This window comes from Bombina bombina, chromosome 1 (genome assembly GCF_027579735.1).
Source record: "Bombina bombina isolate aBomBom1 chromosome 1, aBomBom1.pri, whole genome shotgun sequence".
Lineage (NCBI taxonomy): Eukaryota > Metazoa > Chordata > Amphibia > Anura > Bombinatoridae > Bombina > Bombina bombina.
The window spans coordinates 60,665,569-60,809,170 of NC_069499.1; the positions used below are offsets into that span (position 1 = coordinate 60,665,569).

Sequence of the window (143,602 nt, forward strand, 5' to 3'; positions counted from 1 at the left end):
TTGTTATTGTATCCAGCGCTATGGAATTTTGCGGTGCTATACAAATAGATTCCATCTCTTAACATACTACCAGTCTCCAAAACCCTCAACCAATAACCTAGTCTAGTCCCTAGATCAGTGCTTTCCAAAATGTGTGTCGTGACACATTAGTGTGTCGGTGGCAGTGTGTAGGTGTGTCCCTGCTTCAGCACCAATTTTTTTTTATCTAAAATTTGTTTTGGTTTCCGACTTTCCACCTGCATGCTATGCATATCACGTAATTGATACCTAGTGGGTCACAGATCATCTTAACCTATTGGTGCAGCACAGCGGGAGCTGAAACTATTCCCATTGGCGGCATATTGGCTCCTGACTGCACGTGTTGTCTTCTCAATCGGCTTGTGACTGCATGTGTAGTCAGTGAGTGGGACAGCAGTGTGTTTTGCAGTGCGGGCAGTAGTCAGTCGGACTCGCAGAGCTCTGAGGGCGGCAGCTTAAACGCTGAGCTGAAGTCAGAAGTCAAAGTGTTGTTTTTTTTGCAGCTAGCTCCCAGTAGTGCCTTGCTGCTCCTGCTCTTGATATATGGATAGGAAGTGGAAGCTTAAAAATGCTTGATGATGAAATGCGAATGTCTTTATCTAATATTCTACTAAATATTCAGAAACTGTGTCCATCTAATTAAAATAGTTAGTAGCTATTGGTCTTATTAAACTTTTTTTTTAATTCTTGCACTTACATACTGTTACTTGTAAATACATTTCGTTATTATATAATTTATGTACTTGTCCGTATCTCTTAAAAACAAGTTAGTTTAACATCCTATTTGCTAGTACAACTTAATTACTGTGTCGTGAAATGATGTAGGTCTAAAAAGTGAGTTACCAACATGAAAAGTTTGGAAAGCTCTGCTCTAGATACTCTCCTTCCCGTCCCATTCGCTCTGCTCATGACCTCCTTCTCTCCTCTTCTCTTGTTACCTTCCCACATTCCCGTCTACAAGACTTCTCCAGACTGGCCCCTATTTTGTGGAACTCTCTGCCTCGCGCTACATGACTCTCCCCTAGCGCTAGTTAAAGTCTCTACTGTTCAGGTATGCATATAATATATACTAATATTTTCCTATCTTAGTCCCTCTCCTACTTTAGTTATCCCCTTGAACCCGCTCAGAATATAAACCTACAAGCCTAGCTGCTTTGTAGATCACCTTCATGAGAGATGATATACAACAATGAAACTCTTGGTAGGGCCCTCTATTCCTTTGTCTCCCATAACTGTCACCTTGCATATTAGACCCTTGTCTTTAGCGCTGCGGAATCTGTTGGTGCTTTACAAATAACTGATAATAAAAATAATAATAAAGTAGCATAAATATAAAAAATAATAATACAATCTCAAACTATCCCCTGGACCCCTACATTCATTCTAGCAAAAATGAAGTGTTCTTTGTTGTTATAATATTTTATTTTTAAACCAGTTCCCTTATATTACTTCAAAAGTGTTAAAAACGATGTCCTCACTCCTAAAACACACCTATTCTCCAGGTGAAAATATAACCTGTAATTGGAGCATACACAAGTATCGTTGCTTAAAAGCTGTATGCTTGTCTGGTTTGGCACTTTGACTATTTAATCCTTCTGCAGGGGTTAAATTCATAGTTAAAATTTGCTAATGATACACTAGAATTTCCCATTACTAAAAGTAAAAAAAAATGTCTGTCGATGTTATATATATATACATATAAAAATCTATATTTTTTCACTAGGTCACAAGGACAGTCTGAATAAAACCCTCCTGAAGAGAGGCTGCGCTAGCATTTGTTGGGTAAAGTCATCTGTATTGAAGAGCTGAACAATGAATCATGTGAAGAGGGCACAGTTTCTATAGAAAGAAAAGCGTCTCCTGCCAGTCAACCGGTTCAGCTGTCTTTTGTAATCAAACTCTAGGACTGAACTTCAGAAGGTTTTTGTGCTGGAAAACCATGGGAAAGACCGTAAATCTGGCACATACTTCCCAGATACTTTTTATTTGAATATCTTTTTTGTAGATGTAACCTCTCTTTGTACAGAACTGCAGAATATGTTGATACCTTTATAAAAGGACCTTAAAATAAAATGTATTTCCCTTTAAATGATTTAATTATGCATAGTAAAAACATCTTGCAATAATGTTCAATTATTTATTCTGCCCACTTTTCTTGTAATTTAAAGGGTTATGAACACCCACAAATGTTCTGTGTTTTACTGAGGCCAGTTAGGGAGAGTTATAAATCTCCTTCATGGATCAAACAATCACTGTGTAAAGAAGGTCAGGATTCTCAATCCTGCAGAATTCATGCAAGTTTCACTGTAGGCAGATAAAGGGGTATGAAAAAAAAAATGTATTTAATGAATCAGATAAAGCATGCTAGATTAAACAACTTTCTAATTTACTTCTAATATCAAATTTTTTTTGCAAATGGATAACATTCTTTCAAAACTGCTGCCATAGAGTACTCCAGACCTGTGCATGCTCCTAAGTTTACCTCTCTGCTTTTCAACAAAAGATACCAAGAGAACTAAATGTTTTTATAATAAAAGTAAATTAGAAAGTTTTTTAAAATCGTATGCTTGATATCTGAATCATGAAAGAAAAAGGATGTGTTTCATGTCTCTTTAACTGCCTCCAGTGAGACTTGCATGAATTCTGCAGGAGTAAGAATCCTGACCCATCTTTACACAGTGATTGTTTGATCCATGCAGGAGATTATGTATAACTGTCCCTAACTGGCCACATAAACACTGCAAATTTTGCCAGAAAATTTTCAGTTGAATGCTAATAATGTATTTATTTTGTACATATATGTTTTGCAATGCAGTATTAAGGTGCTGCTGTATCCCATGCATATAAAAAATACTTTAATATCCCTTTAATCTAATTGGGCCCACCACCACTATGATGGCTAATTGCACTGATACCTTATTATTATTTTTTTAATTACCAGAGAGATTTTGATGGATCTGCAGGATTGACATCATTGCTAAATAGAAAACATATATTTAATTCTCAGTCTTCCTAGCAACTATTTTATTCCCCCCAGCAACTGAAATGTATTTGCTTATCATGACTCAGATAATGAAGATAAAATGACATAGACACCTGCATTAGAACACAAGTGCTGTACAGTGTAACTACCCATGCCTATTAGAATGCTACCCATGCCTATTAGAATGCTTTGCTGTTTTTAAACTTTATTGACAAATGCGCTTCCAGATCCCAGGAGATTTCTCTCAGGATACAATGTATCAGAATTGTCCTTTGGTTTCCAGCATTTGGATGCGTGTTGAGAAATCACTGCATTCTGTTTAGGAACACAGAAGCCATAAGAGGCGAGTGTTCTGACACATCGAATACTCGATCTTTGTGCTACATTGTAGAGTTGAAACTCTGTGGGCAAGTAAGCCTAGTGTATCTTCAGATTGTGATTGAGAACTTGAAATCGCAGTGAAAGAGTTTATATGATACATGTGACGTAGTAGGATTAGGATATAAACTTGTTGAAAATAGTTTTTGCCTGAAATAAAGTAAAAGCTGTTTCATTGCAAACTGCAGTTTTGATTGTGTGCTTCCTACTAATACTAAGGACAACTGCTACAGATTTATGGGTGGAGAAGGAAACACCTCTGCAAAGGCAGGATTTAAAATCGTACAAAACGAATAAATCAACCATTCACACAAAAATATCCAGGAAAAAATTGTTCACGAAAAATCATATTTTATCAAAAATGTAAAATTTGTATGCAAATTATCCTGGAATAAATCATAATAACTATGCACAGGATAAATTGTAATTTAAGTACACTAGATGTGCAAAACAAGCAAGAAATTTGTATATAAAAGTACAAAATCCAATGTTTATGTGTAAAATGGGCTGAACATGGGCGTTCCATGGGCATGTATGAAATTGTCTCTTAAATCCCATCTTAAAGGGACATTCTAGTCAAAATTAAACTCTCATCATTCAGATAGGGCATGTCATTTTAAACAACTTTCCAATTTACTTTTATCATCAAATTTGCTTTGCTCTTTTGTTAAAGATAAACCTAGGTAGGCTCATATGCTAATTTCTAATCCCTTGAAGGCTACCTCTAATCTCAGTGTATTTTGACAGTTTTTCGCAGCTAGAGGGCTTTAGTTAATGTGTGTCATATAGATAACATTGTGCTCACGGTCACGGAGTTATCTAGGAGTCAGCACTGATTGGCCAAAATGCTAATCTTTCAAAAGAACTGAGATAAATCTGCAGAGGCTTAGAAAACAGGTAATCCCAGAATTAAAATGTGGACATACGCCAGGTTCTCCCTGTGTACTTCGTCCTCCATTGTGAGCTTTTACCTAGCAGAGAGCTCTCATTATTTCTATTAGAGAAATCTCGCCACACGCAGGGACAGACCCTTTTTTATAGAATTCCATGAGGGCTGCCCCTGCGAGTGTCGGAGTGGAAGACCAGTCTAGGCACATGTTTAGAATCGGCCCCTAGTCCTAAAATCTAGCTGATGATTGGAGGCTACACATATATGTTTTGTCATTGGCTCACCAGATGTCGGTCATCGCTCGATGTATCTGATTTTTTTTCACTTTATCCGCAATATAAATTCTTGATTTTATTATTTAATTTCATTTTCATGCGTTTTCAAGAATTTTTAAATAAAATAAATTCCTAAAAACGTTATTGTTATAAAAAAATACATATTCCAATGTATGTATTTAAGGGGACATTCAAAGTCAAAAATACAAATTTTTTTACAGCATGTCAGCTTCACATTATAGACTCCAGATAAAAAAAAAAAGGTTTAAACAGGTAAAGGTCGTCCTAAGAGAAGTAAGGTTTGAAGCTTCCAAACAGAAAAAAGCCAGTCAGCCAATGGAGAGCAGCAGTTAAACAAGCAAAGTCAATTGTTTTCTCTTTGGGAACTGCAATACATGTACTGTATCTCCTGTGTGATAATCTACCTATGTGCTTAACTGTTTTGCATGGTTCACCAAATAGTTTTCTAGGGTCAGTAATGCAAAAATGTAATCTAATTTTTTGCAATACAATTTCGCTTTCAAGGAACATTAAACTGCTGTACAACTAGTACGGTTACTTTTCACCCTGGTTTTGCTTTCCCTCCTGCATCTGTAGCTTTCTTAAAAGCAGTTCTTTTATTATCCCTTACTGAAGCCATCTTGTAACTTAGGTATTGTCATACTAAGTGGCATGCAGGGCAGAACCTTTTACAAAGTAATCTAATCTTTTCTATGTCTTCTATGTGAAGGGGCTTAGCATGGTGAGTGGGGTTGCCACCTTGGCCGTGTTAACCTGGACATTTATCAGCTACACATGCTGCACAGTGTACAGGGAGGAGCAAGTATTTTGCCACTGGATAGCACATGAATAGTGCTGCTGGATAGCACATGAATAGTGCTGCTGGATAGCACATGAATAGTGCTGCTGGATAGCACATTAATAGTGCTGCTGGATAGAACATGGATAGTGCTGCTGGATAGAACATGGATAGTGCTGCTGAATAGAACATGGATAGTGCTCCTGGATAGCACCTGAATAGTCCTGCTGGATATCACATGCATAGTGCTACTGAATAGTACATGAATAGTGCTGCTTGATAGCACATGAATAGTGCTGCTGAATAGCACATAAATAGTGCTGCTGAATAGCACATGAATAGTGCTGCTGGATAGCATATGAATAGTGTTGCTGGATAGCACATGGATAGTGCTGTTGGATAGTACATGAATAATGCTGATGGATACCACATGAATAGTGTTGCTGGATTGCAAATGAATAGTGTTGCTGGATAGCACATGAATAGTGCTGTTGAACAGCACATACATAGTGCTGCTGCATAGCACATGAATAATGCTGCTGGATAACACATGAATAATTCTGCTGGATAGCACATGCATAGTGCTGTTGGATAGCCTTAATCATGTTCCTCCTTGCAGACCCTGCAGTATGTGAAAATCATAACTGTCCAGGTTAACATGGCCAAGGTAGCTACCTTAATAGTAAGTAGTATCCATTATATTGTGGTTGTATGCAGCAGTTTGTGTCCCTTTAAGTCATGTACAAGTTTTCTAACTTCTAACTGTGATCTGAGCAATTTTTAAAAATGTTTATTATATATGTTTATGATTTATTTAAACAAATTGTACCCATGGACAGCACTGCGTAATATGTTGGCGCTTTATAAGTAAAACAATTGTGTTAAATAAGGTGAACTGCGCAAACACAAAAAATGTTAAGCTAAAAAAAAAGTAGTGCGGTCAGCTAAAATATGTGCTTCAGTTGAAACCAGCTGTAATGAGTTTTCTGGAGGTCAATGCTGTTGAAACTGAAAAGATCAAAACTCCTGCAAAAACTCCCAAAACAAAACAAAAAATAAAAAAATGCTTGAAACTTGTTGCTTGACATACTGGAATATTGCTGTAAAATTGCTCCTCCTCAAAGTATAGTGAGTGTTTCTGTGCAATGAATATATTTGGGAAGCTGTTATATTATTTTTCCCCTGTGATTTTCAACTAGATTGTAATGGATTTGAAAACCGGACATTTGACCTGATAGGAAGCTAAAGAAGGGGCAGTCCAGTAATATCCAGGTGAGTTTGAAACGCTGCAACATTATTTTATATATTCAGTGTAAACCTCTTGTCTGCCAGGAAGGGCACATCACCCTTTTGTAAAATAAAGGTTTAAAGGTACATTGAACACTGCGAGATGGTTACTTTATGAGCTAATTTATAATTGTCCCTCACTGGTTTAAGCAGAGGAGATAAGGTCACATGATACCCAGAAAGTATGTACTGATCAGTAAAGAACTGAACCTCCTATCCCAGTTGTATTGTTGTACATGTCACGCTTTTGCCCTAGTTATGCTACATGATGTCACCACTGCCATGTGTGGTTACAGAAGAGGAAAGGCTTTTATAAATGTAGACGACCGGTATGCACCACATGTGATTTTGTAAGTGAGGGAGAAGAGTTTACAGCCACAGTTACTAATAAGAATTATAAAATTAATCATTTTATTAACTGTGCGATCACGCATGTAGTATATCTCCTCACTTGCAAAATCTGTCAGAAACAGTATACAGGGAAAATGAAACGTCCGTTGAAGGAGAGATTTCTAGAGCATTTGCGCTCAATAGAGGATGATCACTCTGACACACCCGTCTCCAGACACTTTAAGACTCTACACAACTCTGACATATCAGCTTTATCTGTTCAGGGAATAGATTTTGTTCCTCTTTGGAGAAGGGGTGGTGACAGGGAAATTACATTAGACAAAAGAGAGGTTCTTTGGATGTTTAATCTCCAGACAACCCATCCTTTGGGTTTAAACATGAGAAGAGATCTAGATTTGTTTGCTAAATATTATAGACCCATACAACAGCGTATGAAGTACATTTAGTATATTATAAATACATATGATAGGTTTCTTGTCATAGGCTCATGGATTAACATTAGTGATACAGGTTGATATGCTTACTTAATGTAGAGAGACTTTGTTTTAGCATATGTTAAACTAGCAATGACATTGTTATCTATTTGTACACATATGTGTTTCTTGTCATAGGCTCCCTGTTCGCCTCACAAGTTAGGATTATGACTCTTAGGATTCTAAATAGTAGTTAGATGTTAAAGCTAATTTCTCAGATATTGTCTGAACAACAGGAGTGTGAATGCTAAATAGTATAGGTTCATACAATAGCGTGTGAAGTATACTCATATTATAAATACATATGATAGTTTTTTTGTCATAGGCTCATGAATTAATATTTGTGATACAGGTTGGTATACTTACTCAATGTGGCGGTACATTGTCTTTAGCATATGTTGACTTAGTAATGTCATTATTATCCATTTGTACACATGTGTTTCTTGTCATAGGCTCACAGTTTACCACATAAATTAGCATTATGACTCTTAGGATTCTAAACAGTAGTTAGCTGCTAAAGCTAATTTCTCAAATATTGTCTGAACAATAGGAGTGTGAATAGCTATCATTGAGTTTCTTATACAATGAGGTTTTTTGTCATAGGCTCTCTTACTGATATTTAAAATACAGGTAGATATGTTTCTTTAAGAAATTGGAACTCTAGGCTATAAATAGAGTACAGAACAGGTGAACTAATCAGCAGTGACAAAGTACATAACTGCACGAAACGTTTGCTGGGAGCACCTGTTTTGTCGCCTGTATTTTTGCATTTTTTGCACTTTTTCTTGTGCTGACCGCTTTTATTCTATATGATTTTAAACTTTTTTTTTAATAAAGTATTGGAAATTTTTTTACTATAAGGCTTGGAGCGCTTTTTCTTTTTCTATCCTTGGACTGTTGTGTTTGTAATTAGTGCGTGTGCAGACGCACTGGAAAAAAGAGGTTGCCGCCTGTGAGTATAAATCAAATGGATATAACTTATTTGGGACCGGATCCACATACCCTCTCTCATGTTTTACCTTTGCCTATAGACATTTAACTATTCTGTTACCCTATGACCCTCTGAGCGCTTCGTTGAGCAGGTTTGGATAACTGTGCAGACTTCTGTATGACCTGAATCTAAGTTATAGGGGCCGAATTATCATTGTGTGAGCAGACATGATCCGATATTGCGCATTATGTCCGCTGCACATCGATAAATGCCGACAGCATACACTCTCTGCATTTATAATTGCACCAGCATCTCTTGCGAACTTCTGGTGCAATGCCGCCCCCTGCAGATTCGTGGCCAATCGGCTACTAACATTGGGTGTTAATCAACCTGATCGTATTTAAATGGGTTGATTTCCGGTGATGTCTGTCTGCTGCCTCAGAGCAGGCAGACAGGTTATGGACCAGCAGTCTTTAGACCGCTGCTTCATAAATTATGTTTCCAACGAGCCCCATAGTGTCATTCCTGCATACAACACTGCAAGTGGCAAAAACTGCCATGTATAAAAGGGGTATGAAAGTCTAAATTAAACTTTCATGATTCAGAACATTACATTTACTTCATTGTACTTCATTCTCTTGCTATCCTTCATTGAAGAGCATATCTGGATAAGTTCAAGAGTGTTTCGGTATCCTAAGCACTATAAGAAACAGTGTTTGCCACAATGTATAAGATTGCATTCATCACTAGTCACAGTGTTATCGCACCTCATACAGTTGGAGAAGTTGTTTGTTTAATTCAGAGCTTTCTAAACTTTTCATGTTGGTGACACACTTTTTAGCCCTACATCATATTGCGACACAGTAATTCAGTTGTACTAGCAAACAGGAGGTTAAACTAACTTGTTTTAAGAGATACAGACACATACATAAATTATATAATAACAAAATGTATTTGCAAGTAACAGTATGTATGTACAAGCATTACAAAAAAGTTTAATAACACCAATAGCTACTTACTATTTTAATGGGATGTATGAGGTTGATGGGATGAACACAGTTTCTGAATATTTAGTGGAATATTAGATAAAGACACTCGCATTTCATCACCAAGCATTTTTAAGCTTCCACTTCCTATCCATATATCAAGAGCAGGAGCAGCAATGCACTACTGGGAGCTAGCTGCAAAAAAACCCAAAAAACTTTGACTTCTGACTCCAGCTCAGCATTTAAGCAAAAAAAAACAATTTTTTTTAAAAAAAATTAAATAAAAAAAAATTTGTGCGGAAGCAGGGACACACCAACACACTGCCACTAATGTGTCATGACACACAGTTTGGAAAGCACTGGTTTAATTGTTGGAGACTGAGAAGAGCCTTTGTCTGTAAAGGAGTTTGTGCAAAAAAACAATTGGTGTACAGGGTCTTATGTGTACACATTCTGAGGCAACATCTACTACTGAGCATGTGCAAGAGTTCACAGCTCTTACACATATGAGTCAGTGATTGGCTGACAGCTGCAATGTGATTCAGGGCACATGGCAATTGTTTTTTTTATTATGCATTTGTTGGTTATGCAATTCGGATTTACTTAAAGGGACAGTCTACTAAAGAATTGTTGTTGTTTAAAAAGATAGATAATCCCTTTATTACCCATCCCCCAGTTTTGCATAACCAACACAGTTATATTAATTTACTTTTTACCTCTGGGATTACCTTGTATCTAAATCTCTACAGACTGCCCCTTATTTCAGTTCTTTTGACAGACTTGCATTTTAGTCAATCAGTGCTGACACTTAAATAACTCCATTGGAATGAGCACAATGTTATCTATATGGCACACATGAACTAGCACTGTCTAGCTGTGAAAACCTGTCAAAATGCACTGAGATAAGAGGCGGCCTTCAAGGACAAAGAAATTAGCATATGAGCCTACCTAGGTTTAGCTTTCAACAAAGAATACCAAGAGAACAAAGCAAATCTAATTATAAAAGTAAATTGGAAAGTTGTTTAAAATTGCATGCCCTATCATGAAAGTTTGACTAGACTGTTCTTTAAAGGAGCTATAACAGGGCTGCAGGATTTATGGGCTAGATGCGCTAACTGTTGTGCGTGAGTGATAAGGGGTTTATCGCGGCTCCTTGCGTGTGTCAAAAGTAGTGTGTGTATTAGAGGTTGAAAGTAAACGCGTTCGCCTGAGTGCAAATGAATTTAATGCACATTGGATTAGTGCAACTTCAGAGCTCTTGTTAACTGTTATGCTCGACTAAAAAGTTGCACAAAACATCCATCTAATAAAAATTATTAAAAACAAATATTGCATAAAAAGTTATGAGGGCTCAAAGATATGACGTCTCAGATGTTAGAAAAAAAAAAGATGCAAAAGGCTTAAACATACAGATACATACATGTACATGTCTACATATGTGTATATATATATATATATTTATATGTGTTTATATATGTGAATATATGTATTTATGTATTTAAATGTGTATATATGTGTTTACAGATATATATATATATATATATAAATACACACATATAAACACATAAATACATATGTATACATTTATATATATATATACATATATATATATATATATATATATATAAATACACACATATAAACACATAAATACATATGTATACATTTATATATATATATACATATATATATATATATATATATATATATATATATATATATATAGTGCTCAGCATACACGAGCACACCCCAACAGATTTGTCAGAAAACCTTTACTCACCTTTCAGAAACAACATATTCTATGGGACACTATACTACAAAATACTCCCACATTGATTGCAACCAAGATTTGTTAATTTGCACCCATAACAAAGTATTTTTGATAACAAATTCATTCAAGACCATGTTGCAAAAATGAATGCACCCCAATGAAAGTCATAGAAGCAAAGCTAAATGTCTGACAACAAATTTCGAATTAACAATAATTCAACTTCAGGTGAGTCTAATTATTTATTAAACAGGTGTCCAGCAGACAGTTGATTATAAAAGGGCGTTACTTACCGAAGAAAACCCCTTCCCATGTCATGCTGTCAGCAATAGCACAACAAGGAAGAGAAATGTCTGAGAAAGAAAATAATTTCTTTTTACAAGAAAGGTGAAGGCTACAAGAAGTTCGGCAAAGCTTCACTTATCAGTCAGAATACTGTAGCATAGTGATACAAAAATGTAGCAAAGATGGAACTGCAAGTCCAGGCCGTCCATGGAAGTTAACACCTTGAGAGGAGCGTCTTCCGATGAGAAGGGTTGAAGAAAATCGCCATGCAAGTTCACTGCAGTTAGCTAAAGAAGTAGAAAGCCAAACTGGGGTGATTGTTTCCCGTGACACAATACAGCGTACACATGCATGGGTGTCGTCCACAAAGGAAGCCTCTCCTAAACCCATGCACAAAAAAGCCTGTCTAGAATTTGCCAGGACACATGCTGAAAAAGAAGAAGACAACTGGGACTCTGTACTCTGGAGTGATGAGACCAAGATAAAAGTTGTTGGAACTGATGGCTTCAAAACTGTATTGTGTCGCAAACGTGAGTATAATGAAAAATGCATGGTGCCTACAGTGAAACATGGTGGTGGCAGTATCCTTCTGTGGGGCTGCATGAGTGCTGCTGGTATCGGGGACCTGCATTTCATTGATGGTATCATGAATTCACAGATGTACTGCTCTATATTGAAAGAGAAGATGCTACCATTACTCCATGCCCTTGATCGTCGTGCAGTTTTCCAACATGACAATGATCCAAAACACACATCTAAGGCCACTGTTGCATTTCTGAAGAAGAACGGGGTGAAAGTGATGCAGTGGCCAAGTATGTCTCCTGATCTAAACCCAATCGAACACCTATGGGGAATTCTGAAGAGACAAGTTGAGCATCACTCTCCATCCAGCATCCAGGCTCTAAAAGAGGTCGTTCTTGAAGAATGGAAAAAGATAGATGTTTCAATATGTCAGCAACTTGTTCATTCCGTGCCTAGAAGACTTGGTGCTTCCCTTACAAATCATGGAGGTCATACAAAATACTAGCTGTAGTAGCTTTGTTGTGGGGTGTATTCATTTGTGCATTACCTACTTTGAGTATTAACCTTACTTTCATGTAATGAGCTAAAAAATGTTCTATAGAACTCAGTTTTGTCAAAATTCTGGAAATTGTTCTTATGTTCATTGAGATATTGATTATAATCTTACTTTTCAAAAGGGGTGTACTCATTAATGCTGAGCACTGTATATATATATATATATATATATGTGTGTGTGCATTGGAGCCCTTCGCAGTTAAGTAGCTAAAAACATGTAACATCATATTTATGCAATACTCATTTGTAATAGTGTTTAAAGGGACACTGATCCCAAATTTTTTCTTTCGTGATTCAGATAGAGCATGCAATTTTAAACAACTTTCTAATTTACGCCTATTATCAAATTTTCATCATTCTTTTAGTATCTTTATTTGAAATGCAAGAATGTAAGTTTAGATGCCGTCCCATTTTTGGTGAACAACCTGGGTTGTTCTTGCTGATTGGTGGATAAATTCACCCACCAAGAAAAACTGCTGCCCAGGGTCCTGAACAAAAATTGCTTTGATGCCGTCTTTTTCAAATAAAGATAGCAAGAGAATAAAGAAAAATTAGAAAGTTGCTTAAAATTGCATGCTCTATCTGAATCACAAAATAAAAAAATTTGGGTTCAGTGTCCCTTTAACTATTTATTTACTGTAAGTATTTCATATTCCAATGTTCTGCACATAGGGGAATATGTTCTAAGTATTTATAAATAGATTGTGAGAAACGTTTGTGCTGATGTACAGATTTTCCAGGTGGAGTTGTCATTACAATAAATGTTATTTATTATGTACTTAGTCCTCAATTCAATCCTTTTAATTAAATTGCCCTGTCTTTCCATGGATTCTCAGTAAGGTATACTAATTACATTCACATATAGTATATAGCACTGCAGCATTTGGCATGTATGGTAATTACACGCAGCAGCTCACAGTCAGGGTGTCATACCATAGTGTCAACCAAGGTAAACAATAATACTATATGCATTAACTATACATGAGCAAATAGGTATCCTTCATTATATTGGCAGCCAACCGAAGATGCAGATTGCTTTTTAATTGCAGCACAGCTAGGTGCATTATCAACAGCACAGTACACAATGTGCATTCTTCAGCAATATAAAGATTAAATAAGCTTTTAAACAAAAAGGGAAATGTATGTGTATATATATTTATGAAAGCCCAGGAAACAACTTTTTGTAATGTGAATGTATATAACTCTAAATTATCTATCATCTATCTATCTATCTATCTATCTATCTATCTATCTATATATATATACACACATTGTTCTGCAAAGTCAGCCCATAAGAGCACTGCAGTGCATACTAAATCAGCCTCTCCAGCACCCTGCAGGGCTGTTTACAATTCATAGCACACTGCACATCAATAAAATGAGAGCAGGCAGATACAGTACAGAGACTCTCAAACTGCTGTCCTCAGCTTCTGCTCAGCCTTACACTGAAAACTGAACTTCAGCTGACCTCAGTGTAAGACAATTTATAAGTGCAGTCTGGGTACCTACTGTAGTCCTACTGCTAGAGAAGCTTGCTCTGTACTTTATTAGCATGCCCAATTGGCATCAAATAGTTTTAACTCTTTAGCAGCCAGAAAGGAGATTGTAACACAGCAGCATTATTGCCAAACCGGAAGTTTTATTCTGACCCTTATTTTTATTCTTTCTCTGTTTCTACTCAGTGAACTACCCGCACCTCACTCGGCAGAAGCTGTGGCCAAAGCATTTTTTTCACATTTTTTTCTTTAGTCGCCAAAACCCTATAAAATTATCTAAGCTCTTTGACACATAAAATAACAGAGAGACCAATACCATATAATTATATTCCCCCCCTTTCGCCTTTTTATAAGTTCCTCATCCTTCTCCTGCAAAATCCTGGATTTCTCTAAAACCGCTCCTCCCTCTCATCTCACATTCACTGATGCAGAAGCCTCTGGTGAATTATCTCATCAATTTATTTCTGTATCCCCAATAAATGGATATATTACAGACTTTTTTTTATCTACTTTATGTCCTTTACCTTTATTTTGTTATTTAAAATAGCTACTCTTGGGCTAGATTATGAGTGGGGCACTATCTGTTGCACGTGAGTGATAAGTGGTTTATCGCGGCTCTTTGCCATCGTTGGAAGTAGCGTGCATATTACCTGTGCGTCGGGATATCGCAACTTCAGAATTCTTGTTAACTGTTATGTGAGACAGAAAAGTTGCACAAAAGAACAGTTACACTCATAATAACACTGTCTAATAAAAATATTTTAAAAATATTGCATAAAAAAGTTATAAGGGATCAAAGACATCAGGTCTCAAGAAAAAACCAGACTGCAAAGGGCGTTAAAATAGAGATACATACATATACATGTCTTAATATGTACTGTACATGTAAGTATGTATTTTATATATACAAGTATATTTGTGTGTGTATATATATATATATATATATATATACACATATATATATACACAGAGAAATAGTAGGAACTGCACTCTCACTAACCAAAATTGACAACAATCAGGGTGCCGGCAGGGGCGATAAATGAAAAGTATTTCTTTATTCTGGTGATGCTTCGAGGATAATCTCTGAGGAAGGGGAGATTATCCTCGAAGCATCACCAGAATAAAGAAATACTGAAGTTTGTCTGAAACCCAGTGAGTGTGGTCTGTATACTTTCTATTTCTATATATTAGCCTTAGCCTTTTCACCCTGTTCCCCTTCCGAAAAAGTGGTTTATTGGCTGCTACCCTTCCACAAAGACCATTCCTGATCAAGCTTCTTTGGACTGTAGAAGGGTCAACTTGGCAACCCAATGAAACTGTGAGATGCTGAGCCAGGTCCTTGCTGGACTTCTTACGGTCTCTCAAAGAAGAAACCCTGAGAAACTTCTCAGATTTTGAAAGTTTTCTTGGCCTTCCATTCCTTTTTTTTTGTCCTTGACCTCTCCTGATTCTTCAAATTTCTGTATAACAGCTTGAATACCACATCTTGAGTATCCAGTTTGCTGATTTCCCTTTGAGAGTGGCCTTGCTGATGCTAAAGTATGATTTTATGTCTCTCAAATGCTGTGATCTTTGGTATTTTGAATGGAATGATGTGATTGAAAGTTGGTATTATTAGCAAGCTTCCAATTAATTCAATGAATATGTTAATGCATTCACAATATTCAAAGTTTGGATTTTTGCGTGTGTATCATGTTGTAACTACCTGCTCTTCTGGCAAGCTCATCCCATTTAAATGGACATGCTCTTGAGAACAATGGATTGAGGGTTCACTAAGCAAAAGTAGGGTGGTGTTAAATAGCTTTACAGTATAATGTCCCTTTAATATTATGCAGAGCCCCAATATAGTATAAGTATATACGCAGGGCTATCATTAATGATGTCTGCATAGAATGCTCACTTTAGGATACAATGCTTACTATATGATTAAGCCAGGGCAGCTTCCAAATATATATTTTGTTATTCCTCATTATTGCATTATGACTGTTATCATTAGAGTTCCTCTGTCTATGTATAACTCATATGATTTACTATAAATTAGATTGAGTTTATAAATGAATTCCTTATTGTTGATTTTCACATCAGTATTTCTGAATTCCAGACCCTGCATTATGCTATTGCATTTCCAATGTCTAGATTCCCCAGTGTCTTTGCTCTGTATAAAATCTGAATAGCAATACAAAAAACGAGTTAGCTGGTTCGTTTGCATAGCAGCTGACTTGTTTGGCGCCATTAAAGGGACACGAAACCCACGTTTTTTCTTTCATTATTCAGACACAGAATACAATTTAAAAAAAGTTTCCAATTTACTTCTATTAACAATTTTGCTTTGTTCTCATGTTGTTCTTTGCTGAAGAGATATATAGATAGGTAGGGTGCACATGTCGGCAGCACTACATGACAGGAAATAGTGCTGCTTGCTAATGTATAACATTGTTGCAAAACTGCTGCCCTATAGTGATGCAGACACGTGCACGCTCCTAGGCCCACGCCCCTGCTTTTCAACAAAGGATAAAAAGAAAACAAAGATATTTGTCTTCTTAAAGTGGTAGTAATGTCAAAAGTAAAGTGCAACAATGCACTACTAGGGAGCTAGCTGCTAAGCCTTCTGCCTTAGTCTCACCTGCTCTGTTCAGCTAACTCCCTGCAGTGCACTGGTGCTCCTTCAACAAAGTAGATTTGATAATAGAAGTAAATTGGAAAGTTTTTTTTAACCCCTTCACTACCAAGAATTTCAGACTTGCCCAAAATACATTTAGCATTTTTGCTATCACTCCATTTAAACAGAAATAGAGCCTTGTTTTTTTATTTTTTTTATTTACCTATCAAAACTATTTATATATTTTTTCAGTAGACAGATATTGATCTAGGCCCATTTTTGTATTTTTTCATGCCATTATTTCGCCGCCTAATGCGATTATATAAAATAAATTGTTAACTTTTTCACAAGCTTTGTGTTTCTCACTGAAATAATTTACATATAACTTGGCAGTCATAACACAAATCGTTGTAAATGGTTCTCTGGGATCCCCTTTGTTCAGAAATAGCAGACATACATGGCTTTGCCATTGGTTTTTGGTAATTAGAAGGCCGCTAATTGCAGCTGCACACCACACTTCTGAAATTCCCGTCAGTGAAGGGGTTAATCAGGAAACTTAATCAGGTAACTTATAAGGTTAATTTTAGCTGTAGTGTAGAGATTACCCTCCCACACTACACCTCCCACCCCCTGATCCCTCCCAAATAGCTCTCTCCCCTCCCCCCATTAACCTTCATCCCACCATCTTAGGTACTGGAAGTCGGACAGTCTGCCAGTATGCAGTTTATGGCTTTTTTTTATTTTTTCATTCTTATGCATATAGAACAACACTAGGAATTTTTTTAATATTTTTTTCACATACAAAAAATTACATTAAAGCTATTTAAATTGATACAGGAACTGATAGTAAGTGCAGGTTTTGAACACAACTGGTCCAAAAAATACTTTAAAGGGATACTAAACCCAATTTTTTTCTTTCATGATTCAGATAGAGCATGCACATGTAAGCAACTTTTTAATTTACTCCTATTATCAATTTTTGTTTGTTCTCTTGCTATCTTTATTTGAAAAGCAGGACTGTAAAGCTTAAGACCTGTTGCTCAGTGTGCCTAGAGGGATATGGCTGCACCTCACTGACAAGGCCCACTCTAGGCCGAAACGTACGTCTGGAAGTTTTGCCGTTTCTCTCATTCAGAGAGGGATTGCCTGGTATTTTGGGGCTGGACTTTACTGTTAACACACTTTAGGCTTGCTGAGTATCATGGGAAATGTAGTTCCAAAACATCTGGGGTGCCAAGTTTGCTGAACCCTGATGTAATGTATCTTCAAATTCAGACTATCTCTGAAAAATATTCCTTTTTTTTCCTCCTGTAAGGGCCTTTCCCCCTCTATTCTGATGCAGGTACCATAGACAAGTAGGGGTCAAACCATTCCCTTGTTATAGCGAACAGTAATGTTGCACACATGAGGTTGCTTCCTACAAGTTGCAAATTTAAATTGCTCTGTCAACTTGAAAGAAACTATTGCGCATGGGCAGCATCACAGTGAGCATGCGATATAGCAAGGAGGACCCTTTCAGGAGGCAAAATAATAGGTGCATTTCAGCTATTGTTAGTATGGGATAAACATTCAATACCCAGTGTTTGCCTTAAACTTATTATATATGGGGAGAATCCCTTTTACTGTCCCTTTATGCAGATATTTGTTATTATGTTGACAGCAGATGACAGACATAACATGGCACACATGGGATGAAAAAGGAGATGGGGTTATAAATCATACCCAGGATATGCACATAGAGGAGTCTTTATTGCTGAGAACAGTTTGCCAGGCTCAGCAATGCAAATATTACACATTCTAATGGTTAAGAGTAAGTAAAGTCTGCATTAGCATGTCCTTTTAACCCAGTACTAGTTCTAGGGAAAGTGCAGGGTTTGCTAGGTGCCCCCAAACTCTATATAGCCTATGTATAAAGTAACGTTTTATTATCTTGGGGAAAAATAATGCTCAAATTATATGGACTTGCAGGGTTTGGCAGCATTGAACCACCCATCTCTCTCAATCTTTTGTTCACAAAAGGGATTGTTCCTTTTTTGGGGGATTAAATGGTACAGACATGGACCCTTTGACAGTTGGAAACATATTTGTACCTTATTTACCCCTACATAGTACATGTTTGTTCCTTAAGGTGTAATTATGACCCATTGAGGGTACAACCATAGCAGTTGTATCCTAAGTGTTCACAAACAGATCTCAACCTACCCTTTTCTCTGACAGTGCACTGTTATTTAGGGTGCTCTGACAAAATGCCAATGGACATTTGGCCAACAGCATTCTGTCCAACGGACATTTGACTGACGGACAGAATGCCGAAGCATGTTCCGAGTTCGGCCGAGGGCAGATACGCTCCGGAGTGCTCTGTTCTAATCAGAGCCTCGGACGCCGCAACCACCTCTAGGAACCTAACGATGGGTCCCAGCCCGCACGTCTTGTAATTCTCTGTCTGTGAAATTATCTATCTATCAAATCTATCTATTTATATACCTATCTATTGAACCTATCTATCGAATTTGTCTATCTATTGCATCTATTTATCTATCTAATCTATCTATCAAATCTATCTATTTACTTATCTCGTGGCCGGACTGTTATCTGACAGCCACTTGTGTGTCGGACTATTATCCGTCGGTCAAATGTCCGTCTGCCAAATGTCTGTCAGCCAAATGTCCATCGGGCTAACAGTCCGGTTACAGTTATTTAGGGCCCATGATACAACCACATTTGTCCCCGTCATCCAGTTTCAAGGGCCCTTTTCATGTCTCTAGCATGAAAAGGGGAAAGGTAAATGGGGGCTAAATGGGAATTTAAATAAGAAAAGCAGAAATAAGAAAATAATGACCTCCTCACCCGCTAGGCTTTGATCTATAGCTTTTTTTGCCAGACTTTCCTAACACCACTTGGCATAACTACGAGGGTGTAACCAACAGCCCTTACATCTTGCTGAAAAAGCAGCAATTATTCACAAATTAAAGAATAATATGAAATGAAAGTTTATGATTTCTCTGAAAAGTGATAGGAAATGACAGGTGTCCTTTCAAGGGCAGCTTGTAATAACCCCAGCTGTTCTCAAACCTCAAGGAAGAATGTTTAATGAGTTGCAGCTCTGCTAAGCTATTCTTTGGTAGCCCTAGAAACCAGCTTTTCATCCTTTTGTGTTCCAGACTTAGATGTCGCCCCACAGAATGAGCCATTGGTCCTATCACATGTTGTTACAGAAGAAGAAAGGAACAGAATTATTCAGACTGAAAGAAATCCTGCTGAACTTCTAGTCAACCCAATTATTCCCACTGTCTGCCATAACTGTACAATCCAGACAAAAATACCTAACAAATACATTCATAAAATTGTGATTAAGAATAATGGTTTGCTTTTGGGCACAGCATGAAGCCGATGAACAAGGTAACAACCAGATCTCTAAACCTGGGTATACCCTGAGGTTAATATACTCAGGATTGGAATAGCCACTGACACTTATGAAACACAGACCGAGGCTGAAATGTATTTGTTTTCTCGTTATCACATCTAAAGCTTTTATTCTAGTTAAGAGTTTTTTGGTATAAAAAAAAATCCTTAAAGGGATTTAAAATCGTCTTTTTCATTATTGTCATAAATAAAGCACTAAGCAATTGGTTATACTTAAAGGATATCTTTGCAATATGTATTCATGTTCATTTTGAAAGGAATTTTATTTCTTTTTTTTATTTTATTTGTGCAGGGTTCATTACTTCCTGTCACAGCCTCACTAAGGGGCTGTGGTCTCTACAGGAATGCATTAAAAAAAACAAGAGGAAACTACAGCACAGCTATTTGTCTAGAGGGTTGTTTTTGTTCTATAAACAATTCAAATTACAATATATTTTGAGTAGAACAATAAAATAAATAATTAATGTGTAAATATCAAAAAGTCTCTATCAAGGCATAATTCAACCAGTGTATACCAAGATGGAACAGTAAAACCACCCCTTACTCAGATATAAACTGTTAAAACCATCCATAGGGTGTATTAAACATAACATCTTCAAATTTGAAACACTCACTTCAATTAAAACTGTAACATCATATCCATGTGGTAAAATAAAAAGTTTGTATTATTAATTGCACTGTCCGATTTAGTAAGAATTTGTTGCTCAATCTTGTTGGATAGCAGCAAAGTCCTCAGGTATTTCAACCGCTGTGTGAAGATCCTAAAATGAAAGCAAGAAAGGGAACAGCACAACCTGCGATTCAAGTGTAACAATGTACATTTATTTAATGCAAAGTGACAGATACTTGAAAAGCTGTATTAAAATACTTGGGGAAGTCTGTCCCATGATGGCCACCGTACTCTTTACTGGACACTGGGAACCAAACCAGGTTATGAGTCAGTGACAACATCTGGGACTTCACTGGGCCATTTTATACAGTGATATGCTTTTTAAAGGGACATTAAACACTAAATAAATGCTAGATAGAATGATGCATTCAAAGATTAGTCTGAGAATAACATGTAGATGTATTTTTTAAAGTTTCATTAGTTGTTTAAATATTGACAAAATAAGTGTAAAGTTTTAGTGCCTATAAAACACTGGGAGCTGCCATGTTGTAACTTAGGTTACCTTCTCTGCTGTGGTCAATTAGGGACAGTTATAAATAAGTCACTAGAGTGTGCAGCCAATGGCTGTGTGGAATATAAAGTGTTCTGCACATCCATTTCTAACAGAAACTGAAAAGTTCACAATTTCAGAATAGAATTACAGCTAAAGGGGACAAAATAAGCTTGTCATTCAAATGAATGGTCATGAAAATAAATATTACATTTTCATGGTTCCATTCAAACCTGCAGTTTTAAGATACTATTTAACTGACAACTATTTTAGTTATCAAATTTACTTTGTTCCGTTAGTATCCTTGGTTGAAAAGCATACCTAGGTAGGCTCAGAAGCAGCAATGCACTACCGGGAGCTAGCTGCTGATAAGTGACTACTCTCTTGCAATTGGCTCACCAGATGTGTTCAGCTGGCTGCTCTGGAGCTGACTTTAGCTATATGTGTAACCAGCGCAATAATAAAATGTTCTATCTCATCAGGCCATTTTAGTTTTAGATGGTATAATGTCCCTTTAACGCTTTTAGTTGTCATTTGTTATAAATCTGTTAAAAACTGTTTTACAGTTATACCTCCAAGAAATCTCTGAAACCACAAAGTTTTGTGTAATTTCTTACACCCATGTGATCCTTCATTTAAATAGGAGAATCTAAATACTCTACATTATTTCTTTTGTAATGTCATGTATATATATTATTGGCTAGATTAAAAGTGGAGCGCTAATTTATTGCATGCCTGTTTATAAATTAGCGCTCCACTTGTAATCTAGCCCATAATTTATATATATATATATATATATATATACATGACATTACAAATAGAGCTCTAATTTATCACGCGCTCGAAAACTGACAAATTTGCGATAAATAACCAGCAATTACAAATTACAAGTGGCTGGTTATTGCTACCACAAGCTTGCGTTAGCAATTAGCGCTTATAAAATTAACCAGAGATCAGATGTCTTGTTAATTTTATAAACATCCACCAAATGCCCCCCAAAATCAAGAGTAATATACTTTATTAAAAAGTAAATATAGTAGCCTCTTTTTGTTTTTAATAGAATAACTGCAAAAAGCAGTTATGAGGGTCTAAAGTTGGCAGGTGTGGGGTGTTGGAAAAAAAAACGACACCGCAAAGTGCCTTTACATTGCGGTCTATGAGAACTGTGTGTTCCCAGTACAAATAAATGTATATGCTTATATACATATGTATTTATGTGCTGATGTGTGTATATACACATTACTGATACATATATATGTATATAGTCATATACATATATATTTACAATTTGCTGTCTTCGCTGCGCTAGTTCTCATGCCGTGTCTCACAGCATGAGAACGAGGCTCCCGTTGAAGCCTATGGAAGCACGTTTTCTTGAGCGCAATACTTCCCAGCAATGCAAACAGGAGCTCTCAACTTGTAATACGAGCGCACATTAGCGTGCAGTGCTATTACTCAGTGGAGCGCAAATATTACTTTCACAAAAGCAATATTTAGCTCTCCACTTGTGATATGGCCCTATATTTGTGCATTATAATGATATAACCAAAGTGTTTAATAATCATATAACGATACGATGCTGTAGGAAGTCAACTAAAGGACAGCAATGTAATTATTATCTTTGTAAAAAGTATGGTTATGAACAACCTTTTATTGCGCATGGCCAAGGCCGGATTTACCATTATGCAGAGTAGGCATGTGCCTACAGGCGCCTTCCATAGAGGGGCGCCTGTCTCTCTGCTTCATATGCCTTTTCTGCAGACCTCTGCAGCTCTACCCTCACTCACTATAGTAGATAATAACTTTGCCCTAAACAAATATGGCCGCCCTGCTGGCTGGTCCGGTCTGTTTCTCCAGTGAATGTGGACAGAGCAGCCTGAGAGTAAGTGTGTGGGGGTTGGTTCTTTTATGGGGAGTGACAGTGAGTGACTATTTGTGTGCTATTACAGAGTGCTCTGAGTGCACGGTGGGCACGTATCAGCTGCAGCAGCAGCAGCGGCTGTCAAAATCAAAATGACAGATTGTACAGTCAGAGTGCAGTCTTTCATATAAAATACCATAGGTATGAATATTATTGCTAAAATGCAAAATGCCAGGGCTGTTGCACAGGATAAGCACACTTAGGAAAAACCAAAACTGACCCTTGGTTGATTGTGCACATTGCAGGCTTGGTCAGCAAAGTTTCTAAATACAGCCCCAGTCTAGACAACCTGCACTTTTCTTGTATAAATTATATTTAAAAAAATACTGTTCTGACTGGAATCTCATCATACTGGGCAAATACTCCCAGGAGTGTTTTGTTATACATCATGGACCTTTTATGTGGCAAAATTAGCAACTGCTGTAAAAAAAAATATCATAAATTCTATAAAGTTTTAGGCTGTATCTATAGTTTCATACATGTGAACTGGGAGGGCACTTTAGATTTTGGTGCCTACATGCACCTGGGTTGTAAATTCGGCCCTGCGCATGGCTATGTGGCATCAATGCCAGAAACAGTATTAACAAATAGTCCTTCTTCTAACACTAAAATGTATTTCTTTCTGGACACTGACTCCTGAGGTTCCTGGGCTGGGAAGGCTGATGTAATGTGACGTTTGCTCAGGGTCAGCAGGCTTTGGAACAGTAACATTTGGTGATTCTTTTCATGATGTTGCTGGATCTTGCAGAAGCTGTTTGAGGATTGGATAGCATGTTTGATAAGTTGATCAAGTCTTGATTACATTTTGCCATGTCCATATGTCCACCATATCATTATGTATCTTTGTATTATGACGCATCAGGTATTAATTATGTTCTCAATGTTATAGTTTTACATTTTGAGTCAAAATGTCAAGCTCTTGTAATAACATAATATTATGTTGCCTTTTGTATAAACTTACAAACAGAAAGGATCAATGCGAGAACTTGAGTGTCCATAGAAATGTTTCAAGTTGTGACAAAAAATAAAATGTCCTTAACCACTGAAAATATGGTGGAAGGGATAAGAAATGCAGGACAACACTGTCAGCTGTGGTCTAAAGGCACTAAATCCCATGTAAATATCTGCATTACTTTCTTCTTGAGCTGATATATACTTGAATTCAATAAAACAGGGAGAAAAATTCCAGAGGGGCACTTGTCATCTCTTGTGTCCCCTCCAGACACACTTGTGTGTGAATATGGAGCAATCGCTAATGACCTTGAAGTTGTTTTCTGTTGAATAACATAGGCATAATGTGCTGGTCTCAGTAGCCCCCCTCAGTTTTACGAGACAGGCCTCTCAACAGCTCTTCCCTCTAGGTATTCCTATCTCACCCTGTCCATATACTTTCTGCCTTGGCTTCTGCTCACACACATTCTACTCCCATCCCCCAAGGGAAGTTCTAGACTATAAAATTGGTAGGTGTAAAAAGATGACCACCAAATTAAACACCAAGGCTGCAAGTGCACGGGTATGTGGTCTCATATTGTACTAATTAGCTTGTTTTGATTTCTAAATTCCCTTTTTACAACCTTACAGTCCAAGACAGGTTTTGTTAGCTTGAAGTGCTTGTGCCATATTCCTCTGGCATTTGCCAGCCTACAGTTAGGTTGCTGGGAATAACAAGCACTCTAAAAATAAAGTCTGACTGTGAAGAATTTAGGAAAGGCATAGAATGCTGATATTCCAAGTCACTACTGCCTCACAAAAAGCTGTCAGCATCTGCTTCTGTTTACCTTTTCGCATCATATTTTGGGCGTCACTTCTTGCGTCATCGTGTTGCACCATTTTTGGGCATCGCTAATTGAGTCCTCGTTGGTACATCGCTTCTGCGTTGTCACGCTTGCGCTACTTTTGGAGTGACCTTTTGGCTTTAAATATTAGAGCCTTCATATTTTCCTTGCTCGAGTATAGTATTCATTATCTTTCATTTGAGCTTACTCTGTGTTTCTATACCTGGCTCTGAAAATTGGATTAGACTTTGACTTTAGCTTTTCTAAACTCCTTTTGGTTCCTTGCAAAGATTGGACTAATACCTGGCTCTGAAAATTGTATTGGACTTTGACTTTGGCTTCTCTAAACTCCTTTTGGTACCTTGCAAAGATTGGACTGATACCTGGCTCTGAAATTGGATTGGACTCTGACCTTGGCTTTTCTAAACCTCTTGGTACCTTGCAAAGACTGGACTGATACCTTGCTCTGATATTGGATTGGACTTTGACCTTGGCTTTTCTATGCTCTTTTGCACATCAGCTTCCAGCTCTGAGAAGTCCCTTTTTCAGGTACAGTGTTGTTTCCTTCTGCACTCTACTTATCCAGTCTCTGCCAGGACTTGTCCAGAGCCTTCGGTGAGGTTTACCTCATTCCTACTTCAGTTTCTGGGTATTTCTGACTCTGACACTAACTCGAGTAGTGTGACAAAAGCAGCACATGCGGATAGTTTTCAAAGGGACAGTAAACACCATATAATTACTTGATTTAATTGTTTTTAGTAGCCAGACTCCACCCACCACTTGCCTCATTGCGAGGAGCCAATCTGAGCTTGAGTCTGCAGCATACAAGGCTAGGCACAGTCATATTGTTAGTATAGGGTACATTGTATTGCAGTTGTTTTCTGATAAAGCCAATTAGGGAAAGATAGCATTGAGAAGTCAGCAGGGTGCATTTTAGTTCTCAGAATTAGAAAATTCCCAAGTTGCAGAGCTAAATTAAATGAAAAGGGGCAAATAAAATAATTAAAGTATATAACAAAGTGATATATAATTTATATTCAAGCCTTAAGGTGCTTACTGTCTGTTTAAGTATCTAACATGCAAATCATGATATTCTGTTGAACTATAAGCTTAATTCTATATTTTTACAGATGAAATATTCAAAACATTTGAATGAAGAGGTTAAACTATTATTGTCTCTGCCATGCAGTTCATTTCAGATTCTTATACAATAAGGGCTAGATTACAAGTGGAGCGGTATTTTGCGTTTTTGCTATAGCAAAGACTCTGCTAGGATTTTTATTTTTGCCCTAGTTGGATTGCACTTGTTTTACAAGTTGAAAGTAAACTGTTTTTTTTTCTCTGGCGGTAACCAAAATCGTGAATAAAGTCAAAATCCGAAAATGATGATCGCGTTTAAGCATTCACTCATAACACCCCACTATTGCGCAAACTCTATCGCATATTCGCATCCTCCATAGAAGTCAATGGAGAGAATTTATTTTTGAAAAAAACACCTACCTATCCATATTCTCATTAGCGCTAACGTGACATGAATATAGGAATATTTCATTTTCCGATGTTCTTTACATAACGGAATATGTTCTATTTATTCATAATTAAATATTTCTACATATATATGATGTTTTATTAAACAAATATATATTTATACCTATATAGGCCCACTAATGACTCTTCTCTCTTTTTTATAGTTTTTCACATATTTATTAGTTCCAACTTTTCAGCCCTTGCTTGGGCCTTTGTTAAGGTAACAAAAAACAATTACTAACACAATACTTATACCCTGTTAGAGCACCCCCCCACTCACTCAGGTAATGTTCCATAGCCCTCTAGAGGTAGAGTTTGAATACTGCTGACTTAGTTGATTCCTGGATACTTCCAACTGAATATTTCTGACTAAAAAATAAAATTTGTAAATTTGGCATTAGTATATCACTTGAAAAAATTGTCTACTCTTACAGGGTACAGTTTAATCACATAGAATAATTAACTGATATTATTTAAATGATGTCTTGTAATAATCCAATTATGGAATAGATACCCCCATTTCTTATTCAAATGGATATTATATCTTATCCTATCACATCTATAGAATTATTGACTGTCCTATCTATAAGAAGCACAAAAAAGACAGATATGTGTTCAATCCCCTGGGGTGTACTGTGTCAAGCTCAGAAATCCATCTTGCTTCTCTCTGTAATAGGAGATTTTTCCTATCACCCCCTCTTTTCAGAGGAAACACTTGGTCTATTGGACAGCATCTGAGACTTGACACAGGGTGATCCTTCTCTAGGAAATGTTTAGCTACAGGCTGATCTGACTCCCCTTTCTCTAGGGCTTGTCATATGCTTGACCTGTGTACTGTCATCCTCTCCTTCAGCAGACATTTACAGGGAGTGCAGAATTATTAGGCAAATGAGTATTTTGACCACATCATCCTCTTTATGCATGTTGTCTTACTCCAAGCTGTATAGGCTCGAAAGCCTACGACCAATTAAGCATATTAGGTGATGTGCATCTCTGTAATGAGAAGGGGTGTGGTCTAATGACATCAACACCCTATATCAGGTGTGCATAATTATTAGGCAACTTCCTTTCCTTTGGCAAAATGGGTCAAAAGAAGGACTTGACAGGTTCAGAAAAGTCAAAAATAGTGAGATATCTTGCTGAGGGATGCAGCACTCTTAAAATTGCAAAGCTTCTGAAGCATGATCATCAAACAATCAAGCGTTTCATTCAAAATAGTCAACAGGGTCGCAAGAAGCGTGTGGAAAAACCAAGGCGCAAAATAACTGCCTATGAACTGATAAAAGTCAAGCGTGCAGCTGCCAAGATGCCACTTGCCACCAGTTTGGCCATATTTCAGAGCTGCAACATCACTGGAGTGCCCAAAAGCACAAGGTGTGCAATACTCAGAGACATGGCCAAGGTAAGAAAGGCTGAAAGACGACCAACACTGAACAAGACACACAAGCTGAAACGTCAAGACTGGGCCAAGAAATATCTCAAGACTGATTTTTCTAAGGTTTTATGGACTGATGAAATGAGAGTGAGTCTTGATGGGCCAGATGGATGGGCCCGTGGCTGGATTGGTAAAGGGCAGAGAGCTCCAGTCCGACTCAGACGCCAGCAAGGTGGAGGTGGAGTACTGGTTTGAGCTGGTATCATCAAAGATGAGCTTGTGGGGCCTTTTCGGGTTGAGGATGGAGTCAAGCTCAACTCCCAGTCCTACTGCCAGTTTCTGGAAGACACCTTCTTCAAGCAGTGGTACAGGAAGAAGTCTTCATCCTTCAAGAAAAACATGATTTTCATGCAGGACAATGCTCCATCACACGCGTCCAAGTACTCCACAGCGTGGCTGGCAAGAAAGGGTATAAAAGAAGAAAATCTAATGACATGGCCTCCTTGTTCACCTGATCTGAACCCCATTGAGAACCTGTGGTCCATCATCAAATGTGAGATTTACAAGGAGGGAAAACAGTACACCTCTCTGAACAGTGTCTGGGAGGCTGTGGTTGCTGCTGCACGCAATGTTGATGGTGAACAGATCAAAACACTGACAGAATCCATGGATGGCAGGCTTTTGAATGTCCTTGCAAAGAAAGGTGGCTATATTGGTCACTGATTTGTTTTTGTTTTGTTTTTGAATGTCAGAAATGTATATTTGTAAATGTTGAGATGTTATATTGGTTTCACTGGTAAAAATAAATAATTGAAATGGGTATATATTTGTTTTTTGTTAAGTTGCCTAATAATTATGCACAGTAATAGTCACCTGCACACACAGATATCCCCCTAAAATAGCTAAAACTAAAAACAAACTAAAAACTACTTACAAAAATATTCAGCATTGATATTAATGATTTTTTTGGGTTCATTGAGAACATGGTTGTTGTTCAATAATAAAATTAATCCTCAAAAATACAACTTGCCTAATAATTCTGCACTCCCTGTAGTTTTACCCACATACATGTCCCCATATTGGCATTTAATCAAGTAGACCACATACTTAGATTCACAATTAAGTGATTGTCTTATTTCATATTCCTTTCCCATGTGGCTATGTGTGAATGTATTGCCCAGGATTAAGCTATCACATGTCACACATCCGTTACACCTATAAACCCCTGGTCTCACCATCAGAAAATGCTTCATAGGTTTTTTCATATTTCTCTATAGGGTCTGCCTGCACTAACATATCCTTTATAGAACGTCCCTTTCTATAAGAGAATATTGAGGGCTCTCTGGTGAAAGATGTTAATTTGTCATCCCCTTTTGCTGTTATGACCTGCTGCAAACGAGATGCATAGCCAGAGACCAGCTTCTGGAAGTGTTCCTGAGGAATCTTAGCCCTTTCCTCATGAGTAATGGCCTCCTTTTCAGTAATATTCTTGGGTTTGTGTGCTGCAACCGCCTTCTTAAAAAAGTCAGTTAACTGTGATGTCCACTGTAGAATCTTCCAGGACTTATTCTGCAGCCAAGTGTTTGTGGAATTTGAGGTATGCTTGGGATCATTGTCCTGTTGGAAGGTCCAATGATGCCCAAGCTTCAGCTTCCTCACAGACGGCATGACGCTTTCTCCTATGATTTCCTGATACTTCAATGATTCCATTTTGCCTTCCACATGCTGCAGGTTTCCAGTCCCAGAGGATGCAAAGCATCTCCAGAGCATCACCGAGCCACCATCATGCTTAGCTGCAGGCAGAGCGTTCTTTGCAGAGTATGCTTCATTCTTCTTCCTCCAGACATACCGCTGATCTATTGGACAAAAAGGTTGAGTTTTGTTTCATCGCTGCACAGAACAGAATCCCAAAACTTCTGTGGCTTATTTATATGATTTTGAGCATATTGGATGTTTCTTGTGCTTTTGTGTCAGTGGTGGTGTATGTCTTGGAGTTCTAGCACGGAAACCTTCTGCGTTTAGTACGCGCTTTACTGTGCAAACTGAAACCTCAGTACCTGTTGCCACCAAGTGTCTTTTGCAGTCACTCAAGGGTTTCTCTCAACCTGCCTTTTTAGAAATCTGGTTGCAGCCGGTGATAGCTTCCTTTTTCTGCCCATCTAGGTAGTGTAACCACCGTTCCTTTAACTTTGAACTTGCAAACTATGCATCCAACGGTGTCTCTAAGAAAATGTAGTGCCTTCACTATCTTTTTATATCCTGTTCCTTGTTTGTGAAGGGCGATGATCTCTTCTCTTAACTTTTTGGACCATTCTTTTGACTTAGCCATAGTTCTAACATGCAGTCAAACGTGACACCCAACAAACCCCTAGCCAGTTCAGTTATTTCATGTTATCTAGCTCAATCACACCTGGTGCAACTTATGAAGCCTTTAATTAGTTGCATCAGGTGTGCTTGAGACAACACCTGTTTTGTATATTTGTGCTGTTGTGAGGGATTCTATTTAGAGGGTTTAATATTTTTGAGACTGCAGAATTCATTACATTTTGCATTTTCAGTTGAATCTGGGGAAACCACTTGAAGCATTTGTTGTGTTGAGCTATTTCGATTGCTTTTGTTTGATTTGTTCATTGCAAGCAGCTGAAACTCTGTAAATTTTGACAACAAACCTGATTTACAATGGAGGTTGAATAATTTTGATTACAACTGTATGTGTTTATATGTAGTTGAATATCTTTATGGACAGCAATAACTTGTTTAACATCTCATAACTTTACACATAAACTGCTTAGAAGCTGTTAGAGGCAGTTCCGTTCTTATCTGTTTTTGTGACAGTCATAGTGTGCCCTTGACTTGAGTTATTGCCCTGTTACCAGTGGGGTTAGTGCTGACAAAACTGCACAGACCTGAAATACATCTCATATTCAGGTTTCTCAATTCCAATTAAATTATCCATATTTTAAAGGGACATTGTACACAAGATTTTTCTTGGCATAAATGTTTTGTAGATGATCCATTTATATAGCCCATATGGTAGTGTTTTTGTAACAATGTATAGTTTTGCTTTTTTTTTTAATAACATTGGGCTGATTTTCAGACTCCTAACCAAGCCCCACAGTGTCAGATGTATACGCGCGTTTACAAACTCCTCCTGGCTCCTGCTTAGGTTATCTGTCTTTTCATATGCAGGGAAGGGGGGGAGGGGTGTGTGTCTGCACTTTTTGTTTTCCCAGCCCCTTTCACTGGGTGTCCCAGGCAAACCTTATCAACAGTGCTAAACTGGGAGCTTCTAAGTACGTTTTTAAAATGTTTTCTATTTGATTTTATATCAGTATTTGTGCATATTCTTCTTTATAGTAGTGTCTATTACATGCAGTTATATGAAAATTGGTGTATGCTGTCCCTTTAAGGATTTCTCTACTTGATCACAGGTGAGACAGATTGTCACCATTTGCTTTGCCAAAGCTAGGTCTAGACTGAAATGCCCATACTTTATTGAGAGGCATACTTTTTGTGCCGTTTGTCAGTGTTATCTAATTATGCATGTGTTAAAGGGACATGAAACCCAAATGCTTTCTTTCATGATTCAGCTAGATCATGCAACTTTCCAATTCCCTTCTGTTATCAAATTTGCTTCATTCTCTTGGTATTCTTTGTTGAATGAGCAGTTTTGCACTACTGAGAGCTAGCTGAAAACATTGGATCAACCAATACGAAGAGGTATAAATCATGAAAGAAAATTGTTGGGTTTCATATCCCTTTAAGCATAAGAAAATCTGAGCTTGCCTGTCCAATTGATCTTCATTTACTACAGAGACTAATAGCTATTTTTTAATTGAGGCAGTGGTAATAGGAGTGGTGTAGAACGGTGTTTCTCAACCGTGGTTAGGGTTGCCACCTCAGCCATGTTTTCCTGGACACTTATGAGTTACACATGCTGCAGGGTGTTGTGTTTCTGGACAGCTCTATTCATATTCCTTCCTGCACACCCTGCAGCATGTGTAACTTATAAGTGTTCTGTATTTTAAGGGATGGGTGGCAACCCTAATTAGCGAACTACTGGTAGATCTCAATTAAAACTTTGGACATACCCAGCCATATACTATGTTATCACAATGTAGAACAACAATATTGCTGAACTGCCACTATTAACAGAACAGTAAAGTCAAAATGAAATGTTCACAATTCAGACAAAGCATGCAATTTCAAGTGACTTTCTTATTTGCTTCTATTCGTAATTTGCTTTATTTTCTTGGTATTCTTTGTTGAAAAGCATACCTAGGTAGGCTCAAAAGCAGCAGTGCACATGCCTCATGTTATTGGCTCACTCGATTTGTTCTGCTAGCTCCCAGTAATGCAACTGTTTACTCCTTCAACAAAAGATACCTAGAGAACTAAGCAAATGTGATAATAGAAGTAAACCGGAATGTAGCTGAATCATGAGAGAAAAATGTTGTATTTCATGTCCCTTTAATATTGAGTAAGAAGCATGGAATATTCATTCAACAAAGCAATGTAACGCATTAGTGCTGCGGAATCTGTTGGTGTTCTACAAATAACCGATAATAATAATGCGTTTTAAATACTCTCTTTTAGATGGAACAGACAAAAGGGAAGACCATTAGGGATATAGGATATGGAATTAATAGTGGGAACACACACATATATACGTATTAGACGGGTCACACATATATACGTATTAGACGGGTCACACATATATACGTATTAGACGGGTCACACATATATACGTATTAGACGGGTCACACATATATACGTATTAGACGGGTCACACATATATACGTATTAGATGGGTCACACATATATACGTATTAGATGGGTCACACATATATACGTATTAGACGGGTTACACATATGTACGTACATATATACGTATTAGACGGGTCACACATATATATGTATTAGACGGGTCACACATATATACGTATTAGATGGGTCACACATATATACGTATTAGACGGGTCACACATATATATGTATTAGACGGGTCACACATATATAAGTATTAGACGGGTCACACATATATATGTATTAGATGGGTCACACATATATATGTATTAGACGGGTCACACATATATACGTATTAGATGGGTCACACATATATATGTATTAGATGGGTCACACATATATACGTATTAGACGGGTCACACATATATACGTATTAGACGGGTCACACATATATACGTATTAGATGGGTCACACATATATACGTATTAGATGGGTCACACATATATACGTATTAGACGGGTCACACATATGTACGTACATATATACGTATTAGACGGGTCACACATATATACGTATTAGACGGGTCACACATATATATGTATTAGACGGGTCACACATATATACGTATTAGACGGGTCACACATATATACGTATTAGATGGGTCACACATATATACGTATTAGACGGGTCACACATATATACGTATTAGACGGGTCACACATATATACGTATTAGACGGGTCACACATATATACGTATTACACGGGTCACACATATATACGTATTAGACGGGTCACACATATATACGTATTAGACGGGTCACACATACCATAGGACTCTTGCACTCATTACCTGGCCCTTCCATACAAGATTTACTTATGCTAAGTTTAAAGTTTGTATTACAACATAATTAGATGTCACTTTCCTGTTCTTAAAAAATGTTTTCTTTTTATATTTGCATAGGCGTATCCTCTACCACCATTATAGCACACAAATATCCACAGTTAAAGGGACAGTATACATCAATTTTCATTTCACTGCATATAATAGACACTACTATAAAGAATAATATGCACAGATACTGATATAAAAATTCAGTATAAAACCGTTTAAAAACTTACTTAGAAGCTCCCGGTTTAGCTCTGTTAAAAAGGTAGCTGGAACGCCCACTGAAAGTGGTTGTAAAGCAAAAAAGCAGATACTCTCCCCCTCCCCCTTCCTCTGCAAATGAAAAGACTCTTTACACAATCAGGAGCAAGCTGGAGGAGGAATACGTTAGTATTCTTCTAAAACTTTGGGGCTTGGTTAGGAGTCTGAAAATCAGCGCAATGTTATTTAAAAATAAGCAAAACTATACATTTTATTTAAAAAAAAAGCTTTATGGGCTATATAAATGAATCCTCTACAAAACATGTATGCAAAGAAAAATTTAGTGTATAATGTCCCTTTAAGGAATACACCAGGTTTTTGTTAAGATTTTGTTTATTGATCACATACCAAATTGATCAATATGGGAGATTTATGCAGAGAGAAATTCTGAAGCTAGGCAGCCCAGCAGTAATTTTTAACAGAGTGCAACAGGTTAAATAATCGTGTGCCCACCAGTAATATGTGACTTAAAGGGACACTAAACCCAGTTTTTTTCTTTCCTGATTCAGATAGAGCAGCAATTTTAATCAACTTTGTATTTTACTCCTATGATCAAATTGGTATCTTTAGTTGAAAAAGCAGGAATCTAAGCTTACGAGCCGGCCTATCTTTGTTTCAGCACCTGGGTAGCGCTTGCTGATTGGTGGCTAAATGCAGTGACCAATCAGCAAGTGCTATCCAGGGTGCTGAATGAAAAATGGTCCGGCTCCTAAGCTTTCATTCCTGCTTTTTCAAATAAAGATACCAAGAGAACAAAGAAAAATGGTTAAAGGAGTAAAATAGAAATTTGCTTAAAATTGCTGCTCTAGCTGAACCATGAAAGAAAAAAAATTGTGTTCAGTGTCCCTTTAAAGATTCCTTCATCTGGTTGCTGGGCAAATACCTATTCTAATACATCTGTTTTCCTATACAGTTTAAAATAATAAGGAACAATTCAGTGAGTTTAGTTTCCATTTGAGCAACCTGTCAGAAAACTAGCGTACACTCTACCTGGGCTATAATAAGGACCTGGCTTAGTTCACAGGAAACCGTTCATAGGCAGAGTCTAATTTTGGACAAGGAGAAAAGTACAGCAATTAACTGTTTGTTATTCTACAGATAGTTGCCTGGCTCATTGCTACATGCAGGGAAGTAACAAATTCACATAACAGGCAAGCAAGACAGAGAACAATTAGATACAAATAAAGCATAAGCAAAAATATCAATTGTGGCCTATATGACTAAAAAGCCCCTTAAAAATAATGGCAGCTACCGCCATTATTTTACAATATCTATCTATCTATCTATCTATCTATCTATATAATATTATCTGTTATTATAATTATCACACACACAGAGAGGCAGAGTGACACACACACAGGCAGGGAGACACACACACACACAAACACACACAGAGTGACACACATACAAGCAGAGTGACACACACACAGAGGCAGGGAGAGACACACACAGAGGCAGAGTGACACACATACAAGCAGAGTGACACACACACAGGCAGAGGGACACACACACACAGAGGCAGGGAGACACACACACACAGAGGCAAAGTGACACACATACAAGCAAAGTGACACACACAACAGGCAGAGTGACACACACACACAGAGGCAGAGTGACACACATACAAGCAGAGTGACACACACACAGGTAGAGTGCCACACACACACAGAGGCAGAGTGACACACATACAAGCAGAGTGACACACACACAGGCAGAGTGCCACACACACACACACACACACACACACACACACACACACACACACACACACACACACACACACACACACAGAGGCAGAGTGACACACATACACGCAGAGTGACACACACACAGGCAGAGTGCCACACACACACAGAGGCAGGGAGACACACACACACAGAGGCAGAGTGACACACATACAAGCAGAGTAACACATACACAGACAGAGTGCCACACACACACACAGAGGCAGGGAGACACACACACACACACACAGAGGAAGAGTGACACACATACAAGCAGAGTGACACACACACACAGGCAGAGTGCCACACACACACAGAGGTAGGGAGACACACACACAGAGGCAGAGTGACACACATACAAGCAGAGTGACACACACACAGGCAGAGTGCCACACACACAGAGGCAGGGAGACACACACACACACACACACACACAGAGGCAGGGAGACACACACATACATACAGAGGCAGAGTGACACACACACATACAGAGGCAGGGAGACACACACACACATACAGAGGCAGAGTGACATACACACATACAGAGGCAGGGAGACACACACACACACACACACACACACACACAGAGGCAGGGAGACACACACACATACAGAGGCAGAGTGACACACACACATACAGAGGCAGGGAGACACACAGAGGCAGAGTGACACACACACACAGAGGCAGGGAGACACACACACACACAGAGGCCGGGAGACACACACACAGGCAGATTGCCACACACACACAGAGGCAGGGAGACACACACACAGAGGCAGAGTGCCACACACACACACACACACACACAGAGGCAGGGACACACACACACACAGAGGCAGAGTGACACACATACAAGCAGAGTGACACACATACACATGCAGAGTGCCACACGCACACAGAGGCAGGGAGACACTTCCCGGGATCCCGGTGGGCCAATCCGGCCCTAAGCATGTAAGTTAAGCACTAGTAACCCCACAACTCTATGTGTTTAACCCCTTGGGGTCCTCAGAGAACTGCTGCTTCAGAGTGGAAACTGATGGTGAGCATTGTTTTTTCCCAGCCGAGTCATGAACTACCACTAATGATAGGGTCACCAGCTGATTTTATCTATGTTTTTAACCCCTTTTGCATTAAAATAGCCTGTTAAATATAAACAGATTTTACTTAACAAAAACATATTTTGTACATGTGTAAATACTGCTCTTTCATAAACATAATGCAACGATTCCTTTAAAGGGACATTAAACCCATTTTTTTTTTCATGATTCCGATAGAGCATACAATTTTTAACAACTGTCCAATTTACTTATTATCTAATTTGATTTATTCCCTTGGTATCCTTTGTTGAAAAGTATACCTAGGTAGCTCAGCAGCTGGGAACTAGCTGCTGATTGGTAGCTGCATATATATATGTCTTGTCATTGGCTCATCTGATGTGTTCAGCTAGCTCCCAGCAGTACATTGCTGCTCTATCAATAAAGAGAATTAAGCAAAAATTGACAATAGAAGTAAACTGTAAAGTTGTTTAAAATTGTATGTTCTGTCTGTCCCTTTAAGCTATAATGTGTCTGTGTGTGGCCCCTTTAAAATTCAATACCAACTTGTGAACATTGTTATTTTCTGTGTTATCTGATATGTTCCATCCTTCTTCAGAATTGTACAGAGGTCATATTATTATTCGCTTGTCTCAAGCATCGGAAAATCCCTAGTGTCTCACACACTAGCAAAGGAGCGTAGTAAATGTATTGAATGCAATTTGTTAAAGAGGTTCTGACATGCTGAGTTGTATTTAGGGTTTTTGATATCCTAAGTGTATATAGACATATAGGCCTCTAGTTATCAAGCTCCGTACGTACGTGCCTTCGCCGGCCCCAATACGCTCGCCTCACATCGCCGCCGCAGACCTGAATACGTTCGGCAAAGTTATCAAAAAAGCTGTCAAAAAGCCGCGCACCAAGTACGGGGCGATGAGCAGCGGACTGTGATAGTTATCACTCATCTGATCTCGCTGCTCTTCGGCTTTTTTACAGCTTTATTGATAAGCTGTCACTAAGCACCCACACTAACTATACTGTTCTACCCCCTATACCGTCGCCCCCGGAGTCCCCCGCAACTAAATAAAGTTATTAACCCCTAAACCGCCGCTCCTAGACCCCGTTGCAACTATAATAAATGTATTAACCCCTAAACTGCCGCTCCCGGACCCCGCCGCCACCTACATAATACCTATTAACCCCTATCCTGCCCCCCCTATACCGCCGCCACCTATAATAAAGTTATTAACCCCTATCCTGTGGATCCCGGACCCCGCCTCAACTAAATAAATTGTTTAACCCCTAAACCGCCGCTCCCGGACCCCGCCGCCACCTATATTAAACTTATTAACCCCTAATCTGCCCCCCCCTACACCGTTGCCACCTATAATACATTTATTAACCCCTATCCTGCCCCCCCTACACTGCCGCAACCTATAATAAAATTATTAACCCCTAAACCTAAGTCTAAAACTAACCCTAACACCCCCCTAACTTAAATATTAATTAAATAAATCTAAATAAATATTACTCTTATTAAATTAGTTATTCCTATTTAAAACTAAATACTTACCTATAAAATAAACCCTAATATAGCTACAATATTACTAATAATTATATTGTAGGTATTTTAGGATTTATATTTATTTTACAGGCAAATTTAAATTTATTTTAACTAGGTACAATAGCTATTAAATAGTTATTAACTATTTAATAGCTATCTAGATAAAATAAAGTAAAATTTACCTGTAAAATAAAAACAAACCTAAGTTACAATTACACCTAACACTACACTATCATTAAATTAATTAAATAAATTACCTACAAGTAGCTACAATTAAATACAATTAAATAAACTAACTAAAGTACAAAAACAAACAAACACTAAATTACAGAAAATAAAAAAATATTACAAGATTTTTTTCACTTAAATTATAGCTATTTTAGGGTTTATATTTATTTTACAGGTAACTTGGTATTTATTTTAACTAGGTACAATAGCTATTAAATAGTTAATAACTATTTAATAACTACCTAGCTAAAAGAAATACAAAATTACCTGTAAAATAAATCCTAACCTAAGTTACAATTAAACCTAACACTACACTATCATTAAATTAATTAAATAAATTACCTACAAGTAGCTACAATTAAATACAATTAAATAAACTAACTAAAGTACAAAAACAAACAAACACTAAATTACAAAAAATAAAAAAATTACAAGAATTTTAAACTAATTACACTTAATCTAAGCCCCCTAATAAAATAAAATAAAAAAATAATAATAAAAGTCCCTACCCTATACTAAATTACAAGGTAACCAGCTCTTTTACCAGCCCTTAAAAGGGCTTTTTGGGAGGCATGCCCCAAAGTAATCAGCTCTTTTGCATGTAAAAAAAATACAACCCCCCCAACATTAAAACTCACCACCCACATACCCCTACTCTAACCCAAACCCCCTTAAATAAACCTAACACTACCCCCCTGAAGTTCTCCCTACCTTGAGTCGTGTTCACCCAGCCAGGCCAAAGTCATCATCCAAGGGGCGCTGAAGATGTCTTCCATCCGATAGAAGTCTTCATCCAAGGGGCGCTGAAGAGGTCTTCCATCCGATAGAAGTCTTCATCCAGGCGGCGTCTTCAATCTTCATCCATCCGGAGCGGAGCCATCTTCAAAGCAGCCGACGCGGAGCCATCCTTCTTCACCGACGCCTACTCGCCGAATGAATATTCCTTTAAGTGACGCCATCCAAGATGGCGTCCCTCGAATTATGATTGGCTGATAGGATCAGCCAATCGGAATTAAGATAGGAAAAATCTGATTGGCTGATTGAATCAGCCAATCAGATTGAGCTTGCATTCTATTGGCTGTTCCGATCAGCCAATAGAATGCGAGCTCAATCTGATTGGCTGATTGGATCAGCCAATCGGATTGAACTTCAATCTGATTGGCTGATTGAATCAGCCATTCAGATTTTTCCTACCTTAATTCCGATTGGCTGATAGAATCCTATCAGCCAATTGGAATTCGAGGGACGCCATCTTGGATGACGTCACTTAAAGGAATATTTATTCGGCGAGTAGGCGTCGGTGAAGAAGGATGGCTCCGCGTCGGCTGCTTTGAAGATGGCTCCGCTCTGCTCCGGATGGATGAAGATTGAAGACGCCGCCTGGATGAAGACTTCTATCGGATGGAAGACCTCTTCAGCGCCCCTTGGATGAAGACTTCTATCGGATGGAAGACCTCTTCAGCGCCCCTTGGATGAAGACTTCTATCAGATGGAAGACATCTTCAGCGCCCCTTGGATGATGACTTCGGCCCGGCTGGATGAACACGACTCAAGGTAGGGAGAACTTCAGGGGTGTAGTGTTAGATTTATTTAAGGGGGGTTTGGGTTAGAGTAGGGGTATGTGGGTGGTGGGTTTTAATGTTGGGGGGTTGTATTTTTTTTACATGCAAAAGAGCTGATTACTTTGGGGCATGCCCCGTAAAAAGCCCTTTTAAGGGCTGGTAAAAGAGCTGGTTACCTTGTAATTTAGTATAGGGTAGGGACTTTTATTATTATTTTTTTTTTATTATTTTATTAGGGGGCTTAGATTAGGTGTAATTAGTTTAAAATTCTTGTAATCTTTTTTTATTTTCTGTAATTTAGTGGGTTTTTTTTTGTAGTTTAGTTAGTTTATTTAATTGTAGGTACTTGTAGGTAATTTATTTAATTAATTTAACAATAGTGTAGTGTTAGGTTTAATTGTAACTTAGGTTAGGATTTATTTTACAGGTAATTTTGTATTTCTTTTAACTAGGTAGCTATTAAATAGTTATTAACTATTTAATAACTATTGTACCTAGTTAAAATAAATACAAAGTTGCCTGTAAAATAAATATAAATCCTAAAATAGCTACAATGTAACTATTAGTTATATTGTAGCTATAATAGGGATTATTTTATAGGTAAGTATTTAGTTTTAATAATAGTAGTAATAATTTAGTTAATAAGAGTAATTTTTATTTAGATTTATTAAAATAATATTTAAGTTAGGGGGGTGTTAGGGTTAGTGTTAGACATAGGTTTAGGGATTAATTAGTTTAATATAGATGGCGGCGGTATAGGGGGGCAGGATAGGGGTTAATAAATTTATTATAGGTGGCGAAGGTGTAGGGAGGGCAGATTAGGGGTTAATAAGTTTAATATAGGTGGCGGCGGGGTCCGGGAGCGGCGGTTTAGGGGTTAAACAATTTATTTAGTTGCGGTGGGGTACGGGATCGGCAGGATAGGGGTTAATAAATTTATTATAGGTGGCGGTGGTATAGGGGGGGCAGGATAGGGGTTAATAGGTATTATGCAGGTGGCGGCGGGGTCTGGGAGCGGCGGTTTAGGGGTTCACATATTTATTATAGTTGCGGCAGGGTCCGGGAGTGGCAGTTTAGGGGGTAATACATTTATTTAGTTGCGGCAGTGTAGGGGGGGCAGATTAGGAGTGTTTAGACTCGGGGTACATGTTAGGGTGTTAGGTGTAGACAGCTCCCATAGGAATCAATGGGATATCGGGCAGCAGCGAACATGAACTTTCGCTATGGTCAGACTCCCATTGATTCCTATGGGATCCGCCGCCTCCAGGGCTGGAAAAGTGCCGAGCGTACCTGGTAGTCATTTGATAACTTCCAAAAGTAGTCAGATTGTGCCGAAATTGCGTTCGGAACATCTGGAGTGACGTAAGAATCGATCTGTGTCGGACTGAGTCCGGCGGATCGAAGCTTACGTCACTATATTCTACTTTGGCTGGTCTGTAGGGCTTGATAACTACGGTGAATCAGCGTATTTGAGGTTGACGGCTTGATAACTAGAGGCCATAGTTATAGAGCTTTAACTTAGTTTATTGCTCTTGAGATTTTGCCTACACATTGAATTCTTAATGAAGGCTTCAATGTGAAGGTTTGATTTTGTTCTATAATATTGCAGTATGTCTGGGTATACACGTGAGCATGAGCATAGTGATAACAGCAAAATCAGGAGGAAGAGGTTCATGAAATTGAGATTCCTATTTGCAACTTCATAGTATCTTATATTGTTGTATCATATAATCTACAGCCAGGGCCGGATTTATAATAAGGCAGAGTAGGCATGGGCCTACAGGTGCCTATTATAAATACTTTTTTTTTTCCTCCCAGCAGCCGGCGACCCTATTTCTTTGTTTAGGTTTCCATGAGTATTGCGCATGCACAGCATCAGGCTTCCCCCGCACATGTGCAATGTTTCAGCGACCTTAACAAAGATGGCTACCACACATGTGTAGTGATGTTATTTTACTGCCAGCGTCCATTTTAGTTAAAAAAAAGATGGCGAGTGGGCAGGATCGGGAAGGTGCTTTAAGTTTTGGTGCGTACAGGCACCTGGGCTATAAATCTGGCCCTGTCTATAGCAAATCATGAAAAATTAATTTATATGTATTAAGGATAAGCAGCACAGAAATCATGTGCTACTTACTCTTACATTCTATATTTATTATTCATGGGGAATATTTTAGGTTTTTAAATGTTGTTAGAGGCACACTAAACTGAAAATTAAACTTTCACGGCCTACATAGAGCATACAAATTTACAGTTTACTTCCGTTATCAAATGTGTTTTGTTCTCTTGGTATCCCTTATTGAAGAGCAAACCTAAGTAGGCTGACAAGAACTCAGGAGTGTGAGCGCATCTTTAGCTCTAGGCAGAAGTGTTTGCAATAATGTATAACATTGCAACAAACATTGTGGTTGATTCCGATTTTCTTTTTCAATAATGGAAAAATAGAATCAATGTTTTTTTTTTAACAAAGTGAAACACAGCAGCGCTTGATATCTGCCAAGAGATTTCATCTCCATTTTCCCACAACAGCCCCCTGAACAAACGATAATGGCTGTTAATCAACAAACACCAGAACTGATGCACCAAACAAAACAACCAAATATAAAATGGTAGCTGTATGATCTTTTTATCTTATATCACATCCTATTGTATCCACAGCCAATCGGAGACATCGACAACAGGACTAACCACAGCATGGCCACAACCAGTGAGTGCTTTCTTTTATATTGGGTGGCTTTTATTAAGTCCAGAGTGGTGTTTATTTATTTATTTATTTATTCAAATAAGTTTGTATTGTTATTTACTGGTATACATTGGTATTGATGTCTGTATTGATTTCACAACTGTCAATATATTGTAGATATGTTTTATTTGTATTTTTAGATTTACATATTGATAGTGATGATGACATTCAGTATCATTTCATTTTTTGGTTCAAAGCTATCAAAAAAGTGTGGTTGCCATTTTTGGCTGTGCTGTGCCATCTTATTTGTCTGGTCTGAGCATGAGCAGATCTTTAAGGATCCTGTCTTCCAGCTACTTGGCAGCACCCAATTACGCATGATCAGCATGGCGGGTATCACTCTCTTCAGGTTATGTCTGCTGCAGAGTTAGCTGAAGGATGCTTGGGACTCCATACATCTTTATTTTACCTGCTCTTACTTATAAATGCTTTTATGCTTGTATGGAACAGTTTGGGAATCACCTGACACCAAGACATGCTTGCTGGCTCTGTGGATTTATATTCTCCCTTGAACCAACTGTGACTCTGCTGAGCCATTCAGTACAGGATTTATTTGTAAAGGCAATCATCGCTGTTTTATGATCTATTGATCTATTTTATATGCTCTCTATAAATATTCACAGCAATCCTACTTGTTACAGCAGTCAGAACAGCCTTCTAGGTTTATTATATTAGACCAGTGCTCATTTGATTGTCTATATAGAAGTGTCTTGTTGTGTGGGTTGTTATATAATGCTGATTGGAGATAGCATCTGTTTCTATTGGATGCCGCCGGGCTTTTATGCCTCACTATGGAGGGAAGAGGTTGCATAGTTGAAGGATATGTCTAGGGGACTAGTATTATAGTTTTGTCTATATTATACTAGAGATGTATGATGGTCATTGACTAAGTTGTATATATCTACTGCTCTGTAGTAAGACACACATTGAAAATGATCACTTGGGGCCATTATTTTCCAGAAACTAGTTAGAATACACTGTCTGCTTTTTCCCACATAGATATTTTGGTACATTAGGGCAATATTTAAAGTATGTTAATATTATTATTATTATTATTATTATTATTAGTAGTAGTAGTAAGCAAAGCTATTAAAGGGATACTGAACCCAGATTGTTTCTTTCATGATTCAGATAGAGCATGCAATGTAAAGCAACTTTCTCATTTACTCCTATTATCAATTTTTCTTCATTCATTTGCTATCTTTATTTGAAAAAGAAGGGATCTAAGCTAAGGAGTCAGCACATTTTTGGTTTAGACACTGGACAGCACTTGTTTATTGGTGGATGCATTTATCCACCAATCAGCAAGAACAACCCAGGTTGTTCCCCAAAAATGGGCCGGCTTCTAAACTTACATTCTTGCTTTTCAAATAAAGATACCAAGAGAATGAAGAAAATTTGATAATAGGAGTAAATTAGAATGTTGCTTAAAATTGCATGCTCTATCTGAATCACGAATGAAAAAATTTGGGTTCAGTGTCCCTTTAAGGTCAATAATATCCTATGCAGAATTGTTTTGGAATTAACACGGTTATACACTTATCCTTACTATGGTTAATTTGTTTTTATAGACAAAGTCTTATATAATTATGAAGTGATTTTCCAACTTTTTAAAAGTTTTTTATTTTTATTTATTTTTTCAGAGAAAAATAAATATAACAAAATAATGACGTATATTTAGAAAAATAATAAAGTGTTGACAAGATAGGTATTCATAGTAAATAACATGTAAACTGTTACAATGTGGTTCACGTTTTCTGTTAGTTGCATTATATAGACTAACACTTCATAATTGAATTGCTTCCTGGAAGTAAATGTAATATTACAGATAATTACAGGTAAGAGTTCAACTTTACTTAATCTAATTATGAATGTAGAGTTGGGTGGTTGTGATTTGTGGAGAGGATATCCAGGTGAGATCGCTACCATTAAGAACATGATATTTTAAGTAGTTTCCTTCCAGTAAAATTCAACATTGAGTAAGAAGTCTATTTTTCCCATTTTGATGTATTCTAAGAAGGAGGGAATTTGGGGTGTTTGCCAATATCTCGAAATAAGGCATTTGGTGCTGTTCAACATTAGCTTAAATAAGGTTAATATATATTGGCACGTTAGTTTTGGTGGATAGTTAAGTAAAACAATCAAAGGGGATAAGTTAGTAGGGCCATGTAAGGTTGTGTTCATTTGGTGCATTATTTGTGACCAAAATAGTTTAAGTACCTTACAGTCCCACCAAAAATGGCTTAATGACCTGGTTTCACCACATTCTCTCCAACACTTATCTGATGTAGAAGGGTATATGGTTTTAAGACTTACTGGTGTTAGTTAACAACGTGAGAGCAACTTATAATTTGTTTCAAGTGTAGAAGCTGACATTAAGGATTTTTTGTGTGGATAAAAATATTTTTTGCCATTGTTGTGTTGTTATCTCAATATTATGCTCTCTATTCCAGGAGGTTGTGTAAGTGGGGAGGGACCATGATGGGATATCGGTTAAGATTTTATTTGAGGCTCCTAACGTGCCTTTTGTGAGGATATGTGTGGAGCATAGTAGTTCAAATGGTGTCAAGGATCTATTAAAGGAATCTTTATTAGGTTGGGTGGATAGGTAGTGTCGCGCCTGGAAATAAGTGGTCCAGTTGTTGAAAAATGTGGTAATTCTGCTTTTAAGGTGGCCATCATTTTTAGTGAGTGACCTTCAAATAATTTGTATGCAGAAAGATGGGTAACGTTTCCTATTTGTGTGCCATTGGTTATGTGGGAAAAGAAGATGAAGCCTTTATTCCCTAGTAATGATGTTAGAGGGGATGGATCTGTGGATAGTGAAAGATATTTAATAATAAGAGTGTCCCAAACCTCCAAGGTGCCAGAGATTAAAGATTTAGAGGCTATATTAGAATTTCTATCTTTCGCAGCTAGTCAGCCTTGTTCTCCCAAGTTGTTGTCATTTATCATGTCTCCTTCTAGTATTATCTATAATTTATCCTGTGGATGGTTTTTCCATTGGATAATACAGGATAAGGGATTTTCCAATGTATTACTCTGAGTTGTGTGGTTCTATAAAGGTGTCCAAGTATCTGCCATTGCGCTCCAACTCCTAAGTGCTGTATATCATCCTTGCATATAATATTTTGAAGGGAGTTTTGTGATGTAGGAGTCCACAGTAAAACTTGTTTTACGCACTAAGAAGCGAGTGGGTAAGAAATGAAGGGGCATCCTTTAATTATAACAAAGAGTGACCAGCAACTAGTGGCCGTTATAAGGGGAGGATACAAAACAATTTCAATTCCAAAATTTTTGACTAATAGCCACAACAGGTTTTATGTGTTTTTTATATTTGTCTGGTGTTGTTGCGGTACAGAGTTTCTGGGTTGGACTTAAGTCTCCTGGTCTTTGGTTCAGTGTTCTACTGACTACACTATTCCGAACTTGGCTGCAGAACAGCTCATTTAGGAGTATGCTTATTAGAGCACCTGATTATTAGAGCACCTGATTATTAGAGCACCTGATTAGTAGAGCAACTGATTATTAGAGCACCTAATTAGTAGAGCAACTGATTATAAAAGCACCTTATTAATAGAGCAACTGATTAGTAGAGCAACTGATTAGTAGAGCAACTGATTATAAAAGCACCTTATTAATAGAGTAACTGATTATTAGAGCAACTGATTACTAGAGCAACTGATTATTAGAGCAACTGATTAGTAGAGCAACTGATTAGTAGAGCACCTGATTAGTAGAGCAACTGATTATAAAAGCACCTTATTAATAGAGCAACTGATTATTAGAGCACCTGATTACTATAGCAACTGATTATTAGAGCAACTGATTAGTAGAGCAACTGATTATTAGAGCACCTGATTAGTAGAGCAAATAATTATAAAAGCACCTTATTAATAGAGCAACTGATTATCAGAGCACCGGATTAGTAGAGCAACTGATTAGTAGAGCACCTGATTAGTAGAGCAACTGATTATAAAAGCACCTTATTAATAGAGCAACTGATTACTAGAGCAACTGATTAGTAGAGCAACTGATTATAAAAGCACCTTATTAATAGAGCAACTGATTACTAGAGCAACTGATTAGTAGAGTAACTGATTATTAGAGCATCTGATTAGTAGAGCAACTGATTATTAGAGCACCTGATTAGTAGAGCAAATAATTATAACAGCACCTTATTACTAGAGCAACTGATTATCAGAGCACCGGATTAGTAGAGCAACTGATTAGTAGAGCACCTGATTAGTAGAGCAACTGATTATAAAAGCACCTTATTAATAGAGCAACTGATTAGTAGAGCAACTGATTATAAAAGCACCTTATTAATAAAGCAACTGATTATTAGATCAACTGATTACTAGAGCAACTGATTAGTAGAGCAACTGATTATAAAGCACCTTATTAATAGAGCAACTGATTATTAGAGCAACTGATTACTAGAGCAACTGATTAGTAGAGCAACTGATTATTAGAGCAACTGATTAGTAGAGCAACTGATTATAAAAGCACCTTATTAATAGAGCACCTGATTAGTAGAGCAACTGATTAGTAGAGCACCTGATTAGTAAAGCAACTGATTATAAAAACACCTTATTAATAGGGCAAATGATTACTAGAGCAACTGATTATTAGAGCAACTGATTAGTAGAGCAACTGATTAGTAGAGCACCTGATTAGTAGAGCAACTGATTATAAAAGCACCTTATTAATAGAGCAACTGATTATTAGAGCACCTGATTACTAGAGCAACTGATTATTAGAGCAACTGATTAGTAGAGCAACTGATTATTAGAGCACCTGATTAGTAGAGCAAATAATTATAAAATCACCTTATTAATAGAGCAACTGATTATCAGAGCACCGGATTAGTAGAGCAACTGATTAGTAGAGCACCTGATTAGTAGAGCAACTGATTATAAAAGCACCTTATTAATAGAGCAACGGATTACTAGAGCAACTGATTATAAAAGCACCTTATTAATAGAGCAACTGATTATTAGAGCAACTGATTACTAGAGCAACTGATTAGTAGAGCAACTGATTAGTAGAGCATCTGATTAGTAGAGCAACTGATTATTAGAGCACCTGATTAGTAGAGCAAATAATTATAACAGTACCTTATTACTAGAGCAACTGATTATCAGAGCACCGGATTAGTAGAGCAACTGATTAGTAGAGCTCCTGATTAGTAGAGCAACTGATTATAAAAGCACCTTATTAATAGAGCAACTGATTATTAGAGCAACTGATTAGTAGAGCAACTGATTAGTAGAGCACCTGATTAGTAGAGCAACTGATGATAAAAGCACCTTATTAATAAAGCAACTGATTATTAGAGCAACTGATTACTAGAGCAACTGATTAGTAGAGTAACTGATTATAAAGCACCTTATTAATAGAGCAACTGATTATTAGAGCAACTGATTACTAGAGCAACTGATTAGTAGAGCAACTGATTATTAGATCAACTGATTAGTAGAGCAACTGATTATAAAAGCACCTTATTAATAGAGCACCTGATTAGTAGAGCAACTGATTAGTAGACCACCTGATTAGTAAAGCAACTGATTATGAAAACACCTTATTAATAGGGCAACTGATTATTAGAGCAAGTGATTATTAGAACAACTGATTAGTAGAGCAAGTGATTAGTAGAGCAACTGATTAGTAGAGCAACTGATTATAAAAACACCTTATTAATAGAGAAACTGATTACTAGAGCAACTGATTAGTAGAGCAACTGATTATTAGAGCAACTGATTAGTAGAGCAACTGATTAGTAGAGCAACTGATTATAAAAGCACCTTATTAATAGAGCAACTGATTAGTAGAGCAACTGATTAGTAGAGCACCTGATTAGTAGAGCAACTGATTATAAAAGCACCTTATTAATAGGGCAACTGATTATTAGAGCAACTGATTATAAAAGCATCTTATTAATAGAGCAACTGATTATCAGAGCAACGGATTAGTAGAGCAACTGATTAGTAGAGCAACTGATTATAAAAGCACCTTATTAATAGAGCACCTGATTAGTAGAGCACCTGATTAGTAGAGCAACTGATTAGTAGAGCAACTGATTAGTAAAGCAACTGATTAGTAGAGCACCTGATTAGTAGAGCAACTGATTATCAGAGCACCGGATTAGTAGAGCAACTGATTAGTAGAGCACCTGATTAGTAGAGCAACTGATTATAAAAGCACCTTATTAATAGGGCAACTGATTAGTAGAGCACCTGATTAGTAGAGCACCTGATTAGTAGAGCAACTGATTATCAGAGCACCGGATTAGTAGAGCAACTGATTAGTAGAGCACCTGATTAGTAGAGCAACTGATTATAAAAGCACCTTATTAATAGGGCAACTGATTATAAAAGCACCTTATTAATAGAGCAACTGATTATCAGAGCAACGGATTAGTAGAGCAACTTATTATTGTTTGCACAAACATATTTTTACCAGGTGCATCTCATTATCATTAGCAGGGGCGGAACTACCATTTGTGCTCTTATTTGATAAGTCTGTGCTATTGTATATAATATAGCAGTGTGTGTCCATCCTGTAGCTCTCACATATCTACTCCAGCAGTGGGAGGGAATGTGCGTAATAAACTCTATAGCCAAAATGCAACCTCCAAAGAGGCACTGGCAAGAATAACTCTGCCAAAGACACAAAGTGTTCTTGCTGTGCTGCATTGTGCTGTGTGTGGGGTGCAGAGCTGGAAAGTGATGACACATATGTGGAACAGAACATTACATATTAATGACTACAGCAGTAAAATGTCACATGCTAATTACTATATGAATATTTTATATTTCTAAAATTAACCTCTGACCTTATAAAATTAACCTTTGAACTTATAAAATTAACCTTTGACATTATACTGTTAACCTTTGTCTGATCAAATTATAGTTTGAACTGAGAACGTCACTTTTTTATCATAACTGCATATGACAAGAAAAAATAATCATCCTCTGAAATAAAGGGACATCAAACACTTAATATATTTTATGACTATATTATTGAGATTGTTCGTCACCTCCCTCTAGTTATGTTGAAATCTATCTATCACTACATTCCAGTGCTGATGTATTTGCACATGTGCAGTAACTCTCCTTTAGATACCTGCGGTGTAACCTAAAGTCCAACATGGCGGCACCCACCCATAATTAGAGGGAGGTGCATGAAATATATTCAGTGTTTAATGTCCCTTTAATATTGTCTGTATCATGTAAAGTTCATGCATGTACATTTAATGTCATTATGTAGGTTTCATGTCAGTAGTTATGTAGTTATGTATGCATTTAACTACATAAACAGAAATTATGGGCCAGATTATGAGTGGAGCGCTATTTAACGCTCCCGCACAAGCATTATCTGCACTAGAAGTAAGCTTTTTGCGCGCGTCAGGTTGCGATCTTATTATGAGTTGAAGGTAGACTGTTTTTGCTCACGCACTACCCCGACGAGTGCAAAAAGCCAAACTTACAATGTCACGTGCGTGTTCATGTATTCCCCCATAGAAGAAACTGTTTTGCTGGTGGTGTTGTGTGCGGCTGCAAGTCGCCGTTGTGAGTTGTTCATCTGTCTTGATGAAGGCTCCTATGTAAGCCGAAACGTCGACCTATCCTTATGACTTTCTAACGTTGTTGTTATAAACAATAAACTAACTTTGATGTATATAAATCCTGAGAGTGCCCTCCCTTTCCTAGCTCTTATATATATATATATATGTAGCCAGAAAAAATGCACTCTCAGGACTTTCACGAACAAGTTACTTTTATTTCTGTAACGTTTTCGGAGGTCTTGCCTCCTTCATCAGCATAGTTAAAATACAATCAAACCAACCTTTAAATAGTGACATACTCACTCCAAACCACTCCAAACAATTACATTCACTGGCGCCAAACTATCGGTGTTGGACCGCATATTGCGTTCCAATAGTGCTACGTGCCGGAAGCTGTGCGCCACAGCACTTCCGGTTGTCAAGTTTTAGCCCGTAATTACTCGGCTTCAAAACAGTAAATCCACAAAATTATGTGATGTATTATATATTAATAGTGCCATTAAGCTAAATAATATTGTGCAAAGCAAGTGTACATATATAGTGAATGGTAAACGTGACGGCCGCCCATCGTCATGGCAACCTAAAAAACAATACAATATATCCCTGTCCTAAAACAGGGAAAGAAACTAAATGTAACAATCTTCAAAAACGTATCACAGAGTGTGTTAATACAGGTATTGTATCCTGCTAAATCACATATGCTAGAAGATAAATAAATCTAAAGATCTGCTTGTGAATGTAGCAAGGTAATGTGCTGCAATGTACCAGTCTCACTGTGTTATGTTGTATAGCGAACATCAGGCTAACCTACATCTTGTTTTCATGTTTTCAATATCATATTGAATTGCTTAACTATGATGTAATGCCCTCGATGTGTAAATAACTTTTATATTCAAAATCATATGTAGGAGATTTCCCTGTTGTCATGGACTAATCAAATGCATGTTATTTGCACAATTGGGCAAATGAAAAGGAAATATCTCAACATGGTACCCCTCTTGTTTATATTTTGTTGTATTTCTTTTGGGGGAATGTACATCATTATAACCCCTTTACTATAAGGGGGCCATACATTACAAGCATACTCTACTTTCGTATTGAGACTAACAGCGCTCCCATTCTGTCACCACTCTGGATGCCAATCACTCAAAGTGTATATAGGCTCCCAAACTAGGGTCAGAATTATTCCTCCCTGTTCTGATGAGCTGCGATTTCAGTATACCTTTCAATAGTGCTGGAGGATGACAGCTATCTGACCTCAGTAGAGAGTTCCTATCTGTAGGTTTGCTAAATAATGTACATCCCAAGCCCTGTGTGGTTTTATACACCTTGAGATCAAGAAAGTTGATGGACTGTAGATCGGTCAAAATTTTAAACCTAACCGTGGTCTGTGTACTGTTGAATAACTCGAACCACTCATGCAGGTCATCCATGCCCCCTCTCCAGATAAGATATTGAAAGGTATACTGAAATCGCAGCTCATCAGAACAGTGAGGAATAATTCTGACCCTAGTTTGGGAGCCTCCCAGTTGTCTGAAATGGGTGCAAAATTTGCAGAAAGGGGATATAAGACACAACACATCAGTCAGATGATGAAGGAAGTGTCACAAGTCACACAGGCACAATTACTGGCTAAAGAACCTAGACAGACCAAGGATGACAAATTAATACTGGCTACTACATTCTCCCCTAGTACCAGAAATGCGGGACTGTTTCTAAGGACACATTGGCCTATTATCTCCACTGACCCAAAACTACATTTCAGTAAACATCTCACACCTATGGTTGGCTACAGGAGGGGCACAAACTTGCGAGACTTATTGGTCAGGACTGACTCGAAGGCAAGCTACAAACCCAGGACACACTTAAACATCAGAGGATCCTATCGATGCCTAGGGTGCACTACCTGTAATGGACTTATAAGTACCAAAACATTTCACCACCCCCACACCAATAGGCAGTTTGGTATACGTCATTCGATCACCTGTACGACCACATTTGTTGTTTACTTATTGGTGTGCCCGTGCTCTCATTGCTATGTTGGTAAGACGACAGGCACCCTGAGGGAAAGGATGGCCAATCATCGCCATGCCATAAGGTTAGCTCACAAGTCCGGGGATTCCGACCAACCAGTAGCGAGGCACTGTGCAGAACACAAACATTCGGTGGCATCAATAAGATACATACTCATCGATCATGTACCCCCACTGGATAGGGGAGGTGATAGAGGCAAAATACTCCTACAAAGGGAGGCCCAGTGGATGTACCAACTGGGTACCATATACCCAGGTGGGCTCAACACCACCCCTGACTTTAAGGCTTTGATGTAATGTAGCTGTAAGGTGTGACACAATCTCAGGGTACGGTACCTAGACTACCATGACTCTGTGGGCCATATGGTTTGTGTGCCTTGACATAGGGGACCCCCTAACCATGTTGGCACACAGCACCAGGTATAGGAGTCTTTGGTATTTCTAATACCTGTGTGGAAGTCAGGTAGTGGTCCCTTGGAGTTACCAGTTTTTTAACACACACAGCTTATAATTCATTACTCATTACCTAAGTTGGAGATCAGGTCCTAAGGTATGCCAGGAAAGGGAAGACACTACCAGACGAGGACCAGTAAAGAATATTATAACAAGAATAACGATAGGATCGTTGAATACCCATGAGATCACAGTGCATTTGATCTACAGGCCATTTCAATCCATGTGAAAATAATGTGACCACAGATACGGAAGAACACATAGAATTAAACAAAGAGCAAGCCATGTCGCAGAGATTCTGAAGAAAATAACTTGGCGCTCCTTGTAAATTATACATGCGAATCTTGGACTTTTGGAGCTATATCACCCCTTCCTGGGGTACTACTGCAGTGAATAGAAGGACCGCTATAACAATTGTTTTTATTTGTTCTTTTCAATCTTCTTAGCAATATGTTCAAATACACTTTGAGTGATTGGCATCCAGAGTGGTAACAGAATGGGAGCGCTGTTAGTCTCAATACGAAAGTAGAGTATGCTTGTAATGTATGGCCCCCTTATAGTAAAGGGGTTATAATGATGTACATTCCCCCAAAAGAAATACAACAAAATATAAACAAGAGGGGTACCATGTTGAGATATTTCCTTTTCATTTGCCCAATTGTGCAAATAACATGCATTTGATTAGTCCATGACAACAGGGAAATCTCCTACATATGATTTTGAATATAAAAGTTATTTACACATCGAGGGCATTACATCATAGTTAAGCAATTCAATATGATATTGAAAACATGAAAACAAGATGTAGGTTAGCCTGATGTTCGCTATACAACATAACACAGTGAGACTGGTACATTGCAGCACATTACCTTGCTACATTCACAAGCAGATCTTTAGATTTATTTATCTTCTAGCATATGTGATTTAGCAGGATACAATACCTGTATTAACACACTCTGTGATACGTTTTTGAAGATTGTTACATTTAGTTTCTTTCCCTGTTTTAGGACAGGGATATATTGTATTGTTTTTTAGGTTGCCATGACGATGGGCGGCCGTCACGTTTACCATTCACTATATATGTACACTTGCTTTGCACAATATTATTTAGCTTAATGGCACTATTAATATATAATACATCACATAATTTTGTGGATTTACTGTTTTGAAGCCGAGTAATTACGGGCTAAAACTTGACAACCGGAAGTGCTGTGGCGCACAGCTTCCGGCACGTAGCACTATTGGAACGCAATATGCGGTCCAACACCGATAGTTTGGCGCCAGTGAATGTAATTGTTTGGAGTGGTTTGGAGTGAGTATGTCACTATTTAAAGGTTGGTTTGATTGTATTTTAACTATGCTGATGAAGGAGGCAAGACCTCCGAAAACGTTACAGAAATAAAAGTAACTTGTTCGTGAAAGTCCTGAGAGTGCATTTTTTCTGGCTACATATTCTTTGCAAAGTTGCACCCAGGCATTTTTCCTCTGTGGGCGAGATCTGGTGTTTTGGATACCTATATATATATATATATATATATATATATATATATATATATATATATATATATATATATATGTAATATATATCAGCAATTAAACACTGTATGACACAATTATTGATTTGCAGTCAAAGGATATACTTCTTGAAAAGCCTTTTGAATGTTTTTTTTTTTTAATCTTATCTCCATTGCTTTGGTGGGGACAATTATACATGAGTTCATACACTAACCAATCACTTTGTAGAATGTACCTGGGTTGGGGTTCTTGACTCTGCATGATACTCTCCTACCTTTTGGGGCAGTGCACAAAGCACATTTTTAAAATTTAATTACAGTATTTTTATCTTAGCTATTTATAAACATTTTATGGATAATATTTTTTTTTCTTTACATTTAAGCTTATAGACCCTTAAAATATATAACACTCCTAATGAAAATGTCTTAAAGGAACAGTCTAGTCACAATTAAACTTTCATAATTGGTCATGTAATTTTAAACAACTTCCCATTTTTTTTTAAATCAAATTTGCTTTGTTCTCTTGGTATTCTTAGTTGAAAGCTAAATCTAGGTAGGCTAGGTTTAACATTGAACAAACAGTTCTGGTGAACTGCTTGTGCAATGCCGCCCCCTGCAGATTCCTAGCAGGGGGTGTCAATCAGCTCGATCGTATAGGATCGGGCGGATTGAAGACCGCAGCCTCAGAGCATGCGGACCAGTTATGGAGCAGCGGTCTAAAGACCGCTGCTTCGTAACTGCTATTTCCGGCGAGCCTAAAGGCTCACGCGAAAACAGGGTCATCAAGCTCCTTTCAAAGCTTGATAATTCGGCCCCAAGGTAATCACAGAGGTAAAAAGTATATTAATATAACAGTGTTGGTTATGCAAAACTGGGGAAAGGGTAATAAATGGATTATCTATCGTTTTAAACAATAACATTTCTGGTGTAGACTGTCCCTTTAATATTAGCAGATGTTAGTAAATCATGAATTTATTCTGTTAATTAATAAATACTCAAATGGTGAAATATGTATAAGTTAGTACTGGATAAATGGGCTTAGTAGTAAATATGTGCAGTGGATGTGTGAGTATGTGTTGGTTTTCAATGATAATATGAAGCTATGTTATGTTTTTGTGTCTAGAGTGCTGTTTATCAGCATATAACACTTGTGCATCACTCTTTTGGGCAGATTTATCATTGTCAGGATAGACAATGTTCACAGGTAGTGAACCTATTTACCCAGAATTGCAACTTGTGGCCAGCATTTGCTACCTGTATTTATCATTGCATGAGCTCTCATACAACCAATCAGGAGAGGACAGGGCTGGCCAATCAGCCTTGTGGGAACATTCCAGGGTTATTACAATAGTGACAGAGCGATTTTAGCATGAGCGAGGCAGCAACCATTAGGGGCATTCATCCTTTGATAAATTTAGCCCAAAGTGTGTTTGTATTTATTGTAACAGCATTGATGCATGAAAGTGAAGTTGTCCCTTTTCCTATTACATTCTATAAGAGTGATCTCACCACTCGCAGGAACTGACCATTTTTAAGATAATTCCAAGAGTTCAGCCCCTACAAGGTTTAGCGTGAAAACACATGGCAAAGTTTAGAGAAGTGAGGCCCCTGTCTCTTTATCTGTCTTTTGCATTATAACGTAATATTATTTTTTCTGATTCTGCTAGGAGTAGTTTGAATAGAGATAACCCTCTGTATGTTTTCATGTAGATTATCTTTATATTACATAGAATAGCTGCAGATATAGAGAGAACACAAATTTAAGGCACAGCTGAAAACAAATATGCAATATTACTATCATACGTAGGCAGCTGACGATAACGTAATCAACACAAGCACATGATCTGTGCCCATACCTGGTGGAACACAATGAGACAATTGTCCAAGCTTCAAGGTTTTTCAAAGGTGACTTTGGCCTAGTGAATAAAGAGGTCATCTCTATTCTCTCATAATCAGCTGGTGAGAACTGGATACGTTTCCAAAAATTCTGCTTAGTAATAAGTAATTAGTCTACAAGATGTGATGGAAATACCGTAATCTGCGCACCACCACCAACAGCATAAAAGGATGTTGTTATCTTCCGAAACTAAAAGGGATTTTGTGTAAAATGTTTGTCTAAATCAGGGACTTGGTCTAGATTAAACTTCCATGTAAAATAAAAAACAGCTTTAAATTTAACTTCTATTATCAAATTTGCATATTTTCTTCTTCTGTACCTTTGATGAAAATTAACCACTTACCCTGAAAGCATACTGTGGTAGGCTCATGAGCGTGCACGTGTCATAAGCACTATATGGCAGCTGTGTAACAATGTTATACACAGAGGGGCCTATTTATGAAAGCGTCAACCAAAAATACGCTGGAATTCCGCATCGTAATTGTTGTGAGATTGATCAAACGTAGTTATCAAAGCGTCAAGATTGGCAAATGTTGAAATTTGCGATGTAACATACGATCCCACTATCTCAATCTGACGCAGATCGATGCTTACGTCATTACAGATGTTCCGAATACACATTCGACTCCATTTGACACTTTTCCCAATTTATCAAACATTTAACAGGTACGCTCGCGGCTATTCCGACGCACCGTACCTAGTTTTCAAACCGCCACCCTTGAGGCCGTGGATGCCATAGAAATCAATGGGAGTCTGAAAGGACCGAAAGCTTATGTTCGATGCTGCAAGAAAATGAAGCATATCACATTGATTTCTATGGTTGAAAAAAAGTTATGTTTACACCTAACACCCTAACATAAACCCTGAGTCTAAAACCCCTAATCTGCCGCCCCGACATCTCCGACACAAATAAAATGTATTGACCCCTATCCCGCCGCTCCCCGACACCGCCACCACTAAATAAACTTATTAACCCCTAAACCTCTGGCCTCTTACATCACCACCACTAACTAAACCTATTAATCCCTAAACCGTCAGCCCCCCACATCGCAAAAAACTCAATTAAGCTATTAACCCCTAAACCTAACAACCCCTTAACTTTAAATTAAAATTACAAGATCCCTATCTTAAAGGGACACTGTACCCAAAAAATTCAGATTGAGCATGAAATTTTAAGCAATTTTCTAATTTACTCCTATTATCAAATGTTCTTCATTCTCTTGGTATCTTTATTTGAAATGCAAGAATGTAAGTTTAGATGCCGGCCCATTTTTGGTGAACAACCTGGGTTGTCCTTGCTGATTGGTGGATAAATTCATCCACCAATAAAAAAGTGCTGTCCAGAGTACTGAAACCAAAAAAAGCTTAGATGCCTTCTTTTTCAAATAAAGATAGCAAGAGAACAAAGAAAAATTGATAATAGGAGTAAATTAGAAAGTTGCTTAAAATCACATGCTCTATCTGAATTACAAAAGAAAAAATTTGGGTTCAGTGTCCCTTTAATATAAATAAAAACTTACCTGTAGAATTAAAATAAACTAATTTTAAACTATAAATTAACCTACCCTAACTACTATACTAAAATTAAATGAAACTACCAATTAAATAAACTAAATTTAGCAGTTTAGTTATCAGTTTAGTGAAATAGTATAAATAAAGTTGGGAAAAACCCGAATAACAGCGTCATCGATGACTGTTAGTTAACATCAGTCCGATGCTCATCTCCCTGTACTTGGTGCTCGTGTTTTTGACGGCTTTTCTCCAGAGTGTTCAAGCTATTCCTTTCTTAAAGCAGTTCATTTTTTAACAAAATCTCCTGCTCAGGGGTTAACACATACTCAAAGATGAGAGCACTCCGCTGCTGCCCTCCGCTGCTGCCCTCAGAACATGCGTACAAACCCTCCTGTCTGCCACCTGTTAGTGAGTTGGCTGCTGAAATATGAACTTGTGGACGAAGTTTAATGTTTTGGGAACACAGAGGAGCTGAAATTTCAATTTCCCGCATGGAAATGGTTATCCATTGTGCAATCTGGAAAAGACACTAAATTATTTTTTATCATCTTACCATAAACATGTCTCTGTTAGTATAAATACATGTAATACTTTCCCTCCCTGAATCAGTACTTTGCGTATTTGCAGCTTAACAGGTAAAAGACTAATGGTGAAAGGAGATCAGGGGCGCGATCCGATATAGATCACAGTTTGCGGCGCAAGCGAGGGAACCGGCGTCGCCCGCAGTTTTAGCTCGCAACTCGAGCTATCCCATATATGTCGCCGTCAGATGCTAACGTGCCGTAAGTCTGACAAACCAGCGATGTCCAGAAATCTGCGCAAGTACAAATTTCTGGCGTCGCCAGTGACTTACGGCACGTTAGAAACTGCCGGCGCCTACAAAACCTGACTAAAGTCTAAAACACCCGCACTGTCTAACACGCCTCCCTAACATAGCCCGCACTGTCTAACACGCCTCCCTAACATAGCCCGCACTGTCTAACCCTCAATCCGCTATCCCCCCTCACTATCCTAACAATAAAAAAGCTATTAACCCCTAAACCGCCGCTCCCGTACCCCGCCGCAACCTAATAAAGTTATTAACCCCTAAACCGCCGCTCCCGTACCCCGCCGCCAGCTATATTATATCTATAACCCCCTAAAGTGAGCCCCTAACACCGCCGCCATCTATATTAAAATTATTAACCCCTAATGTAAGCCCCTTACACCGCCGCCATCTCTATTAAAATGATTAACCCCTAATTTAATCTACCTACCCCGCCGCCAGCTATATTATCTATATTAACCCTAAGTATATTATAGTTAATATAGTTATTACATTATATATATTAACTATATTAACCCTAATTATATTAGGGTTAATATAGTTACTATAGTATTTATATTAACTATATTAACTCTATCTAACCCTAACACCCCTAACTATATTTATATTAAATTAATCTAATTCATTTATAAACTAAAATATTCCTATTTAAATCTAAATACTTACCTATAAAATAAACCCTAAGATAGCTACAATATAATTAATAATTACATTGTAGCTATGTTAGGGTTAATATTTATTTTACAGGTAAATTGTTAATTATTTTAACTAGGTATAATAGATATTAAATAGTTATTAACTATTTAATATCTACCTAGTTAAAATAATTACCCAATTACCTGTAAAATAAATCCTAACCTAAGTTACAAATACACCTACACTATCAATAAATTTAATAAACTACAAACATCTATCTAAAAATACAATTAAATTAACTAAACTACAAAAAAAACCAAACACTACATTACAAAAAATAAAAAAAAGATTACAAGATTTTTAAGCTAATTACACCTATTCTAAGCCCCCTAATAAAATAATAAACCCCCAAAATAAAAACAATTCCCTGCCCTATTCTAAATTAAACAAATTTCAAAGCTCTTTACCTTACCAGCCCTTAAAAGGGCCTTTTGTGGGGCATGCCCCAAAGAATTCAGCTCTTTTGCATACAACAAATACAACCCCCCCCCCATTAAAACCCACCACCCACATACCCCTATTCTAAAACCACCCAAACCCCCCTTAAAAAAGCCTAACACTACCCCCCTGAAGATCTCCCTACCTTGTCTTCACCACACCGGGCCGAACTCCTGATCCGATCCGGGCGATGTCTTCCTCCAAGCGGCAAAGAAGAATTCTTCCTCCGGCGATGTCTTCCTCCAAGCGGCAAAGAAGAATTCTTCCTCCGGCGATGTCTTCCTCCAAGCGGCAAAGAAGAATTCTTCCTCCGGCGACGTCTTCCTCCAAGCGGCAGCAAAGTCTTCATTCTTCCGGCGGCATCTTCAATCTTCTTTCTTCGCTCCGCCGCCGCGGAGCATCCATCCCGGCCGACTGCTGTACTACGAATGAGGTACCTTTAAATGACGTCATCCAAGATGGCGTCCGCCGAATTCCGATTGGCTGATAGGATTCTATCAGCCAATCGGAATTAAGTTAGAAAAAGCTGATTGGCTGATTGAATCAGCCAATCAGATTCAAGTTCAATCCGATTATTTTACAGGTAATTGGGTAATTATTTTAACTAGGTAGATATTAAATAGTTAATAACTATTTAATATCTATTATACCTAGTTAAAATAATTAACAATTTACCTGTAAAATAAATATTAACCCTAACATAGCTACAATGTAATTATTAATTATATTGTAGCTATCTTAGGGTTTATTTTATAGGTAAGTATTTAGATTTAAATAGGAATATTTTAGTTTATAAATGAATTAGATTAATTTAATATAAATTTAGTTAGGGGTGTTAGGGTTAGATAGAGTTAATATAGTTAATATAAATACTATAGTAACTATATTAACTATATTAACCCTAATATAATTAGGGTTAATATAGTTAATATATATAATGTAATAACTATATTAACTATAATATACTTAGGGTTAATATAGATAATATAGCTGGCGGCGGGGTAGGTAGATTAAATTAGGGGTTAATCATTTTAATAGAGATGGCGGTGGTGTAAGGGTCTTACATTAGGGGTTAATAATATTAATATAGCTGGCGGCGGTATAGGGGGATTAGATTAGGGGTTAATAATTTTTATATAGGTGGCGGCGGGGTAAGGGGTCAGATTAGGGGATAGATAAGGTAGATGGCGGCGGTTTTAGGGGCTCACAGTAGGGGGTTAGTTTATGTAGATGGCGTCGGGGTCCGGGAGCGACGGTTTAGGGGTTAATAACTTTATTAGGGATTTCGGGGGGGGGGGGGGATCGTGGTTGACAGGTAGATAGACATTGCGCATGCGTTAGGTGTTAGGTTTATTTTAGCAGATCGCGGTTGACAGGGAGATAGACATTGCGCATGCGTTAGGTGTTAGGTTTATTTTAGAAGATCGCGGTTGACAGGGAGATAGACATTGCGCATGCGTTAGGTTTATTTTAGCAGCCAGTTTAGGAAGTTACGGGTCTCCAATAGTCAGCGTAAGGCTTCTTACGGCTGCTTTTTGTGGCGAGGTGAAAATGGAGTAAGTTTTCTCCATTTTCGCCACGTAAGTCCTTACGCTGCATATTGGATACCAAACTGCGCGGGTTTGGTATACCTGCCTATGGCCCAAAAAACTACGGGCGACGGCAGAAATATACGCGCGTAACTTCTAGGTTACGCCGTATATGTGATACCAAACCCGCGCAAATATTGGCGTCGCCGGCTTTTGCGGGCGACGATTTTTATCGGATCGACCCCCAGGTCTGCAGAGTTAGGTCAAATAAAAATATAGTAGACATAAAGCTACATGTAAAAGGCCAATGGCCTTTATTTTACATCACAACTAGGCTAAATACCATATTACAGGTAGAAAATCCTTTATCCAAACTATTTGGGAACGGAAAAGGTTTGGATTTCTGAATAGTTTGGATTTTTAGAATATTTGCATCTTTAAAATGGGACAGTTTGGAGAGGGGATCAAACCAAATGAAAACAACGTCTAAGTAATTTAGACAATATTTACATATAATAATACAACTTGCAACCTAAAAGCAGTTTTATATCATTTTAATAATTTTATATACATAGTACCCTCAGATAGTATAGCACAGAACAAAAAAACAAACCAAAGATGTGTGACCTACTGACTGGTAAACATGGTCATTTTCCATTATTTTTCTTTAAAAATAATAATGAAAAAGTCTGGATTTTGGAATAATTCTGGATTTGAGGATTTGTACCTATAATATAAATAGTGTTTCAAGTCTGTTAGATGGCTCGATGAGCCGTTTTGCTATGGCTTCCTGAAGTCTTTGCTGTAGCGTCACGTTGCCTAGCAATGTGAGGTTCATTCGTGGCCGTCCCTCGCTGATGACGTCAGCCGGCCTATATCCACCCGGCGTTTTGGAGATTCAGGGCCTGTTTGTTGGACTTTGTTTCATTGCTGGCTCCTTCTTCTGCGGTTTTGTGAGTACTTACCTTGTTACCAGACCTTTGCCTGCCTTACTCTGCCTCTACTTAACCCCTAATCTGCCTGAAAGTTACTGGACCTTTGCCTGCCTGACTCTGACTCTACTTAACCCCTACTCTGCCTGAAAGTTACTGGACCTTTGCCTGCCTGACTCTACTTAACCCCTAATCTGCTTGAAAGTTACCGGACCTTTGCCTGCCTGACTCTGCCTCTACTTAACCCCACATCTGCCTGAAAGTTACCGGACCTTTGCCTGCCTGACTCTGCCTCTGCTTAACCCCACATCTGCCTGAAAGTTACCGGACCTTTGCATGCCTGACTCTGCTTAACCCCTAATCTGCCTGAAAGTTACTGGACCTTTGCCTGCTTGCCTCTGCCTCTGCTTAACCTCACATCTGCCTGAATGTTACTGGACCTTTGCCTGCCTGACTCTGCTTAACCCCTAATCTGCCTGAAAGTTACTGGACCATTGCCTGCCTGCCTCTGCCTCTGCTTAACCCCATATCTGCCTGAAAGTTACCAGACCTTTGCCTGCCTGACTCTGCCTCTGCTTAACCCCACATCTGCCTGAAAGTTACCGGACCTTTGCCTGCCTGACTCTGCCTCTGCTTAACCCCACATCTGCCTGAAAGTTACCGGACCTTTGCATGCCTGACTCTGCTTAACCCCTAATCTGCCTGAAAGTTACTGGACCTTTGCCTGCTTGCCTCTGCCTCTGCTTAACCTCACATCTGCCTGAATGTTACTGGACCTTTGCCTGCCTGACTCTGCTTAACCCCTAATCTGCCTGAAAGTTACTGGACCATTGCCTGCCTGACTCTGCCTCTGCTTAACCCCATATCTGCCTGAAAGTTACTGGACCTTTGCCTGCCTGACTCTGCCTCTGCTTAACCCCACATCTGCCTGAAAGTTACTGGAGCGAGCTGCACTTAGTCTTATGGCGCGGTCGGGCCGGGCTGTGACTATACAGCTGGCCCGATGCGCTGAGTAAATATAACAGACCCGCTCAGCAGAGAGCAGAGAGCAGGTCTGTGAAACAGTGCTTTTTTTTTAAAATTAATAGGGAATATTAGGTTTTAGAAATGTTTGGCTAATATAATGTTATATAATTCTGCACTATGTGCAGAATTATATAACATTATTTTTAAGGTTTACTGTCCCTTTAACCCCTAATCTGCCTGAAAGTTACTGGACCTTTGCCTGCCTGCCTCTGCCTCTACTTAACCCCTAATCTGCCTGAAAGTTACCGGACCTTTGCCTGCCTGCCTCTGCTTAACCCCTAATCTGCCTGAAAGTTACCAGACCTTTGCCTGCCTGAATCAGTCTCTTACCTGCCAGACCAGTTGAGTGAGTACCTGCTACTTTGTTTTATCCTCCTGTGGTTCCTTGTTACCTGTCGCACCTGTGGGTCACGTCCTGGATTTTACTTAGTGTGCTAGTGTGCCTTTAAAATCATACTAGCCATTGGGTCGAAGTATTAGGTAGGGTCATGTCACAGTCTACTGAACCAATTATATTACTTCTCATCACCACCAGGTCTACACTTTATGTTACTTTTTTAGCCCCTAATATCTGAATGGGTTTTTTTATTCCTTATTGTTGTACCCCTCTGTGGCAGCCAAGGGGTTAAATAATACTGTGTTCATATCAACATTTGCATTGTTAGGTCCTGGAACTATCTGTAATACATGATATTCTCTTGTTCCGCAGAGCCTTACTTTATCTGCATTTGTGTTTTCACTTCTGTTTGACAACCTGAGCAGTTTGAATGCTTCTGTTGTACAATAATATGCACACTATGCACATAGGAAGTATGAACAAGTGTAAAATTAAACTCTCTCTCCATAATAGGGTGGCTCACATGTTTCGTGCCATAGATGTTTTCCTCTAAGAATACAATCCATACAGGGTAGAATCCAGAAGCTGCTTTTTGTCAAAGCAATCCTGACATTCTGCAAAAACACTACCCCTCCCCTCACCCTAAAATTCCCCAGAGCAATGCACCTCAGCAAACTAGAATAATAATGTTATCAGATTCACTAAACTGACTTACGTAAAAAGAATCATTGTTCTGCCACAAAAGGGCAAAGCTAAAGAAAGTTTTCAGATCAGCATCTATATACAAAATATTAGATCCCTATAAAATGAGAGTAACAAACAAAGGTTATATCTACTGGCAAGCACTGAGTATTATTAAAAGCAGAAGTGGAACCCCTGGTCAGTTATAAGGTGCGCTGAGAAGAGCAGGGCAGTCACTGGTCAGTTATAAGGTGCACTGAGAAGAGCAGGGCAGTCACTGGTCAGTTATGTGCACTGAGAAGAGCAGGGCAGTCACTGGTCAGTTATAAGGTGCACTGAGAAGAGCAGGGAAGTCACTGGTCAGTTATAAGGTACACTGAGAAGAGCAGGGAAGTCACTGGTCAGGTATAAGGTGCACTGAGAAGAGCAGGGCAGTCACTGGTCAGTTATAAGGTGCACTGAGAAGAGCAGGGCAGTCACTGGTCAGTTATAAGGTGCACTGAGAAGAGCAGGGCAGTCACTGGTCAGTTATAAGGTGCACTTAGAGCAGCATGGCAGTCACTGGTCAGTTATGAGGTGCACTGAAATGAGCAAGGCAGTCACTGGTCAGTTATGAGGTGAACTTAGAGAAACAGGGCAGTCACTGGTCAGTTATAAGGTGCACTGAGAGAAGCAGGGCAGCCACTGGTCAGTTATGAGGTGCACTGAGAGGAGAAGGGCAGTCACTGGTCAGTTATGAGGTGCACTGAGAGGAGCAGGGCAGTCACTGGTCAGTTATAAGGTGCACTGAGAGAAGCAGGGCAGCCACTGGTCAGTTATGAGGTGCACTGAGAGGAGTAGGGCAGCCACTGGTCAGTAATGAGGTGCACTGAGAGGAGCAGGGCAGTCACTGGTCAGTTATAAGGTGCACTGAGAAGAGCAGGGCAGTCACTGGTCCATTATAAGGTGCACTGACAGGAGCAGGGCAGTCACTGATCAGTTATGAGGTGCACTGAGAGGAACAGGGCAGTCACTGGTCAGTTATGAGGTGCACTGAGAGGAGCAGAGCAGCCACTGGTCAGTTATGAGGTGCACTGAGAGAAGCAGGGCAGTCACTAGTCAGTTATGAGGTTCATTGAGAGGAGCAAGGCAGTCACTGGTCAGTTATAAGGTGCACTGAGAAGAGCAGGGCAGTAACTGGTCAGATATAAGGTGCACTGAGAAGAGCAGGGCAGTCACTGGTCAGTTATAAGGTGCACTTAGAGCAGCATGGCAGTCACTGGTCAGTTATAAGGTGCACTGAAATGAGCAAGGCAGTCACTGGTCAGTTATGAGGTGAACTTAGAGAAACAGGGCAGTCACTGGTCAGTTATAAGGTGCACTGAGAGAAGCAGGGCAGCCACTGGTCAGTTATGAGGTGCACTGAGAGGAGAAGGGCAGTCACTGGTCAGTTATGAGGTGCACTGAGAGGAGCAGGGCAGTCACTGGTCAGTTATAAGGTGCACTGAGAGAAGCAGGGCAGCCACTGGTCAGTTATGAGGTGCACTGAGAGGAGTAGGGCAGCCACTGGTCAGTAATGAGGTGCACTGAGAGGAGCAGGGCAGTCACTGGTCAGTTATAAGGTGCACTGAGAAGAGCAGGGCAGTCACTGGTCCATTATAAGGTGCACTGACAGGAGCAGGGCAGTCATTAATCAGTTATGAGGTGCACTGAGAGGAACAGGGCAGTCACTGGTCAGTTATGAGGTGCACTGAGAGGAGCAGAGCAGCCACTGGTCAGTTATGAGGTGCACTGAGAGAAGCAGGGCAGTCACTAGTCAGTTATGAGGTTCATTGAGAGGAGCAAGGCAGTCACTGGTCAGTTATAAGGTGCACTGAGAAGAGCAGGGCAGTCACTGGTCAGTTATAAGGTGCACTGAGAAGAGCAGGGCAGTCACTGGTCAGTTATAAGGTGCACTTAGAGCAGCATGGCAGTCACTGGTCAGTTATAAGGTGCACTGAAATGAGCAAGGCAGTCACTGGTCAGTTATGAGGTGAACTTAGAGAAACAGGGCAGTCACTGGTCAGTTATAAGGTGCACTGAGAGAAGCAGGGCAGTCACTGGTCAGTTATGAGGTGCACTGAGAGGAGAAGGGCAGTCACTGGTCAGTTATGAGGTGCACTGAGAGGAGCAGGGCAATCACTGGTCAGTTATAAGGTGCACTGAGAGAAGCAGGGCAGCCACTGGTCAGTTATGAGGTGCACTGAGAGGAGTAGGGCAGCCACTGGTCAGTAATGAGGTGCACTGAGAGGAGCAGGGCAGTCACTGGTCAGTTATAAGGTGCACTGAGAGGAGCAGGGCAGTCACTGGTCCATCATAAGGTGCACTGACAGGAGCAGGGAAGTCACTGATCAGTTATGAGGTGCACTGAGAGGAACAGGGCAGTCACTGGTCAGTTATGAGGTGCACTGAGAGGAGCAGAGCAGCCACTGGTCAGTTATGAGGTGCACTGAGAGAAGCAGGGCAGTCACTAGTCAGTTATGAGGTTCATTGAGAGGAGCAAGGCAGTCACTGGTCAGTTATGAGGTGCACTGAGAGGAGCAAGGCAGTCACTGGTCAGTTATGAGGTGCACTGAGAGGAGCAAGGCAGTCACTGGTCAGTTATGAGGTGCACTGAGAGGAGCAGGGCAGTCACTGGTCAGTAATGAGGTACACTGAGAGGTGCAGGGCAGTCACTGGTCAGTCATGAGGTGCATTGAGAGGAGCAGGGCAGTCACTGGTCAGTTATGAGGTCCACTAAGAGGAGCAGGGCAGTCACTAATCAGTTATAAGGTGCACTGAGAGGAGCAGGGCAGTCACTGGTCAGTTATAAGGTGCACTGAGAGGAGCAGGGCAGTCACTGGTCAGTTATGAGGAGCACCCAGAGGTTCAGGGCAGTCACTGGTCAGTTATGAGGTGCACTGAGATGAAGAGGGAAGTCACTGGTCAGTTATGAGGTGCACTGAGAGGAGCAGGGATAGTCACTGGTCAGTGATGAGGTACACAGAGAGGAGCAGGGCAGTCACTTGTCAGTTATGAGGTGCACTGAGAGGAGCAGGGCAGTCACTGGTCAGTTATGGGGTGCACTGAGAGGGACAGGGCAATCACTGGTCAGTAATGAGGTGCACTGAGAGGAACAGAGCAGTCACTGGTCAGTTATGAGGTATATTGAGAGGAGCAGGGCAGTCACTGATCAGTTATGAGGTGCATTAAGAGGAGCAGGGCAGTCACTGGTCAGTTATGAGGTGCAGTGAGAGGAGCAGGGCAGTCACTGTTCAGTAATGAGGTGCACTGAGAGGAGCAGGGCAGTCACTGGTCAGTTATGAGGAGCAACCAGAGGTGCAGGGCAGTCAATGGTCAGTTATGAGGTGCACTGAGAGGAATAGGGAAGTCACTGGTCAGTGAGGAGGTACACTGAGAGGAGCAGGGCAGTCACTGGTCAGTTATGAGGTGCACTGAGAGGAACAGGGCAGTCACTGGTCAGTGATGAGGTACACTGAGAGGAGCAGGGCAGTCACTGGTCAGTTATAAGGTGCACTGGGAGGAGCAGGGCAGTCACTGGTCAGTTATGAGGTACACTGAGAAAAGCAGGGCAGTCACTGGTCAGTTATGATGTGCACTGAGAGGAGCAGGGCAGTCACTGGTCAGTTATAAGGTGTACTGAGAGGAGCAGGGCAGTCACTGGTCAGTTATGAGGTACACTGAGAGGTGCTGGGCAGTCACTGGTCATTTATGAGGTGCACTGAGAGGAGCAGGGCAGTCACTGGTCAGTTATAAGGTGCACTGAGAGAAACAGGGCAGTCACTGGTCAGTTATGGGGTGCACTGAGAGGAGTAGGGCAGTCACTTGTCAGTTATGAGGTGCACTGAGAGGAGCAGGGCAGTCACTTGTCAGTTATGAGGTGCACTGAGAGGAGCAGGGCAGTCACTGGTCAGTTATGGGGTGCACTTAGAGGAGCAGGGCAGTCACTGGTCAGTTATAAGGTGCACTGAGAGAAACAGGGCAGTCACTGGTCAGTTATGAGGTGCATTGAGAGGAACAGGACCGTCACTGGTCAGTTATGATTTGCATTAAGAGGAGCAGGGCAGTCACTGTTCAGTAATGAGGTGCACTGAGAGGAGCAGGGCAGTCACTGGTCAGTTATGAGGAGCACCCAGAGGTGCAGGGCAGTCACTGGTCAGTTATGAGATGCACTGAGAGGAACAGGGAAGCCACTGGTCAGTGATGATGTACACTGAGAGGAGCAGGGCAGTCACTGGTCAGTAGTGAGGTGCACCGAGAGGAACAGGGCAGTCACTGGTCAGTGATGAGGTACACTGAGAGGAGCAGGGCAGTCACTGGTCAGTTATAAGGTGCACTGGGAAGAGCAGGGCAGTCACTGGTCAGTTATGATGTGCACTAAGAGGAGCAGGGCAGTCACTGGTCAGTTATAAGGTGCACTGAGAGGAGCAGGGCAGTTACTGGTCAGTTATGAGGTACACTGAGAGGAGCAGGGCAGTCACTGGTCATTTATGAGGTGCACTGAGAGAAGCAGGGTAGTCACTGGTCAGTGATGAGGTACACTGAGAGGAGCAGGGCAGTCACTGGTCAGTTATAAGGTGCACTGAGAGAAACAAGCAGTCACTGGTCAATTATGAGGTGCAGTGAGAGGAACAGGGCAGTCACTGGTCAGTTATGATGTGCACTGAGAGGAGCATGGCATTTACTGGTCAGATATGAGGAGCACCCAGAGGTGCAGGGCAGTCACTGGTCAGTTATGAGGTGCACTGAGAGGAACAGGGCAGTCACTGGTCAGTTATGAGGAGCACTGAGAGTAGCAGGGTGGTCACTGATCAGTTATGAGGTACACTGAGAGGAACAGGGCAGTCACTGCTTAGTTATGAGGTACATTGAGAGGAGCAGGGCAGTCACTGGTTAGTTATGAGGTACATTGAGAGGAGCAGGGCAGTCACTGATTAGTTATGAGGTACATTGAGAGGAGCAGGGCAGTCACTGGTCAGTGATGAGGTGTACTGAGAGGAACAGGGCAGTCACTGATTAGTTATGAGGTACATTGAGAGGAGCAGGCAGGCACTTGTTTGTTATAAGGTACACTGAAAGGAGCAGGGCAGTCACTGGTCAGTTATGAGGTGCACTGAGAGGAACAGGGCAGTCACTGGTCAGTAATGAGGTGCACTGAGAGAAGCAGGGCAGTCATTAGTCAGTGGTGAGGTGCACTGAGAAGAACAGGGCAGTCACTGGTTAGTTATGAGGTACATTGAGAGGAGCAGGGCAGGCACTGGTCAGTTATGAGGTACACTGAGAGGAGCTGGGCAGTCCCTTGTCATTTATGAGGTGCACTGAGAGGAGCAGGGCAGTCACTGGTCAGTTATAAGGTGCACTGAGAGAAACAGGGCAGTCACTGGTCAGTTATGGGGTGCACTGAGAGGAGTAGGGCAGTCACTTGTCAGTTATGAGGTGCACTGAGAGGAGCAGGGCAGTCACTTGTCAGTTATGAGGTGCACTGAGAGGAGCAGGGCAGTCACTGGTCAGTTATGGGGTGCACTGAGAGGAGCAGGGAAGTCACTGGTCAGTTATAAGGTGCACTGAGAGAAACAGGGCAGTCACTGGTCAGTTATGAGGTGCATTGAGAGGAACAGGACCGTCACTGGTCAGTTATGATTTGCATTAAGAGGAGCAGGGCAGTCACTGTTCAGTAATGAGGTGCACTGAGAGGAGCAGGGCAGTCACTGGTCAGTTATGAGGAGCACCCAGAGGTGCAGGGCAGTCACTGGTCAGTTATGAGATGCACTGAGAGGAACAGGGAAGCCACTGGTCAGTGATGATGTACACTGAGAGGAGCAGGGCAGTCACTGGTCAGTAGTGAGGTGCACCGAGAGGAACAGGGCAGTCACTGGTCAGTGATGAGGTACACTGAGAGGAGCAGGACAGTCACTGGTCAGTTATAAGGTGCACTGGGAAGAGCAGGGCAGTCACTGGTCAGTTATGATGTGCACTGAGAGGAGCAGGGCAGTCACTGGTCAGTTATAAGGTGCACTGAGAGGAGCAGGGCAGTCACTGGTCAGTTATGAGGTACACTGAGAGGAGCAGGGCAGTCACTGGTCATTTATGAGGTGCACTGAGAGAAGCAGGGTAGTCACTGGTCAGTGATGAGGTACACTGAGAGGAGCAGGGCAGTCACTGGTCAGTTATAAGGTGCACTGAGAGAAACAAGCAGTCACTGGTCAATTATGAGGTGCAGTGAGAGGAACAGGGCAGTCACTGGTCAGTTATGATGTGCACTGAGAGGAGCATGGCATTTACTGGTCAGATATGAGGAGCACCCAGAGGTGCAGGGCAGTCACTGGTCAGTTATGAGGTGCACTGAGAGGAACAGGGCAGTCACTGGTCAGTTATGAGGAGCACTGAGAGTAGCAGGGTGGTCACTGATCAGTTATGAGGTGTACTGAGAGGAACAGGGCAGTCACTGATTAGTTATGAGGTACATTGAGAGGAGCAGGGCAGGCACTTGTTAGTTATAAGGTGCACTGAGAGGAGCAAGGCAGTCACTGGTCAGTTATGAGGTGCACTGAGAGGAGTAGGGCAGTCACTGGTCAGTAATGAGGTACACTGAGAGGTGCAGGGCAGTCACTGGTCAGTCATGAGGTGCATTGAGAGGAGCAGGGCAGTCACTGGTCAGTTATGAGGTCCACTAAGAGGAGCAGGGCAGTCACTAATCAGTTATAAGGTGCACTGAGAGGAGCAGGGCAGTCACTGGTCAGTTATAAGGTGCACTGAGAGGAGCAGGGCAGTCACTGGTCAGTTATGAGGTACACTGAGAGGAGCAGGGCAGTCACTGGTCATTTATGAGGTGCACTGAGAGAAGCAGGGTAGTCACTGGTCAGTGATGAGGTACACTGAGAGGAGCAGGGCAGTCACTGGTCAGTTATAAGGTGCACTGAGAGAAACAAGCAGTCTCTGGTCAATTATGAGGTGCAGTGAGAGGAACAGGGCAGTCACTGGTCAGTTATGATGTGCACTGAGAGGAGCATGGCATTTACTGGTCAGATATGAGGAGCACCCAGAGGTGCAGGGCAGTCACTGGTCAGTTATGAGGTGCACTGAGAGGAACAGGGCAGTCACTGGTCAGTTATGAGGAGCACTGAGAGTAGCAGGGTGGTCACTGATCAGTTATGAGGTGTACTGAGAGGAACAGGGCAGTCACTGATTAGTTATGAGGTACATTGAGAGGAGCAGGGCAGGCACTTGTTAGTTATAAGGTACACTGAAAGGAGCAGGGCAGTCACTGGTCAGTTATGAGGTGCACTGAGAGGAACAGGGCAGTCACTGGTCAGTAATGAGGTGCACTGAGAGAAGCAGGGCAGTCATTAGTCAGTGGTGAGGTGCACTGAGAAGAATAGGGCAGTCACTGGTTAGTTATGAGGTACATTGAGAGGAGCAGGGCAGGCACTGGTCAGTTATGAGGTGCACTGAGAGGAACAGGGCAGTCACTGGTCAGTGATGAGGTACACTGAGAGGAGCAGGGCAGTCACTGGTCAGTTATGAGGTGCACTGAGAGGAACAGGGCAGTCACTGGTCAGTAATGAGGTGCACTGAGAGAAGCAGGGTAGTTATTAGTCAGTGGTGAGGTGCACTGAGAGAACAGGGCAGTCACTGGTTAGTTATGAGGTACATTGAGAGGAGCAGGGCAGGCACTGGTCAGTTATGAGGTGCACTGAGAGGAACAGGGCAGTCACTGGTCAGTGATGAGGTACACTGAGAGGAACAGGGCAGTCACTGGTCAGTTATGAGGTGCACTGAGAGGAACAGGGCAGTCACTGGTCAGTGATGAGGTGCAGGGCAGTCACTGGTCAGTTATGAGGTACACTGAGAGGAGCAGGGCATTCACTGGTCATCTATGAGGTGCACTGAGAGGAGCAAGGCAGTCACTGGTCAGTGATGAGGTACACTGAGAGGAGCAGGGCAGTCACTGGTCAGTTATAAGGTGCACTGAGAGGATCAGGGCAGTCACTGGTCAGTTATAAGGTGCACTGAGAGAAACAGGGCAGTCACTGGTCAGTTATGAGGTGCAGTGAGAGGAGCAGGGCAGTCACTGGTCAGTTATGATGTGCACTGAGAGGAGAAGGGCAGTCACTGGTCAGATATGAGGAGCACCCAGAGGTGCAGGGCAGTCACTGGTCAGTTATGAGGTGCACTGAGAGGAACAGGGCACTCACTGGTCAGTTATGATGAGCATTGAGAGTAGCAGGGCAGTCACTGGTCAGTTATGAGGAGCACTGAGAGTAGCAGGGCAGTCACTGGTCAATTAGGAGGTACACTGAGAGGAGCAGGGCAGTCACTGGTCAGTTATGAGGTACACTGAGAGGAACAGGGCAGTCACTGCTTAGTTATGAGGTACATTGAGAGGAGCAGGACAGTCACTGATTAGTTATGATGTACATTGAGAGGAGCAGGGCAGGCACTGGTTAGTTATGAGGTACATTGAGAGGAGCAGGGCAGTCAATGGTCAGTGATGAGGTGCACTGAGAGGAACAGGGCAGTCACTGGTTAGTTATGAGGTACATTGAGAGGAGCAGGGCAGGCACTTGTTAGTTATAAGGTACACTGAAAGGAGCAGGGCAGTCACTGGTCAGTTATGAGGTGCACTGAGAGGAACAGGGCAGTCACTGGTCAGTTATGAGGTACACTGAGAGGAGCAAGAACAGTCACTGGTCAGTACTGAGGTGCCCTGAGTGGAGCAGGGCAGTCACTGGTCAGTTATAAGGTGCACTGAGAGGAGCAGGGCAGTAACTGGTCAGTGATGAGGTGCACTGGGAGAAGCAGGGCAGTCATTAGTCAGTGGTGAGATGCACTGAGAGGAACAGGGCAGTCACTGGTTAGTTATAAGGTGCACTGAGAAGAGCAGGGCAGTCACTGGTCAGTAATGAGGTGCACTGAGTAGAGCAGGGCAGTCACTGATCAGTTAAAGGGTGCACTGAGAAGAGCAGGGCAGTCACTGGTCAGTTATAAGGTGCACTGAGAGGAGCAGGGCAGTCACTGGTCAGTCATAAGGTGCACCGAGAGGAACAGGGCAGTCACTGGTCAGTCATAAGGTGCACCGAGAGGAACAGGGCAGTCACTGGTCAGTTATGAGGTGCACTTAGCAGAGCAGGAACAGTCACTGGTCAGTAATGAGGTGCCCTGAATGGAGCAGGGCAGTCACTGGTCAGTGATGAGGTGCACTGAGAGAAGCAGGGCAGTCACTGTTCAGTGGTGAGGTGCATTGAGAGGAGCAGGGCAGTCACTGGTCAGTTATGAGGTACATTGAGAGGAGCAGGGCAGTCACTGGTCAGTTATGAGGTACATTGAGAGGAGCAGGGCAGTCACTGGTCAGTTATGAGGTGCACTGAGAGGAGCAGGGCAGTCACTGGTCAGTTATGAGGTGCACTGAGAGGAGCAGGGCAGTCACTGGTTATTTATAAGGTGCACTGAGAGTAGCAGGGCAGTCACTGGTCAGTTATGAGGTGCACTGAGAGTAGCAGGGCAGTCACTGGTTATTTATAAGGTACATTGAGAGGAGCAGGGCTGGCGCTGGTCGGTTATGAGGTGCACTGAGAGGAGCAGGGCAGTCACTGGTTAGTTATCAGGTGCACTGAGATTAGCAGGGCAGTCACTGGTCAGTTATAAGGTGCACTGAGAGTAGCAGGGCAGTCACTGGTTATTTATAAGGTGCACTGAGAGGAGCAGGGCAGTTAGTGGTCAGTTATGAGGTGCCCTGAGTGGAACAGGGCAGTCACTGGTCAGTTATAAGGTGCAGTGAGAGGAGCAGGACAGTTACTGGTCAGTTCTGAGGTGCCCTGAGTGGAACAGGGCAGTCACTGGTCAGTTATAAGGTGCAGTGAGAGGAGCAGGGCAGTCACTGGTCAGTTATCCAAATGTTAATTATAGACTCAATGACACTTTACTGACTGTTACAGACGAGGAACAGGACTTGGGAATTATTATTTCAGATGATTTAAAACTTAGTAAACAATGTAGTAATGCAGCGAGTAAGGCTAGCAGAATGCTTGGATGTATTGGTAGAGGTATTTGCAGCAGAAATAGTAAGGTTCTTATGCCACTTTATAGATCATTAGTTAGGCCTCATCTTGAGTATTGTGTGCAGTTCTGGAGGCCATATCTTCAGAAGGATATTAACAAACTTGAATCTGTGCAAAGGAGGGCTACCAAAATGGTACATGGTCTAAAAAATAAAACTTACCAGGATAGGCTCAATGACCTAAATATGTATAGCTTAGAGGAGAGAAGGGAAAGAGGTGATATGATAGCAACTTTCAAGTACATTAAAGGGTTTAGTAAAACTGAGGCTGTGGGTATTTTACATAAAATGGAAAATTCAAGAACAAGGGGTCATGAGCTCAAGCTAAAGGGTAGTAGATTCAGGAGTAATTTGAGGAAGCACTTCTTTACAGAAAGAGTGATTGATTTATGGAATAAACTTCCTCAAGAGGTAGTAGCAACAAACACTGTGGGGGACTTTAAAAATGCATGGGACAAGCATAGGGCTATCCTACGAACTAGATAAGTTTTACTGTTAGGTAAGGTCGGGCAGACTTGCTGGGCCTATGGCTCTTATCTGCCGTCAATATCTATGTTTCTATGTTTCTATGTTATGAGGTGCACTGAGAGGAGTAGGGCAGTCACTCGTCAGTTATGATGTGCACTGAGAGGAGCAGGGCAGTCACTGGTCAGTTATGAGGTTCACTGAGAGGAGCAGGGCAGTTACTGGTCATTTATGAGGTGCACTGAGAGGAGCAGGGCAGTCACTGGTCAGTTATAAGGTGCAGTGAGAGGAGCAGGGCAGTTACTGGTCAGTTATAAGGTGCACTGAGAGGAGCAGGGAAGTTACTGATCAGTTATGAGGTGCACTTAGAGGAGCAGGGAAGTCACTGGTCAGTTATGAGGTGCAATTAGAGCAGCAGGGCAGTCACTGGTCAGTTATAAGGTGCACTGAGAGGAGCAGGGAAGTCACTGATCAGTTATGAGGTGCACTGAGAGTAGCAGGGCAGTCACTGGTTATTTATAAGGTACATTGAGAGGAGCAGGGCAGGCACTGGTTGGTTATGAGGTGCACTGAGAGGAGTGGGGCAGTCACTGGTTAGTTATAAGGTGCACTGAGATTAGCAGGGCAGTCACTGGTCAGTAATGAGGTGCACTGAGTAGAGCAGGGCAGTCACTGATCAGTTATAGGGTGCACTGAGAGGAGCAGGGCAGTCACTGGTCAGTTATAAGGTGCACTGAGAGGAGCAGGGCAGTCACTGGTCAGTCATAAGGTGCACCGAGAGGAACAGGGCAGTCACTGGTCAGTCATAAGGTGCACCAAGAGGAACAGGGCAGTCACTGGTCAGTTATGAGGTGCACTTAGCAGAGCAAGAACAGTCACTGGTCAGTAATGAGGTGCGCTGAATGGAGCAGGGCAGTCACTGGTCAGTGATGAGGTGCACTGAGAGAAGCAGGGCAGTCACTGTTCAGTGGTGAGGTGCACTGAAAGGAACAGGGCAGTCACTGGTTAGTTATGAGGTACATTGAGAGGAGCAGGGCAGTCACTGGTCAGTTTTGAGGTACATTGAGAGGAGCAGGGCAGTCACTGGTCAGTTATGAGGTGCACTGAGAGGAACAGGGCAGTCACTGGTTATTTATGAGGTACATTCAGAGGAGCAGGGCAGGCACTGGTTAGTTATAAGGTATATTGAGAGGAGCAGGGTCAGTCCCTGGTCAGTTATGAGGTGCACTGAGAGGAGCAGGGCAGTCACTGGTCAGTTATGAGGTGCACTGAGAGGAGCAGGGCAGTCACTGGTTATTTATAAGTTGCACTGAGAGTAGCAGGGCAGTCACTGGTCAGTTATGAGGTGCACTGAGAGTAGCAGGGCAGTCACTGGTTATTTATAAGGTACATTGAGAGGAGCAGGGCTGGCGCTGGTCGGTTATGAGGTGCACTGAGAGGAGCAGGGCAGTCACTGGTTAGTTATCAGGTGCACTGAGATTAGCAGGGCAGTCACTGGTCAGTTATAAGGTGCACTGAGAGTAGCAGGGCAGTCACTGGTTATTTATAAGGTGCACTGAGAGGAGCAGGGCAGTTAGTGGTCAGTTATGAGGTGCCCTGAGTGGAACAGGGCAGTCACTGGTCAGTTATAAGGTGCAGTGAGAGGAGCAGGACAGTCACTGGTCAGTTATGAGGTGCCCTGAGTGGAACAGGGCAGTCACTGGTCAGTTATAAGGTGCAGTGAGAGGAGCAGGGCAGTCACTGGTCAGTTATAAGGTGCACTGAGAAGAGCAGGGAAGTCACTGGTTAGTTATAAGGTGCACTGAGGGTAGCAGGGCAGTCACTGGTTATTTATAAGGTGCACTGAGAAGAGCAGGGCAGTCAGTGGTCAGTTATGAGGTGCCCTGAGTGGAACAGGGCAGTCACTGGTCAGTTATAAGGTGCAGTGAGAGGAGCAGGGCAGTCACTGGTCAGTTATGAGGTGCACTGAGAGGAGTAGGGCAGTCACTTGTCAGTTATGAGGTTCACTGAGAGGAGCAGGGCAGTTAATGGTCAGTTATGAGGTGCACTGAGAGGAGCAAGGCAGTCATTGGTCAGTTATAAGGTGCAGTGAGAGGAGCAGGGCAGTCACTGGTCAGTTATGAGGTGCACTTAGAGGAGCAGGGAAGTCACTGGTCAGTTATGAGGTGCAATTAGAGCAGCAGGGCAGTCACTGATCAGTTATAGGGTGCACTGAGAGGAGCAGGGCAGTCACTGGTCAGTTATAAGGTGCACTGAGAGGAGCAGGGCAGTCACTGGTCAGTCATAAGGTGCACCGAGAGGAACAGGGCAGTCACTGGTCAGTTATGAGGTGCACTTAGCAGAGCAGGAACAGTCACTGGTCAGTAATAAGGTGCCCTGAATGGAGCAGGGCAGTCACTGGTCAGTGATGAGGTGCACTGAGAGAAGCAGGGCAGTCACTGTTCAGTGGTGAGGTGCACTGAAAGGAACAGGGCAGTCACTGGTTAGTTATGAGGTACATTGAGAGGAGCAGGGCAGTCACTGGTCAGTTATGAGGTACATTGAGAGGAGCAGGGCAGTCACTGGTCAGTTATGAGGTGCACTGAGAGGAACAGGGCAGTCACTGGTTAGTTATGAGGTACATTCAGAGGAGCAGGGCAGGCACTGGTTAGTTATAAGGTACATTGAGAGGAGCAGGGACAGTCCCTGGTCAGTTATGAGGTGCACTGAGAGGAGCAGGGCAGTCACTGGTCAGTTATGAGGTGCACTGAGAGTAGCAGGGCAGTCACTGGTTATTTATAAGGTGCACTGAGAGTAGCAGGGCAGTCACTGGTCAGTTATGTGGCGCACTGAGAGTAGCAGGGCAGTCACTGGTTATTTATAAGGTACATTGAGAGGAGCAGGGCTGGCGCTGGTCGGTTATGAGGTGCACTGAGAGGAGCAGGGCAGTCACTGGTTAGTTATCAGGTGCACTGAGATTAGCAGGGCAGTCACTGGTCAGTTATAAGGTGCACTGAGAGTAGCAGGGCAGTCACTGGTTATTTATAAGGTGCACTGAGAGGAGCAGGGCAGTTAGTGGTCAGTTATGAGGTGCCCTGAGTGGAACAGGGCAGTCACTGGTCAGTTATAAGGTGCAGTGAGAGGAGCAAGACAGTCACTGGTCAGTTATGAGGTGCCCTGAGTGGAACAGGGCAGTCACTGGTCAGTTATAAGGTGCAGTGAGAGGAGCAGGGCAGTCACTGGTCAGTTATAAGGTGCACTGAGAAGAGCAGGGAAGTCACTGGTTAGTTATAAGGTGCACTGAGGGTAGCAGGGCAGTCACTGGTTATTTATAAGGTGCACTGAGAAGAGCAGGGCAGTCAGTGGTCAGTTATGAGGTGCCCTGAGTGGAACAGGGCAGTCACTGGTCAGTTATAAGGTGCAGTGAGAGGAGCAGGGCAGTCACTGGTCAGTTATGAGGTGCACTGAGAGGAGTAGGGCAGTCACTTGTCAGTTATGAGGTTCACTGAGAGGAGCAGGGCAGTTAATGGTCAGTTATGAGGTGCACTGAGAGGAGCAAGGCAGTCATTGGTCAGTTATAAGGTGCAGTGAGAGGAGCAGGGCAGTCACTGGTCAGTTATGAGGTGCACTTAGAGGAGCAGGGAAGTCACTGGTCAGTTATGAGGTGCAATTAGAGCAGCAGGGCAGTCACTGATCAGTTATAGGGTGCACTGAGAGGAGCAGGGCAGTCACTGGTCAGTTATAAGGTGCACTGAGAGGAGCAGGGCAGTCACTGGTCAGTCATAAGGTGCACCGAGAGGAACAGGGCAGTCACTGGTCAGTTATGAGGTGCACTTAGCAGAGCAGGAACAGTCACTGGTCAGTAATAAGGTGCCCTGAATGGAGCAGGGCAGTCACTGGTCAGTGATGAGGTGCACTGAGAGAAGCAGGGCAGTCACTGTTCAGTGGTGAGGTGCACTGAAAGGAACAGGGCAGTCACTGGTTAGTTATGAGGTACATTGAGAGGAGCAGGGCAGTCACTGGTCAGTTATGAGGTACATTGAGAGGAGCAGGGCAGTCACTGGTCAGTTATGAGGTGCACTGAGAGGAACAGGGCAGTCACTGGTTAGTTATGAGGTACATTCAGAGGAGCAGGGCAGGCACTGGTTAGTTTATAAGGTACATTGAGAGGAGCAGGGACAGTCCCTGGTCAGTTATGAGGTGCACTGAGAGGAGCAGGGCAGTCACTGGTCAGTTATGAGGTGCACTGAGAGTAGCAGGGCAGTCACTGGTTATTTATAAGGTGCACTGAGAGTAGCAGGGCAGTCACTGCTCAGTTATGAGGCGCACTGAGAGTAGCAGGGCAGTCACTGGTTATTTATAAGGTACATTGAGAGGAGCAGGGCTGGCGCTGGTCGGTTATGAGGTGCACTGAGAGGAGCAGGGCAGTCACTGGTTAGTTATCAGGTGCACTGAGATTAGCAGGGCAGTCACTGGTCAGTTATAAGGTGCACTGAGAGTAGCAGGACAGTCACTGGTTATTTATAAGGTGCACTGAGAGGAGCAGGGCAGTTAGTGGTCAGTTATGAGGTGCCCTGAGTGGAACAGGGCAGTCACTGGTCAGTTAAAAGGTGCAGTGAGAGGAGCAGGACAGTCACTGGTCAGTTATGAGGTGCCCTGAGTGGAACAGGGCAGTCACTGGTCAGTTATAAGGTGCAGTGAGAGGAGCAGGGCAGTCACTGGTCAGTTATAAGGTGCACTGAGAAGAGCAGGGAAGTCACTGGTTAGTTATAAGGTGCACTGAGAGTAGCAGGGCAGTTACTGGTTATTTATAAGGTGCACTGAGAAGAGCAGGGCAGTCAGTGGTCAGTTATGAGGTGCCCTGAGTGGAACAGGGCAGTCACTGGTCAGTTATAAGGTGCAGTTAGAGGAGCAGGGCAGTCACTGGTCAGTTATGAGGTGCACTGAGAGGAGTAGGGCAGTCACTTGTCAGTTATGAGGTTCACTGAGAGGAGCAGGGCAGTTAATGGTCAGTTATGAGGTGCACTGAGAGGAGCAGGGCAGTCATTGGTCAGTTATAAGTTGCAGTGAGAGGAGCAGGGAAGTCACTGGTCAGTTATGAGGTGCAATTAGAGCAGCAGGGCAGTCACTGGTCAGTTATAAGGTGCACTGAGAGGAGCAGGGAAGTCACTGATCAGTTATGAGGTGCACTGAGAGGAGCAGGGCAGTCACTGGTCAGTTATGAGCTGCACTTAGAGGAGCAGGGCAGTCACTGATCATTTATGAGGTGCACTGAGAGGAGTAGGACAATCACTGGTCAGTTATGAGCTGCACTGAGAGGAGCAGGGCAGTCACTGGTCAGTTATGAGATGCACTGAGAGGAGTAGGGCAGTCACTGGTCAGTTATGAGGTGCACTGAGAGTAGCAGGGCAGTCACTGGTCAGTTATGTGGTGCACTGAGAGGAGCAGGTCAGACATTGGTCAGTAATGAGGTGCACTGAGAGGAGCAGGGCAGTCACTGGTCAGTTATGAGGTGCACTGAGAGGAGCAGGGCAAACATTGGTCAGTAATGAGGTGCACTAATAGGAACAGGGCAGACATCAGCCAATAATAAGGAGCACTGAGAGGAGCAGGGCAGACTTTGGTCAGTAATGAGGTGCACTAATAGGAACAGGGCAGACATCGGCCAATAATAAGCTAGGCAGCCAGTATTGAGGATGACTGAGAGGAGCTAGGCAGCCAGTATTGAGGATGACTGAGAGGAGCTAGGCAACCAGTATTGAGGATGACTAAGAGGAGCCAGGCAGCCAGTATTGAGGATGACTGAGAGGAGCTAGGCAGCCAGTATTGAAGATGACTGAGAGGAGCTAGGCAGCCAGTATTGGGTATGACTGAAAGGAGCTAGGCAGCCAGTATTGAGGATGAGTGAGAGGAGCTAGGCAGCCAGTATTGAGGATGACTGAGAGGAGCTAGGCAGCCAGTACTGAGGATGAGTGAGAGGAGCTAGGCAGCCAGTATTAAGGATGACTGAGAGGAGCTAGGCAGCCAGTATTGAGGATGACTGAGAGGAGCTAGGCAGCCAGTATTGGGGATGACAGAGAGGAGCTTAGGCAGCCAGTATTGAGGATGACTGAGAGGAGCTAGGCAGCCAGTATTGGAGATGACTGAGAGGAGCTAGGCAGCCAGTATTGAGGATGACAGAGGAGCTAGGCAGCCAGTATTGAGGATGACTGAGAGGAGCTAGGCAGCCAGTATTGGGGATGACTGAGAGGAGCCAGGCAGCCAGTATTGAGGATGAGTGAGAGGAGCTAGGCAGGCAGTATTGAGGATGACTGAGAGGAGCTAGGCAGCCAGTATTGAGGATGAGTATGTCAGGGGTTTATCAGGGCTGATAATATCTGTAATACCCTGGGACCGTGTTTATGCAAATCTCAGCTGCAGACCTTTATAAATTTGTGTTTGTGTCACTTGCTGTATCTACAACTATTATGGAGAGAATAGTTGAAATGACAGAGCTTGTGAGGAGATAATGCAGGGGAATTATAAATGTGAATTGCAGTAGAATAATTCACAAAATAACAAATATACCCCTTTAACTTATCTGAGTATAGCGAAAGAGTCTTTGAGTAGTGGCAGAGTGAGAACTGCGTGTTGCAGCTGTTTAACCCGAGCAGATGGTCTCAGCAGTTGTTAGAGGCAAGACTGTAATTTGGAGCTTGTGGTGTTACTACGCTCCAGGAGGGGCGTGTTATTTAGAGAGTCTAGAGTAGCGGGTGACGTCACCGTACAATCAGCTGTTTGTCGGCTCCTGGTGTTTAGCGGAGTTGCGTTGCTAATATGAGATATTAGCTGATTGAATAAGTCTGGTCACTTTATAACCTGTGTGGTTAAAGGTTTGACCCAAAGGTAAGATGCTCAGATGAATTAAAGTCATACAATGATCTGCGATAAGCAGCGTGAGAGATTAGCAAGGGAAAGCAGTTAGCTTGAAATCACGCTGTCTCTGATTCAGTTTGGGAAACAAGGTGAGTGTCCGTATATCTCACAGAGCAAGTATATTCCAGACCATAAGTTGCCACTGTAGGTAGAGAATTGGTGCTGTAAATCCAATGAATATCAGGAGCTTAGGATAGAGGCAGTTATCAGTGATAGCACACAAAATTACTAAGCACTAGGAACAGGGCGTGATCCGGATTTAAAGGGAAAGTGGGAGGAGTTTGGACATGAATGCAGGTAACCATGGTGAATCCTGACATCTCCCCCTCCCGAAGACAGACGGAGGGTCGTTAGGGACCCGGGCGGTCTGGATGTCGTCGATGGAAGAGACAACATCCTTGGGCTATGTATGTTGTTAAAAGGCTCCCATGTATCGTCATCAGAGGAATAACCCACCAATGGACCAGGTATTGCAACTGTCCATTACGAATTCGGGAATCGATCAAGGACTCCACCTCATATTCATCCATCTGTGGAAGAGTGTTAGTAGGTGGTAGAGTACTTCCAATAGATCTCATTGTGACACATGGTTTCAAGAGGGAGACATGAAATGTAGGGTGTACTTTCAAGGAATTGGGCAGCTGTAATGTGACTGCGTTGGGGTTAACGATTTTTGTTATTGGAAATGGTCCAATGTACAATCCTCCTAGTTTTTTGCTAGGCACTCTGAGTTTTAGGTTTTTAGTTGATAGCCAAACTAAAACCCCCACTGAGTAGTTAGGAGCAGGTCGTCTTTGTAAATTATAGTAGTGTTTCTGTCGTTCTTGAGATTCTGTAATGTTCTCTTGTAAAAGCTTGAAAATATTTCGAATGTTAGAGGTGTAATCGTTAGCATGAGGACAATCAGTGGAGGTATTGTCAGATAGACCCGAGGTAGTGTAGGAGTTTGGATGGAAACCGTAATTCACCAGAAAAGGTGTCATCTTTGTGGAGGAATTCATGGAGTTGTTAAAAGCGAATTCCGCCATAGAAAGATAAGTTAACCACTCGCCTTGTTGGTAGGAGCAGAAGCAACGGAGATACTGTTCCAGCCAATGATTTACTCGCTCCACCTGTCCATTCATCTGAGGATGAAAAGAGGTCGAGAGATGGTGATCCATTTGTAGTAGATTACAGAGTGCTTTCCAAAAGCGGGAGGTGAACTGTGTTCCGCGGTCCGAAGTTAGAAATTTCAGAAGGCCATGTAGGCGTACAATGTTACCTAGAAATAATTTTGCAGTCTCTGTAGCTGTGGGCAATTTGTGAAAGGGTACAAAATGAGCCATCTTAGTCAAGAGGTCAACGACTACCAATATGGTTTTCATCCTAGCAGAGGTAGGTAGCTCCACAATGAAATCTAGAGACAAATGATGCCACGGTTTAGGTGGATTCGGTAAAGGCATAAGAAGTCCATAAGGAGGGCATTTTGGAGACTTGGAAGTGGCACATATTGTACAGGTGTTTACATAAGTCTTAATGGATTGTGACATCGAAGGCCACCAAAATTTCCTGGAAATGTTCTCGAGTGTCCTCCTCTCCCCTGGGTGTCCTACTAGTGGGGAATCATGATGCAACTGTAGGAGGAGAGGTCTTAAGTTCGTTGGCACATAAATCTTGTCTCTGTGATAGAATAGGCCATCAGATTTATTTTCGAGTAAGTTTAAGGGGAGTTCTATGTTGGCAGATAATGAATCCTTGAAAGCTTTAAGCAAATAGGGGGTTAGTCCAATAAATTTACATGAAGGAATCATAGAAGTGATGTTGTGATGGTATACTGGTTGGCTATCTTTCCATGAGAGAGCATCTGCTTTTCTGTTTTTGTTTGATCGTCTGTAGATTATGTGAAAATTGAATCTAGTGAAGAATAAACTCCAGCGCACCTGTCTGTAGGATAAGGTTTTATTTGTTTGTAGGAATTCCAGGTTCTTATGGTTGGTGTAAATGATGATGGGGAGTGACGTTCCTTCAAGCAGGTGCCTCCAATGTTCCAATGCCCTTTTGATAGCTAGAGGCTCCTTTTCCCCTATGGGGTAATTGACTTCTGAGGAACTCAAAACCTTGGAGAAGAACGCAACTGGATGCATAGGTTCTGTCAGGGAAGTTTTTTGTGAGAGAATCGCACCTAGAGCAAAGTCTGAAGAATCTACCTCAAGGATATACTGAAGACTTGGGTCTGGAAAATGGAGGATAGGGGCAGAAGTGACCTTGAACTTGAGAAGCTCAAAGGCATGATCAGCAATTGCGTTCTGACGGAATTGGATAGTGGAACTTGTGAGTCAAGGGTTTGGCTAACTTAGAGAAGTCTTTTACGAACTTTCTATAATAGTTAGCCAAACCAAGGGATCTTTGAAGTTCCTTTCTTGTTTTAGGTGGAGCCCAATTCCTCACAGTCTCTACCTTGTCATCCTGCATGCTAATTCCTCTTGGGCTGATGTTGTAACCAAGGAATGAGATACTGTTAGCATGGAACTCACACTTCTCGAGCTTGGCATACAAACAATGTATCCTCAATCTGGAAAGTTTGCGGCGTACATGTATGATGTGGTCCTCGTAGGTATTTGAGTAAATGAGTATGTCATCTAAATAGATGACGATACAGACATCTAATAAATCCCTGAAGACGTCATTAATAAAATGTTGGAAGGTCCCGGGGGCATTACAAAGCCCAAAGGGCATGACCAAGTACTCAAACAAGCCGTACCTGGTCCTAAATGCTGTCAACCACTCATCCCCTTCACGTATTCGAACGAGATTGTAAGCACCTCGAAGATCCAACTTTGTGAATATTTTGGCATCACGGAGACGCTCTATTAATTCTGGTATCAGAGGAAGTGGGTATCGATTTTTTATGGTGCGCTGGTTTAGTTCTCTATAGTCGATGATTGGGCGTAGAGAACCATCCTTGTTCTTTACAAAGAACATTCCGGCGCCCGCTGAGGAGGTGGAAGGACGTATAAAGCCCTTGTGAAGATTTTCCTCCAAGTAACTCTTAAGATGTTCCAATTCTGGTGTGGATAACGAATACAAGCGGCCATATGGAATAGTTGAACCAGGTTTGATCTCAATAGGACAATCGTATATGCGATGGGGAGGCAACGATTCAGCTTCAGTTTTACTGAAAACATCAGTGAACTCTTGATATTCGTGAGGAATCTGATGTCCGGGCTGTGTTGTTTCCAAGAGAGTTTGTGAAGAGTAGCAAGTTTGTTGACAGAACAGTGATTGAAGAGTGACCTCCAGAGTCTCCCAGTTTATAGTGGGTTGATGTTTTTTAAACCATGATATGCCTAAGACAAGTGGTGAGGGCAAAACATTGAATTCAATAAACTCGGTATAATCAGAAGGTGTTGTAAGTAATAAAGGGATAGTTTGATGAGTGATAGGGCCACTAGCAATGGACGAACCATCAATAACTCGAATTGCTACAGGATTCTGTTTTAACACACATGGAATTTTATTACACCTTATAATAGCACTATTAATAAAGTTCCCATAGGCTCCGGTGTCGAGTATGAGAGGAGCTAGGCAGCCAGTATTGAGGATGACTGAGAGAAGCTAGGCAGTTAGTATTGAGGATGACTGAGAGGAGATAGGCAGCCAGTATTGAGGATGACTGAGAGGAGCTAGGCAGTCAGTATTAAGAATGACTGAGAGGAGCTAGGCAGCCAGTATTGAGGATGACTGAGAGGAGCTAGGCAGTCAGCATTGAGGATGACTGAGAGGAGCTAGGCAGTCAGTATTGAGGATAGAGGAGCTAGGCAGCCAGTATTGAGGTTGACTGAGAGGAGCAGGGCAGCCAGTATTGAGGATGACTGAGAGGAGCTAGGCAGCCAGTATTGAGGATGACTGAGAGGAGCAGGGCAGCCAGTATTGAGGATGACTGAGAGGAGCTAGGCAGCCAGTATTTAGGATGACTGAGAGGAGCTAGGCAGCCAGTATTGAGGATGAGTGAGAGGAGCAGGGCAGCCAGTATTGAGGATGAGTGAGAGGAGCTAGGCAGCCAGTATTGAGGATGACTGAGAGGAGCCAGGCAGCCAGTATTGAGGATGACTGTGAGGAGCTAGGCAGCCAGTATTGAGGATGACTGAGAGGAGCAGGGCACCCAGTATTGAGGATGACTGAGAGGAGCTAGGCAGCCAGTATTGAGGATGACTGAGAGGAGCTAGGCAGCCAGTATTGAGGATGACTGAGAGGAGCTAGGCAGCCAGTATTGAGGATGACTGAGAGGAGCTAGGCAGCCAGTATTGAGGATGACTGAGAGGAGCAGGGCAGCCAGTATTGAGGATGACTGAGAGAAGCTAGGCAGCCAGTATTGAGGATGACTGAGAGGAGCTAGGCAGCCAGTATTGAGGATGACTGAGAGGAGCTAGGCAGCCAGTATTGAGGATGACTGAGAGGAGCTAGGCAGCCAGTATTGAGGATGAGTGAGAGGAGCTAGGAAGCCAGTATTTAGGGTGACTGAGGGGAGCTAGGCAGCCAGTATTGAGGATGAGTGAGAGGAGCTAGGCAGCCAGTATTGAGGATGAGTGAGAGGAGCTAGGCAGCCAGTATTGAGGATGAGTGAGAGGAGCTAGGCAGCCAGTATTGAGGCTGAGTGAGAGGAGCTAGGCAGCCAGTATTTAGGGTGACTGAGAGGAGCTAGGCAGCCAGTATTGAGGATGACTGAGAGGAGCTGCGGTGCCAGTAACTAATAATGGAGTATACTAATAGTAGCTGAGGAACTTCTGACGTGTACTTAACTGTGCTGTTATGAGCCAAAGCCTGACGGTCTGGGTTAAAGCCCAGTTTCATTCTGATGCAACCCTTTTAAGACACTAGCTAATGTTTTGCTGTGCTTCTTTGTCCTCCAATTGACACAAGTTGAGAAGATAAAAGAATCCCAGGAGGCTTACATTAGAACTCTTGTCTGTGAACAGGTATTTTCCTTTTTTGAAATTTTGATCCAGTCTATAGAAAAAATATATTTTTTCACCATTTACATCATGAAACCCCTAGAACATTTTACATTGTGGACTCTCACCAGTGGTATCCCAGGCATCACATAACGCCCTTTTGCACGGTTTATGATTATCGTAGTGTGTAGTGGTTTGGAATACTGTAGAAAAACACCAACTTAAATGAAATGTCCCTCTTTTCAAACTAGTTTATTGGCATACGGAGCTATATTTTAAAGAGATAGGAACATCCAATTTAAGTTTTCATAATTCAGAGCATTTAAAAAAACACCTTTCCAAATGACCTCTTTTATCATATACCTCTTTCCCTCCTTTCCATGACAGCATTCGGAGGTAGGTTCGGAGTGATTATGTACCTGTTTGCGTATAACATTATAATGAACAGCAGTATTTACAACAATGTATAATGCAAAAATGCTAATCGTAAACATTCAGTTTTGAGTTCTATGGGGTTAGTGACCTCTACCAACTGCCCCAAAGGGGTTAATATTTATTTTTATAAAAAGCTTTTATGTGCCTTTGAAGTAGAATATAAGATATCTGAGCCTAAAAGTCTTTGTTAACAGCTGTAAGTCTATTAGTGGTTTGTTCCCTGCTTCACAGTCACACAGCCGCGTGACATAAATATGCAACAGCCACCTGCAATTTTGTATAATTCTGCTTTTTCATATTGCTGCTGAAGCAAACTCTTTAATACTTTACAAAAAAAAATATGAATTTATAGATTTAAAACAACGTATTATTTTATAAATGCTTTTATTATTTTCACATTTATTAATGGCTTATTTTATTATCTAGGATGCCTGAGAGGGATGCAACTGGCGACTAAGGGGTTAAAATAGCATTTCACATCTGACACGCGCTTGGCTGTTTGAAGTGGAAAATCTGAACAATGCCACAGTGACTGTCCCACTTTGAAGAGGACTAAAATGTGTTAAATCAAAGCAAAATAAATAAATAAAAAACATCATTGATATTACTTTATATGTGACAATTATCCATTTTTTAATGTATGTGTTGTTTTAGTTTCGTTTAAAACAAGAATATGTGTAATTTTCAAATCTACCATAATTTATTAGTAATCAGATTTAATATGTTTATACATCCATAGTGCATATCATTAAAAGGCAAACCCATTTAAAAGGGACATTTTGTTAGAAACACCCTTTTGAAAATCCACTTGACTACAGTAACTAACACCTAGATTTAGAGTTTTGCGTTAGCCTTAAAAAGCAGCGTTAAGGGGTCCTAACGTTGCTTTTTAACGCCCATTGGTATTACGAGTTTGGCAGGTACAGGTGTACCGCTCACTTTTCTTCCGCGACTCGAGGCTACCGCAAATCCCCATACGTCAATTGCGTATCCTATCTTTCTAATGGGATTTTCCTAATGCCGGTATTGCGAGTCTTGGAAGAAGTGAGCCGTACAGCCTCTACCTCCAAGACTCCTACTGCATAAAAAAGTCAGTAATTAAGAGTTTTATGGTCTAACGCCGGAACATAAAGCTCCTAACTACAGTGCTACAAAGTACACTAACACCCATAAACTACCTATGAACCCCTAAACCGAGGCCCCCCCACATGGCAAATCCTATAATACAATTATTTAACCCCTAATCTGCCAACCTACATTATTGCTATGAACCCCTAATCTGCTGTCCCTAACATCACCGACACCTATATTATATTTATTAACCCCTAATCTGTCCCCACACCTACCTACACTTATTAACCCCTAATCTGCCGACCGGACATTGCCGCCACTATAATACATCTATTAACCCCTAAAGCGCCACACTCCCGCCTCGCAAACACTATAATAAATTTAATTAACCCCTAATCTGCCCTCCCTAACATCGCCGCCACCTACCTACAATTATTAACCCCTAATCTGCCGCCCCCAACATCGCCGCTACTATAATAAAGTTATTAACCCCTAAACCTAAGTCTAACCCTAACCCTAACACCCCCCTAACTTAAATATAATTTACATAAATATAAATAAATTTACTATAATTAAATAAATTTACTATAATTAAATAAATTATTCCTATTTAAAACTAAATACTTACCTATAAAATTAACCCTAATATAGCTACAATATAACTAATAGTTACATTGTAGCTATTTTAGGATTTATATTTATTTTACAGGTAACTTTGTATTTATTTTAACTAGGTACAATAGCTATTAAATAGCTAGTAACTATTTAATAGCTACCTAGTTAAAATAATTACAAAATTACCTGTAAAATAAATCCTAACCTAAGTTGCAAATACACCTAACGCTACACTATCAATAAATTAATTAAATAAATTACATACAATTATCTAAACTAAAATACAATTCAATAAACTAAACTATATTACAAAAAAAACAAACACTAAATTACAAAAAATAAAAAATATTACAAGAATTTTAATCTAATTACACCTAATCTAAGCCCCCTAATAAAATAAAAAATCCCCCCAAAATAATAAAATTCCCTACCCTTTACTAAATAACAAAAGTAATCAGCTCTTTTACCAGCCCTTAAAAGGGCTTTTTACGGGGCATTGCCCCAAAGTAATCAGCTCTTTAACCTGTAAAAAAAAAGAAATACAATACCCCCCCAACATTACAACCCACCACCCACACACCCCTACTCTAAAACCCACCCGATCCCCCCTTAAAAAACCCGAACACTACCCCATTGAAGATCACCCTACCTTGAGCCGTGTTCACCCAGCCGGGCACCACTGGTCATCCGATCCGTCCAGAAGTCTTCATCCGATGGGGCAGAAGAGGACATCCGGACCGGGAGAAGGCTTCATCCAAGCGGCATCTTCTATCTTCATCCATCCGGCGCGGAGCGGGTCAATTTTCAAGACATCCGATGCGGAGCATCCTCTTCTTTCCACGGCTGTCGACCGAATGAAGGTTCCTTTAAATGACGTCATGCAAGATGGCGTCCCTCGAATTCCGATTGGCTGATAGGATTCTATCAGCCAATCGGAATTAAGGTAGGAAAAATCAGATTGGTTGATGCTATCAGCCAATCGGATTGAAGTTCAATCCGATTGGCTGATTGGATCAGCCAATAGAATGCAAGGTCAATAAATCTTAAAATAGCTGCAATGTAATTATTAGTTATATTATAGCTATATTAGGGTTTATTTTATAGGTAAGTATTTAGTTTTAAATAGGAATAATTTATTTAATTACAGTAAATTTATTTATATTTATTTAAATTATATTTAAGTTAGGGGGTGTTAGGGTTAGACTTAGGTTTAGGGGTTAATAACTTTATTATAGTAGCGGTGACGTTGGGGGCGGCAGATTAGGGGTTAATAATTGTAGGTAGGTGGCGGCGATGTTAGGGAGGGCAGATTAGGGGTTAATTAAATTTATTATAGTGTTTGCGAGGCGGGAGTGCAGCATTTTAGGGGTTAATACATTTATTATAGTGGCGGCGATGTCCGGTCGGCAGATTAGGGGTTAATAAGTGTAGGTAGGTGGCGGCGACCTTGGGGGGGGGGACAGATTAGGGGTTAATAAATATAATATAGGTGTCGGCGATGTTAGGGACAGCAGATTAGGGGTTCATAGCTACAGGGCCCGCCACTAGGAATTTCGGTGCCCCTGACTCATCCATTGATCAGGGCCCCCCTCCTTTGACATGTGCAATTTTTGACCAAGTGACTAAAACTTATATGCACTTTATTCTTAATTGTCTATTTAAACTTGGAAATGTTGTAAAGGTAGTAACATACACACACACACACACACACACACACACTCACACATAAGGATTCACATATAGACACTCTAGCAGACACGCAAAGAAACACACTCAGACACAGACACCCAAACAGACACTTAGCACTGGTTTACATTGACCTGACAAGTAATGAGGTAAACTATAGTTTTGTAAATAAAAAAAAGGAGATTTAGAAAACAAAATATGGAGTTCTGATTATCTTTTTGTAAAGGAAGATGACAACTAAATTATGACAACAGCATGCAGTGGCTGAAAGGAAGGGCCCTGAACTGCCTAAACAATAATTTAAAGGTTAAATGATGGATTGGTGACTTCCGGAAAGGTCTTGTTAGTCTCAAAGTCTGTAGAAAGATGTGAATAATTAGTAGTAAAAATGTCCTAAAAAGGAACAGACAATGGACACACACACACAAACTCAAACTTGCACATACACCCAAGGAAACACCAACAGAGACAGCCTCAGAAAACACACAAATGCATACACCCACACACCCACAGAACACACAGAAAGACATACACACACAGAGAGACAACCACATAAAAAACACAGAAAGACATACATACACACACTCTCACTGAGACATCCACAGAAAACACACAAAGACATACAAACACACCCTCACAGAGACACCCACATAAAACACACACCCTCACAGAGACATCCACAGAAAATACAGACATACATACATACATACATACCCACACACACCCTCACAGAGACATCCACAGAAAACACAGACATACACACCCACCCTCACAGAGGCATCCAGAGAAAATACACAAAGACAAACATACACACACCCTCACAGAGACACCCACAGAAAAAGCTCAAAGACATACACCCCCACCCCCACAGGGAGACCCACAGATAAAAAATACATACACACACACTCATAGAGACACAAACCAAAGCACAAAGACATAAACACAGACACCCACAGAAACATTCACAGGAGGAAACATTTATGCACCTTGCATCACCTAAATCAACAGTGTGTGACATGCATGATACATTTTTTTTTAGAAATTAAGAGATCACTTTTTAAAGAATCATATTTGTAAATGTGCAAACAAAAATAATTCTGTGAATTAAAAATTGTACATTAATGAGCTGGGTAGATGGATAGATGAAGAAAAGTACCTTTAAAAGGTTGACATATGTTTGTTTGTTTGTTTTGTCCCCATTTTCCCCAACCAAGAGCACCACTTCAAATATAGTGTACAAATTTTCCCAACTGTCAGCTGTACTTGTGGATTTTGAAAATGCGGTACTCTATATGGTCTTGGTGGGACCATAAGCTGTGGTACTCATACCATTAGATCTGGTTAAATGCAGGATTTAGGCTTGTTGGTATGTATTTCAAAATTAAGTCATCTGTAGTGTAAACTGAACAGTTTTAAGTTAACCTGTCTCATTTCAAACACTGAGCAATCTTAGTCTAAGAGTATAACATTTTATGCAGATGTAAAAATCTTAGATAAAATGCCTCCTTGCATCTGGAAAGTCCTTGCATAAAGGGGCAGTAAACTGGAATGTAATATATACAGGGAGTGCAGAATTATTAGGCAAGTTGTATTTTTGAGGATTAATTTTATTATTGAACAACAACCATGTTCTCAATGAACCCAAAAAACTCATTAATATCAAAGCTGAATATTTTTGGAAGTAGTTTTTAGTTTGTTTTTAGTTTTAGCTATTTTAGGGGGATATCTGTGTGTGCAGGTGACTATTACTGTGCATAATTATTAGGCAACTTAACAAAAAACAAATATATACCCATTTCAATTATTTATTTTTACCAGTGAAACCAATATAACATCTCAACATTCACAAATATACATTTCTGACATTCAAAAACAAAACAAAAACAAATCAGTGACCAATATAGCCACCTTTCTTTGCAAGGACACTCAAAAGCCTGCCATCCATGGATTCTGTCAGTGTTTTGATCTGTTCACCATCAACATTGCGTGCAGCAGCAACCACAGCCTCCCAGACACTGTTCAGAGAGGTGTACTGTTTTCCCTCCTTGTAAATCTCACATTTGATGATGGACCACAGGTTCTCAATGGGGTTCAGATCAGGTGAACAAGGAGGCCATGTCATTAGATTTTCTTCTTTTATACCCTTTCTTGCCAGCCACGCTGTGGAGTACTTGGACGCGTGTGATGGAGCATTGTCCTGCATGAAAATCATGTTTTTCTTGAAGGATGCAGACTTCTTCCTGTACCACTGCTTGAAGAAGGTGTCTTCCAGAAAATGGTAGTAGGACTGGGAGTTGAGCTTGACTCCATCCTCAACCCCACAAGCTCATCTTTGATGATACCAGCCCAAACCAGTACTCCACCTCCACCTTGCTGGCGTCTGAGTCGGACTGGAGCTCTATGCCCTTTACCAATCCAGCCACGGGCCCATCCATCTAATCCATCAAGACTCACTCTCATTTCATCAGTCCATAAAACCTTAGAAAAATCAGTCTTGAGATATTTCTTGGCCCAGTCTTGACGTTTCAGCTTGTGTGTCTTGTTCAGTGGTGGTCGTCTTTCAGCCTTTCTTACCTTGGCCATGTCTCTGAGTATTGCACACCTTGTGCTTTTGGGCACTCCAGTGATGTTGCAGCTCTGAAATATGGCCAAACTGGTGGCAAGTGGCATCTTGGCAGCTGCACGCTTGACTTTTCTCAGTTCATGGGCAGTTATTTTGCGCCTTGGTTTTTCCACACGCTTCTTGCGACCCTGTTGACTATTTTGAATGAAACGCTTGATTGTTCGATGATCACGCTTCAGAAGCTTTGCAATTTTAAGAGTGCTGCATCCCTCTGCAAGATATCTCACTATTTTTGACTTTTCTGAGCCTGTCAAGTCCTTCTTTTGACCCATTTTGCCAAAGGAAAGGAAGTTGCCTAATAATTATGCACACCTGATATAGGGTGTTGATGTCATTAGACCACACCCCTTCTCATTACAGAGATGCACATCACCTAATATGCTTAATTGGTAGTAGGCTTTCGAGCCTATACAGCTTGGAGTAAGACAACATGCATAAAGAGGATGATGTGGTCAAAATACTCATTTGCCTAATAATTCTGTATATATATATATATATATATATATATATATATAATGCATATCTCCCAAAAGGGCATCTACCATTTGTGTATTGAGGAGGAAACATTTCTGCATGGTTTTAAATATAGAATTTCTACAGCATTGTCAAATAATCATAAATACACTGCTGCTAAAAAAAATGTGTTTTTATGGACCTCTGTCCCCACCATAAAACTACCACACTGAAGTTACAATACAAAATTGCACAAAGAAATAAAAAACATTTGCTAAGTAAGTCCTACCTCCTCTGCAAATGAAAGTGATCTGCCCTCTGACTCAGGCACACCCTGTACAAAGTGCCAAGTCTGTCTCACACTGCGCATAGTGGTTTAGTGCACACTAAGAAATCCTCTCAAATGCTAATACTTTACTCCTTGTAATAACATTTACCACGCTCAATTAGCACTCTGCTGTAGTGCCCTCTGGTGGCTGCCAAAATTTAAAAAAAAAAATTTTTTTTTTTTTTTAGTTCTTGACTCATTGGGCCCCTGACAGTAGTCACCCCTGTCACACCCTGATGGCGGCCCTGCATAGCTATAATGTAGGTGGCGGCAGTGTCCGGAGCAGCAAATTTGGGGTTAATAATATAATACAGATGTCAGCGATAGCGGGGGCGGCAGATTAGGGTGTTTAGATTCAGGGTTCATGTTAGTGTGTTAGGTGCAGACGTAAATTTTCTTTCCCCATAGGAAACAATGGGGCTGCGTTAAGAGCTGAACGCTGCTTTTTTGCAGGTGTTGCACAAGCACATTTTTCCAGCTTACCGCTACCATAAGCAACGCTTGTATTGATGGTTGAAGTGGAGCTAAATTTGGCTCAACGCTCACTTTTCTGAGGCTAACGCAGCCATTCAGAAAACTCGTAATACCAGCGTTGGCTTAAGGGTGCGCTGGAAAAAAAGGCTCATTAGCACCGCAAGTCTTTACCTACAAAACTCTAAATCTAGCCATTGGTGTTTTATTTTTTAGCAAGTCAGAGGTGGTCTGCTAATTTGGTAAATTTATGTAGCAGGGTTAGCCTTAATAAGTCAGCAGGGTGCATTTCCACATTTTGAAAATCCACAATTTTCTACATTGAATGACATGAAATTTGGGCAAAATAAATAATTAAAGTATATTGGAAATTTGATTTATTACACACAACTGTTTTATAAGTTTTTTTTAAGTTTTATATTAAAATATCAAGGTAATTTTTTTCTCAACCTGCAATATTTTACAATTTCAGAGCAATTAACTTGTAAACTCTGCTATCAACATGATTTGAAATCATTTAATGTATTTAATCTGCAATGCAGTGCATAATTGTTTAAATATAATATATATTTAGGGGCAGACTTATCAAAGGATGAATGCCCCTATCACAACTGCTGATACCTCAGCCACCAGGTCTGATATGGATGGGGTGATTGACAGGCGAATGCGCTCGAGTAATTAACACGTCCTGGTCTTGCGCAGTTGGTTGCATGAGAATAGGTGATGGCGTTGCACAAACATCCACTTAATGCAATGATAAATACAGGCAGTGACTGCTGCTTGCAATGTGTGATCTGGAGTACACAGGTTCACTAATGTCATTCTTGTATGTCCAGGAAATACATCTGCCCCTAAGTCAGGGAGGCTGATACAGGACAATTACTTTATTTTAAAGCTGGTGATTATAGTTTTATGAATGTTGCACATTGACCAACCTTTCAGCAGTGGTGGTGGGAAAATTAAATACAATTCTGGAGAGAAAAAAATGACTTTTTTAAAAAAAACTACAGGTCGTCAAATATATCTGCCGAAATCAATAAGCTGACTGCTATAGAAGCCCACTGGTACGTCACACCGTATTCTTCCCTGATAGAACTATCCTTTGTAAGTCTCCCCTCCAGGTATCCTTGAACCTGTGTGTTTGTTTTTTAGACAAGTTGTATTTCTGTTGCTGTGCGCTAACATATTGTTCCTGAGCATTGCTTTACTGTGCGGTTATTTTATTCTTTCCTTTCTTTAGAATTTCTGTTTGTAAACTGTATAGGTGCATGAAAGCAAATAATAATCCCAAAAAACAAGAGGCATTGTGTTACAGCAAATAAAGCTTATATTGTGCTGCTTTCTGTGTAATTTACGTTCTGTTCACTTCTAGGTCTGCAAACATCTTTTTCTTTCCATTTAATAAGTGAATTGTAATTTTACAGAGTGCATTAAATATGGGTTTAAAAAGCTGATTTTATTAAGTATATATTGTTTGCTTGTGTCTCCCCTTTACATATAGAAATGTATGATACGCATGATTTATTAAGACACACTGATATTGTGGTAAATTTTGACTTTAGAGAATCCTGTAAAGGATCTAAAAGCCGTGAATCTCCCATGAGTGACGACCTTTAGAGAATTGGGCCCTTGGCCTTGGGCCAGATTCTATAAAGATCTCTGGGCTCATGAGATTCTATAAAGCTCTCTGGGCTCATGAGATTTTATAAATCTCTGTGGGCTCATGAAATTCTATAAAGCTCTCTGGCCTTGTGAGATTCTATAAAGCTATCTGGGCTCATGAGATTCTATAAAGCTCTCTGGGCTCATGAGATTCTATAAAGCTCTCTGGGCTCATGAGATTCTATAAAGCTCTCTGGCCTTGTGAGATTCTATAAAGTTCTCTGGCCTTGTGAGATTCTATAAAGCTCTGTGGGCTCATGAGATTCTATAAAACTCTCTGGGCTCATTAGATTCCATAAAACTCTCTGGGCTCATGATATTCTATAAAACTCTCTGGGCTCATGATATTCTATAAAACTCTCTGGGCTCATGATATTCTATAAAGCTCTATGACCTTGTGAGATTCTATAAAGCTCTCTGGCCTTGTGAGATTCTATAAAGCTCTCTGGGCTCATGAGATTCTATAAAGCTCTCTGGGCTCATGAGATTCTATAAAGCTCTCTGGGCTCATGAGATTCAATAAAGCTCTCTGGGCTCATGAGATTCTATAAAACTCTTTGGGCTCATACAATTCTATAAAGCTCTCTGACCTTGTGAGATTCTATAAAGCTCTCTGGCCTTGTGAGATTCTATAAAGCTCTCTGGCCTTGTGAGATTCTATAAAGCTCTGTGGGCTCATGAGATTCTATAAAACTCTCTGTGCTCATTAGATTCTATAAAACTCTCTGGGCTCATGATATTCTATAAAACTCTCTAGGCTCATGAGATTCTATAAAGCTCTATGACCTTGTGAGATTCTATAAAGCTCTCTGGCCTTGTGAGATTCTATAAAGCTCTCTGACCTTGTGAGATTCTATAAATCTCTGTGGCCTTGTGAGATTCTATAAAGCTCTGTGGGCTCATGAGATTCTATAAAACTCTCTGTGCTCATTAGATTCTATAAAACTCTCTGGGCTCATGATATTCTATAAAACTCTCTAGGCTCATGAGATTCTATAAAGCTCTATGACCTTGTGAGATTCTATAAAGCTCTCTGGCCTTGTGAGATTCTATAAAGCTCTCTGACCTTGTGAGATTCTATAAATCTCTGTGGCCTTGTGAGATTCTATAAAGCTCTCTGGGCTCATGAGATTCTATAAAGCTCTCTGGGCTCATGAGATTCTATAAAGCTCTCTGGGCTCATGAGATTCTATAAAGCTCTCTGGGCTCATCAGAATCTATAAAACTCTCTGGGTTCATGAGAATCTATAAAACTCTCTGGGCTCATGAGATTCTATAAAACTCTCTGGGCTCATGAGATTCTATAAAACTCTCTGGGCTCATAAAATTCTATAAAGCTCTCTGACCTTGTGAGATTCTATAAAGCTCTCTGGCCTTGTGAGATTCTATAAAGCTCTCTGACCTTGTGAGATTCTATAAAGCTCTCTGGCCTTGTGAGATTCTATAAAGCTCTCTGACCTTGTGAGATTCTATAAAGCTCTCTGGCCTTGTAAGATTCTATAAAGCTCTCTTCGCTCGAGTAATTAACACCTCCTGGTCTTGCGCAGTTGGTTGCATGAGAATAGGTGATGGTGTTGCACAAACATCCATTCAATGCAATGATAAATACAGGCAGTGACTGCTGCTTGCAATGTGTGATCTGGAGTACACAGGTTCACTAATGTCACACTTGTATGTCCGGGAAATAAATCTGCCCCTTAGTGACTCTTTTTTTAAGGGAGGCTGATACAGGACAATTACTTTATTTTAAAGCTGGTGATTATAGTTTTATGAATGTTGCACATTGACCAACCTTTCAGCAGTGGTGGTAGGAAAATTAAATACAATTCTGGAGAGAAAAAAAGGACTTTTTTAAAAAAAAACTACAGGTCGTCAAATATATCTGCCGAAATCAATAAGCTGACTGCTATAGAAGCCCACTGGTACGTCACACCGTATTCTTCCCTGATAGAACTATCCTTTGTAAGTCTCCCCTCCAGGTATCCTTGAACCTGTGTGTTTGTTTTTTAGACAAGTTGTATTTCTGTTGCTGTGCGCTAACATATTGTTCCTGAGCATTGCTTTACTGTGCGGTTATTTTATTCTTTCCTTTCTTTAGAATTTCTGTTTGTAAACTGTATAGGTGCATGAAAGCAAATAATAATCACAAAAAAGAAGACATTGTGTTACAGCAAATAAAGCTTATATTGTGCTGCTTTCTGTGTAATTTACGTTCTGTTCACTTCTAGGTCTGCAAACATCTTTTTCTTTCCATTTAATAAGTGAATTGTAATTTTACAGAGTGCATTAAATATGGGTTTAAAAAGCTGATTTTATTAAGTATATATTGTTTGCTTGTGTCTCCCCTTTACATATAGAAATGTATGATACACCCTTTATTAGGATATACTGATATTGTGGTAAATGTTTACGTTAGAGAATCCTGTGAAGTATCTAAAAGCCGTGAATCTCCCATGAGTGACGACCTTTAGAGAATTGGGCCCTTGGCCTTGGGCCAGATTGTATAAAACTCTCTGGGTTTGTGAGATTCTATAAAGCTCTCTGGGTTTATGAGATTCTATAAAGCTCTCTGGGCTCATGAAATTCTATAAAACTCTCTGGCCTTGTGAGATTCTTTAAAGCTCTCTGGGCTTGTGAGATTCTATAAAGCTCTCTGGGCTCATGAGATTCTATAAAGCTCTCTGGACTTGTGAGATTCTATAAAGCTCTCTGGGCTTGTGAGATTCTATAAAGCTCTCTGGGCTCATGAGATTCTATAAAGCTCTCTGGGCTTGTGATATTCTATAAAGCTCTCTAGGCTCATGAGATTCTATAAAGCTCTCCGGGCTTGTGAGATTCTATAAAGCTCTCTGGGATTGTTAGATTACATAAAGCTCTCTGTGCTTGTGAGATTCTATAAAACTCTCTGGGCTTGTTAGATTCTATAAAGCTCTCTGGGCTTGTGAGATTCTATAAAGCTCTCTGGGCTCATGAGATTCTATAAAACTCTCTGGCCTTGTGAGATTCTTTAAAGCTCTCTGTCCTTTTGAGATTCTATAAAGCTCTCTGGGCTCATGAGATTCTATAAAGCTCTCTGGGCTTGTGAGATTCTATAAAGCTCTCTGTGCTTGTGAGATTCTATAAAGCTCTCTGGCCTTGTGAGATTCTATAAAGCTCTCTGGGCTTGTGAGATTCTATAAAGCTCTCTGGGCTTGTGAGATTCTATAAAGCTCTCTGGGCTTTTTTTTTTCTTTCTGTAATTTAGTGGGGTTTTTTTTGTACTTTAGTTTATTTTATTAATTCTATTTAATTTTAGCTAATTGTAGTTAATTAATTTAATGTATTTAATGATAGTGTAGTGTTAGGTGTATTTGTAACTTAGGTTATGATTTATTTTACAGGTAATTTTGTAATTATTTTAACTAGGTAGCTATTAAATAGTTATTAACTATTTAATAGCTATTGTACCTAGTTAAAATAAATACAAAGTTGCCTGTAAAATAAAAATAAATCCTAAAATAGCTACAATGTAATTATTAATTACATTGTAGCTATCTTAGGGTTTATTTTATAGGTAAGTATTTAGTTTTAAATAGGAATACTTTAGTTAATAATAGTAATATTATTTAGATTTATTTAAATAATAATTAAGTTAGGGGGGTGTTAGGGTTAGACTTAGGTATAGGGGTTAATAACTTTATTATAGTGGCGGCGACATTGACAGTGGCAGATTAGGGGTTAATAGATTTAATAGGCTATGTGGGCTATGGCGGTTTAGGGGTTAATAATAGAATAGGTTTATTGCGGTGTGGGCTATGGCGGTTTAGGGGTTAATACACTTTATTAGTTATTGTGGTGGGGGATTGCGGTTGACAGGTAGATAGACATTGCGCATGCGTTAGGTGTTAGTTTTTTTTTTGCAGGCATTTTAGGGAGTTACGGTGCTCCCATACTCAGCGCAAGGCTTGCTATGGCTGCATTTTATGGCGAGGTGAAAATGGAGTAAGATTTCTCCATTTTCGCCACGTAAGGCCTTGCGCTGGATATTGGATACCGATTTACGACGCGGTCCCATGTTAGCTTATGGGAGTAAAAATTGCGAGCGACGGGTGAAATATACGTGCCGCATTAAATGCGGCACTGTATATAGGATACCAAAAACGCGAAAAATCCGGCTTTTGCGGGCGACGCTCAATATGTAATGGAGGCCCTGTTGTTTACTGTCCCTTTAACCCTTTTTTTTAGTTTCTGAATTGTAAAGCTCTAACTTCCCCCACACATTTCCTTCTATGGCTGTATCTATATCTATCGTTATTTTGGTAGTATGCAAAAGTGCATAGGGATTATCTGCTCCAGGCAGCTTAGCTATGTAATTTATTTTGCATATTTTTAAAAAATATTTTAAAATACTCGCCAGCAATTTTTAAATATTTTTTTTATGCAAACTATTTTTAATTAATTAGCCCTTTTAGGATATGAACAGATCTCAACCTGTTTTATGTCCCTTTAAAGGTGCAGAATGCCTTACTGCAGCAGGAACAGAAATCACTCTTAGTGATCTTTTTATGACACACAATAACTAAGCTCTAGATGGGCAGCCACTGGGGTCTTTTAAACTCCACCCGGCATTATTTCTTACCTGCTTTGCATAAGGTACCACAGTGCCCAACCTTCACTTGCAGAGACAAGACCTGCCAAAAGCCTTGATCCAGGGTGTGACAGTGCAGCATCATGTGTATTAATATTGTACATACAATCTTTAGAGGGAGCTTTAGAGTGCAGTCCCTTCAGTCACTCTGTGGTGAAACTTTATGGTAAACTAAGCTAGTGCTGTATAGATAGAAGCACTGCTTAATAAAGAAGACATGTTAATCACAGAATGAGAGTGCAATCTATCTCTGGATAGGAGACATCCAAACAGTGTTTACAGTAGTAGTAAGTGAAGACAGAGTTTCAGGTGTTCCTTGTTATTCTATAGGTAGCTATATCTCATTGCTATACACACACATCTGTGGGCACATAATAGTCCATACACATGCACACTCCTGAGCCTACCTTAGTATGCTCCCATAGGAAGGAACCAAGTTTCAAATACGAAGACCAAGAGGAAGAGGTACATTTGAATATATAAATAATTTGTCTTTTTGTTAACTTTAAATCATAAACTAAATCATCTCTGAATTGTAAAAGTATAATTTTTACATTTTTAATGCTTGCCTGTTAGTGGCCTTTGAAGCCTTTGTTAAACCATATCTGCTATTAGTAATCCTCTGAGCTGCGTATAATGACTAATACATGTAAAATCCCAATTAGGTGCCTGATCATGTTTCTGGTTCCTTCACTTTCCTCAGAATCCTACAAGTTAATATACAGTAATTTGATCAATACAGAATGCAATTTTTCATACTTTAAATGAAAATATGATCTGATACAGTAACTCTGTTGGTGTTGGTTTTGGCAATCTAATTATACAAAAACCAGATCGTTCTTTTATATTAACTTTCTTTATCCAAAACGTTATGCTCAAGAGCCATCTCTAATGGTGACAAGACACGTGCAGTTTACACAATAGCTGAGGAACTTCTTGGCAATTTACATACTTAAAGGGACAATAAACACTTAGGGCCAAGTGGAAAAAATTGCGCTTACGCAAGCGTGATATTTGTGCTCCACTCAGTAATACCAGCGCACACTGGTATTACAAGTTAAAGAATGCAACAAAGCACAGCACCCCCTGTGAGTGCACGCTGACAAGACTACTGTCAAGCCTTCCAATACTGAAAAGTCCACACACAGCAGCACTTACAATTCATTACCTTTATTCCAAAGGAAACAGGTTATAACAATAGCGACGTTTTGGGTCTCACACCCTTAATCATGCATAGTTAACATCATGCAATACATCCTTATGTAGGCCAACACTAATTGGCCCACCAATCAGAACCCTTCAGTGAACACACACTTATCATATACTATTATACAAATAAAACAGGTATTGTTTACCTCATCTATCAAAATTTAACATATTAAACTAACATAATGTTAACTCTCTACACACTCACAGAGTCTGTATATCCAACAAGAATATCAAAAATCAATTTATGGGAACATTTCAATAGAGAACATTTTTATTTCATTTTACAAAAATACACCAAGATCCAATTCCCTATTTAATCACGCAGGTTGCATGGAATTCAGTTTGTGGATCCAAAATGCTTCACGTCTCATTAAGAGAAGCTCTGTATCACCCCCCCATCTTAGGGTTTGTCATCCTGAAATTGCAGAATTTGCGCAGCCACCAATGCCAGCATACAGGAGAGATGATTTGGTTCACACTGACTTAGGCAGTAATAAGGGAAGTAAACAGAGTTTCTTAACCTGTAAAAATAATGGTTGTTTGCCTTGCCTTGGCTGTGTTCACTGTAACTCTATGATTTGACGGGTAAGAAGTATGCTATTAGGGGCTAGTTCACACGTGACACTACTTTTGCTATTTATCTAGTTAAATGTCCTTGTGGGAGGATCTATGTTGGTGAGACCACCCGTAGTGTGTGCAACAGGATTAGCCAACAAAAAAGTAATGTCAGATGTAAGAATCTTGAGGCCCCTGTTTCTTTGCATTTTTTGAATCTGGCCACAACATCAGCCAACTCAGATTTCAGATTATAGACACTGTGAGATACCCTACACGGTGTGTGATAGAGAGCTTTTCTTAAGGAGACGTGAAGCTTTTTGTATCCACAAACTGAATTCCATGCAACCTGTGGGATTAAATAGGGAATTGGATCTTGGGGTATTTTTGTAAAATTAAATAAAAATGTTCTGATAGATGAGGTAAACAATACCTGTTTTATTTGTATAATAGTATATGATAAATATATGTGTAGATATCCACTGATTGTTTGTTAACCACTGATGGTGGTGGTGGGGGGTGTTCACTGAAGAGTTCTAATTGGTGGGCCAATTAGTGTTGGCCTACATAAGGATGTATTAAATGATTAAGGGTGTGAGACCCGAAAATGTCGCTATTGTTATAACCCTGTTTCCTTTTGGAATAAAGGTCATTAATTTTAAGTGTTGCTGTGTGTGAACTTTTCGGTATTACAAGTTAGGCGCAATGCAAATGTTCTCGTTTCTCATGCTGTCAGACACGGCTGAGAACCTAACACAGTGAAGGGGGTAAGTCGAGCAGCGATAGACAGCAAAGTGTAAATATATATATGTATATGCTTATATATGTATATATGTATGTGTACATGTATATGTTAATATGTGTATATGTACATATAACACATAAATATATATGTACAGTATCTCACAAAAGTGAGTACAACCCTCACATCTTTGTAAATATTTTATTATATCTTTTTCATGTGACAGCACTGAAGAAATGACACTTTGCCACAATGTAAAGTAGTGAGTGTACAGCCTGTATAACAGTGTAAATTTGCTGTCCCCTCAAAATAACTCAACACACAGCCATTATTGTCTAAACCGTTGGCAACAAAAATGAGTACACCCCTAAGTGGAAATGTGCACATTGGGCCCAAAGTGTCAATATTTTGTGTGGCCACCATTATTTTCCAGCACTGCCTTAACCTCTTCCACTCCTCCATGGCGACATCACTGAGCTGGTGGATGTTAGAGACCTTACGCTCCCCCACCTTCCGTTTGAGGATGCCCCACAGATGCTCAAAAAGGTTTAGGTCTGGAGACATGCTTGGCCAGTCCATCACCTTTACCCTCAGCTTCTTTAGCAAGGCAGTGGTCTTCTTGGTGGTGTGTTTGGGGTCGTTATCATGTTGGAATACTGCCCTGCGGCCCAGTCTCCAAAGAGAGGGTATCATACTCTGCCTCAGTATGTTACAGTACATGGCATTCATGGTTCATTTAATGTACTGTAGCTCCCCAGTGTCGGCAGGCCCAGACCATGACACTCCCACCACCATGCTTGACTGTAGGCAAGACACACTTGTCTTTGCACTCTTCATCTGGTTGCCGCCACACACGCTTGACACCATATGAACCAAATAAGATTATCTGAGTCTCATCGGACCACAGGACATGGGTCCAGTAATCCATGTCCTTAGTCTGCTTGTCTTCAGCAAACTGTTTGTGGGCTTTCAAGTGCATCATCTTTAGAAAAGGCTTCCTTCTGGGACAACAGCAATGCAGAACAATTTGATGCAGTGTGCGGCGCATGGTCTGAGCACTGACAGGCTGACCCCCCACCCCTTTAACCTCTGCAGCAATGCTGGCAGCACTCATATGTCTTTTTCCCAAAGACAACCTCTGGATATGACGTTGAGCATGGTTGACCATGGCAAGGCCTGTTCTGTGTGGAACCTCTCCTGTGAAACCGCTGTATGGTCTTGCCCACCATGCTGCAGCTCAGTTTCAGGATCTTGGCAATCTTCTTATAACCTAGGCCATCTTTTTTTCAGATCTTTAGAGAGTTCTTTGCCATGAGGTGCCGTGTTGAACTTCCAGTGACCAGTATGATAGAGTGTGAGAGCGATAACACCAAATTTAACACACCTGCTCCCCATTCACACCTGAGACCTTGTAACACTAACGAGTCACATAAAAACGAGAGAGGGAAAATGGCTAATTGGGCCCAATTTGAACATTTCCACTTAGGGGTGTACTCACTTTTGTTGCCAATGATTTAGACATTAATGGCTGTGTGTTGAGTTATTTTGAGGAGACATCAGATTTACACTTTTATACAGGCTGTACACTCACTACTTTACATTGCAGTAAAGTGTCATTTCTTCAGTGTTGTCACATGAAAAGATATAATAAAATATTTACAAAAATGTGAGGGGTGTACTCACTTTTGTGAGATACTGGTATATAAGCATATACATATATAAATAATTACAGGGAACACACAGTCCCCATAGACCGCAATGTAAAGGCACTTTTCAGTGCCGTTTTTTTTCTAGCACCCCCGCCTCCAACTTTAACTCCTAAAAACTACTTGCCGTTTTCTTTTTCTTTTAAAAAAAGATGCTACTTTTTTTTTTAACAAAAATGGACCTCACACTTTATTAACACTTGTAATGGCTGTTTATTTATCTTGCACCCGTAAACTGGCAAATTTGCCCGTTTACGGGTGCTCAATAAATTAGAGCTCCACTTGTAACCTAGCCCTAAATAAATCATTGCTTGAATGATGTATTCAGAGCAAATTGTAACCTGAAAATAATTCGTAGACGTATTTTTAAAAATTATATTAGTTGTTTAAATATTGAAAAAATAAGGGTAGATCCATAAAGCAGTGGGTTAACTTAGGTTACGTTTTCTGCTGAGGCCAATTAGGAATGTTTATAATTGGCTTACTAGAGTGTGCAACCAATGACTGTGTGGGATATAGCTGTGTCTGCACTTCCATGTTTAACATTATTATTATTAATATTATCATCAGGTATTTGTAGAGCGACAACAGATTCCGCCCACAATATTCATAATTAAATTACAGAAAATAAGAACAAAATAAATAATGAAAGTATACTGCAAAGTTGATTTACTACATGTAATTAAACAATTTATATTAATATTTTGAGGTGTTTAATGTACCTTTAATGGGACACTAAACTGCTGGGTACAACTTCTGTACCTGCAACTCAAGTCTATTATTTGAACCCTTTACAAAACAGCCTTTTGTTAAACTCTGCCTCTTTATACTGGGTGCAGTCATCTTGTTGTATCCTGTGACAGAAGCAGTGCAATTTCACAGACCAGTGGCGTTGCTGGCTTTGGTGGAGCTGTACCTTGTACTTTGGATTAGCTCACACAGTAGAATGCAGAAGAGTTACAGTTTTGCTGTTTTTCTTACATAGTTTAAAAAGTTACATAACAAATATAAAAAAAACCCATCAGGAATATTACAAAGCAAAGCAGCAACTGTAAAATTTGTACAGCCCCTGCTCTGTATTGTACACACTAAACTAAAGCGCATGATACGGCTTGTCAAGAAGACAATAATATAACTGATCTGTGAATGGGCATCGCTTCTGTCACAGGCTGCCCTAGGCAGTCAGAATTCTGCGGCCCCCCAGGTCTTAGGCCTTTTTTGGCCATTAAATTTTTTAGCAATAATGTAATGTGACTTTTTGTCATGGCATTTCCAAAGTAAATGAGAATTTTCAAGTGCACGCATGTGTGTGTGTAGTGAATGTGTGTAGTGCAGTTTGTGTGTAGAGTAGTGCATTGTGCATTTTATGTGAGTGTGTGTGTGTAATACAGTGTGTGTAAGTGTATGTGTATATAGTGAGTTTGTGTTTATAGTGCAATATGTGTAGTACAGTTTGTGTGTAGAGTAGTGCATTGTGCATTGTATGTGAGTGGGAGTAATACAGTGTAAGTGTGTGTGTATATAGTGAGTGTGTGTAGTGAGTATGCATGTGCAGTGTGTGTGTGTGTGTGTGTGTGAAGTGAGTGTGATTGTGTCAGTGACGTGCGGTGAGGTCAGAGGCTGGGGAGGCATTAGATATGATACGCCAGAGAAACACATATACCGTGGACCGCAAGTACCCCTAACAGTGCAGGTTTTAATTATAGTTGAACCAGTGCATGGGTGAAATAATCAGCTGATGGGTGAGAGCAAGTTAGTAGCCATGGTGTTACTGATCAACTGATAACTGCACTGATTCAGCTATAATGAAAACCTGGCCTGTTGGGGTTACTTAATGACCATGGTTGAGGAACACTGCACTAAAGCACCAGCTCATCTGAAATGTGTTGATTACCTAGAGAATAAAGCACACATACTCACTGACACACACACTACATGCACACACACACACTCTGCTCACATACCCACTCATACAATTCTGTAGCACAGTGCCAGTTACTAAGCAATAAGAATGATACACAATCTCTTCTCTATTCATTACTGTATTGTAAAAATAGAAATAATTTACCATACAAATTTTACACAAAGAACAAGTTATCAATACTGCCAACACAGCTACTGCAATATGGTTCTCAAGAAATGCACGTGCACATCCCACTTAGGTATGCTCTTCAAGAAAGGATACCAAAAATACCAAAATAATGAAGAACATAATAATAAACATAAAATAGAAAGTTTTTTGTGTGCAATTTCTATCTGAATGATGGAAGTTTAATTATGACTTTCATGTTCCTTTAAAAAACGAATTTGATTTGCTGAATGGGGCCTAGATAGGTAGTAAAAGATAAAAGTACACCACCCTAGCTATTTGGTTATAAGGACTCTCCTTCACCCCCCCCCCCCACCCCCACCAGTATAAAACCTGCACTGGCCTTAAGGTCAATACATTTTGTGGCCCTGATGTGTACTTGATCTCCTGCCCAACTCTTCAGTACCTGCAATACACCAAGACCTGTACGAGTCCAGATCCCAGTGTACCGCACCCCCACATGAAGAAGCCAAGGGTCTAAAAACAACCAAACACCCGCTGGCCAACACAGTGCAATTTGAATTACAAATAAGTTTTACTTGTATGATACATAGTACTGTGTATCACTTGGGCTATTTTGCACTTCTTTTATGTCTATTCTTGTTGGACTCAGTATTCATTTTTTAATTCTTAAAGACTCTACTGCTCCTCTCAAGTATCTCATTTTGGAATCTTGCTGTTTCAAGATGGTCTAATTGTCCCCATTTTAATCTATTTATTTTGAAGAAGTTTTTTTGTGATGCCATTATCCTTCCCAGTGAAACTCACTCTATGGGTTCCATGTACCAAAGCGTCAATTTGCTCGCCAACAGCATGTCTGATCTACTCGCTAGAAATTGCAGTTAGCGAGACGATGCCATATGTACTAAAAAACAGCTTAAAATTTGTTGTGTCTAATCTGCATTGAGCACAGGCCAATGATTCATACATCGGATGCCTCGCTAGTAGCGAATGTACTATTATCTTCTTACAACCTGTCAGTCATGTTTGTCCCACATGACTGTAAGGTATCAGAAACGTCACATTAGTCGCGGGTGTAATGATCGTGGGATATTTCTCTATTAGACCAAACTTGGCAATGGCCAGTAGTCTTCTTATTCCGGCGTCAAGTGGAAGGATAGGAAATATCCCAGAACAGAGTCAGTTTATGAAATGAGGTAAGCAGTACTCACAGCAGACAGGACAGTCCTCCGTGGAAATAAGATGAAAGCAGAGAATGGTTAAGTCAGACAGGGTCCGGCAACAGGAAGACAATCCAGCAGTATAGCAGTTCAGAGGTAAACCAATAGAATAGTCAGACAGGCAGAGTTCAGCAATGATATGGCAATCCAGCAGTATAACAGTTCAGGGTTAAACCAAATAGAATGGTCAGACAGGCAGAGTTCAGCAATGGTATAGCAATCCAAAAATACCAGTAATACAGCACCCAGGAGCACACACAGTAACACCTATATTTGGGCACAGGTGAGAGTGACTGAGGAATTTACGTAGGATTCTAGCCACAGAAGGGATCCAGACCGGCATCAGAAGACAGGGCGGGTGGTGATGATGTCATCACCATGCTGTAGTTACACCTCTGCATCCCTAGCAACAGGAGGACCGCCTGCATCCATAGCAATGGCCACAGCAGAGCGTAGGAGCGGCATGACAGAGCCCCCTTCTCAAAGGGTACCTCCGGGACCCTACATAGGCTTGGTGGGATGTGCAGCATGAGACCTGGAGATCAGAGAAGGAGCATGTACATGACGGGCAGGAACCCAGGAACGATCTGCCACAGAGTAACCCTTCCAGTGCACGAGGTATTGGAGTTGCCTGTGTCTGTACCTGGAGTCCAGGATCCTGGCAATCTCATACTCCAGCTCACCATGAACCAAGAGTGGTGGAGGAGGAGGTCTGAGTTGGGTAAACCTGTTTGGGATGTAGGGCTTGAGCAGAGAGATGTGTAAGACAGGAGGAATGCATAGGGCTCTGGGTAAAGCCACTTTGTAGGCAACAGGAGATAATCTTTTGAGGACCATGTAAGGACCGATGTAGCGAGGGCCAAATTTGTGGCAAGACTGACAAAAGCGAACATGTCGAGTAGAGACCCAAACTCCCTCACCAACAGAAAAAGCATGAATAGTAGCTCGATGATGGTCGGCATGCTTCTTGTATCTGGAAACAGCTGAACGTAACTGAGAGCGTATACGCTGCCAATGGGTAGCAAGGTCAGTGAAACGATGGTCAGCAGCAGGAACTCCTGTAGACTGAGCCGAAAGAGGGAAGAGACAGGGTTGATACCCTGCTGCGGCTTGAAATGGAGAGCATCGTAGAGATGAGTGCCAGTTCAGCTAGGGGCAAAAGTCCTGACCAGTTGGTATGCTGAGAATTGACATAGGTTCTGAGATAGGATTCGAGATCTTGATTTGTCCTCTCCGTCAGACCATTGGTCTGAAGATGATGGCCAGAAGATAAGGATACAGTGGTCCCAATCAGTTTGCAAAAAGCTCTCCAGAAAGTGGAAACAAATTGAGGTCCTCTGTCAGAGACAATATTTACAGGTATACCATGAAGGCATACCACATGAAGAAAGTAACAAGAGTGTACCCAGGGGTAGAATATGCAACTCTCAAGAGTGACAAATCCCTTCTATCACACTATAAAATATAATAAAAACCAGATTTAAGAGTGCACTCTACCAAATATTATATAGAATAGAAACAGTTAAATGCACTTATATTTAAACTTGCAAGTAATATAAACACAATAGAATAGCTCAAACGTATCAATACTGATAATAACAATTTTAATAACATATTGGACACAAGTACTACAAAAATAAGGGGCACCTTATAGATTAAAACTAGAATTCTAATTAACAGTTACAAGCTGAAACAATGTTCAATTTTGATGGCCCGTACTTAAGAGCTGAACGTAGGATTGTGAGAGACTGCTCTCAAAAGTAAAAGCACAAATGGGTGTAGTTTCAAGACTTTTCAAAAAACTTGTTTGTGCTCCCTGACACTGGAGAAATAGCAATAGTTGATTACACTTCAATGCATGGTATTTTATGCAGTTTGTCTTGTTGTAACGTATTTTTGAAACATATTCAATGCATAGATATACCACAACAGATGGGAGCCCAGGGAATCTTACTCACCAGAATATGAAAGCTATAATGTAATAACTGCTTTGTCTGACCTTACTCCTTGTTCCAGCATGGAATTGTTTGGCTTGGCATTCCAACAGTCGATAACAACTCTCTGACGTGTTACTGTCACGTGTTAGTTTTCTCCACCAATCCGAAGGTCAGATTACCGGAAATAGTAGTTCAGATCCTCAATAAAGGGCAACACTTGAATCGTTACTTTTCTGTTATTTATTATTTTCTGTTGTCGCTACCATTTGTGGGTATCCTGGAAAGCAAATGTCACTGTATCTCTTATGACAATCAGTCTAAGAGCGCTAATTCAATTCACGCTATAGAGTGCAATGTCAATATTTCAAACGAAATCCATAGGAAGCTGGCCAGCTACACAGGACTGCTTATCTACACGTTTCAGCACAAAGCTTTTTTCAAGATAAGCCTGTGTACTTCATTTAACCCTTATATACCCCATTTCTTAAAGGGGCAGAATTTCTGTCTCCATTTTTTCATATCGTTTATTTATTCCAAATCCTTAATTGAAGTAGATTGGTAGGCATGAATAACTTCTTGGGGGCTATTTCACTAGTTGATTTTTTCTGTATAGAGAGAAATAGTCTCTTTAATTATACTTCTGGAAAAGTTACTAGTGTTATGTCATATCATCCTCTATGAGAGCGGATAACAATAGTTAACACACAGAACATTATAAATATATTAAATACAATACTTAAAACTAAATAGTATATAAAACTAGAGCTCAAAATATAATTACAATTGTAATCATAACTCTCTGTAGGGAAAAACTTAGATCTCAGTATATTTTTTGAAGATAAAGCGAACACTTATTCCCCTATACTAACTATCCAAGCATACCTAACATTATATCTATATATATCTGCAAATTCTAGAATATATAAAACTTATACAATTTTAAAAATAAATGTAAAATTTAAAAAATCCTTAAAAATCTATTGTTTTTAAAATCTTCTATAAAAATATCTAAAAGTTCCTCGTCTCCCTTCCATACTATAAAAATAAAATCGATAAAACAGCGATAGAGCACCAAATTCCCCTCCTAGATGGACCCATGTATCATCTCTTCTTCAATAAAGCCCATCAATAAATTTGCATAGCTAGGGGCGAACTTGGTGCCCATCGCCGTCCATTTGGTCTGTAGGTAAAATTGATTATTAAAGTTAAAATAATTATTATTTAGTATAAATTCAATACTTTCCAATATAAAATTAATCTGCTGAGCTTGCATTTTTATCACCTTTTTTTAAAAAATATTCCACTGCTTCTAATCCTTATGTGTGTTGAATATTAGTATACAATGAGCATACGTCACAGGTTACCAATGTTAGATCTTTGTTCCATTGTATATTTCCAGTTCTCTTAGAAAATCAGTGGAATCTTTTAAATAAGAAGGGAGTTTAATTACATACGGCTAGATTTAGAGTTTTGCAGCAAAAGGGGTGCGTTAGCTACGCATGTTTTTTTTTCCTCGCACCTTTTAAATAACGCTGGTATTGAGAGTTCTCTGAAGGGCTGCGTTAGGCTCCAAAAAGGGAGCGTAGAGGCATATTTATCGCCACTTCAACTCTCAATACCAGCGTTGCTTACAGTAGCAGCTAGCTGGAAAAACGTGCAAGTGAACGATTCCCCCATAGAAAACAATGATGCAGTTTGGGCTGAAAAAAAACCTAACGCCTGCAAAAAACAGTGTTCAGCTCCTAACGCAGCCCCATTGTTTCCTATGGGGAAACAGTTTCTAAGTCTGCACCTAACACCCTAACATGTACCCCGAGTTTAAACACCCCTAACCTTACACTTATTAACCCCTAATCTGCCGCCCCCCCTATCGCTGACCCCTGCATTATATTATTAACCCCTAATCTGCCGCTCCGTACACCGCCGCAACCTACATTATCCCTATGAACCACTAATCTGCTGTCCCTAACATCGCCGACACTTATATTATATTTATTAACCCCTAATCTGCCCCCCCAATGTCACCGCTACCTTACCTATACTTATTAACCCCTAATCTGCCAACCGGACCTCGCCGCCACTATAATAAATGTATTAACCCCTAAACCGCCGCACTCCCGCCTCCTCGCAAACCCTATAATAAATATTATTAACCCCTAATCTGCCCTCCCTAACATCGTCGACACCTAACTTCAAGTATTAACCCCTAATCTGCCGACCGGATTTCGCCGCTACTCTAATAAATGTATTAACCCCTAAAGCTAAGTCTAACCCTAACCGTAATACCCCCCTAAATTAAATATAATTTTAATCTAACAAAATAAATTAAATCTTATTAACTAAAGTCTTAATATTTAAAACAAAATACTTACCTGTAAAATAAACCCTAATATAGCTACAATATAATGAATAATTATATTGTAGCTATTTTAGGATTTATATTTATTTTACAGGCAACTTTGTATTTATTTTAACTAGGTACAATAGCTATTAAATAGTTATTTACTATTTAATAGCTACCTAGTTAAAATAATTACAAAATTACCTGTAAATTAAATCCTAACCTAAGTTACAATTAAACCTAACACTACACTATCAATAAATAAATTAAATCAATTACCTACAATTACATAAAATTACCTACAATTAAATAAACTATACTAAATTACAAAAAACCCCCCCACTAAATTACAAAAAATGAAAAAAGATTACAAGAATTTTAAGCTAATTACACCTACTCTAAGCCCCCTAATAAAATAACAAAGCCCCCCAAAATAAAAAAATTCCCTACCCTAATCTAAATTAAAATAGTTAACAGCTCTATTACCTTGCCAGCCCTTAAAAAAAGGCTTTTTGCGGGGCATGCCCCAAAGAAATCAGCTCTTTTGCCTGTAAAAAACCACAATACCACCCCCAACATTACAACCCACCACCCACATACCCCTACTTTAACCCAAACCCCCCTTAAATAAACCTAACACTACCCCCCTGAAGATCTCCCTACCTTGGGTCGTCTTCACTCGAAGAGCAGCGATGGACCAAAAAAAGACATCCGGAGCGGCAGAAGTCTTCATCCTTTCCGGGCAGAAGAGGACATCCGGACCGGCATTCTATTGGCTGTTCCGATCAGCCAATAGAATGCAAGCTCAATCTGATTGGCTGATTGGATCAGCCAATCCGATTGAACTTGAATCTGGTTGGCTGGTTCAATCAGCCAATCAGATTTTTCCTACCTTAATTCCGATTGGCTGATAGAATCCTATCAGCCAATCGGAATTCGAGGGATGCCATCTTGGATGACATCACTTAAAGGAACCTTCATTCGTCGGTAGTCGTTGGTAGAAGAGGATGTTCCGCGCCGGAGGTCTTGAAGATGGAGCCCCTCCTCGTCGGATGGATGAAGATAGAAGATGCCGCTTGGATAAAGATGTTTGCCTGTCCGGATGTCCTCTTCTGCCCGGATAGGATGAAGACTTCTGCCGCTCCGGATGTCTTCTTTTGGTCCATCGCTGCTCGGCTGAGTGAAGACGACTCAAGGTAGGGAGATCTTCAGGGGGGTAGTGTTAGGTTTATTTAAGGGGGGTTTATGTTAGAGTAGGGTTAGAGTAGGGGTATGTGGGGGGTGGGTTGTAATGTTGGGGGGTGGTATTGTGTTTTTTTTACAGGCAAAAGAGCTGATTTCTTTGGGGCAAAAAGCCCTTTTAAGGGCTGGTAAAGTAATAGAGCTGTTAACTATTTTAATTTAGATTAGGGTAGGGAATTTTTTATTTTGGGGGGCTTTGTTATTTTATTAGGGGGCTTAGAGTAGGTGTAATTAGCTTAAAATTCTTGTAATCTTTTTTTAATTTTTTGTAATTTAGGGTTTGTTTTTTTGTAATTTAATATAGTTTATTTAATTGTAGGTAATTGTATGTAATTATAGGTAATTGATTTAATTTATTTATTGATAGTGTAGTTTTAGGTTTAATTGTATCTTAGGTTAGGATTTATTTTGCAGGTAATTTTGTAATTATTTTAACTAGGTAGCTATTAAATAGTAAATAACTAATAGCTATTTAGATTAGGGTAGGGAATTTTTTATTTTGGGTGGCTTTGTTATTTTATTAGGGGGCTTAGAGTAGGTGTAATTAGCTTAAAATTCTTGTAATCTTTTTTTATTTTTTGTAATTTAGTGTTTTTTTTTTTTTAATTTAATATAGTTTATTTAATTGTAGGTAATTGTATGTAATTATAGGTAATTGATTTAATTTATTTATTGATAGTGTAGTGTTAGGTTTAATTGTATCTTAGGTTAGGATTTATTTTACAGGTAATTTTGTAATTATTTTAACTAGGTAGCTATTAAATAGTAAATAACTATTTAATAGCTATTGTACCTAGTTAAAATAAATACAAAGTTGCCTGTAAAATAAATATAAATCCTAAAATAGCTACAATATAATTATTCGTTATATTGTAGCTATATTAGGGTTTATTTTACAGGTAAGCATTTAGTTTTAAATAGGAAGACTTTAGTTAATAATATTTCATTTATTTAGTTAGATAAAAATTATATTTAATTTAGGGGGTGTTAGGGTTAGGGTTAGACTTAGCTTTAGGGGTTAATACATTTATTAGAGTAGCGTCGAGATCCGGTCAGCAGATTAGGGGTTAATACTTGAAGTTAGGTGTCGGCGATGTTAGGGAGGGCAGATTAGGGGTTAATACTATTTATTATAGGGTTTGAGAGGCGGGAGTGCGGCGGTTTAGGGGTTAATACATTTATTATAGTGGCGGCGAGGTCCGGTCGGCAGATTAGGGGTTAATAAGTGTAGGTAAGGTAGCGGCGATGTTGGGGGGGGCAGATTAGGGGTTAATAAATATTATGTAGGTGTCGGCGATGTTAGGGGCAGCAGATTAGGGGTACATAGGGATAATGTAGGTGGCGGCGGTGTGCGTTCGGCAGATTAGGGGTTAAAAAAATGTATTATAGTGGCGGCGATGTGGGGGACCTCGGTTTAGGGGTATATAGGTAGTTTATTGGTGTTAGTAATTTTTTGTAATTTAGGGTTTGTTTTTTTGTAATTTAATATAGTTTATTTAATTGTAGGTAATTGTATGTAATTATAGGTAATTGATTTAATTTATTTATTGATAGTGTAGTTTTAGGTTTAATTGTATCTTAGGTTAGGATTTATTTTGCAGGTAATTTTGTAATTATTTTAACTAGGTAGCTATTAAATAGTAAATAACTAATAGCTATTTAGATTAGGGTAGGGAATTTTTTATTTTGGGTGGCTTTGTTATTTTATTAGGGGGCTTAGAGTAGGTGTAATTAGCTTAAAATTCTTGTAATCTTTTTTTATTTTTTGTAATTTAGTGTTTTTTTTTTTTTAATTTAATATAGTTTATTTAATTGTAGGTAATTGTATGTAATTATAGGTAATTGATTTAATTTATTTATTGATAGTGTAGTGTTAGGTTTAATTGTATCTTAGGTTAGGATTTATTTTACAGGTAATTTTGTAATTATTTTAACTAGGTAGCTATTAAATAGTAAATAACTATTTAATAGCTATTGTACCTAGTTAAAATAAATACAAAGTTGCCTGTAAAATAAATATAAATCCTAAAATAGCTACAATATAATTATTCGTTATATTGTAGCTATATTAGGGTTTATTTTACAGGTAAGCATTTAGTTTTAAATAGGAAGACTTTAGTTAATAATATTTCATTTATTTAGTTAGATAAAAATTATATTTAATTTAGGGGGTGTTAGGGTTAGGGTTAGACTTAGCTTTAGGGGTTAATACATTTATTAGAGTAGCGTCGAGATCCGGTCAGCAGATTAGGGGTTAATACTTGAAGTTAGGTGTCGGCGATGTTAGGGAGGGCAGATTAGGGGTTAATACTATTTATTATAGGGTTTGAGAGGCGGGAGTGCGGCGGTTTAGGGGTTAATACATTTATTATAGTGGCGGCGAGGTCCGGTCGGCAGATTAGGGGTTAATAAGTGTAGGTAAGGTAGCGGCGATGTTGGGGGGGGCAGATTAGGGGTTAATAAATATTATGTAGGTGTCGGCGATGTTAGGGGCAGCAGATTAGGGGTACATAGGGATAATGTAGGTGGCGGCGGTGTGCGTTCGGCAGATTAGGGGTTAAAAAAATGTATTATAGTGGCGGCGATGTGGGGGACCTCGGTTTAGGGGTATATAGGTAGTTTATTGGTGTTAGTGTACTTTAGAGCACAGTAGTTAAGAGCTTTATAAACCGGCGTTAGCCCAGAAAGCTCTTAACTACTGACTTTTTTCTGTGGCTGGAGTCTTGTCAGTAGAGGGTCTACCGCTCACTTCAGCCAAGACTCTAAGGGTGGCAGCATTTGGTCTCCACTCTTTATTAAATTGATCTCTAAGTGGTTCAAACCTATTGTAAGTTGTCCAACTTTGTTCTTTCGATCTCCAATTATCTTCTCTAGCTCTCTATTCTTGATTATTATAATTACTATTTACGTTATTATAAAAGTGGGGCTTAAAGGGTTCATTTCTATGGTAGGGTTTATAAATTTGATTTTGGACATCCCTTTCATTATCCCAATTTCTTTGTGTCCTACTCTCAAATCTTTGGTTATCATTTGCATATTTATAATTTTGTTGTCTATTCGAATGGTATTGTCTATTTGGATAGTGTTGTTCTCTTGTTCTATTATGTTCTAGTAAAATAGTATTATCACTATTATTATTCCTTGTTGTATTCTGCTCTATATATTTCTTTTTATTGTTTTTTTTGGAAAATATTTTCCATTTTTGTTCAACTATTATAGGTGATTTATTATTAGTTTCAACTTTGTTCTCTATCTGTTGTATTTCAATGTTTGTTATAATCAGTTAAATCCCTATTCATTTTTCTATATTTTATATCAATAGTATCTTTCTTAATTTCCTTTAAATTATTAATAATGTTAGACTGTATTGATTTATATTCATCATCTGAATTCCATGGGGTTAGATCATTACTTAAATGTTCAATTTTTTCTCCAAATTCTCTCAGACTAATGTTCCCAGATTTAATAATAATTTTCATTAGATTCAGGAAGGCCCCACTTAAGGTCTTAAACCATTCCTTTTGGAGATGTTCTTGTAATTGAAAGGTACAGTTTTTCATTAGTTGTAGACCCAGAGGTACTATGTTTAAAATAATATATCTCTGTAAGAAACTTACTTCTAACTTTTGTTTCATTTCTTTAATTAAAACTTTCTCTAAATTTTCACGAAGTTCTAATAAATTTCCTATGGGAATCTGATCAGTAGGAGTCGCTATTTCAATTTCAATGAATAGATCTAATCTAACTTTAAAAAGATCCATAATCGATGGTAAAATCAATACCTATAAAATCGCAAATGAGAGTATCTCTAGAAGGAAATGGGTAAGGGATAATAAAAAAAAAAAAGAGAGTGTACCCAGGGGTAGAATATGCAACTCTCAAGAGTGATAATCCCTTTTATCACACTGGTAGCGACAACAGAAAATAATAAATAACAGAAAAGAAACGATTCAAGTTTTGCCCTGTATTGAGGATCTGAACTACTATTGCCGGTAATCTGACCTTCAGATTGGTGGAGAAAACTAACACGTGACAGTAACACATCAGAGAGTTGGTAACGGCTGTTGGAACGCCGAGCCAAACAAATCCACGCTGGAACTAGGAGTAAGGTCAGAGAAAGCAGTTATTACATTATAGCTTTCGTATTCTGGTGAGTAAGATCCCCTGGGCTACCATCTGTTGTGGTATATCTATACATTGAATATGTTTAAAAAATATGATACAACAACATGAACCGCATAAAATACCCTGCATAAAATACCATGAATTGAAGTGTAATCAACTATTGCTATTTCTCCAGTGTCAGGGAGCACAAACGAGTTTTTTGAACAGTCTTAATACTACACCCATTTGGGCTTTTACTTTTGAGAGCAGTCTCTCACAAACCTATGTTCAGCTCCCAAATACGGGCCATCAAAAGTAAACGTTGTTTCAACTTGTAACTTTTAATTAGAATTCTATTTTTAATCTATAAGGTGCATTTTATTTTTGTAGTATTTGTGTCCAATGTGTTATTAAAATTGTTATTATCAGTATTGATACGTTTGAGCTATTCTATTGTGTTGATATTACTTGCAAGTGTTAATATAAGTGCATTTAACCCTTTGTTTTTTAGAATTATATATAGGATCATTCATCTGTATCTATTCTATAGAGTTTAATATTTGGTAGAGCTTTTCATACCACATGAAGAAGAAATAGACGTGATAACTTTTGGACAGTAGGCAGCTTGACCAAGGGCACAAAATGAGCAAGCCTGGAAAATCGATCCAACACAACCCAGATAACCATATGATGGTCAGAAGGAGAGAGGTCATCAACAAAATCCATTGTTATGTGTGTCCTTGGTTGTTTGGGAATGGAGAACGGCTGGAGTAAGCCATGAGGCAAGGAATGGGGAGCACAAGTCATGCAGGCCTTTACACAATCCTGAGAGTCAGACTTCATGGTAGGCCACCATACATGGTGGGAAAGGAGCTTAAAGGTTCTTGCCAAACCAGGATGTCCTGATAGTTTGCTGTCATGAACCCAGGATTGCACAGGGGTGTGTAGGTTTTGAGGTACACAGAAGATATCAGGAGCCGCAGGGGCTTCAGGAGGCTTTCTAGACTGGGCACGTTGCAATCTTTGAAATAGAGAGATGTTAAGTTAAGCATCTACACAGGAGGGGGGTATAATGTGTTCAATAGGAGCTTCAGAAGAGTTATTAGACTGAGGAAACTGACGGGAAAGGGGGTCAGCCTTATTATTCTTGGTCCCAGGAAGATAAGAGCTTACAAAGTTAAAACGGTACATCAGATTCTTGTGGTCAGTGAGTATCTGAATGGGATTGGCGGCACCCTCTAGTCAATGACACCATTCAGTGAGGGCCATCTTAATGGCTAAGAGTTCATGATTACCCACATTGTAATACCGCTTTGCAGGAGTAAAGCGTTTGGAGAAAAAGGCTACAGGGTGCAACTTGGATTAAGGATCCCTTTGGGTTAGGACTGCTCCCGCTCCAATCTCGGAGGCGTCAACCTCTAAAGTGAACTGCAGGTCAGGATCAGGATGACTGAGCAAAGGAGCAAAACAAAAGACCTTTTTCAGATGAGAGAAGGCATCCACGGAGGCCAATTTTTGCAGTCTCTGTTCCGTTTAGTTAACTCAGTGAATGCAGCAACTATTTGTGAAAAGTTCTTTATAAACTTGCGGTAATAATTGGAGAACCCCAAAAATCTCTGTAGTTCCTTTAATGAGGTAGGTTGAGGCTATTCCAGAACTGCGGTGAGCTTAGAAGGATCCATGGCAAAGCCCTCCTTCGAGATGGCATAGCCAAGGAACTGGATCTGAACTTGATCAAACTCACATTTCTCCAGTTTGGCTACCAGAGAATTGTCTCTGATGCATAGAAGTACCTGTCTCACGTGTTCATGATGCTCCTCAAAGGTGGAGGAGAAAATAAGGATGTCATCCAGATAGACGATGACAGTGCGATTAAGGAGGTCACAGAAGACATCGTTGACAAATGCTTGGAAGACTGCAGGGGCATTACACAGCCCAAAAGGCTGAATGGAAGGCAGTCTTCCATTCATGCCCTGGGAAGAATAAGATTGTACGCCCCACATAGATCCAACTTAGTAAAGTAGCAAGCATTTTGGAGCGAATCATAAAGTTCAGTGATTAAAAGATTCTTGATAGTGATGTTGTTTAGGGCTCTGTAGTCGATACAGGGTCTGAGCCCACCACGCTTCTTACTGACGAAAAAGAAGAGGAAGGGCAAATAAAACCTTTAGCTAGGTTCTCTTGAATATAATCCTCCATGGCCTTGGTTTCAGCTTTGGAGAGTGGATAAGTCCTTCCTTTAGGAAGTGGCGCTCCAGGAAAGAGGTCAATTTTACAGTCGTAAGGACGGTGGAATGGCAGCACATCAGCTGCTTTCTTTTCAAACACATCTGTAAAATCTGCGTATACTGAGGGAAGGCTTGAAGGGGTCTGTAGACTGGCTATGGGGATGTGGTGCCGAGGAGTAACCTTAGCCAGGCAGGAGTGGAAGCAAGGTTGTACCCCAGGAGGCCAATTCGAAATGGATTAACCATGATCCAAGGGAAGTGCCATCCAGAGTACTTATTTTGACACATTGTTTTTTCTGCAGAAGAGGCAACCCTGCCTGAATCATAAAATGGTAATCAAGAAAATTTCTGGCTGCCCCATAATCAATGAAGGCTTAGGCGTGGAGAGAATTCTGAAGGAAGGTAAGGGTAACAGGTACCAGGATCCGAGAGAAATGAGGGGATTTAATAGAGACCACGCTTAGAGGTACTTCAATTTTATCCTCTAAGCATTGGCTTTTCCCGACAGAATATCACAGTTCTTTAGTTGGTGTGAGTTAGAACCACAGTAGAAACACAGTCTCAATCTCCTTCTTCTCTGTCTTTCAGATTCTGTAGGCTTGAGGGAGGAGAGATCCATGGGTTCCTCTACAGAGGTAATTGGAGGTACTAAAGGGGTAGAGGATAGTCTAGAGACCGGACGAGTAGGAGGATGAGAGGGAAGGAGTCTACGAGTTCTGTCTCTCTCTCAGCTTGTCTCTCCTTAAAGCGAGAATCTAGACTGATACAAAGTGTTATGAATTCATCCAGGGAAGAAGGAATGTCGCGATAAGTAAGCTCATCCTTGATGCGCTCATGCAAGCCTCTCCTAAGGGCCACCTTGAGGGCACTGTTGTTCCAACTGGTCTCAAGTGCCAAGGTGCAAAACTCGATGGCGTATTGTGCCACAGTTCTAGTGCTCTGGTGGAGATTCAAGAGAGAGTACTCTGCTGCAGAAGCGTGGTGTCATGATGTGTTTAACTTTGCCTTTTTTTGTGTTATTCTGATTACCATTCCTGTACCTTTAAATCATGTTTTCCAATTTGTCTCAGCTATATAAGCCTCCTCCCACATCATTACCTTGCTTGATATTGTTTCACATTTCCTAAATGTGTATCAGCTTGCCTTAACAGGGGATCCTGTTGCTCCTAACAAGCTATCCTCTGCCTTCAGCAGATTCCCATTCTGCTGCAGCTAACCTCGCTTCTGCAATTACCTGCTGTTCCGTACAGCTCATCTCTTCCTACAGCTTCCGCCTGCGGTGACGTCACACGCCAACTTCGGCTAGCGCTGCCGCTCTGAACTGCCATCAAGGATTACCCTCTCTAAACTACTCTGTTTAACCGCTTTCAAAGTAAACAGTACCAGGTACCTATTGACTCTTATGCTGATTGTATATATTTATCCTGCTTGCCAGAAGTTTACCTAATCTTGACTTTCATTGATTTCTATTATGCTGCCTGTTTCACATATCACGCTGTGTTACTTTACACTGGTATATAGACAAGGGTTTTCTTGCTGCTTGTACCTCCCCAGTTGCCTTTTGCAGCTATAGAAACTTCCTTGCTCTTGTATTACCTGCCAGCAATTGCTGTGATTAAACCTGTGTAATCATTATACATCCCTGCAGTATTCATTGTTACTATCAGGTTCAATCCTTGCTACACATAAACCTTTTATATCTCAGCAGTTGTGGTTCAACAACCTATTACCTATCTTACAAGATTTAATCCGTTGTTACAGAATATCAAGCCATATATAAAGATGGACCCAGCTGAGATTTCAAGTACTATACAAACTCTCTCCCAGAAAGTGGACTTGTTAACTGAGGGGCTTAATACATTAAAACAAGAAAATGTGGGGTTAAAAGCTTACATCAAAGATTTTGTTGATAGCAGAAATAGGTTCCAAGAACCTCAAGTTAGTCTCCCAGAGTTGTTTTCCGGTAATAGAAAACAATTTAGAGATTTTAAGAATTCATGTCTCTTATTATTTGCACTAAAGCCTTTCACTTACCCTAATGACAGAGTTAAAGTTATGACCACCATCTCCTATTTAAGGGCACACCCTAGGAGCTGGGCTAACTCCTTTCTAGAAAATAATGATGAAATTCTAAACTCCCTGGAATCTTTCTTTTCTGCACTTGGCCAGCTTTATGATGACCCATATAAGCAATTAACCGCTGAAACATCTATGCGGTCATTAAAACAGAAAAAAGGGATGTAGAGGAATATATATCAGACTTTAAGAGGCTAGCCAAAGATACTCAGTGGAATAACTTATCACTAAAAAAACAATTCCGCTTAGGTTTGTCAGAATCTATTAAGGATGAGCTCTCACGTATAGAGATACCCCAGACCTTAGAGGAACTAATAAATTTATCTATTAATATTGATAGAAGGTTGAGAGAGAGACAGCATGAGAGAGCACATCAAGATAGCACATACAAAAAACATACTCCCTCAACTATCTCCTACACTCATCATAAGACCACTACTGAACCCATGGACATCGCCTTCCTGAAGGGTCCCTTGAGCAACCAGGAAAAACTACGTTGACGCACCCTGAATTTGTGCATGTACTGTGCATCTGATGAACACACAGTAAAGGCCTGTCCTATCTTACAGAAACAGAACAAGGGTGAGAGCTGCTATCCTTATTTTTCTATAAACACAGTCTCTTATCCTAACACTTACTGTAACCTGCCTCTTTCCTTGCAGTGGGACCAACTCCGGCTGACCGTTACCGGGATAATTGACTCTGGTGCATCTGCCTCTTATATTGATGTGTTGTTTGCCACAAAAAATAAAATTCCACTAATAAAAAAAAAGACTCCTGTTCCTTTAAGGGGAATAGATGGGGAGGTCTTATCTTCAGGTCCTGTAGTACATGAAACTATACCCTTATTACTTACTACTCATGACCACCATAGAGAGTATATCTCTTTTGATGTCATTACATCCCCTGTCTATCCTCTCATTCTAGGTCTCCAATGGTTGAAACAACATAATCCTTGCATTAATTGGTCCAACCTCACTGTACAGTTTAATTCTGAGTATTGTATAAATACCTGCTTCCCTGCTTTATTATTACAAACACCTGAAAAAATACAAGAAACTGTAATTCCTCCTGAGTATTCAGACTTTCTTGACGTATTTAGCAAAAAGGAGTCCCAAAATTTACCACCACATCGTAAATATGACTGCCCCATTGAACTGTTACCTGGGGCAGTCATACCGTGTGGGCATATCTTTCCTCTGTCCAAACCAGAGTTAGACCACTTAAAATCTTACATAGATGAAAATATAGAGAAGGGTTTCATAAGACCATCTACCTCCCCTGCAGCTGCTGGGATGTTTTTTGTGAAAAATAAGGATGGCTCTCTTAGACCCATTGTGGACTATAGGCAACTAAACAAGGTGACACTAAAGAACCGTTACCCATTGCCCCTTATTCCACAACTAATTGAACAACTGGAAGGTGCCAAGGTTTTCACTAAGCTGGACTTACAAGGTGCATATAATCTCATACGTATGAGAGCCGGTGACGAATGGCTGACGGCGTTTCGTACCCGCTACGGTCTATACGAATACACCGTCATGCCATTCGGTCTCTGCAACGCTCCAGCAACCTTCCAGCACTTTATTAATGATATTTTCAAGGATATCCTTGACACCTTCGTCGTGATCTACCTTGATGACATCTTGATATATTCCAAAACAGTTAAAGACCATGTCATACATGTTAGACAAGTACTCTCGCGACTTCGCTCACATTCTCTTTACGCTAAGGCTGAGAAGTGTATATTCCACACAAGCAATATCTCATTCCTTGGATATAGGATCTCAGAGTCGGGTATACAGATGGATGACTCTAAAATTACCTCCATACTGAATTGGCCTCAACCGACGAATAGGAAACAAGTACAGAGCTTTTTGGGCTTTGCGAATTTTTACAGAAAATTTATAAAAAAATTTGCTGTTATTGCTAAGCCTCTTACTGACTTAACAAAGTCTCTCCATAAATTCCTGTGGACTACAGCTGCACAAAACGCTTTTGATTTGTTAAAAGAAAAATTTACCACGGCTCCTATCCTACGACACCCAAACAGTCAGCTCCAATTTGTATTGGAGGTTGATGCCTCAGATTGTGCCATCGGTGCTGTGCTTTCACAAAGAGAAGATCTGAATAAGCCATTACATCCAGTCGCCTATTATTCCAGATGTTTAACCACCCCAGAAACACACTATCCTATTGGCGATAAGGAACTACTCGCCATCAAGGTTGCCTTCGAACAGTGGCGCCACCTGCTGGAGGGTGTTACTCATCCTACCCTAGTCTATACAGACCACCGCAATTTGCAGTACCTTAAATCCACGAAAACTCTTTCCGCTCGTCAAGTTCGATGGAACTTATACTTCTCTAGATTTGATTTCCTAATCACCTACAGACCTGCTGCAAAAAACGGAAAGGCAGACGCTCTTTCAAGGTTACCTGGACATACATCCTTTTCTTTTCCAAAACAGTCTATCATACCTGAAAATACGTTCCTCCTCTTCTTCCTTGATTCGATCCCTTATTTTCGGGAAGAACAACATCAAGATACAACAAAACCACTACATCTTTTAAAACAAAAAGATGATTCTTTGTACTATCATGGTGAAAGGTTATATGTACCACCCTCTACTAGAAAGTTGTTACTTCATTCTGCACACGACTCTCCACTTGCAGGTCATACTGGCATACACAAAACCCAGGATCTTATTAACAGGTCGTATTGGTGGCCTGATATGAGCACTGACATAACGGACTATATCAACTCTTGTTCAATCTGTGCCACTTCCAAAAGATCAAAACATCGACCCTATGGGTTACTAATGCCTCTTCCTACTCCAACAAGACCATGGGCAGAGATTGCCCTAGATTATATTGTGGATCTTCCAAGATCAAATCATAATATCACAATTCTAGTTGTGGTAGATTTGTTCAGCAAAATGTTGCATCTGATACCTTTTCATAAGTTACCTTCTGCTGCGGAAACAATACAATTACTTTTACATAACGTTTTCAGACTACATGGCCTTCCACAACGGATAGTTTCTGACCGAGGTTCCCAGTTTACTAGTGGTTTGTGGTCAGAATTCTGCAAGGTCTTCAACATTGACAAACGGCTCTCAACTTCTTACCATCCTCAGACCAACAGGCAGACCGAGAGGTCTAACCAAAGCATAGAACAATTCCTACGATGCTACTGTCAAGTCAACCAGTATACCTGGTCCCAACATCTCCCTTACGCAGAATTTGCATTCAAAAATAGTATTCATTCCACTACCAAACAGTCACCATTTTTCATAAATTATGGCTTCCATCCTACTTTCCAACTACTTCCAGAAGGAACCTCTTCACCACATATCAGTGATCTCTCTAATGTAATCTCTTCGAATTTTACGATAGTTTCTCAGGCTATTGAAGAAGCAAAAAATAAACAAAAGAAATACTACGACCTAAGAAGGAGTACTGCACCCTGTTATTCACTTGGTGATTTGGTATGGTTGTCTACCAAGAACCTGAGGCTAAATACTCCTAGTAAAAAACTCACACCTCTATACATCGGTCCTTATCCCATAACCAAAATCATCAATGATAACGCTGTTCACCTACAACTACCCAGCACTCTCAAGATACACCCAGCGTTCCATGTCTCCTTGATTAAACCCTATCGAACCGTTCGGGACCCAACTCCCAACCAGAGGATTTGTCCTGTGACCATCGATCCCAACGTTGAAAATTAGGTCCACTCTATCTTGGATTCCAGGGTCTCTCGTGGACATCTACAGTACTTGATACGATGGAAGGGTTATTCTGAGGAACATAACTCCTGGGAACCAGCTGTTAACATATCTGCCCCCAGACTTATTTCTCGCTTTCACCAGAGGAACCCTGACCGTCCACATCCATGAGCCTCTGAGCAGCTCATTTGGGTAGGGCATCCTGTCATGATGTGTTTAACTTTGCCTTTTTTTGTGTTATTCTGATTACCATTCCTGTATCTTTAAATCATGTTTTCCAATTTGTCTCAGCTATATAAGCCTCCTCCCACATCATTACCTTGCTTGATATTGTTTCACATTTCCTAAATGTGTATCAGCTTGCCTTAACAGGGGATCCTGTTGCTCCTAACAAGCTATCCTCTGCCTTCAGCAGATTCCAATTCTGCTGCAGCTAACCTCGCTTCTGCAATTACCTGCTGTTCAGTACAGCTCATCTCTTCCTACAGCTTCCGCCTGCGGTGACGTCACACGCCAACTTCGGCTAGCGCTGCCGCTCTGAACTGCCATCAAGGATTACCCTCTCTAAACTACTCTGTTTAACCGCTTTCAAAGTAAACAGTACCAGGTACCTATTGACTCTTATGCTGATTGTATATATTTATCCTGCTTGCCAGAAGTTTACCTAATCTTAACCTTCATTGATTTCTATTATGCTGCCTGTTTCACATATCACGCTGTGTTACTTTACACTGGTATATAGACAAGGGTTTTCTTGCTGCTTGTACCTCCCCAGTTGCCTTTTGCAGCTATAGAAACTTCCTTGCTCTTGTATTACCTGCCAGCAATTGCTGTGATTAAACCTGTGTAATCATTATACATACCTGCAGTATTCATTGTTACTATCAGGTTCAATCCTTGCTACACATAAACCTTTTATATCTCAGCAGTTGTGGTTCAACAACCTATTATCTATCTTACAAGATTTAATCCGTTGTTACACGTGGCCAGGAGATCCAAAGAGGATAATGCAGAAATTAAGGCATCAGCATCGTTCAGGAGTTGAGCGTCCGATTCCAAAAGGGTAGAGACCCAGGCTAGGGCCTTGTCTTTCAATAAAGAAATGATAAAAGTGACCTTTGACTGATGAGACTTGAAGGTGTGAGGATCTTTGTGAAAGTGCAGCCTGGACTGTTTGGGAAAACCCCTACAGTCGGTAGTACCATCATACTTGTCAGGCTATGGTATCCGGGGTATACTTCCAGGAGCAGGGGAAGGAGGTGCAGCACTAGCAGCAGGGACCGGCTGCAACCAGTGAGGAGAGCATAATGGTTATAGCCTCTAGTTTAGAATCCAAATTCTGCAAGTGCATGGTATGGGTTCCCAGCATCTGTCCCTGAAAAGAGACTGCTCTTGCTACCTCATTTGGGTCCATGGCCCAAGTATAATGTAATGCTCATGGGATATTTCTCTATCAGACCAAACTTGGCCAGTAGTCTTGTTATCCCGGCGTCAAGTGGAAGGATAGGAAATATCCCAGAACAGAGTGAGTTTATAAAATGAGGTAAGCAGTACTCATGGCAGACAGGACAGTCCTTCACAGGAATAAGATGAAAGCAGAGAATGATCAAGACAGGCAGGGTCTGGCAACAGGAAGACAATCCAGCAGTATAGCAGTTCAGGGGTTAACCAATAGAATGGTCAGACAGGCAGAGTTCAGCAATGATATGACAATCCAGTAGTATAACAGTTCAGGAGTAAACCAAATAGAATGGGCAGACAGGCAGAGTTCAGTAATGGTATGGCAATCCAGCAGTACAAGGGTTAAGCAAGCAGAGTGGTCAGATAGGCAGAGTTCAGCAATGGTATGGCAATCCAGCAATACAAGGGTTAAACAAGCAGATTGGTCAGACAGGCAGAGTTCAGCAATGGTATGGCAATCCAGCAGTATAAGGGCTAAGCAAGCAGAGTGATCAGACAGGCAGAGTTCAGCAACGGTATAGCAATCCAACAATACTAGTAATACAGCACCCAGGAGCACACACAGTAACACCTATACTTGGGCACAGGTGAGAGTGACTGAGGCACTTACATAGGGTAGAATTCGCGCCACAGGAGGGATCTGGACCGGCATCAGAAGACAGGGTGGTCGGTGATGATGTCATCGCCGTGCTGTAGTTACACCGCCGCATCCCTAGAAACAGGAGGACCGCCTGAGTCTGTGGCAATGGCCACAGCAGAGTGAAGGAGCGGCATGACAGCGGGAAGTTATTTCAGCACTATATAAAGTCCACTTTATCTAATTATTCAGACAGAAAATTTATTGTACCTGAAGCATTTAAAGCTTATATATTTTTTTTAAAAAAATTAAGTATGGCAACTTCAGGATCTGATTCGCAGACAACCAAATCCAAGAATCCACACTTCTCACACCAGCAGAACCTGGTTCTTGTTGATATGGTACTGGACTCTTATGATTATTTATTCGGTTGTCGTGCGAAGCAAACTTCCAGTCACCGGAAAAAGAGGATGCTGTCAGTGCTCAGGGACCCCGTAAAAAGGACATTGACCAGATAAAGAAGAGGTACAATGACATTAAAAGATTCACCAAAGCGAAATTGGCAAAAGAAAAAAATTCTTCCCGTGCTACCGGTGGAGGAACAGCTTATGTCGCCGATTTGACTGATTACGAGCAGAGACTAGTGCAGCCTTTAGGCCCCGAAGTTATCATCGGAATTACAGACTGTGATAGTGACCTAAGAGGTATCATTTTTAATAAATTTATTTTCTTTAATTTCAAATCTTTTAATTACATGTTAATCCTATTACAATTTTATAGTACTGTTAGTTTAACCAATTTCGTATTAGGTCAACACGTCTGAAAATCGATTGTCAACTATAATTTTCAACATTTTACTTGTTTTAATAATTTTACCATATGCAAATTGTTATGATTAAATGCTTTGCTATATGTATGTTTTTTATTTTTTGGTCTTCAAAAACAATTGTATACAATTTATTAAGAAAAAATGTGGCAAAGTCCCAGTTGTAGATAAATAAAAACAGAATTTTATTAGAATAGGGTTAAAACATAAAAAAATGTTGTTGTAAAAGCATAGAAAGGTCTAACGCGTTTCGGCTAGCTCTTGCCGTAATCATTTCATCATCAGGAAGTCTATTGGATCTTTAGACTAAAAACCCAAATTCCAAATGGTTTTAATTCAGAATTCGATTTGGTTAACTTTTGGGAATAGCTATCTAAACTATATGATAAAAAGCTTTATGAAGTGTGTACACTCATTTAGATCTATAAAAGTTACTTATGTAAATTTAGTTTGAATAAGAAAGTTCACTATAAGTATCCAGTTTGTATACCTACATATCTGCATATGCTATATGGTTTCCTGTGTCACTGATTACTGCCCATGCTCTGTTTAGCCTAAACCTCTAGTATACATAAAAAACTGTGTATCAATTATACATAACAAATTATGAACCTTTTTAAAGTCCATATAGGTGAATACGTATGTTAAGATTTAAACAAATCAACTTATATCCAAGTTTCAACACCCCTAAATACTGTCAAAAGCTTTCCCTATGGAGAGATGAGAGAGCGCATATTGGAGGTTGTGATTTTCTCTCTCCTTATATACATATACCTATAATGACTTATGTTCTCTCATTTTTAAGCCCATTTTTCGAGATTAAATTCATTAAAGTGCATTTACTTTAATAAGAATAATAATAAATTATGATACAATACTATGTTCATCTGATTAACTATATGTATAACACATTGAGGTTTAATACTTTATTATATATCCTCATAAAATGCAAACGCTGTTGATTACATGAGAGTTAAATATATTTATGTATACCTATATGTAACATATTCACTGACATATATGCGGAGTTAATAGACTAGATGAAGAGAGATTGTATCTTAGATATTGTGAGCAGTTCACCATTGACAGCAGTTTTCCACATTGCTAGATAGGGTTAAGTATTCAGCTGATTTGGGTTAACATGTAATTTGACACCTATTTAAGCCTCTGTAAAACATACATTAGACATGATCTATGATTACGGCAAGAGCTAGCCGAAACGCGTTAGACCTTTCTATGCTTTTACAACAACATTTTTTCATGTTTTAACCCTATTCTAATAAAATTCTGTTTTTATTTATCTACAACTGGAACTTTGCCACATTTTTTCTTGATACTTTTTCGGGGAGTAGAGGAACTCTCTTCATTAAGTCCCAGACCACATCGGCACATAGAGGAGCATTGGCCTATTCAGAGGCATTGATTGGATACAGACCGGTGAGAATGTGGAGGAATTGCTGACGTCACGTCCGATCGGTAAGTCCCGCAGACGCTTGCAGCTGAACCGGAGTTGGAGAGAGAGTGATGGTTGCGCTCCATAGCGTGGCTACCCTTTCGTCTACACAGAGGTGAGCCTAGCCGAGAGAAGTAGAAGACTTCCGCCTTCACGGAAAGGTAAAGAAGGGCTAAGGTAAATGCGGGTGTGCGGGTGAAGTATTTGACGAGACCGCCGTGTCAAGTGTTTGTCATATATTGCTAAACTGCACTAATCTCACCTGTGCTCTATTATATGTATCCTGGTATACACCATTCCGATGCTTAAAAAGTATTTCATCCACTTGGTTGCGTTATACAAACTTTGCTATACAATTTATTGTAACAAAATAAAGCTCGGAATCACTCTCAATGTAAATAATCTTACCTATGATGTTTACTAAATCGCACAAAATAGAAAAAACTAATTAAAATTTTAAAATCTTTTTAATTGGACAAAAAGATAAAATAAAGAAATGTAACATTTATTAAATATTTTCAATATAGGTAACATATTATAAGAACTTTATAAATAATTTTTTAATAAAAATCAATTGTCAAAATATTCAGCTATATTACGAGTTTGGCATTAGAAGCTCTGCAGTGCTAACGAGCAGTTTATGCTCACCGCTCACTTACAGACAGCGCTGGTATTACGGGTTTTTACAAATCCGGCGTTAACCGCAAAAAAGTGATTGTAGAGCAAAATTTTGCTCCACATCTCACCTCAATATTAGCGCTGCTTACGTTAGCGGTGAGCTGGCTGAACATGCTCGTGCACGATTTCCCCATAGGAATCAATGGGGGAGAGCCTGCTGAAAAAAAGTCTAACACCTGCAAAAAAGCAACGTTTAGCTTCTAACCCAGCCCTATTGATTCCTATGGGGAAAATACATTTATGTCTACACCTAACACCCTAACATGAACACTTATTAACCCCTAATCTGTCACCCCCGACATTGTCGACACCTACATTATATTATTAACCCCTAATCTGCCGCTCCGGACACCGCACCACATACATTATACTTATGAACCCCTAATCTGCTGCCCCCAACATTGCCGACACCTACATTATATTTATTAACCCCTAATCTGCCGTCCCCAATGTCGCCGCAACCTACCTACACTTCTTAACTCCTAATCTGCTTCCCCCAACGTCGCCGCAACTATATTAAAGTTATTAACCCCTAAATAAAAATAACTATCATTAACTAAATTATTCCTATTTAAAACTAAGTACTTACCTATAAAATAAACCCTAAACTAGCTACAATATAAATAGTTGCATTGTATCTAGCTAAAGGTTTATTTTTATTTTACAGGCAAGTTTGTATTTATTTTAACTAGGTACAATAGTTATTAAATAGTTATTAACTATTTAATAACTACCTAGCTAAAATAAATACAAAAGTACCTGTAAAATAAAACCTAACCTAAGTTACAATTACACCTAACACTACCACTATAATTAAATTAATTCCCTAAATTAAATAAAATTATCTAAATTACAAAAAACCCCACTAAATTACAGAACATAATAAAAAATTACAAGATTTTTAAACTAATTACACCTAATCTAATCCCTCTAACAAAATAAAAAAGCCCCCCAAAGTAAAAAAAGCCCTACCCTACACTAAATTACAAATAGCCCTTAATAGGGCCTTTTGCGGGGCATTGCCCCAAAGTAATCAGCTCTTTTACCTGTAAAAAAAATTGCAAATCCCCCCAACATTAAAACCCACCACCCACACAACCAACCCTACTCTTAAACCCACCCAATCCTCCCTTAAAAAAACCTAACACTAACCCCCCAAAGATCGACCTAGCGGGAGACATCTTCATCCAACCGGGCAGAAGTGGTCCTCCAGACGGGCAGAAGTCTTCATCCAGACGGCATCTTCTATCTTCATCCATCCGGCGCGGAGCGGGTCCATCTTCAAGACATCCGATGCGGAGCATCCTCTTCTTCCGACGGCTACGACTGAATGAAGGTACCTTTAAGTGACGTCATCCAAGATGGCGTCCCTTCAATTCCGATTGGCTGATAGAATTCTATCAGACAATCGGTATTAAGGTAGAAAAATCCTATTGGCTGATTGGATCAGCAAATAGGATTGAATTTCAATCCTATTGGCTGATGCAATCAGCCAATAGGATTGAGCTGGCATCAGCCAATAGGATTTTTTCTACCTTAATTCCGATTGGCTGATAGAATTCTATCAGCCAATCGGAATTGAAGGGATGCCATCTTGGATGACGTCATTTTAAGGAACCTTCATTCAGTCATAGCCGTCGGAAGAAGAGGATGCTCCGCATCGGATGTCTTGAAGATGGACCTGCTCCGCGCCAGATGGATGAAGATAGAAGATGCCGTCTGGATGAAGACTTCTGCCCTTCTGGAGGACCACTTCTGCCCGGCTTGGATGAAGACTTCTGCCCGTTTGGAGGACAACTTCTGCCCGGTTGGATGAAGACGTCTCCCGGTAGGTCGATCTTCAGGGGGTTAGTGTTAGGTTTCTTTAAGGGGGGATTGGGTGGGTTTTAGAGTAGGGTTGGTTGTGTGGGTGGTGGGTTCTAATGTTGCGGGGGATTTGTATTTTTTTTTTACAGGTAAAAGAGCTGATTACTTTAGGGCAATGCCCTGCAAAAGGCCCTTTTAAGGGCTATTTGTAATTTTATTTGGGGGGGGGGGGGGCTTTTTTTTTTTGTTAGGGGGATTAGGTGTAATTAGTTTAAAAATCTTGTAATTTTTGTATTATTTTCTGTAATTTAGTGGGGTTTTTTGTACTTTAGATAATTTTGTTTAATTTAGGGAGTTAATTATAGTGGTAGTGTTAGGTGTAATTGTAACTTAGGTTAGGTTTTATTTTACAGGTACTTTTGTCTTTATTTTAGCTAGGTAGTTATTAAATTGTTAATAACTATTTAATAACTATTGTACCTAGTTAAAATAAATACAAACTTGCCTGTAAAATAAAAATAAACCCTAAGCTAGCTACAATGTAACTATTAGTTATATTGTAGCTATCTTAGGGTTTATTTTATAGGTAAGTATTTAGTTTTAAATAGGAATAGTTTAGTTAATGATAGTTATTTTATTTATATTTATTTAAATTATATTTAAGTTAGGGGGGTAGGGTTAGACTTAGATTTAGGGGTTAATAACTTTAATATAGTGACGACGACATTGGGGGCGGCAGATTAGGGGTTAATAAATGTAGGTAGGTGTCGGCTATGTTAGGGACGGCAGATTAGAGGTTAATAAAATTTAATTAGTGTTTGCGAGGCGGGAGTGCGGCGGTTTAGGGGTTAATAAATTTATTATAGTGGCGGGAATGTCCAGATCGGCAGATTAGGGGTTAATTTTTTTAAAAGTGTTTGTGGTGGGGGGCCTCAGTTTAGGGGTTAATAGGTAGTTTATGGGTATTAGTGTACTTTTTAGCACTTTAGTTAAGAGTTTTATGCTACGGCGTTGTAGTGTAAAACTCTTAACTACTGACTTTAAAATGTGGTACCAGTCTTGACAGGAGAGGGTCTACCGCTCACTTTTCGGTAGACTCGTAATACCGGCGCTATGCAAGTCCCATTGAAAAAAGCGGATACGTAATTGACGTAAGTGGATTTGCGGTATTTCTGAGTCTGGCCAAAAAAGTGAGCGTTGAGCCTGTAACTTCAAGACTCGTAATACCAGCGGGCGTTAAAAAGCAGCGTTGGGACTGGCCAACGCTGCTTTTTAAGCCTAACACCAAACTCGTAATCTAATATTTAGATAACATAAGTCACTAGTGTGGGAATTATGTCTGAAAAGGTTATGTTTTATACACTGTAATGAAGTATCTTCTAATGTCAAAAAAATAAATTAATACTAAAATATAACTTTTATTATGATTGATAAAAAGAGACAGCTTATATATGTGGTATATTGCTGTCCTCACTTTATGATTTAAAAACACTTCTCCTTAAAGTTGACATATATTATTGGTTTAAATTTGGAGTTGAATAAAGTAGTATGAATTGTTAGGTATAATATCTATAGCCTAATAACCTTTCAATTATATTACTAAATTGTTGTAGCCTTATTCATGGCTTGTAACAGAAATTATTATGTTTTGATTATAGGCTTTATAAAAGAGTTTGGAATTCCTATGTGATACTTTTATCACTGATGTTGGTATAAGTTAAGAGGTGACTAAAGAGTGGAAATATAACTTGTGTGGCTACATATATCAATAATGAATTTTGTTAAACTCGACTAGAATTGTATTTTTAGTGTGGTGTTTGTGCACAATTGGTTACTTAATTGTTAAAGTAAACTATAGTTACTTGCTTCTTCTTATAAGTTGGTACTTTAAAAGTCAAGAGCTAATAGAAGGAGAGTTCATAAATTTTCTGCAGCAAACAATAGTATAGTGTTGGTCTAATTATATGACAGCTTTAATTATACTGTTGTTTAAAGTACTGTTGTACTTGTATTCATTCCTTGCAGTAACGCTTACGCTTCTTTTTAGTTATATTAGATCCGTAATCAGGGATAGGCAAGGTGTCCGTGACTAGCCCTTGCAGTGTCCGCCACAACCTTTGTATATCTTTTCTTTCTGATTAAATAATAGGAATAAAAAAATATGTAGTGTGAATAAAGTTAGAGGCTTGTTAAGAGACTGCTAGCGATATTGGGTGATAAGTTATGGAATAAATAAAGCCTGAGTGAAATACTGGATCTGTATCTGCATCTGTATAATAAACACCCAGCTCTATACAAAGACACAGTAGTGACACTGGCTCATGCGTAGGATCAGTGGTATCTGCATCAGTATAATAACACCCAGCTCTATACAAAGACACAGTAGTGACACTGGCACATGGGTATAGCCAGAAGAGGACTGGTTATAGGGTCAGTGGTATCTGCATCAGTATAATAACACCCAGCACTATTCAAAGACATAGTAGTGACACTGGCACATGGGTATAGCCAGAAGGGGACTGGTTATAGGATCAGTGGTATCTGCATCTGTATAATAACATCAAGCACTATAAAAAGACACAGTAGTGACACTGGCTCATGGGTATAGCCAGAGGAGGGCTGGTTATAGAATCAGTGGTATCTGCATCTGTATAATAACACCCAGCACTATACAAAGACACAGTAGTGACAGTGGCTCATGGGTATAGCCAGAGGAGGGCTGGCTATAGAATCAGTGGTATCTGCATCAGTATAATAACACCCAGCACTATATAATGACACAGTAGTGACACTGGCACATGAGTATAGCCAGAGGAGTGCTGGTTATAGAACAAGTGGTATCTGCATCAGTATAATAACACCCAGCACTATATAATGACACAGTAGTGACACTGGCACATGGGTATAGCCAGAGGAGGGCTGGTTATAGGATCAGAGGTATCTGCATCAGTATAATAAAACCAAGCACTATATAGTGACACAGTAGTTACACTGGCTCATGGGTATAGCCAGAGGAGGGCTGGTTATAGGATCAGTGGTATCTGCATCAGTATAATAACACCCAGCACTATATAATGACACAGTAGTGACACTGGCACATGGGTATAGCCAGAGGAGGGCTGGTTATAGGATCAGTGGTATCTGCATCAGTATAATAACACCCAGCATTATATAATGACACAGTAGTGACACTGGCACATGAGTATAGCCAGAGGAATGCTGGTTATAGAATCAGTGGTATCTGCATCAGTATAATAACAGCAATCACTATATAATGACACAGTAGTGACACTGGCTCATGGGTATAGCCAGAGAAGGGCTGGTTATAGGATCAGTGGTATCTGCATCAGTATAATAACACCCAACACTATATAATGACACAGTAGTGACACTGGCACATGCATATAGCCAGAGGAGGGCTGGTTATCGGGTCAGTGGTATCTGCATCAGTATAATAACACCCAGCACTATATAATGACACAGTAGTGACACTGGCTCATGGGTATAGCCAGAGGATTGCTGGTTATAGGATCAGTGGTATCTGTATCAGTATAATAACACCCAGCACTATATAATGACACAGTAGTGACACTGGCACATGGGTATAGCCAGAGGAGGGCAGGTTATCGGGTCAGTGGTGTCTGCATCAGTATAATAACACCCAGCACTATATAATGACACAGTAGTGACACTGGCTCATGGGTATAGCCAGAGGAGTGCTGGTTCTAGGATCAGTGGTATCTGTATCTGTATAATAACACCCAGCACTATATAATGACACAGTAGTGACACTGGCTCATGGGTATAGCCAGAGGAGGGCTGGTTATAGGATCAGTGGTATCTGCATCAGTATAATAACACCCAGCACTATATAATGACACAGTAGTGACACTGGCACATGGGTATAGCCAGAGGAGGGCTGGTTATCGGGTCAGTGGTATCTGCATCAGTGTAATAACACCCAGCACTATATAATGACACAGTAGTGACACTGGCTCATGGGTATAGCCAGAGGAGGGCTGGTTATAGGATCAGTGGTATCTGCATCAGTATAATAACACCCAGCACTATATAATGACACAGTAGTGACACTGGCACATGGGTAGAGCCAGAGGAGGGCTGGTTATAGAATCAGTGGTATCTGCATCTGTATAATAACACCCAGCACTATATAATGACACAGTAGTGACACTGGCACATGAGTATAGCCAGAGGAGTGCTAGTTATAAAATCAGTGGTATCTGTATCAGTATAATAACAGCAATCACTATATAATGACACAGTAGTGACACTGGCACATGGGTATAGCCAGAGGAGGGCTGGTTATAGGAGCAGTGGTATCTGCATCAGTATATCAACACCCAGCACTATATAATGACACAGTAGTGACACTGGCTCATGGGTATAGCCAGAGGAGGGCTGGTTATAGAATCAGTGATATCTGCATCTGTATAATAACACCCAGCACTATACAAAGACACAGTAGTGACAGTGGCTCATGGGTATAGCCAGAGGAGGGCTGGTTATAGAATCAGTGGTATCTGCATCAGTATAATAACACCCAGCACTATATAATGACACAGTAGTGACACTGGCACATGAGTATAGCCAGAGGAGTGCTGGTTATAGAATCAGTGGTATCTGCATCAGTATAATAACAGCAATCACTATATAATGACACAGTAGTGACACTGGCTCATGGGTATAGCCAGAAGAGGGCTGGTTATAGGATCAGTGGTATCTGCATCAGTATAATAGCACCCAACACTATATAATGATACAGTAGTGACACTGGCACATGCATATAGCCAGAGGAGGGCTGGTTATCGGGTCAGTGGTATCTGCATCAGTATAATAACAACCAGCACTATATAATGACACAGTAGTGACACTGGCTCATGGGTATAGCCAGAGGAGGGCTGGTTATAGGATCAGTGGTATCTGTATCAGTATAATAACACCCAGCACTATATAATGACACAGTAGTGACACTGGCACATGGGTATAGCCAGAGGAGGGCAGGTTATAGGATCAGTGGTATCTGCATCTGTATAATAACATCCAGCACTATATAATGACACAGTAGTGACACTGGCTCATGGGTATAGCCAGAGGAGGGCTGGTTATAGGATCAGTGGTATCTGCATCAGTATAATAACACCCAGCACTATATAATGACACAGTAGTGACACTGGCACATGGGTATAGCCAGTGGAGGGCTGGTTATCGGGTCAGTGGTATCTGCATCAGTGTAATAACACCCAGCACTATATAATGACACAGTAGTGACACTGGCTCATGGGTATAGCCAGAGGAGGGCTGGTTATAGGATCGGTGGTATCTGCATCAGTATAATAACACCCAGCACTATATAATGACACAGTAGTGACACTGGCACATGGGTATAGCCAGAGGAGGGCTGGTTATAGAATCAGTGGTATCTGCATCTGTATAATAACACCCAGCACTATATAATGACACAGTAGTGACACTGGCACATGAGTATAGCCAGAGGAGTGCTAGTTATAAAATCAGTGGTATCTGTATCAGTATAATAACAGCAATCATTATATAATGACACAGTAGTGACACTGGCACATGGGTATAGCCAGAGGAGGGCTGGTTATAGGAGCAGTGGTATCTGCATCAGTATATCAACACCAAGCACTATATGATGACACAATAGTGACACTGGCACATGGGTATAGCCAGAGGAGTACTGGTTACAGAATCAGTGGTATCTGCATCAGTATAATAACACCCAGCACTATATAATGACACGGTAGTGACACTGGCACATGGGTATAGCCAGAGGAGGGCTGGTTATAGGATCGGTGGTATCTGCATCAGTATAATAACACCCAGCACTATATAATGACACAGTAGTGACACTGGCACATGGGTATAGCCAGAGGAGGGCTGGTTATAGGATCAGTGGTATCTGCATCAGTATAATAACACCAAGCACTATATAATGACACAGTAGTGACACTGGCCATGGGTATAGGCAGAAGAGGGCTGGTTATAGGATCAGTGGTATCTGCATCAGTATAATAACAGCAATCACATAAAAAATGTTTTTAATTTCAAATGTACCTTGGTGTTCTTCACTAAGGTCTGTACTTTGGAAAATGTCCACCACAGCCTTTGTCTATGCCTATCCCTGTCCGTAATAGGCTTATTACATTCAAGCCTTTTATTTAGATCTTGTGTGCTGGAATGTTTTTACAGTTTTTGTAACTATTAAGTAGCTGGATATACTCCTCTGATTGATTCCATATACTGCTGCATTTGCAACTTGAAAAGGAAACAAAATGTTTCCTTTTAAAATCTTGTACTCAGTATAATATTGTTCAAACATATGTATAAACAATATTATACTGAGTACAAGATTTTAAAAGGAAACATTTTGTTTCCTTTTCAAGTTGCAAATGCAGCAGTATATGGAATCAGTCAGAGGAGTATATCCAGCTACTTAATTGTTACAAAAACTGTAAAAACATTCAGCACACAAGATCTAAATAAAAGGCTTGAATGTAATAACCTATTACGGACAGGGATAGGCATAGACAAAGGCTGTGGTGGACATTTTCCAAAGTACAGACCTTAGTGAAGAACACCAAGGTACATTTGAAATTAAAAACATTTTTTATGTGATTGCTGTTATTATACTGATGCAGATACCACTGATCCTATAACCAGCCCTCTTTCTGCCTATACCCATGGCCAGTGTCACTACTGTGTCATTATATAGTGCTTGGTGTTATTATACTGATGCAGATACCACTGATCCTATAACCAGCCCTCCTCTGGCTATACCCATGTGCCAGTGTCACTACTGTGTCATTATATAGTGCTGGGTTTTATTAACTGATGCAGATACCACCGATCCTATAACCAGCCCTCCTCTGGCTATACCCATGTGCCAGTGTCACTACCGTGTCATTATAGTGCTGGGTGTTATTATACTGATGCAGATACCACTGATTCTGTAACCAGTACTCCTCTGGCTATACCCATGTGCCAGTGTCACTATTGTGTCATCATATAGTGCTTGGTGTTGATATACTGATGCAGATACCACTGCTCCTATAACCAGCCCTCCTCTGGCTATACCCATGTGCCAGTGTCACTACTGTGTCATTATATAATGATTGCTGTTATTATACTGATACAGATACCACTGATTTTATAACTAGCACTCCTCTGGCTATACTCATGTGCCAGTGTCACTACTGTGTCATTATATAGTGCTGGGTGTTATTATACAGATGCAGATACCACTGATTCTATAACCAGCCCTCCCTGGCTATACCCATGTGCCAGTGTCACTACTGTGTCATTATATAGTGCTGGGTGTTATTATACTGATGCAGATACCACGATCCTATAACCAGCCCTCCTCTGGCTATACCCATGAGCCAGTGTCACTACTGTGTCATTATATAGTGCTGGGTGTTATTACACTGATGCAGATACCACTGACCCGATAACCAGCCCTCCACTGGCTATACCCATGTGCCAGTGTCACTACTGTGTCATTATATAGTGCTGGGTGTTATTATACTGATGCAGATACCACTGATCCTATAACCAGCCCTCCTCTGGCTATACCATGAGCCAGTGTCACTACTGTGTCATTATATAGTGCTGGTTGTTATTATACAGATGCAGATACCACTGATCCTATAACCTGCCCTCCTCTGGCTATACCCATGTGCCAGTGTCACTACTGTGTCATTATATAGTGCTGGGTGTTATTATACTGATACAGATACCACTGATCCTATAACCAGCCCTCCTCTGGCTATACCCATGAGCCAGTGTCACTACTGTGTCATTATATAGTGCTGGTTGTTATTATACTGATGCAGATACCACTGACCCGATAACCAGCCCTCCTCTGGCTATATGCATGTGCCAGTGTCACTACTGTATCATTATATAGTGTTGGGTGCTATTATACTGGCAGATACCACTGATCCTATAACCAGCCCTCTTCTGGCTATACCCATGAGCCAGTGTCACTACTGTGTCATTATATAGTGATTGCTGTTATTATAACTGATGCAGATACCACTGATTCTATAACCAGCACTCCTCTGGCTATACTCATGTGCCAGTGTCACTACTGTGTCATTATATAGTGCTGGGTGTTATTATACTGATGCAGATACCACTGATTCTATAACCAGCCCTCCTCTGGCTATACCATGAGCCACTGTCACTACTGTGTCTTTGTATAGTGCTGGTGTTATTATACAGATGCAGATATCACTGATTCTATAACCAGCCCTCCTCTGGCTATACCCATGAGCCAGTGTCACTACTGTGTCATTATATAGTGCTGGGTGTTGATATACTGATGCAGATACCACTGCTCCTATAACCAGCCCTCCTCTGGCTATACCCATGTGCCAGTGTCACTACTGTGTCATTATATAGTGATTGCTGTTATTATACTGATACAGATACCACTGATTTTATAACTAGCACTCCTCTGGCTATACTCATGTGCCAGTGTCACTACTGTGTCATTATATAGTGCTGGGTGTTATTATACAGATGCAGATACCACTGATTCTATAACCAGCCCTCCTCTGGCTCTACCCATGTGCCAGTGTCACTACTGTGTCATTATATAGTGCTGGGTGTTATTATACTGATGCAGATACCACTGATCCTATAACCAGCCCTCCTCTGGCTATACCCATGAGCCAGTGTCACTACTGTGTCATTATAGTGCTGGGTGTTATTACACTGATGCAGATACCACTGACCCGATAACCAGCCCTCCTCTGGCTATACCCATGTGCCAGTGTCACTACTGTGTCATTATATAGTGCTGGGTGTTATTATACTGATGCAGATACCACTGATCCTATAACCAGCCCTCCCTCTATACCCATGAGCCAGTGTCACTACTGTGTCATTATATAGTGCTGGGTGTTATTATACAGATACAGATACCACTGATCCTAGAACCCACTCCTCTGGCTATACCCATGAGCCAGTGTCACTACTGTGTCATTATATAGTGCTGGGTGTTATTATACTGATGCAGACACCACTGACCCGATAACCTGCCCTCCTCTGGCTATACCCATGTGCCAGTGTCACTACTGTGTCATTATATAGTGCTGGGTGTTATTATACTGATACAGATACCACTGATCCTATAACCAGCAATCCTCTGGCTATACCCATGAGCCAGTGTCACTACTGTGTCATTATATAGTGCTGGGTGTTATTATACTGATGCAGATACCACTGACCCGATAACCAGCCCTCCTCTGGCTATATGCATGTGCCAGTGTCACTACTGTGTCATTATATAGTGTTGGGTGTTATTATACTGATGCAGATACCACTGATCCTATAACCAGCCCTTCTCTGGCTATACCCATGAGCCAGTGTCACTACTGTGTCATTATATAGTGATTGCTGTTATTATACTGATGCAGATACCACTGATTCTATAACCAGCATTCCTCTGGCTATACTCATGTGCCAGTGTCACTACTGTGTCATTATATAATGCTGGGTGTTATTATACTGATGCAGATACCACTGATCCTATAACCAGCCCTCCTCTGGCTATACCCATGTGCCAGTGTCACTACTGTGTCATTATATAGTGCTGGGTGTTATATACTGATGCAGATACCACTGATCCTATAACCAGCCCTCCTCTGGCTATACCCATGAGCCAGTGTAACTACTGTGTCACTATATAGTGCTTGGTTTTATTATACTGATGCAGATACCTCTGATCCTATAACCAGCCCTCCTCTGGCTATACCCATGTGCCAGTGTCACTACTGTGTCATTATATAGTGCTGGGTGTTATTATACTGATGCAGATACCACTTGTTCTATAACCAGCACTCCTCTGGCTATACTCATGTGCCAGTGTCACTACTGTGTCATTATATAGTGCTGGGTGTTATTATACTGATGCAAGATACCACTGATTCTATAGCCAGCCCTCCTCTGGCTATACCCATGAGCCACTGTCACTACTGTGTCTTTGTATAGTGCTGGTGTTATTATACAGATGCAGATACCACTGATTCTATAACCAGCCCTCCTCTGGCTATACCCATGAGCCAGTGTCACTACTGTGTCTTTTTATAGTGCTTGATGTTATTATACAGATGCAGATACCACTGATCCTATAACCAGTCCCCTTCTGGCTATACCCATGTGCCAGTGTCACTACTATGTCTTTGAATAGTGCTGGGTGTTATTATACTGATGCAGATACCACTGACCCTATAACCAGTCCTCTTCTGGCTATACCCATGTGCCAGTGTCACTACTGTGTCTTTGTATAGAGCTGGGTGTTATTATACTGATGCAGATACCACTGATCCTACGCATGAGCCAGTGTCACTACTGTGTCTTTGTATAGAGCTGGGTGTTTATTATACAGATGCAGATACAGATCCAGTATTTCACTCAGGCTTTATTTATTCCATAACTTATCACCCAATATCGCTAGCAGTCTCTTAACAAGCCTCTAACTTTATTCACACTACATATTTTTTTATTCCTATATTTAATCAGAAAGAAAAGATATACAAAGGTTGTGGCGGACACTGCAAGGGCTAGTCACGGACACCTTGCCTATCCCTGATTACGGATCTAATATAACTAAAAAGAAGCGTAAGCGTTACTGCAAGGAATGAATACAAGTACAACAGTACTTTAAACAACAGTATAATTAAAGCTGTCATATAATTAGACCAACACTATACTATTGTTTGCTGCAGAAAATTTATGAACTCTCCTTCTATTAGCTCTTGACTTTTAAAGCACCAACTTATAAGAAGAAGCAAGTAACTATAGTTTACTTTAACAATTAAGTAACCAATTGTGCACAAACACACACTAAAAATACAATTCTAGTCGAGTTTAACAAAATTCATTATTGATATATGTAGCCACACAAGTTATATTTCCACTCTTTAGTCACCTCTTAACTTATACCAACATCAGTGATAAAAGTATCACATAGGAATTCCAAACTCTTTTATAAAGCCTATAATCAAAACATAATAATTTCTGTAACAAGCCATGAATAAGGCTACAACAATTTAGAAATATAATTGAAAGGTTATTAGGCTATAGATATTATACCTAACAATTCATACTACTTTATTCAACTCCAGATTTAAACCAATAATATATGTCAACTTAAAGGAGAAGTGTTTTTAAATCATAAAGTGAGGACAGCAATATACCACATATATAAGCTGTCTCTTTTTATCAATCATAATAAAAGTTATATTTTAGTATTAATTTATTTTTTTGACATTAGAAGATACTTCATTACAGTGTATAAAACATAACCTT

At 40.2% G+C, this 143,602-nt stretch overlaps 1 long non-coding RNA gene across 1 annotated transcript; it reads left to right on the forward strand.

The window, feature by feature from the left end:
• The first annotated feature begins 6,498 nt into the window (after positions 1 to 6,498).
• Positions 6,499 to 87,373, forward strand: LOC128636229 (uncharacterized). Its single transcript, XR_008398684.1, has 2 exons — positions 6,499 to 6,614; positions 87,193 to 87,373. It is a non-coding gene; the product is annotated as an uncharacterized LOC128636229 (long non-coding RNA).
• The last annotated feature ends 56,229 nt before the right edge of the window (positions 87,374 to 143,602 follow it).